The sequence below is a fragment of the Pseudophryne corroboree genome, chromosome 2, assembly GCF_028390025.1.
Source record: "Pseudophryne corroboree isolate aPseCor3 chromosome 2, aPseCor3.hap2, whole genome shotgun sequence".
Classification (NCBI taxonomy): domain Eukaryota; kingdom Metazoa; phylum Chordata; class Amphibia; order Anura; family Myobatrachidae; genus Pseudophryne; species Pseudophryne corroboree.
The window spans coordinates 1,039,343,764-1,039,487,942 of NC_086445.1; the positions used below are offsets into that span (position 1 = coordinate 1,039,343,764).

General features: G+C 48.2%; 2 protein-coding genes, 1 long non-coding RNA gene and 1 other non-coding gene across 4 annotated transcripts; 3 read left to right on the forward strand and 1 right to left on the reverse strand.

Moving 5' to 3' along the window:
* Positions 1–37,679: 37,679 nt before the first annotated feature.
* On the reverse strand, positions 37,680–45,176 carry LOC135050359 (uncharacterized). The gene is made up of 2 exons (XR_010241605.1): positions 44,987–45,176; positions 37,680–39,885 (listed from the first exon to the last, which is right to left on the reverse strand). It is a non-coding gene; the product is annotated as an uncharacterized LOC135050359 (long non-coding RNA).
* Positions 45,177–45,304: 128 nt separating this feature from the next.
* On the forward strand, positions 45,305–90,202 carry LOC135050358 (oocyte zinc finger protein XlCOF7.1-like). Its single transcript, XM_063956815.1, has 2 exons — positions 45,305–45,410; positions 87,412–90,202. Exon 2 carries the CDS (start codon positions 87,596–87,598, stop codon positions 89,207–89,209), a length of 1,614 nt encoding a protein of 537 aa, XP_063812885.1. The 5' UTR covers positions 45,305–45,410; positions 87,412–87,595; the 3' UTR covers positions 89,210–90,202.
* A 4,211-nt stretch (positions 90,203–94,413) lies between these two features.
* LOC135052844 (U2 spliceosomal RNA) lies at positions 94,414–94,604 on the forward strand. Its single transcript, XR_010242302.1, has one exon. It is a non-coding gene; the product is annotated as a U2 spliceosomal RNA (small nuclear RNA).
* Positions 94,605–109,909: 15,305 nt separating this feature from the next.
* On the forward strand, positions 109,910–135,185 carry LOC135050361 (oocyte zinc finger protein XlCOF7.1-like). The gene is made up of 2 exons (XM_063956816.1): positions 109,910–110,019; positions 132,314–135,185. Exon 2 carries the CDS (start codon positions 132,498–132,500, stop codon positions 134,208–134,210), a length of 1,713 nt encoding a protein of 570 aa, XP_063812886.1. The 5' UTR covers positions 109,910–110,019; positions 132,314–132,497; the 3' UTR covers positions 134,211–135,185.
* Positions 135,186–144,179: the final 8,994 nt, after the last annotated feature.

The following is a 144,179-nucleotide window of genomic DNA, read 5'->3' on the forward strand; positions in this document are numbered from 1 at the left end:
CCACAAAGCCTTTTGGGGAGACAGAGAGAGAGTATGCCAGCACACACCAGAGCGCTATATACACTGGGATATCACTAAAAGAGTGTTTTCCCCTATAGCTGCTTAATATATCTATATTACGCCTAAATTTAGTGCCCCCCCTCTCTTTTTTACCCTTTTGTATGCAGGACTGCAGGGGAGAGCCAGGGAGCGATCCTTCCAGCGGAGCTGTGAGGGAAAAATGGCGCCAGTGTGCTGAGGGAGATAGCCCCGCCCCTTTTTTGGCTGGCTTTTTCCCGCTTTTTCTGGAAATCTGGCAGGGGTTAATTTACACCTATATAGCCTTTTGGACTATATATGGTGTATATTTGCCAGCCAAGGTGTCTTATTGCTGCTCAGGGTGCCCCCCCCAGCGCCCTGCACCCATCAGTGACCGGAGTGTGAGGTGTGCATGAGGAGCAATGGCGCACAGCTGCAGTGCTGTGCGCTACCTTGTTGAAGACTGAAAGTCTTCTGCCGACGATTTTCTGGACCACTTCTTGCTTCTGGCTCTGTAAGGCGGACGGCGGCGCGACTCCGGGACCGGACGATCGAGGTCGGGCCCTGTGTTCGATCCCTCTGGAGCTAAGGGTGTCCAGTAGCCTAAGAAGCCCAAGCTAGCTGCAAGCAGGTAGGTTCGCTTCTTCTCCCCTTAGTCCCTCGTAGCAGTGAGTCTGTTGCCAGCAGATCTCACTGAAAATAAAAAAACTAATTCTAACTTTCTTTCTAGCAGGCTCAGGAGAGCCTCCTAGTGTGCATCCAGCTCAGCCGGGCACAAATATCTAACTGAGGTCTGGAGGAGGATCATAGTGGGAGGAGCCAGTGCACACCAGTTAGTCCTAAAGCTTTCTTTAGTTTGTGCCCAGTCTCCTGCGGAGCCTCTATTCCCCATGGTCCTTACGGAGTCCCAGCATCCACTTAGGACGTCACAGAAATGTAGGGACCCCGGACGGAGTCCACACCGACGGACAGATGTAGCTGTGGTGAGTTGATTCCTGACAGTACCCCCTCCTTTATGGGTGGGCACCGAACACCCACGTGGCTTGGAAGGGTGAGTTCTGTGGAAGACACGGACCAACCTTGGAGCATGGACATCTGAAGAATTCACCCAACTTCTCTCCTCAGGACCATAACCGGACCAGTCGATGAGGTATTGCAGACGACCGTACCGGCAACGAGAATCCAGAATCTTCTCTATTTCGAACTCTACGCTCTGCTGGGTTCGAATTCTGGGGCCAACTGGAAGAGCTCTTTGAAAGCGATTCAGGACTAACGGTCTGATGAGAGAGACATGAAAGGCATTAGGAATTCGTAACAAAGGAGGCAATTTGAGTTTGTAGGCCACAGGACTGATGACTCTTTTGATGGTGAAGGGACCAATGAAGCGTGGTGCAAACTTAATCGACGGCACTCTAAGGCGGAGGTTCCGAGTGGAAAGCCAAACCTTGTCACCAGGTTTCAGGCTAGGTACAGCACATCTTTTACGGTCAGCGAAGAACTTATATCGACTGGAAGTCTTTTTGAGAGAAGCATGGATCCTCCTCCAGATTGAGGAGAACTGGCCTAAAACAGCAGTGGCGGCAGGAACATCAATGCTAGGAAGGTCTTGAAAATCTGGAACATGGGGATGTTGTCCATATACAGCAAAGAACGGAGTTGTTTCTGTAGCAGTATGGTAGCGGAAGTTGTGAGCAAATTCAGCCCACGGGAGCAGATCCAACCAGTCGTCTTGAGAAGAGGAAACATAAATTCTTAAAAAGGTCTCCAACTCTTGATTTACCCTCTCCGTCTGCCCATTCGTCTGAGGGTGATAGGCTGATGAAAACTTGAGGTTGACTTGCATGGCAGAACAAAGGGCTCTCCAAAACCTTGCCACGAACTGAACTCCATGGTCGGATATAATTTCAGTGGCTAGTCCATGTAAACGGAAAATCTCCCGTAGGAAGATTTGAGCAAGTTTTGGTGCGGAAGGAAGACCCTGGAGTGTAACAAAATGGGCCATTTTGGTAAACCTGTCAACCACTACCTAGATGGTATTAAATCCTTGAGAAGAGGGAAGGTCAGAGATGAAATTCATGGATAAGTGTGACCAGGGACGACTGGGAACAGATAATGGCTGTAACTGACCTGCTGGAGACTGACGAGAAGTCTTGTGCTACGCACACTTAGGGCAGGATGCCACGAAGTCTTTGATATCGACTTTCATCTTCGGCCACCAGTATTTCTCGGAGAGGAACTTGAAGTTCTTTAGAACACCAGGATGCCCAATGAATTTGGACTGATGAGCCCAAGACAGCAACTTGGGACGTAATTCAGGAGAAACAAAAGTCTTACCAGGAGGCGGAGCAGGAGAAACTTGAGATGAGGCAAATACAACTGGATTCAGGATGGAATGCGTAAACTGGATCGGACGTCTCTTCTTCGGATTCCATAGATCGGGACAAAGCGTCTGCTTTGGTATTCTGAGAACCTGGGCGGAAATGAAGCTTAAAGTTAAAACGGGAGAAGAACATAGCCCACTGGGACTGGCGAGGATTAAGACACTGGGCTGCCTTTAAGTAGAGCAGGTTTTTATGATCCGTGTAGATGTTGAACGGAAACTTTGCCCCTTCCAGGAGATACCTCCATTCCTCAAGGGCCAGCTTGATCGCCAGTAGTTCTTGATCTCCAATGGAATAGTTAGCTTCTGCAGGAAGGAATTTGCGAGAGAAGAATGCACAAGGATGAACCTTCCCATCAGCTCCCATTTGGGAGAGAACAGCTCCAACTCCTACTGTGGAAGCATCTACCTCCAACTCGAATGGCTTGTTAACATCTGGCTGCGGACATGAAAGCCAGCTTGATTTTTTGAAACGCAGCCAAGGCATCTTCTGACCAGTTGGAATGATCTGCCCCCTTGCGAGTAAGGCTGGTAATAGGAGCAATGAGAGTAATAATTAGCGAATCCCAGGAACCGCTGAATGGACTTAAGAGTACTCGGAATGGACCAATTGGCAATAGCATCCAACTTTGTTGGGTCCATCTGGAGATCCGATCCACAAATTATATACCCCAGGAAGGGTATGGAAGGAACTTCGAAAGTACACTTGGACAACTTGCCGTAGAGACGTGTAGACGATGAGAAGAGAGATCTTGGGAGAAGATGAGGATATCATCCAGGTAAACTACGAGATACTTATACAGAACGTCACAGAAGATTTTGTTATCGAAGTGCTGGAACACTGCTGGGGCATTGCTCAACTCGAATAGCATTACCAAGTACTCGTAATGACCATCCCGAGTACTAATGGCTGTCTTCCATTCGTCACCACTACGGATTCTGATGAGATTGTAAGCACCGCGGAGATCTAACTTGGTGAAGATGCGGGCTCCCTTGACTCTTTCAAATAATTCAGTGATGAGAGATAATGGATAGCTGTTTTTGATGGTAATATCGTTGAGACCCCGGTAGTCAATGCATGGACGTAATCCTCCATCCTTCTTTTTAACAAAGAAAAAGCCCGCACCAGCGGGTGAAGATAAGGGGCGGATGAATCCTTTCTGTAAGTTCTCCCTGATATATTCGCTCATCGCCTCGGTTTCAGGAACAGATAACGGATAAGTACGCCCCCTAGGTGGTTTCTTGCCGGGAATGAGGTCAATGGGGCAATCCCACTCTCTATGGGGCAGCAGGACATCAGCGGCCTTTTCACTGAAGACGTCAGCGAAATCTTGATAAGCCACAGGAAGACTTGACAGGGTTTTGACTTCAGAAGACTTTATAGGACAAACTTGGGCTAAGCAGGACTGACGGCAATGTGAACCCCAGGAAGTGAGTTGTAGCGTAGACCAATCAATCTGCGGATTATGTAGTTGGAGCCAGGGCATACCCAACACGATCTCCTGGGTTGCCTGAGGAATGACCAGGAACTTTATTAATTCGGAATGCAGGAACCCGACTCCCAGTATCACTGGCCTGGTTTGGTGAGAGATATAACCCTTGGAAATTCGGCTACCATCCACTGCAGTGATGTATACAGGATATGAGAGTTCGCAGACTGGCAAACGAAACTTATCTACTGCAGCTTGAGTGATGAAGTTTCCAGCTGCTCCGCAGTCCACCAGCGCAGTTGCAGATTGGAGTCCAGCCGTAGTCTCTAAAGTCACAGGGAGAATAAGATCTTGGTTTGAAGGAGCTTGTCTAGAAGATCCCAACTTGACTCCTCCTTTACAAGTCAGGATCTGGCATTTCCCAAACGCACTGTACAAGAATTGATTTGGTGACCTGTAGCCGCACAATAAAGACACAGTCTCTCATGAAATCTTCTTGACCGCTCCTCAGGAGTTAAGCGGGACCTATTGATTTGCATAGGCTCATCAGAAGGTGGAAGCTGAAATTGTACTGAAGGTACCATTCTTGGTTTGCGAGGCTCACTACGAGCACGCTCACTGTTGCTTTCGCGAATGCGAGAGTCCAACTTGATACACAGAGAGATTAGTTCAGATAATTGCTCAGGGATATCACGGGTTGCCAGTTCATCCTTGATCCGATCCGAAAGTCCATGCCAGAAGGCTGCTACCAGGGCTTGATTATTCCACTGAATCTCTGCGACTAACGTCTGGAACTGGATGACATATTGGCCCATACTCCGGGTACCTTGACGAAGCTGAATAAGATCTGCAGAGGCTGATGTTGCACAACCCGGTTCGTCAAAGATGCGTCTGAAGGTTGACACAAACTCAGCGTAGTTGTTCATCAGAGGGTCAGCACGTTCCCACAGAGGAGACACCCAACTCAAGGCAGAACCAGACAGCAGTGAGATAATGTAGGCAACCTTGGATCTTGGTGTGGGGAAATTATGTGATAACAATTTCACATTGGTTAAGGAACCCGCGACATAGCTTCGGACTGCCATCATATTTTCTTGGCACGGACAGGTGCAAGCGTGACACTGGAGCTGATGCAGCAGACGTAGAAGAACTCACAGCACTTGCAGGTGCTGGGGTAACTGGAACTGGAGAAGCAAGTACACTCGGCAGGGATTGTTGTAGTGTATCAATCCGGGAGGACATCCCTTGCAGGAACTGGAACATCTGCTGCTGCGCAGCCTCTTGACCATCCAAGCGGGAGACCAGATTTTGTAAGGCCCCTGATCCCACACTCTGATTACCGTCCGAGTCCATCGGTCCTGAACTTACTGTCAGGTTCGGTTTTGCTTGTGTCCCCGGAGGGGGCGCTAGTGGGTCAGTGGAAGTAGGATGGAAAAAGTGAGGAGGCTGGATTGGGTTTCTGCGCATGTGCGCTATGATGTTTTATTACAGGAAAAGTCAAACAATAAAGCAGCAGGGATACTTGCAGAAAATAAACAATAAAGGATGCAATGGTAATGGTTCAGCGTGGAAGCTGAGAGTCTATGGAAAAGCAATATTACTGTACAGTTGATTATTGTACTGGTATGGAAACCAGAGTTGTTTAAAACGTGGAGCCAGCAGAGATAGTGTTATTGGTAGCAAACCTGGTAGCAGATGCATGAGACTTGGGGGGTCATTCCGAGTTGTTCGCTCGCAAGGCGATTTTAGCAGAGTTGCTCACGCTAAGCCGCCGCCTACTGGGAGTGAATCTTAGCATCTTAAAATTGCGAACGATGTATTCGCAATATTGCGATTACAAACTTCTTAGCAGTTTCAGAGTAGCTTCAGACTTACTCGGCATCTGCGATCAGTTCAGTGCTTGTCGTTCCTGGTTTGACGTCACAAACACACCCAGCGTTCGCCCAGACACTCCCCCGTTTCTCCAGCCACTCCTGCGTTTTTTACGGAAACGGTAGCGTTTTTTCCCACACGCCCATAAAACGGCCTGTTTCTGCCCAGTAACACCCACTTCCTCTCAATCACACTACGATCGCCTGAGCGATGAAAAAGCCGTGAGTAAAAATCCAAACTTCATAGCAAAATTACTTGGCGCAGTCGCAGTGCGGACATTGCGCATGCGCACTAAGCGGAAAATCGCTGCGATGCGATGAAATTTACAGAGCGAACGACTCGGAATGACCCCCTTGGTGTAAAGTTCACAGTGCAGATAGTAAAGCACAGGCAGCTTGCAGGCTGATTCACAGGTGAGGTGATGGAATGCACCTGGAGAGAGAGTCTCTACTGCTGAGGGCTGGAGCACACTGTAGTTGTAGAAAGTGTGGAGCCAGGTAACAAACACAGGTATTGCTGGTGCTTGTAGTTCCACGGAAATACAGGAAGGTAACCAGGAACATGGTGAACCAGGAAGGTAACCAGGAACACGGAGAACCAGGAAGGTAACCAGGAACACGGAGGAACAGGAGAGCAGATCCAGACACATGGGTCGCAGGAGTGACACAAAGTTCAGGACAACCACAGGCTCACCCTGCAGCTCCTGATATACCCCCTGGTGTGCAGGCATTGGCTGGAGGGGAACAAGGAGGTGCGGCCAAGCTCCAGTTTGGCTGCCGCACTCAGACTGAGGGAAACTGTCATGGCGGCGCCCATGCCGCGGGCCGGCGGGAACGCGGCGTACTCACACGCCCGCTGACAACAGGAGGGTACCCAGGCCCAGGATGACATCCGGCGACAGGGAGACGGGTGACAGCAAAACGTAGGGACCCCGGACGGAGTCCGCACCGACGGACAGATGTAGCTGTGGTGAGTCGATTCCTGACATAGGGACAGAACAGTGGTGACAGAAAGATGTGTGTTACCGGAGTCACTGCTGCTGGCTGCTGCTGTTCCACTCCAACCTGTTGGGATCTGCTGCTGGTGGAGACTTGGCATGGCTGACTCTCTCAGGTGGGAGTCCTGCTTCCTCTGCCCGTCTGCATCCCTCCTTCCCCCCACCACCCCCCCGCAAGTCACACACCGCGGACCTCGCAGGCTGCCGTGCACTGTGGTAAAGGGAGACTGGGAGTGACTGGTTAGCCTTCAGGAGACGCTGCGACTGGACGGAGGAGGGGGCTATAGCATGCACGCGGCGAGGACCTCGCGGCTGCCGGGCACTGTGGTAAGGGGAGACTGGAAGTGACTGTTTAGCCACCAGGAAACGCTGCGCCTGGAGGGAGTCGGAGCCTACAAGCAGCGCAGACTTCTGCAGCGCTGCCCGCCGGCTAAAGTGTGTGAAGTAGCTGGGTGCACCTCACTGCGGGCGGCAGCGCTACAGCTAGCGGTGGAGTTGCAGTGGCCGGAGATAACAGAGGCAGTACGGAACCTGCACAGCGGCAGGTGCCCCACAAAACTGCAGGTAAGAAGCGTGGAGTGTGCCAGAAAGTGACGCTCCTCCCTCCATGCCAGAGAGCCCCTGCTGAGTTTGCTGATGTGGGGGGGTCAATCACACAGTGAGCCGTTGCCCGTCTGTCTGTACGGCATACCCCCTCACACACCCTCATACCTCCCAACTGTCCTGCTGTCCCACCCGCGGGCCGCAGTGTGGTGGTGGTGGGGGGGTGCAGTCGGAAAGTTCCTGTACTCGTTGTTCTGCTTAGCAAAGCAGCGGTGAATAGATGCTGTGCGCATGCGCACAGCGTCTATTTAGTGGAGACAGAGGGAGAGGGGGCATCAGGGGGTACGGATTAAGGGGGGGAGTCCGGCAGGAGAGCTGGATTAAGGGGTGGGCCAGGGGGTACGTACCGCAGGCCCCACAGTTTTAGGGGGCCCCCCGGCTGGAGTAGCTCTGTCCCAGCTCTGAAGCTCCTCCGTCCTGCCAGCAACAACAGCAGCATTGTGCTACAGTCAGCACACGCTGCTGCGTGTTGGCAGGTCTGTGATGGTGCTGCTTTCTTCTGTCTGTGCTGGTATGTAGGTGGGAGCGACCACCCCCTCTGGATTTACCCCTAGCTGAGGGGTCAAAATGCCATTAAAAAATAAAGAACCCCCCAAATTTGCATAAGGGGGCGTGGCCACATGGGCGCGATTAGGTCACGCCCCCAAACCCACAGCAGGCACACCAATGAGATAGGACCCCCCTGTCTCAAGTGCCCTGGGCCCACCGGACTCATAATCCGCCCCTGGAGGCATGCCAGCAGCTCACAGAACGCTGGGCATGCCCCCTCACTGACGAAAACGGGGGCGTGGCTCACAATCGCAGGTCCACTGTGAAGCCACGCCCCCTTTTCGTTGGCCATGCCCCCTTTTCACAGTGAATGTGTCCCTCCTTTTGCCTGAAGAAAGCTGGGAGGTATGCACCCCTGTCTGCCTGAAGAAAGCTCCAGATCCAGATTCAGATCTCCAGATCGCCCTTAGACATTCCGCTGAAGTCCGTCATCTTGTGCGTTCTCCTGCAGTGCAGTTATTCCTCTCCTGAGTAACTCGGCTTCTCCAATCAGGTGATGAAAAGCTGCCTGAGAATATCCCACCACTATGCCACCAATTTCTGTGACAGGACGGTCCCGTACGAAAGCACTCTGCCGCTTTCGCGTCCCGTTGGCTGCGCACAGAATGGAAGGTCAAGTCACACGAGGCCTGACCACATAGGGGATTCCCGCTTACCGTCAGTAACCGCCTGTTACTGACTCCACCCACTGCGCTGTGGGCGGGTTTATGCTGCCACCACCAAACTCCTAACCTGCCGTGGCGTTTGGAACCACGGTTCTGCTCTGTATGTGCCGACGCGCTGCTTTACCACACCTGTGTGGTGTCGACGAATCCCCACTAGCCACTTGCTAGGCCTCTACCGGTAGCTGGCGGAAGGCGGAACTTGGGGACGTCAGGTGCTTCCCTGGACAGCCGGAGGACGAGGCTATGGTTGGCATAACCCTGTAGGTCACAAGATGAAGCAGTCTTCTTGAGGCAATGATGTTTATTTGCTCAAAATAATAACCTTTAAAAAGGCTCCTCCCTATTGCTAGGGGCAACAGCATACAATCAGATGTTTCAGCAGAATAAGATGGTATAATTCCAATACCTGGAGGCTCACAGGCATCCTCTTTTTATCTCAGTTCTACACACAGTACCACAGGGGGGTAAGCCCTCCCTGTCTTCTCCAACCAATCAGGTTATCGCAGGAAATATAAATAAATACAAGTTACATTTCAAAAGATAAGACTTAGATAAAGCACATTTCTGCTCCTCTTCATATATAACCAAACCAGTGTGCTTTCCCAAACACAATCTGATTATCATGTTCCTGTCTCTTTCACAAATGTAAATGTAACTTGCATTTCAATTGCATTCACCCTCTCACACATAGACAACGTTCTTATACTGTAAATTAAACATAATCTGCATCACACATAATGCAGCCTAAGAAATCTTACATTAAACTGTTGGTAAACGAAACCGACTAGTTTGCGTTCATAAAACACAATCTGATTTAGCAGCCCCTTGTGTCTCCATGCAAAACCAGTTTGAGTCATCACACCACAGGAGATGCTGAAGGCACAGTCTTCTTTCCAACCCTTCATTTGTACCTGAAAGAAAACATTTGCCGACCAAAAGGCCTGCTAATCGACACCCTGCTTTAGCTACGACAATTAACATATGACTGGCTATGTACAAGTTGCTGAACAACAATTGTCAAGGTCTTTTAGAAACAAAATACCTTGTAACTTTCCTCATAAGTGCCCTGTCCACCAGTTCATCATTCTCCAACTGCGCACTGCGCAGCGATAGAACATATGACACCTGATTAAACATATTTTAAATACCCGGTGCCTAGCACCCACACTACATTTAAAGATGGCGCTTGGCACCAGTGCACAGTTTAAAAGTGGCGCCAAGCGCCCATTGTCCTTGAATATGGCGCCGGTCACTGAGGGTTAACCCCTTCAGCGCCGCGCCGCCATTGTCCGCGTGGGCTGGGGGTCTCTCCGGCCACAGAGGGCAACAACCCAGCAGCAGGACCGCTACCTCCGCCTTTGTGCAAGGAGGAACAGGAGGAGCACTGCCAGAGCCCTGCAAAATGACCTCCAGCAAGCCACAAATGTGCATGTGTCTACTCAAATGATCAGAAACAGACTCCATGAGGGTGGCATGAGGGCCCGACGTCCGCAGGTGGGGTTGTGCTTACAGCCCAACACCGTGCAGGACGTTTGGCACCAAGATTGGCAAATTCGCCACTGGCGTCCTGTGCTCTTTACAGATGAAAGTAGGTTCTCACTGAGCACATGTGACAGACGTGACAGAGTCTGGAGATACCAAGGAGAACGTTCTGCTGTCTGCAACATCCTCCAGCATGACCGGTTTGGCAGTGGGTCAGTAATGGTGTGGGGTGGCATTTCTTTGGGGGGCCGCACAGCCCTCAATGTGCTTGCCAGAGGAAGCCTGACTGCCATTAGGTACCGAGATGAGATCCTAAGACCCCTTGTGAGACCATATGCTGGTGCGGTTGGCCCTGGGTTCCTCCTAATGCAAGACAATGCTAGACCTCATGTGGCTGGAGTGTGTCAGCAGTTCCTGCAAGATGAAGGCATTGATGCTATGGACTGGCCCGCCCGTTCCCCAGACCTGAATCCAGTTGAGTACATCTGGGACATCAGGTCTCGCTCCATCCACCAACAGACTGTCCAGGAGTTGGTGGATGCTTTATTCCAGGTCTGGGAGGCCATCCACCACCTCATCAGGAGCATGCCCAGGCTTTGTAGGGAGGTCATACAGGCATGTGGATGCCACACACACTACTGAGCCTCATTTTGACTTGTTTTAAGGACAATACATCAAAGTTGGATCAGCCTGTAGTGTGTTTGCCCACTTTAATTTTGAGTGTGACTCCAAATCCAGACCTCCATGGGTTAATAAATTTGATTTCCATTGATAATTTTTGTGTTATTTTGTTGTCAGCACATTCAACTATGTAAAGAACAAAGTATTTAATAAGAATATTTCATTCATTCAGATCTAGGATGTGTTATTTTAGTGTTCCCTTTATTTCTCGGACGTCCTAAGTGGATGCTGGGACTCCGTCAGGACCATGGGGAATAGCGGCTCCGCAGGAGACTGGGCACAACTAAAGAAAGCTTTAGGTCTACCTGGTGTGCACTGGCTCCTCCCACTATGACCCTCCTCCAGACCTCAGTTAGAATCTTGTGCCCGGCTGAGCTGGATGCACACTAGGGGCTCTCCTGAGCTCCTAGAAAGTATATTTTAGGTTTTTTATTTTACAGTGAGGTCTGCTGGCAAGACTCACTGCATCGAGGGACTAAGGGGAGAAGAAGCGAACCTACCTGACTGGAGGTAGCTTGGGCTTCTTAGGCTACTGGACACCATTAGCTCCAGAGGGATCGAACACAGGACCCGACCTCGATCGTTCGGTCCCGGAGCCGCGCCGCCGGCCCTCTTACAGAGCCAGAAGCAAGAAGTTTCCGGAGAATCGGCGGCAGAAGACTTCTGTCTTCAACAAGGTAGCGCACAGCACTGCAGCTGTGCGCCATTGCTCCTCATGCACACCTCACACTCCGGTCACTGATGGGTGCAGGGCGCTGGGGGGGGGGGACGCCCTGAGCAGCAATAAAAAAACATTGGCTGGCAAAATCATCACAATATATAGTCCCAGAGGCTATATATGTGATAAAATACCCCTGCCAGAATTCTTGAAAAAAGCGGGAGAAGTCCGCCGAAAAAGGGGCGGGGCCATCTCCCTCAGCACACTGGCACAATTTTTCCCTCACAGCTCCGCTGGAAGGATCGCTCCCTGGCTCTCCCCTGCAGTGTCAAGCTACATAAGGGTAAAAAAGAGAGGGGGGGGGGGGCACTCAATTTAGGCGCAGTATATATATATATATATATATATATATATTATAAGCAGCTATAAGGGGAAAAACACTTATTTATAGTGGGATCCCTGTGTTATATAGCGCTCTGGTGTGTGCTGGCATACTCTCTCTCTGTCTCCCCAAAGGGCTTTGTGGGTTCCTGTCCTCTGTCAGAGCATTCCCGGTGTGTGTGCGGTGTGTCGGTACGGCTGTGTCGACATGTTTGACGAGGAGGCTTATGTGGAGGCGGAGCAAAGGCCTGTAAATGTGATGTCACCCCCTGCGGGGCAGTCACCTGAGTGGATGGATTTGTGGAAGGAATTACGTGAAAGTGTTAACTCCTTACAAAGAAAATTTGACGACATGCCAAATGAGGGACAGCCGGCTTCTCAGCTCGTGCCTGCCCACACATCTCCAAGGCCATCAGGGGCTTTAAAACGCCCGCTACCTCAGATGGCTGACACAGATGTCGACACGGATACTGATACCAGTGTCGACGAGGAGGAGACTAATGTAATGTCCAATAGGGCCACTCGTTACATGATTGAGGCAATGAAAAATGTGTTGCACATTTCTGATCTTACCCCAGGTACCACTAAAAATAAGAATTTACTCACCGGTAATTCTATTTCTCGTAGTCCGTAGTGGATGCTGGGGACTCCGTAAGGACCATGGGGAATAGTCGGGCTCCGCAGGAGACTGGGCACTCTAAAGAAAGATTCAGGACTATCTGGTGTGCACTGGCTCCTCCCCCTATGACCCTCCTCCAGACCTCAGTTAAGATACTGTGCCCGGAAGAGCTGACACAATAAGGAAGGATTTTGAATCCCGGGTAAGACTCATACCAGCCATACCAATCACACCGTACAACTCGTGATAGGAACCCCGGTTAACAGTATGATAACAACGGAGCCTCTGAACAGATGGCTCGCAATAACAACCCGATTGGTTTAACAATAACTATTTACAAGCATTGCAGACAATCCGCACTTGGGATGGGCGCCCAGCATCCACTACGGACTACGAGAAATAGAATTACCGGTGAGTAAATTCTTATTTTCTCTGACGTCCTAGTGGATGCTGGGGATTCCGTAAGGACCATGGGGATTATACCAAAGCTCCCAAACGGGCGGGAGAGTGCGGATGACTCTGCAGCACCGAATGAGCAAACTCAAGGTCCTCCTCAGCCAGGGTATCACATTTGTAAAATTTAGCAAAAGTGTTAGACCCTGACCAAGTAGCCGCTCGGCAAAGTTGCAGTGCCGAGTCCCCTCGGGCAGCCGCCCAAGATGAGCCCACCTTCCTTGTGGAGTGGGCTTTTACTGATTTAGGCTGCGGTAGTCCTACCGCAGAATGTGCAAGCTGAATAGTGCTACAAATCCAGCGAGCAATAGTCTGCTTAGAAGCAGGAGCACCCAGCTTATTGGCTGCTTGCAGGATAAACAGTGAGTCAGTTTTCCTGACTCCAGCCGTCCTGGAAACGTAAATTTTCAGGGCCCTGACTACGTCCAGCAACTTGGAATCCTCCAAGTCCCTAGTAGCCGCAGGCACCACAATAGGTTGGTTCAAGTGAAAAGCTGATACCACCTTCGGGAGAAACTGAGGACGAGTCCTCAACTCTGCCCTATCCATATGGAAAATCAGATAAGGGCTTTTACACAACAAAGCCGCCAACTCTGATACACGCCTGGCCGAAGCCAGGGCCAACAACATGACCACCTTCCACGTGAGATATTTTAAATCCACGGTTTTAAGTGGCTCAAACCAGTGTGACTTCAGGAATCCCAAAACCACATTGAGATCCCAAGGTGCCACTGGAGGCACGTAAGGAGGCTGAATATGCAGAACTCCCTTGACAAATGTCTGAACTTCAGGCAGTGAAGCTAGTTCTTTCTGGAAGAAAATCGACAGCGCCGAAATCTGGACCTTAATGGACCCCAATTTGAGGCCTATCGTCACTCCTGCTTGCAGGAAATGCAGGAATCGACCCAGTTGAAATTCCTCCGTTGGGGCCTTCCTGGCCTCACACCAAGCCACATATTTTCGCCAAATGCGGTGATAGTGGATTGCAGTGACATCCTTCCTGGCCTTGATCAGGGTAGGGATGACTTCCTCCGGAATACCTCCTTTGGGGCCTTCCTGGCCTCACACCAAGCAACATATTTTCGCCATATGCAGTGAAAATATTTTGCGATCACATCTTTCCTAGCCTTAATCAGCGTAGGAATGACTTCCACCGGAATGCCTTTTTCCTTTAGGAACCGGTGTTCAACCGCCATGCCGTCAAACACAGCCGCGGTAAGTCTTGGAACAGGCAGGGCCCCTGCTGCAGCAGGTCTTGTCTGGTACACCCACGGTGTCACTAGAGCGTCCACAGCTATCGCCTGAGGGTCCCTTGACCTGGCGCAATATCTTTTTAGCTTTTTGTTGAGGCGGGACGCCATCATATCCACCTGTGGTCTTTCCCACCGGTTTACAATCAATTGGAAGACTTCTGGATGAAGTCCCCACTCTCCCGGGTGAAGGTCATGTCTGCTGAGGAAGTCTGCTTCCCAGTTGTCCACACCCGGAATGAACACTGCTGACAGTGCTAGCAGGTGATTTTCCGCCCATCGGAGAATCCTTGTGGCTTCTGCCATTGCCCTCCTGCTTCTTGTGCCGCCCTGTCTGTTTACATGGGCGACCGCCGTGATGTTGTCTGATTGGATCAGTATCGGTTTGTTTTGAAGCAGGGGTCTTGCTTGGCTTAGGGCATTGTAAATGGCTCTTAGCTCTAGGATATTTATGTGTAGTGAAATCTCCTGAGGAGACCACAGCCCTTGGAAATTTCTTCCCTGTGTGACTGCTCCCCAGCCCCGAAGGCTGGCATCCGTGGTCACCAGGACCCAGTCCTGTATTCCGAATCTGCGGCCCTCTAGAAGATGAGCCCTCTGCAGCCACCACAGTAGAGACACCCTGGTCTTTGCCAACAGGGTTATCCGCTGCTGCATCTGGAGATGCGACCCGGACCACTTGTCCAACAGGTCCCACTGGAAAATCCTTGCGTGGAACCTTCCGAATGGGATTGCTTCGTACGAAGCTACCATTTTTCCCAGGACTCGCGTGCATTGATGTACTGACACCTGTCCTGGTTTTAGGAGGTTTCTGACTAGAGATGACAACTCCTCGGCTTTTTCCACTGGAAGAAACACTTTTTTCTGGTCTGTGTCCAGAATCATTCCCAGGAACAGAAGACGTGTCGTCGGGACCAGCTGTGACTTTGGGATATTGAGAATCCAGCCGTGCTGTTGCAGCACTTCCCGAGAAAGTGCTACCCCCACCAACAACTGCTCCTTGGATCTCGCCTTTATCAGGAGATCATCCAAGTACGGGATAATTAAAACCCCCTTCTTCCGAAGGAGTATCATCATTTCGGCCATTACCTTGGTAAAGACCCTTGGTGCCGTGGATAACCCAAACGGCAGCGTCTGGAACTGATAGTGACAGTCCTGTACCACAAACCTGAGGTACTCCTGGTGAGGAGGGTAAATGGGGACATGCAGGTAAGCATCCTTGATGTCCAGGGAGACCATGTAATCCCCCTCGTCCAGGCTCGCAATAACCGCCCTGAGCGATTCCATCTTGAACTTGAATCTTTTGATATATGTGTTCAAGGATTTTAAATTTAAGATGGGTCTCACCGAACCGTCCGGTTTCGGCACCACAAACATTGTGGAATAGTAACCCTTTCCTTGTTGAAGGAGGGGTACCTTGATAATCACTTGCTGTGCATACAGCTTTTGGATAGCCACCAACACTGCCTCCCTGGCAGAGGGAGTTGCTGGTAAGGCAGATTTTAGGAAACGGTGGGGGGGAGACGTCTCGAATTCCAGCCTGTATCCCTGAGATACTACTTGAAGGATCCAGGGATCCACCTGTGAGAGAGCCCACTGTGCGCTGAAATTTCTGAGACGGGCCCCCACCGTACCCGGGTCCACCTGTGAAGCCCCAGCGTCATACTGTGGACTTACCGGACGCGGGGGAGGACTTCGGCTCTTGGGAACTAGCTGTATGCTGCAGCTTTTTCCCTCTACCTTTGCCTCTCGGCAGAAAGGAAGCGCCTCTAGCCCTCTTGTTTTTATGGGGTCGAAAGGACTGTACCTGATAATACCGTGCTTTCTTTTGCTGTGGGGTAGCCTGTGGCAAAAATGTCGATTTCCCAGCCGTAGCTGTGGAAACAAGGTCTGAAAGACCATCCCCAAACAGTTCCACCCCCTTATAAGGCAAAACTTCCATGTGCCTTTTTGAATCGGCATCGCCTGATCACTGCCGAGTCCATAACCCCCTCCTGGCGGCAATGGACATTGCGCTTATTTTTTATGCCAGCCGGCAAATATCCCTCTGTGCATCACGCATGTGTAAGACAGCGTCTTTTATATGCTCTATTGTCAGCAAAATATTGTCCCTATCCAGAGTATCAATATTATCTGACAGAGAATCTGACCACGCAGCTGCAGCACTGCACATCCATGCCGATGCAATAGCTGGTCGCAATATAATGCCCGTGTGCGTGTATATAGCTTCCTGATTTTTATCAGCAGGGTCCTTTAGGGCGGCCGTATCCGGAGACGGTAGTGCCACCTTTTTTGATAAACTTGTAAGCGCTTTATCTACCCTAGGAGGTGTTTCCCAACGTGACCTATCCTATGCCGGGAAAGGGTACGCTGCCAATAACCGTTTAGAAATTATCAATTTCTTAACGGGGGAAGTCCACGCTTCCTCACACACCTCATTTAATTCCTCAGATGCAGGAAAAACTCAGTTAGGATACTGTGCCCGGAAAAGCTGACACAATACGGAAGGATTTTGAATCCCGGGTAAGACTCATACCAGCCACACCAATCACACCGTATAACTCGTGATACTATACCCAGTTAACAGTATGAACTATAACTTAGCCTCTCAACAGATGGATCAACAATAACCCTTTAGTTACGCAATAACTATATACAAGTATTCAGTGGCGTAACTAGAAATTTATCTCCCCCAAGCCAAAAAATTCTTCAGCGCCCCCCCCCCCCCCATCCCCCATAATTGGGAGCAATAAAGGGGTAAATATGCGCGCGCCGAAGGCGTGCGCAGCAAAAAAAAGGGGTGTGGCTTCGGTGGAATGGGCGTGGTTTCGTTGGAATGGGCGTGGCATTGCAGGAAAAGACTACCTTATACCCCAGTTTTGCAACCTGCACGTCCAGACGTTGGCCACCACAGGAAAGAAAAATAATCCTGATTCATGCCCCTTACATTATTTGTAATTTTTCCTCCTTATAGTAATGCCCAGTATACATTATGCCACATACTGAAATGGCCCTTAGACATTATGCCACACACAATAATGCACATGACACATGTTAGGGTATGTTAACCTATTCAGGTCTGATTATAAACTCTCTGCAGTCATCAGTCAGAATGCTGTTCCCCTTAGCAACCGGTTGGAGATCAGTGAATGAAAAGGTGACATAGGATCATTGTGTAACCTAAGCAGTTCATAGTTGATCTGTCTTAGGGGCCATATAAGCTTTATTTTATAGTGAAAGAACAAAGGATTCATGTGTGCCAATACAATTAGCCAATCAGAATACACCATGTACGTCTGGAAAACTGAAACACGTCATTTGTCAAACAAGATTATAATTTGCAATTAAAATATATTTATTGCTTTGCGATTATCAGCTTTCCCGGAACATCCTTTCTGGAGGTCAGGACAGGTCAAAATCCTCCTCGATGTTCAGAACTTTTGGCGATATGCTTGACTGGCCTTGGATACATCTGGCGTTATAACAATGAAGAATTCATGCTTTGAATACAATGTTGCTTATAACATATCTGTGAAGCTTTTAAGGAAACACGAACCTATTTTTGTGAGCAGGAGTAAATATCTTAGTTAATGCGAAAAAGCTTGAATCAATATATATATATTTGCTATACTAAGAAAGCCTTTACACCATCATTTCCCCTCTTTTTGATTCTACTTTTTCTCCCTATGTTACAGAAGAATCTCTTGGGCATTCCTGATCGCGTCCATTTTTTTCACGTTTCCGGAATTTGCAGGAAAGATAACAATTCCAAGCAACCAGCCCTATTAATATTATGACCATTGCTAGTAGTGGGTGTAGGACAGTTTTCATTAATCCTGTAACCGATGGGGATTTTCCTGTGAAAATATCCCACCAGTGATGCTGTAGATTGTTTTTTTAGCTGTGTGGCCATGTGTTTTAATTCCCCAGCCTCTACTATTGTTTGCATCTGTGCATGCCTTGTAGAGTAATTAACTTTCCTTAGGTGCTCTTCCAATTTTTCTGTATTGTTGATTATGTTAATGATATCCTGTATGCTTACAGTTATGTTATGGGGGGGACAGAGTTAATGGCTTAAAAGCCTGATCTAGGTAGTCAGTTTGGTCCTTATAGAAAACAATGGTCTGATTTTTCCATATTAAATGAGTTACATTGAACAGGCATCCTGAAAAAGGGTTTGGTAGCTGATATAGCTGACTGATCTGTTTGTCATATGTAATCATACAAACTATTTGTGGTGCCACTTCTATGAAGATGTCATCTTTTGGATCATGCAACTCCCAATTACAAACACTAGTAGGGTTCTTAAGCTGACATGATTCTGGTATTTATGTAGTATGAGGACATGCCAGGCCATTATCAGTGCTAGTGCATAGGGATAGGTCATGAGTTTTGTTGTCTGGATCAATATACTGCCCTCTGAACTGAGGTGTCCATAAATCTGAGTTACCTGCTTTTGTGGTGAAGAGTACTGCTAAAATGAAGTATTTACACATGATCTTAGGCTTTGTTATGTTGTAGGTTTCTATTTGGCCCCAACACCACCTGTCTGTGCAATAAACCTCATGTCCATATAGCCTAACCCATAATTCAGATGCTATATTAAACATTTTTCTATAAACCTGTATGTTCCCAGTCATTAACTGGGTCTGGGCTAGATTTTTCTGTTGCTCCTGATACACAGTTCTTATGGAGCACTCTGTCCACTTGAACATACTAGAAACGTTTTTGGTCAGTTTTAACGTGTTCATAAAAGAACTGTTGACCAAGGTTAGAACAGAATGATCCCAATTGATGACCTTTAAAATCGGATTAAAGACAGTGGGCATCCATTTTGCCTGCATGTGAACCACTCCTTCCATATCACTGCCTGCGTCACTCATTTTGTTAGTCAGTGCTTCTATGTCTATAGAATTTAGTGCTCCCATGGTTGTTCCTGCCCCTCCCAACAGGATATCATACCATTCTCTTTTTATCCGGTTACACTTAGGGCCTTTGGGGAATGAAATATTAAATTGATGTAGTATCCTAAATTGCTTTATACCCACTTTCTGACAGGTTGCTGGTATTTTAATCAAAGTTTCATTTCTTATTTCTGGCTTATTCTGCAAAATATAAAATTTTGATCTATGTCCTGTAGTATTACCAGGAAAACTGGATGTGTTAGTACACACAATCACTGTGCTTGAGTAGTCCTGCGCGGACAATTCAGCATTAAAAGGTAGTTCCTTAGAGCCATTTATACATCTCGATATAGCTTGAACTACCCCCTTATTTCTTATTGGGTTAGTGAATGGCTCTTCACAGCATTTCATTTTCATTCTGGTACCACGGGACAGTGTAAATGTGGTGCGGTTACTGGGCAATAGAAAAAGATGTATTTCTGCACCAATTCTTTTTTTATACATTTTTCCCTCATTTATAATAATCTTAAGAGCTTTACATGCTCTCCACCTCCTTACAGCTTTTTCTGACATGTTTTTTGGTGTCTTGTAGTTGAGAACTCCACCTTTTTTATAAAAGTAAAAACAGACAGAGGGTTGTACAGTTAGATTATAGTAATTCCACCGCTGGTCATCAAAGTTCCACCAGCAGGAATCTGGTTCTCCCTTATTGACAGTTCCATCATTATGGCACTCCCTTTCAGTAAACCAGTCCCCTGGACTTATAGCCCAAACCATGGGGATTACCCCTAACAACAACCAAAGGATAAGCGACTTCATTCTTCTGGTTGGAGAGTCACTGTCAGCTTCTTTGAGTGCGAGGCGTGTATCCAAATGTCACGACCTTTCACCTTGATCGAAGTAGGCGTGGTTAGCAACACTTGATATGGACCATCATATCTTGGTTCAAAGGTCTTTCTCACATGTCTCTTTAAATAGACCCAATCTCCTGGATTTAGCTTATGCGTAGCTGATCCTTCTGGGTCTGGAATGGAAGAAAACACTCGGCAATGGAGGTTAGTCAATGTTTTACAGACCTCCTGTACATAACCTGTAAAAATCATCATGATTATGTTGTAATTGTTGTGGATAATAACAACCTGTTCTTAGAGCTGACCCAAACAATATTTCATATGGAGTCAGTTTACTAGGTTTCATGGGTGTGGTCCTAATATTAAACAAGACTATAGGTAGGCATTCTGGCCAAGTTCTTTTGGTTTCTGTCATTTTCTGTAGTTTTAGCTTAAGGTCAAAGTTCAGATGTCCCCCCTCCCACTCGCCTGGGGGCGGTAAGACACATGGAAGGCCTGCTGTACCCCCAAATCTTTCATTATATGCTGCATGACTTCTCCCGTGAAATGTGTACCTCTATCTGATTCTATAACCTCAGGTATCCCAAATTTACATACTACTTCTGCTATCAGTTTCTTTGCAGTGGTTTTTGCTGTGGCTTTGCTTACTGGCCAGGCTTCGGCCCAGTGACTAAACATGTCCGTTGCTACTAGTACATATTCATATGGACTGCTTCGTGGCCACTGTATATAGTCAATTTGTAGTCTTTCAAATGGGTAAGAGGCTTTGGGTATAGTTCCTAGAGGTGTCTTGGTTCTTTGTCCTGGATTGCTGATTCCACAGATCCAGCATCCTGCTACAAAGTTTGTTGCAGCTTTATTGAAGCCTGGAGCTATCCAATGCTCTTGTACTCTATTCACCATGGCTTCCTTTGAATGGTGTACTTGTCCATGAGCTACTTGTAACATAGGTGGAAATAGAGCTGCTGGTAGACAGTACTTCAATTCTCTTGACTTCCAAAGTCCATGTTCATCTTCTTCTGCCCCCAGTCGTGTCCATTTTTCTTTTTCTCCTTGTGATGCTTGTTGTTGAATTTTGATCAGCTCCTGTTCACTAGGCATTTGCTTCACATCTTGAGCTACTAAGACTTGCTCAAGTTCTTTTGATTGTAAGGCAATTCTCTTGGCTTCTGCATCTGCAAATGCATTTCCTTTAGCTTCCATGGTTTGGCTCTTAGTGTGTGCTTGTACCTTGATTATTCCAATTCTTTTAGGTAGTTCCAATGCTCTGAAGAGTTCCATAATCAAACTGGCATGTTTGATGGGTTTTCCGTTTGCACTTTTGAAGTCCCTACTTTTCCATATAAGTGTAATCTTGGGACACCCCCCAAGCATAGCGTGAATCCGTGTAGATGTTGGCTGTCATATTCTCAGCATGTATGCAGGCTTTGGTCATTGCTATGAGTTCTGCTTCTTGTGCTGACATGCTTGGTAGCAATGCTCCAGAGTCTATGACTTCAGTTTCAGTTGTTACTGCATATCCTGTCTTTGGGGATCCATTATCATAATATCTTGATCCATCGACGAACAGGTTCATGTCTGGATTGTCCAATGGTGTATCTTGGACATTAGGGAGAGGTAAAGTCTCTAATTCCATGAGGGCTAGGCAATCATGTGGAGATGATTGTGTTGTATTTTCTGCGTCTGTAGCAGCAATTTCCTCCTTATCATTACCATCTTCTCCTCTTCTCCCCTCTTTTGAATCGTTGATGGGAAGGAGTGTAGCTGGGTTTAGTACAGTGCATCTTGTGATGGTGACATGGGAGGCGCTTAATAGTGCTACTTCATATTTGGTAAGTCTGGCTGCAGAAAGATGTTTAGTTTTTGCTTGACTTAATATTTCTGTTACAGCGTGAGGTACTTGTATACACAGTGGATGATCAAGCACAATGTCTGACACCTTTTCCTTCAGTATTGCTGCTGCTGCAACTGCTCAGACACAGGATGGTGCTCCTCTGATTATTGGATCCAGCTGGGCTGAATAGTATGCCACTGGTCTTTGTTTTGTTCCATGTTTCTGAGTGAGCACCCCTAAAGAATGTCCTTTGTTTTCATGGCAGAATAGGTTAAAAGGCTTTTTGTAATCAGGCAATCCCAATGCTGGGGCTGTTACTATAGCTTGCTTTCGTTTTCTTACTGCTTCTTCAATGGTGTCCGTTTTCTGATGATGCCTCCTTCTTTGTTAATTCATATAGAGGTTGCATAAGTAATGAGGCTGAGGGTATCCATTCTCTGCAGTATCCAATAAGGCCCAGGAAAGCTCTGATTTCTTTTAATGTTCTTGGGGGTTTTGCTTGAGTTATTGCCTTTGTTCTTTCATCAGTAAGGTGCCTTGTTCCTTGAGATATGCAGTGTCCTAAGAAGACAACTTTTTTCTGTACTAGCTGAAGCTTGTCTTTTGATACTCTGCAATCTTCTTCTGCCAAAAAGATGAGTAGTGATACTGTTTCCTTTTTGCACTTCTCTTCTGTCTGTGCAGCAATAAGCAGATCATCGACATATTGCACTAACTGGGTGTCTGTAAAGTGCGGTCTCCATTTCTGCAGGATTAATGCCATTGCCTCTGAGAAATCCGATGGACTGGTTGCCCCCCCCTGGGGCAATCGTGTCCAACAGTATTGTTTACCTTCGTGAGTGAATGTTAGGAACTTCTGGCTTTCTTCTGTAATGGGCACAGAAAAAAAGGCGTTTGCGAGATCGATTGTCGAAAACCATGCAGCTTCGGTTGGAATCTGATTAAGCAAAGTGTGAGGATTGGGTACTATTGGAGTATTGACAATCAGTCTTTTATTGATTTCTCTTAGATCATGAACAAGCCTGAATTGAACTTCATTTGTACTTGTTCGTTTCTTCACGGGAAACAAAGGAAAATTAAAAGGGGATCTGCATTCTTTAATGACCCCCACCTTCTTGTATTGTTCCACTTGCTGGGTTATGGCCTTTGATTGTGCTTCCGTAAGAGGATATTGTCTGATTGACACTGGTTGCGTTCCTGGTTTCAGCTGTAGCTGTACTGGCTGAACCCGCATGTGTCCAACATCAGTCTTTCCTTTGGACCAGAGTTTTTCTGGTACTGTCTTCAACCAGTCAGGTATATCAGCCAGATCTTGTTTTGGTGCTGGGCTGGAATCCTGCCTTATATGATATATCTGTATGGCTGCTTCCATTTGTTGATGAACCTTCTCTGGTAATTTACTGCAAAATTTAATTCCTTTTGGTGTGTACTGTATGCAGGCTTGAATCAACTTCAGAACATCTGCCCCTAATAAGTTTACTGGGCAGGTACTAGAGGTGAGGAATTGGACCGGAATGGGAGTTTCAACATCTTCAATGGTTAATACCATCGGTTTACTTTCCTTTAACTTCACTGTAGTTCCTTCTAAACCTGTTGCTAGAAGTGTTTCAGTGGTCATTAATTCACTTGGTACCTCCTGTTGCTGTAAAATAGTTCGGCTTGCTCCAGAGTCTATAATGCATTGATATTGGTGACCTGTTGGCAGTACAAGGGTCACTTGATCATTTTCTTGTTCAGACAGTGTTTTGGCAGGGAGGTACCTCGGGAAGCCACTTCTTCATGCTGTAGGTTTTTCTTGCTGGTTTTCACACCATTCTTTGTATTTCTTGCAATTCTTTTTAAAATGTCCTTCTTGCTTGCAGAAATAACACTTTCTGTTATCTTGCTTGGTTCCTTCTTTTGAATTTCTTCCAGTGGCCCCTTGTGTTGGGCTTCTGATTTTCCACTTGCTCTGCTCCTGTTCAACGTGTACTGTTACCTTCGGTATTGCATTCTTTTCTTTGGCTTTTCTTATTTTTTCATTCTCCCGTTCCTCCATTCCTTCCAGCACCTGAACTATTGCGTCAAGTTCCATATAGGAGGTTTCTGGTCTGACCTGGAACAACTGAGTTCTGTAGGCTTCTGACAACCCATTTAGGAATTTAGATTTCAACAGTCTTTTATGTTGAGGGTTATCTGCTGTAAAACCTTCATCAGTGTGTCGTATAGTGACTTTATCATAGTAAGTTCTGATAGACTCAGTCTTCTCCTGTTTGAAGTCTGGGGCTGCTGGTGCTCTGAGCTTTTGTGCATGACACCATCTTTTAAGCCTTGTCATGTACATCTTTCCACTTTCGAACGTTGTTCTATTTTCCTCTGCCGGGGCGGCCTCTATGGCTGGGCAATCGTTTGCTGCAATTGCTGCTGCCATGGTGCTTACTGTTTGAGCCGTTCCTGGTCCTAGTATAGCCTCACACAGCTGGTGGTAATCGACCCATGCCGGTGTCCATATGGTTTGAATTCTTTCCATATAGGCATAAAATGCTGCTGGGTTTTTTCTAGGATCTGGGGACTTGGCAACTATACTTGCGAGCTCGTTGCCATACCATGGTTTGTGGTGTTGGCTCTGTATGATATATGGTCGATCCGCCCTGGTTGTATCATCTGGGTTGCGTATTCTCTGCACTTGTACTGGATACAGAGAAATAGGCAATGATGTCCGTCTTTCAGCGTTTCTGGTGGCATAAATATTTTGACACGGTGGCTCATGGGGTGAAACCCAGTTTCCACAATTTGGGCAGTGTTCATATCCTTCCGGAACACAAAACTGACATACCGGACACAATCTTTCTGAAAAATGTGTCATTTCATTTTGCACAGTTTGTATCTGGGCATGAAAAGCTGTAGGGGCTGTGTCTTGATCCCTTGTTTCTCCTTTCTGCCTGAATTGCACCCTGCTGCCTATAGTCCCTGATTGTGGACTATTATTTTCTGGACTCATAACTTGATTGCAGGTGTCTATCACTCGTTTAAACATAAGGGGAGCTTTCGGTAGAAAATTTCTTTGCTTTAACCTTGTTGGGGTTTCTTGTGATGAAGTATCGGGACGCTGGGTCACGCCTTGTACACATGGCTCAGGGAAATCATTTGGGTTTTCAACAACAGATCCTTTCAAGATAGGGCTGACTATTCGCCACTCTTTTCCTTGCTCGTCTCTTTTTAACTTCACTGTCAGTGAGCTTGTAGGTAATTGCATTCTGTTCATACTAGGGGTACCTGGGTGTGCATGCATGTCTGAGTATAGGGGTGGGGGATAGAGTGGAGGTGCTGTTGCTGATGTTACAGGCAGTGAGTTTAACGCTGGTTGTGGTGCTATTGAGTACTCTGGTATATAGGGAAAATCATGTTCCTCATCTCTCCTTCTTCTTTCTGCCTCTAATTCCTTTGCTACAGTGATCCAGATGGATATTTGATCTCTACAATTATGTTTAATTATCCAACTCTTGTTACAGGAGGCAAATTTTTCCCATTTCTCTAGGTCAAGTGTCCCCTCTGACGGGAAGCCTGCTCTTTTGAAAATTTTACTTATTCCTTTCAGAGCTTTATTACCCTCCCTGTTATTAACAATATCCACGGGTTTGTCGGGCCCTGACATCTTTACAGACCGCGCTCCCATGCCTGGGTGAACGTGCGCGGAACCCCTCCTGATGTGGTATTTTAGTAACTCCTTATGAGGGACTTAAAATCTCCTTTCAAAGCTTTTCTTCCCTCCTTGTTACTAACTCTATCCACGGGTTTGAACCCCTCCTGATGTGGTATTTTAGTAACTCCTTATGAGGGACTTAAAATCTCCTTGTGGGACGCTGACTCTGAAGAATCTCTTCTATCCTTGTACCTAAAGAGCTTCTTAAATCCGTCTGTGGACAAATGACTGGGGTTGTAGTGTTGCCCCTTCCTCCCTGCTTTTGTGGAAAATCTATTAGTACTGCTCCCCAAGTGAGACCTGCATAATAGATTATTTCTTCTGGATCACTGAGATGCGTCCCTACTATTATTGTTAAGTTGCTCCAAGGGTCTATCCCCCTGCCTATATAGACTCCTGCTTGTATCAGTATCCCTGTTGTTCTCGGTAAACTTCCCACTATTCTTGGAATATGTTCCCCTTGTGTTTGGAAAATGATGTGCCCTGTGCACCTTGGGCAATCATACCTGAGTCTCCTTGCTATCGGGTTTACCATTTAGTTTAATGCTTGTTTCTTTTCAGAAAGTAACAGCTAACACCGGGGACTGCTTGGATGTGAGAAATACCTATCAGTGTGTGTAGGAGAATCTAGTTGCTGGCTCTGGTTTCAGTGTTTCGCAGACAGCCAACTCCCCCCACCTTTCCAAAAGCATATCAACAGAGTACATGCAACAGTGCAAGGATCCCAAAGCAAAGCAAAGGGTAACAATAAGTATTATATCTGACAGATTCTTGACCATCTTTTATATCTGGTTTTTCTGTCTTCTGGATGCCCTCTCACTGCTACGTCTGTTATCTGTGTGTGCGGCAGCTGTTTGAGGCTGTATGGGCAAATGGGTCTTAAACCTGGGATTATGTGGTTCCTGGGCCAATAGGTTATGATGTTAGACCAATCATTTTCAATGTAATGTTCTAACAATTCTCTTTTCAAATGACAACCTATTGTACAATAAAATTCATCATCATTTTCCACATAACCAAATGAGACTGCAGTGCTTGTAATTGCCAGCAATCTTGGTGCTACGGACCCTTTGTATTTTCTTAACACAACAACACAGGTACAAGATTTGCATACACCTCTTTGGTTATTTAACAATTCAAACTGGTTATCAGCATTAGAACATATCTTGGCCATGCGCTACCTTTATAAAAACGGCTCTATTTTTTTTAATAAACATGTATTAGTACTTGCACAATTTAAAAGTTTTCTGCATACTTGATTAATTCCCCCTGTGCACTTGTGACAAATTTTCTGAAATTATTTACCCACAATTCAACAATATAACATACATGTATGGTACCTTAAAAAAAATTTCTTCTGACAGACGCTGGGCTCTTTAAGATATTCTCTGACCTTCCCGACTGGACTCTCCCCTAGATTTACACAAGAAGCGCTGATTCAAGTGAGCAGGTAGAAATCTACACAATAAATCTCACTTACCGGTTTTTTTGTTATCAGTGGTTCCTGAAAGATCAGAGGATTTATTGCCAGTGGAGGAGATGCTGGAAGATCCCGGACGAGCCCCCAAAATGTTAGGGTATGTTAACCTATTCAGGTCTGATTATAAACTCTCTGCAGTCATCAGTCAGAATGCTGTTCCCCTTAGCAACCGGTTGGAGATCAGTGAATGAAAAGGTGACATAGGATCATTGTGTAACCTAAGCAGTTCATAGTTGATCTGTCTTAGGGGCCATATAAGCTTTATTTTATAGTGAAAGAACAAAGGATTCATGTGTGCCAATACAATTAGCCAATCAGAATACACCATGTATGTCTGGAAAACTGAAACACGTCATTTGTCAAACAAGATTATAATTTGCAATTAAAATATATTTATTGCTTTGCGATTATCAGCTTTCCCGGAACATCCTTTCTGGAGGTCAGGACAGGTCAAAATCCTCCTCGATGTTCAGAACTTTTGGCGATATGCTTGACTGGCCTTGGATACATCTGGCGTTATAACAATGAAGAATTCATGCTTTGAATACAATGTTGCTTATAACATATCTGTGAAGCTTTTAAGGAAACACGAACCTATTTTTGTGAGCAGGAGTAAATATCTTAGTTAATGCGAAAAAGCTTGAATCAATATATATATATTTGCTATACTAAGAAAGCCTTTACACCATCACACAGTATGCACACACCATAATGCCCCCGACACATTATGCCACACACCGTAATGCCTGTGACACATGACAGGAATCGCAATGCCCGTTATACATTATGCTACACACTGCACTGCCCCTGATACATTATAGCACATACAATGTCTGTGACACATTATGACACACACTGCAATGTCCGTGATATATTATACCACACACTGCAATGCCCGATACATTATAGCACATACAATGCCTGTGACACATTATGCCACACACTGCAATGACCTTGAGACATTATACCACAATGCCCGTGATATAGTATACCATACACCGTAATGCCTGTGACACATATCGCAATGCCCGTTATACCCTATGCCACACACCGCAATGCCCGTTATATATTATGCCACACTGCAATGACCCTGAGACATTATACCACATACCACAATGCCCGTGATATAGTATACCACACACCGTAATGCCTGACACATTATGACACACATCGCAATGTCCGTGATACATTATGCCACACACTGCAATGACCCTGAGACATTATACCACATATCACAATGCCCGCGATATAGTATACCATACACCGTAATGCCTGTGACACATTATGACACACACCGCAATGTCCGTGATACATTATGCCACACACCATAATGCCCATTACACATTAAGTCCTACAGTAAGGCTTCTAATTACTTTTCAATTACCTGCTCGTTGTCAGGGGTTTCATGCACTGGGTGTCATGCTCGTTGCCAGGGGTTTCATGCTCTTGGTTCCATGCACGGTGCCAGGGGTTTTCATGCTCAGGGTGTCATGCTCGTTGCCAGGGGTTTCATGCACTGGGTGTCATGCTCGTTGCCAGGGGTTTCATGCACTGGGTGTCATGCTCGTTGCCAGGAGGTAGTCCTTGTTGCTAGGGCTGTGCTCCCAGTGCCACATATGTCCCCAGTGCCAGATATTCCCCCACGGTGCCAGGTACTCACATGCCCCCAGTGCCAAATATAGCCCCCCCCCATGTGCCAGGTACACATATACCTCCCCAGTGCCACATATGCCCCCAGTGCCAGATATTCCCCCACAGTGCCACATATGCCCCCAGTGCCAGATATCCCCCCCCCCCAGTGCTATATATGCCCCTAGTGCCACATATGCCCCAGTGCCAGATATTCCCCCCCAGTGCCACATATGCCCCCAGTGCCAGATATTTTCCCCCCCAGTGCCATATATGCCCCCAGTGCCAGATATTCCCCCCCAGTGCCACATATGCCCCAGTGCCAGATATTCCCCCCCCCGTGCCACATATGTCCCCAGTGCCAGATATTCCCCCCAGTGCCATAAATGTCCCCAGTGCCAGATATTCTCCCCCCCCCTGCCAAATATGCCCCCAGTGCCAGATATTCCCCCCAGTGCCATAAATGTCCCCAGTGCCAGATATTCCCCCCAGTGCCATAAATGTCCCCAGTGCCAGATATCCCCCACCCTCCCTGCCAAATATGCCCCCAGTGCCAGATATTCCCCCCAGTGCCATAAATGTCCCCAGTGCCAGATATTCTCTCCCCCCCCTCCCTGCCAAATATGCCCCCAGTGCCAGATATTCCCCCCAGTGCCATAGATGTCCCCAGTGCCATATATCCCCCCAGTGCCAGATATGCCCCATCAGTGCGTCGTCGTCCCCCTTCCTCCGCCGCCGCTCCCCCGCTGTTAGGAGGGACACGGAGGGCACAGTGCGCGCCTCTCCTGTGTCCCTCCTGGGTCTCCGGCGGCCTCGGGTCACTGTAATAAAGAAGTGCTCACGAACGGCACTTCCTTTATGAGACCCGCGGCCGCCGGAGACACACAGGAGAGGCGCGCACTGTGCCCTCCGTGTCCCTCCTAACAGCAGGGGAGGAAACGAGACCGCAGATTGACATGCGGACGCTCGTCCGCATGTCAGTCTGCACTAAATCAGTGGCGCCCCCGCAGCCCCTCGCCCCCAAGCCACCGCGAGGGCTGCGGGGGCAGTAGTTACGCCACTGCAAGTATTGCAGACAATCCGCACTTGGGATGGGCGCCCAGCATCCACTACGGACTACGAGAAATAGATTTACCGGTGAGTAAAATCTTATTTTCTCTGACGTCCTAGTGGATGCTGGGAACTCCGTAAGGACTATGGGGATTATACCAAAGCTCCCAAACGTGCGGGAGAGTACGGATGACTCTGCAGCACCGAATGAGCAAACTCAAGGTCCTCCTCAGCCAAGGTATCAAACTTGTAAAAGTGTTTGAACCCGACCAAGTAACAGCTCGGCCAAGTTGTAAAGCCGAGACCCCTCGGGCAGCCGCCCAAGAAGAGCCCACTTTCCTCGTGGAATGGGCTTTTACAGATTTAGGGTGAGGCATTCCAGCCGCAGAATGTGCAAGTTGAATCGTGCTACAGATCCAGCGAGCAAATAGTCTGCTTAGAAGCAGGAGCACCCAGCTTGTTGGGTGCACACAGGATAAATAGCGAGTCAGTTTTCCTGACTCCAGCCGTCCTGGAAGCATCTATTTTCAGGGCCCTGACTACGTCCAGTAACTTGGAGTCCCCCCAAGTCCCAAGTAGCCGCATGCACCACAATAGGTTGGTTCACATGAAAAGCTGATACCACCTTAGGAAGGAATTGGGAACGAGTCCTCAATTCCGCCCTATCCATATGAAAAATCAGATAAGGACTTTTGCATGACAAAGCCGCCAATTCTGATACACGCCTGGCCGACGCCAAGGCCAACAGCATGACCACTTTCCACGTGAGGCATTATAGCACTTACGGATTTAAGTGGCTCAACCGATGCGACTTCAGGAAATCCAACACCACGTTGAGATCCCACGGTGCCACTGGAGGCACAAACAGGGCTGAATACAGGGCTGAATATGCAGCACTCCCTTAACAAAAGTCTGAACTTCAGGCAGCGAAGCCAGTTCTTTTTGGAAGAAAATGTACAGAGCCGAAATCTGGACCTAAATGGAACCCAATTTTAGGCCCATAGTCACTCCTGACTGTAGGAAGTGCAGAAATCGACCCAGTTGAAATTCCTCCTTTGGGGCCTTCCTGGCCTCACACCAAGCAACATATTTTCGCCATATGCGGTGAAAATATTTCGCGATCACATCTTTCCTAGCCTTAATCAGCGTAGGAATGACTTCCACCGGAATGCCTTTTTCCTTTAGGAACCGGTGTTCAACCGCCATGCCGTCAAACACAGCCGCGGTAAGTCTTGGAACAGGCAGGGCCCCTGCTGCAGCAGGTCCTGTCTGAGCGGCAGAGGCCATGGGTCCTCTGAGAGCATTTTTTGAAGTTCTGGGTACCAAGCTCTTCTTGGCCAATCCGGAACCACGAGTATAGTTCTTACTCCTCTCCTTCTTATTATCCTCAATACCTTGGGTATGAGAGGCAGAGGAGGGAACACATAGACCGACTGGTACACCCACGGTGTTACCAGAGCGTCCACAGCTATCACCTGAGGGTCCCTTGACCTGGCGCAATATCGTTTTAGCTTTTTGTTGAGGCGGGACACCATCATGTCCACCTGTGGCCTTTGCCAATGGTGTACAATCATTTGGAAGACTTCTGGATGAAGTCCCCACTCTCCCGGGTGGAGGTCGTGCCTGCTGAGACTCTGCTTCCCAGTTGTCCACTCCGGGAATAAACACTGCTGACAGTACTAACACATGATTTTCCGCCCATCGGAAAATCCTTGTGGCTTCTGCCATCGCCATCCTGCTTCTTGTGCCGCTCTGTAGGTTTACATGGGCGACCGCCGTGATGTTGTCTGACTGGATCAGTACCGACTGGTGTTGAAACAGCGGTCTAGCCTGACTTAGAGCATTGTAAACGGCCCTTAGTTCCAGAATATTTATGTGTAGGGAAGTCTCCTGACTCGACCATAGTCCTTGGAAGTTTCTTCCCTGTGTGACTGCCCCCCAGCCTCGAAGGCTGGCATCCGTGGTCACCAGGACCCAGTCCTGTATGCCGAATCTGCGGCCCTCTAGAAGATGAGCACTCTGCAGCCACCACAACAGCGACACCCTGGCCCTTGGAGACAGAGTTATCAGCCGATGCATCTGAAGATGCGACCCGGACCACTTGTCCAACAGATCCCACGGGAAGATCCTTGCATGGAACCTGCCCGATGGAATTTCTTCGTAAGAAGTTAGCATCCTTCCCAGGACTCGCGTGCATTGATGCACTGACACCTGTATTTGTTTTAGGAGGTCTCTGACTAGAGATGACAACTCCTTGGCCTTCTCCTCTGGGAGAAACAATTTTTTCTGTTCTGAGTCCAGAACCATACCCAGGAACAGTAGACGCGTCGTAGGAACCAGCTGCGACTTTGGAATATTCCGAATCCAGCCGTGCTGTTGTCGCACTTCACGAGATAGTGCTACTCCGACCAACAACTGCTCCCTGGACCTCGCCTTTATAAGGAGATCGTCCAAGTACGGGATAATTATAACTCCCTTTTTTCGAAGGAGTATCATCATTTCGGCCATTACCTTGGTAAATACCCTCGGTGGAATAGGTAATGACAGTCCTGTACCACAATTTTGAGGTACTCCTGGTGAGGAGGGTAAATGGGGACATGCAGGTAAGCATCCTTGATGTCCAGTGATACCATGAAATCCCCTTCGTCCAGGTTTGCAATAACCGCCCTGAGCGATTCCATTTTGAACTTGAGTAGAAAAAATTACCAAGTTGCGCTAGACAATCAAATGAAAAAGCATTTATTTTAATGCATAAAATGTATTATGATAACAACAATTCTCCCGGGAGTACAATACACACTTTAAAATTACATCTCTATAACTGTAAACCTACTACTAATTAGGAAACACAAGTACAAATTAGTACTATTCCAGAGCTTATGACCCCAGGGAAATCACTTTAAATAGAATATTAGCAACAGAAATGATTAATATCTGTTAAAAGAAAAAATATAAAGTCTGTGTTAACATACATGAACTCACTTGGTCCACATGAATACCAAACAGTCCTGATCATTGATAACTGTGAGCTTAATCCAATGATCCTGTAGTAGACCGTACTCTTATAGCAATAAATAGAAACTCACGTAGTTAATGCTGTGAGCAAATGCATAATATGGTAAACCACTAGCCGCTGTGACAAGGGGGAGAGCCCGGAGCGATGTTTGCTGCGGTCAGCCGCTGACCCCTACACAGGGAGTGGAGAGCCGTACGTGAAGTGACCGCCGGACTGGATGAAATGCGGCTGTGTATAGCTGACACGCGGCTATACACGGTATGTTAACACAGACTTTATATTTTTTCTTTTAACAGATATCAATAATTTCGCGGCTAATATTCTATTTAAAGTGATATCCCTGGGGTCATAAGCTCTGCAATAGTACTAATTTGTACTTCTGTTTCCTAATTAGTAGTAGGTTTACAGTTATAGAGATGTCATTTTAAAGTGTGTATTGTACTCCCGGGAGAATTGTTGTTATCATAATACATTTTATGCATTAAAATAAATGCTTTTTTATTTGATTGTCTAGCGCAACTTGGTAATTTTTTCTACTTAAGTGTGCTTTTGGGGATTGGCATTCCCTTCCCAAGCTGCTGCTGATAATCATCTATACACCACCACTCACTGAGCGCTCAGCTAATTTTCCCCTCCATTTTGAACTTGAACCTTCGTATATAAGTGTTCAAGGATTTTAAGTTTTAGAACGGGTCTCACCGAACCGTCTGGTTTCGGTACCACAAACATTGTGGAATAGTAACCCTGGCCTTGTTGAAGGAGGGGTACCTTGATTATCACCTGCTGGAAGTACAGCTTGTGAATTGCCGCCAGTACTAACTCCCCTCAAGGGCATCAGGCAAGGCTGATTTGAGGTAACGGCGAGGGGGAGTCGCCTCGAACTCCAGCTTGTATCCCTGTGATACTACTTGCAGAACCCAGGAATCCACCTGTGAGCGAGCCCACTGGTCGCTGAAGTTCCCGAGACGCGCCCCCACCGCACCTGGCTCCACCCGTGGAGCCCCAGCATCATGCGGTGGACTCAGAGGAAGCGGGGGAAGATTTTTGATCCTGGAAACTGGCTGTCTGGTGCAGCTTTTTTCCCTCTTCCCTTGTCTCTGTGCAGAAAGGAAGCGCCTTTGACCAGCTTGCTTTCCTGAAGCTGAAAGGACTGTACCTGATAATACGGTGCTTTCTTAGGCTGTGAGGAAACCTGAGGTAAAAAAATTTCTTTCCCAGCTGTTGCTGTGGATACGAGGTCCCAGAGACCATCCCCAAACAATTCCTCACCCTTATAAGGCAGAATCTTCATGTGCCTTCAGCATCGCCTGTCCACTGCCGGGTCCCTAATACCCTCCTGGCAGAATGGACATTGCATTAATTCTGGATGCCAGCCGGCCAATATCCCTCTGTGCATCCCTCATATATAAGACGACGTCTTTAATATGCTCTATGGTTAGCAAAATAGTATTCCCGTCCTGACCGGGCAATAGACCACGCTGCAGCAGCACTATCCATGCTGAGGCAATTGCAGGTCTCAGTATAGTACCTGAGTGTGTATATACAGACTTCAGGATAGCCTCCTGCTTTTTATCAGCAGGTTCCTTCAAAGTGGCCGTATCCTAAGACGGCAGTGCCACCTTTTTTGACAAACGTGTGAGCGCCTTATCCACCCTAGGGGATGTCTCCCAACGTGACCTATCCTCTGGCGGGAAAGGGTACGCCATTAGTAACTTTTTAGAAATTACCAGTTTCTTATCGGGGGAACCCACGCTTCTTCACACACTTCATTCACTCATCTGATGGGGGAACAAAACACTGGCTTTTTCTCCCCAAACATAAATCCCTTTTTTAGTGGTACTTGGGTTAATGTCAGAAATGTGTAACACATTATTCATTGCCGAGACCATGCTACGGATGTTCCTAGTGGATTGTGTATATGTCTCAACCTCGTCGACACTGGAGTCAGACTCCGTGTCGACATCTGTGTTTGCCATCTGAGGTAGCGGGCGTTTTTGAGCCCCTGATGACCTTTGAGACGCCTGGGCAGGCGCGGGCTGAGAAGCCGGCTGTCCCACAGCTGTTACGTCATCCAGCCTTTTCTGTAAGGAGTTGACACTGTCGGTTAATACCTTCCACCTATCCATCCACTCTGGTGTCGGCCCCACAGGGGGCGACATCACATTTATCGGCATCTGCTCCGCCTCCACATAACCTTCCTCCTCAAACATGTCGACACAGCCGTACCGACACACCACACACACACAGGGAATGCTCTGACTGAGGACAGGACCCCACAAAGTCCTTTGGGGAGACAGAGAGAGAGTATGCCCGCACACACCAGAGCGCTATATAATGCAGGGATTAACACTATAACTGAGTGATTTTCCCAATAGCTGCTTGTATACACAATATTGCGCCTAAATTTAGTGCCCCCCCTCTCTTTTTAACCCTTTGAGCCTGAAAACTACAGGGGAGAGCCTGGGGAGCTGTCTTCCAGCTGCACTGTGAAGAGAAAATGGCGCCAGTGTGCTGAGGGAGATAGCTCCACCCCTTTTTTGTCTGACTTTCTCCCGCTTTTTCTGGAATTCTGGCAGGGGTTAATTTACACCTATATAGCCTCTAGGACTATATATGGTGTAGTTTTGCCAGCCACTGTGTTAATATTGCTGCTCAGAGCGCCCCCCCCCCCAGCGCCCTGCACCCATCAGTGACCGGAGTGTGAGGTGTGCATGAGGAGCAATGGCGCACAGCTGCAGTGCTGTGCGCTACCTTGTTGAAGACCGAAGTCTTCTGCCGCCGATTTTCTGGACCACCTTCTTGCTTCTGGCTCTGTAAGGGGGACGGCGGCGCAGCTCCGGGACCGGACGACGAGGTCGGGTCCTGTGTCCGATCCCTCTGGAGCTAATGGTGTCCAGTAGCCTAAGAAGCCCAAGCTAGCTGCAAGCAGGTAGGTTCGCTTCTTCTCCCCTTAGTCCCACGTTGCAGTGAGTCTGTTGCCAGCAGATCTCACTGAAAATAAAAAACCTAAACTATACTTTCTTCTAGGAGCTCAGGAGAGCCCCTAGTGTGCAGCCAGCTCAGCCGGGCACAAAAATCTAACTGGGGTCTGGAGGAGGGTCATGGGGGGAGGAGCCAGTGCACACCAGGTAGTCCTAAAGCTTTCTTTAGTTGTGCCCAGTCTTCTGCGGAGCCGCTATTCCCCATGGTCCTTACGGAGTTCCCAGCATCCACTAGGACGTCAGAGAAACATAGAATTTGACGGCAAATAAGAACTACTTGACCCATCTAGTCTGCCCCTTTTTTTTTAACCATATTTTTATCGTAAACCTTATTTGATCCTTATTTCTTTGTAAGGAGATCCTCATGTCTATTCCATGCATGTTTAAATTGCTCTTCTGTCTTAGCCTCTACCACCTCTGATGGGTGGCTATTCCACTTGTCCACTACCCTTGCTGTGAAGTAATATTTCCTCAAATTTCCCCTGAACCCCCCCCCCCCCCCCCCCCCCTCCCTTTGGTCTCAGTGCATGTCCTCGTGTCCTATTGCTTCTCTTCATTTGGAGACTGCTTCCCTCCTGGACTTTGTTAAAATCCTTGATATTTTTACAGATGTGTCCTCCTACATGCTTGCTGCAGTCACGCTAAACAGCCCTTGAAGTCACACCATGCCGCAACGGGATTCGGTCTTTTTTTGCCTTTTTCAGCAAAAGTGCGTCTTAGACGCAAAGTAATGTGATAGGACGCACAAGCAGTTTCTGCTGATTAAAATGATATGCCGCATGCCTATATTATGTGTGTGAGACTGTGGCTGTATCTGCATGCAAAATGCTCTGCTGGAAAACAATGTAACGTTTTATTTCGGATGCAGATAGGGCCGCTAGTACACACAGAATATAGGCATGATGCATATTATTTTTATCAGAAATGTTTATAGACCCTGCACTTGTACCCTACTGTACTTGTGTGTACATATATTATATTATAATATATATATATATATTGTTTTTTTTTTTTTATCTCCAACGGCGGCACTCGGGACGAATTTCATAAAAAAATCACTGACGCATGATGTATTTACCGACGTTTCAGTGCTGCTGCACTTTTCTCAAAATGTGTCACACTATACAAATAATACAATAAAAACTTACCCCTTAAATAGACTCAGTGAACGGACGTCTCTGGTGCCGCTTCCCGCCTCACCGTCAGAAACTCCGGTGACGCAGGAAAGTGACGTCAGACAGCCCGGCAACCCTGTTGCAGAGCAACCACAAACAAATCAACTTCAAATCACATAACCCAGCACATAAAGCACATGTAATACATCTTAATGACACTTAATGCAACTATATAACTATAATGAAATTTTAACTAAAGGTCCATACACACTTAACGATAAAATGAGCGACGTCGCTCATTTCCCCCCTCCTTGAGCGACGTTGCTCATTTTATCGTCAAGTGTGTATGCCGCCAGCGACGACCAATGCGCGGCCCCATGTGTCGGCAACGATCGTCGCTGTCGGTAGGGCATGTATGAAGGATGTGGACTGTCCACGACCTTCATGCAGGGCTGGCGGAGGTGTGACGTCACTGAGCGAGCGATATGTGACGTCAATAAGTTTTTATTGTATTATTTATTTGTATAGTGTGACACATCTTGATAAATGTGCAGCAGCACTGAAACGTTGATAAACTACATCATGCGTCAGTGATTCTTTTATGAAATTCGTCCCGAGTGCCGCCATTGGAAATATTTGTATGCAGTGCAGCCTATTCGGAGTGCAGCGGGCAAGGTATTTGTGTAACCTTCTGATGAAACCGACTTGCCCTACGTTGGAGAAACGCGTTAAGGATAAGGGACGTTAACCGCATCATCGTGAGCCCCGACTACTGCACTTTACAGCCGCAGCGCTGATCCAGCACCTTTATTACCACCTCCAGTTACCAGCTCCAGCCGTGGTGTGGGTTCCCCCCCGTCTCCCTTGCTGGGACGTTGTCCGCATCTGACCGCCGCGCCTGTGTTTACCGCATTGCCCAGGAGTTCTGGAAGCGGACCACCACTCTTTTCATCTACAGCGGTGAGATACCACACTGTTGGATTGCGGCTGGGGGGTTGTAGCTGAAGGGAATTAACCCTTTTTGTGCCTCCTCGATGTAATCATCTCTGGTACCAGTCAGAGCAAAACTTAACGTAATATGAAACACACGAGTCAATGGTTAAGAATTACTCTGCTTTATTATAAGGTTAACAAAGGTATATAAAGACAACGTACATGGGTGTAACTAACATGTGTTACACTCTTATTGGCTCGTTAGTAGTTACTGGGCAGAATACAAAAACCTCTGGGAAGATTGGTAACAGAAGTAGAAATAGAGATAACAGGTTTAGTCTGGAATGTAACACTCCCTAAAGAGGAGACACAGACAAGCCTTGTATTGTATGAAGAGATAAAGGTACCCTGTACAAAGTGGTACGTATCTATTCAAGCCCATAACAGTTCATATAACATATTTAACCCTTCAATCCCCTCTTAGAATCATATATTTATATAACATGATTCTTTTCATAGAGCTTTTTATTTCTATATTCAGTTAGGTATTGCTTATAGGCTGCAGGGGAGTTAGGAGGGATTGTAAGGACGGCTTCATACATAAGCGAGTTTTCAATACCTTTTGTGGCGAGTTTTCTGCAGCAGGGTATAATGCAAAAGAAAACAACACACAAAATTACTATCACAATCAATATATAGATTCCTAGTTGAACAAGACCCTGTTTCCAATTTTCAAACCAACCAAAGTATTGGCTCCATGGGTTATCAATACCTGAATTCTTTTTTTTAGCTCTATGGATAAATCATCTAGTTTTTTTATGGCTAAGGTAACTTTACCATTAGGGCCAGTATTGTCAGGTATATAGGTACAACACCCTTCTACCTTACTAATGTAAACACAAGTACCACCTTTTTTGCTAGTATCATATCAAGGGCCATTTGGTTTTGGAATGTCATCTGGGAAGTGGCTTCCAGTTGCTCAGAAAGACCCTTAAGAGCATCTTTTGTGTCTTTTACAAATCTTTGCTGATTATAGTAGATATAATTGATCCATGCAACATTTTTATTGACAGTTATTATAGGGATTAAGGATTCAAATCCTGCAGATACTTCATTTCTAGCTTTGAATTCGTCTGGCACCCCTCTTGTGACCCCAATTGTGTCAATATAAACATGTGGATCGAAGCTACCTACTGGAGTTTCCCTTTTTCTTCTATGTGTGGGAGCAGTGTTTGAGGTAGGGGAACCTTCATTAGTTTCTGTGTCATTGTATAAACTAAAGAAACAGCTTTCTTGGTCTAAGGGGATATTTAGAGGGACTGTTCCCAGATGGGGTCTGGATTTACCACATACATAACAATTAGTCATATTATGTTTCTTGGCATTATATCTCATCCATTCTACCCAAAGATTAATATCTGAAAACCCAGTTTCAATGGCCATAGTGTCTTCAAAAGTGGGGTTGTCTATAGCAATCATTTCCTGGAAGGTAGTTATATGAGGTCTCAAGAGGTTGGGGCGTGGTTTAGGGGACTTGAGCTGGGCATACTTTTCATTGTTAAACATATCCTGTAACAAGAATTGTGTAAGGGATGGATTTATAAAAAAGGATTCACCCAGGACATAGGTGCCTGCATCAGTAGACTGGGGATGTCTTATGCTTAATATGAATTTACTATCACATCTGTTTTGTCTATAAAGGGTAAGACGGGTAAGCAGGGACTCACCATATTTGTCTTTACTTGAGAGAGCCTCCTTGGGCTGGTATCCATAACTATGACCAGAATTCCATCCCACTGATCCCCAATACGCACATTTATCACCCCAATATTTACTAGTAACACAAATATAAGCTTCATTGGGGGTATTACGTGTTCCATACTGGTCACATCCCCATTCATAATGTTTTCTGAGGCATGGGCCAAAATTGCAAAAAGTCTATTTTATAAGTAGCAACCTCAGTGTTGGAGGAGTTGTACCAGAATGTGCAAATGCCAGAGTTTTGTGTAATGTCTACTTCAGCTGTAGCTTGGCAAGTGAGGACCATTAGGATTGTCAACATAGTCCCCTGGCCATAGGTAGGCATCTTGTTCTTTTTCTGCATCGTCTGCTTCTCCATGTTGGAGGTCAGGGCTGTCTGCCCCGGTTAGTACCTCGCTGGAATCTCCTTGACTTGCTTCGCGATTTGGGCTGGGTATCTTCTTTACTCGGGATGCGTGTATCCACGTGGGCCCGTCTTCAGTAAGGACAGCCGTCCTGGTCACTGCCACGACTTCCGTCTCTGGACCATAGGTGAAATCTCCTGGACCTTTATTCCTCGGGAGCACTTTCACAACGACTTTGTCTCCGACTTGAAAAGGATGTGTCGGTTCCTGTGGGTTAGAAGGATTTTTACAAACAACCTTGTGTTCAATTTCATCTAGTTTCGTTATAAGGGACCTAACATATTCTTCCTTTATCAATTCTAAATCTCCTTCCTGGACTATTAATGGTTTCTTAGCCCAAGGTGTGGGAAAGGACTACCCATAAGTATTTCAAAGGGTGAATAACCTAGGGTCTTTTGTGGGGTCATTCTGATTTCTGCTAAGATAATGGGAAGGACCTGTTTCCATTTGTGGAAGGTACCTCCTGTGGCCTTCCTAAGTTTGTCCTACCCCATGGTAGTGAGCAATGAACAAAGGGGCACTTGTTTGGGGTATACAAGGTTTCCCCTCTTTGCAGATTAATCCTAATTTGGGATTTTTCTGCAATACAGGATATATCCAGTCATCCAAATCCTTGTTGGAGGCTGTGGCCTGTAGTTCCGTGATAAGATATTGATCATTAATGGCAGGGGGGGGTCATGACAGTCATATGGGACTGGGCAATGGGTTGTAGAGCTGCTTCTTTAGCAGTTCTGTCAGCAAGGGCATTTCCTTCTGATATGTCGTCCTTGCCACCAGTATGGGCCCTGCAGTGCAAAATTGCAATGTCAGAGGGCAGTGTGATGGCATGGAGGAGGTTTGTGATAAGTTGTGCATGGGAAATGCCTTTTCCATCGGCTCCTACAAAGCCTCTTCTTGCCCAAATAACTCCATGGTCGTGGACAACGCCATGGGCATATTTGGAGTCTGTGTAAATTGTAACGGGTTTGTTTTGGTACATTTGGCAGGCTCTGGTAAGGGCTATAAGCTCTGCAGCCTGTGCCGATTGGTAAGGTATGGGCTTTGCTTCAAGAATGTCACTGGGCAGGCGCACAACGGCATAACCTGCTTGGTATGTGGAGTCATTTGGTCTGCTACAGGAGCCATCAACAAAGACATTGTCTGAACCGGGTATTGGCACAGGGGACATGTCTAATCTCGGGGAGGTCTCTGATTCTATTGATGCTGAGCAGTCATGGTCGTCAGGTATGTCATCTTGGGGACCCTTTTGTCCTAGGAGTGCATTAAGAATGGGTGCTGGGCCTGATGACGTGTTTGCATATTTGATGATGAGGGATGGGCTGCTTTGCAATAGGACTTCATACCCACTAAGGCGTTGGGCCGACATATGCTGTGTATGCAAGCCGTTAAGTATTGCTACTGCATCATGTGTTGTGTGTAGAATTGTTGTGTGACCTAAGGTGAGTGTAGTTGCCATCTCAGCCACCATTGCACAAGCTGCCAGTGCTCTGAGGCAGGCAGGCAGGCATACCTTGGACCGACACAGGAATACCACAGGGCGCAGTTTGCCTCCATGTGAGTTAGTACCCCCGCCATGGTTTTACAGTTGTCCCTTGCATATAAATGAAACGGCAGTACAGTTTGGGAGGCTCAATGCCGGACTTTTTACCAACATACATTTTAGACTTTCATATGCAGTTAACATTTCTTGTGACCATTGAATCTGTTTAGGTTTGTTATTGAGAGTGGCTTGTCTCAAGATATTGTCATAGTAGGAACAATCAGATATCCACTGTCTGCAATAATTAATCATGCCCAGAAAGGATAACATTTCCTTCTGAGGAGTTGGGGTGACCAGGCCCAATACAGACTGAATGCGTTGTGGACTGATTTTCCTTTCTCCCTCTGTGAGTACAAAACCCAGATAATCAACATGCTTTTTTACACCATTGCATTTTTGCTTTTAGACACCTTGTGTCCACATTCACAGAGCCAGTTTAACAGTTTGACTACAGAGAAGCAGATCATCTGCATACTGTAGCAGGACAGAACCATAGGGGGGGTGCCAGGGAACCAATGTGGCTTGGAGTACAATGCTATACACAACAGGTGAATAAACATACCTGTGGTAATCTGCACCATGTTAACTGCTTGCCCTCAAAAGAAAAAGCAAAAAGTAACTGTGTTTGGGGGTCCACTGGTATGCTGAAAAATGCATTTTTTAAATTAATCACTGAAAAAAATGCAGCATCTACAGGGATGGCTGAGAGGAGTGAGTTTACATCAGGTACAATTGGTGCAATGGGAACAATTAGCTGATTAATTGCTCTAAGATCTTGCACAAACCTTATAGTCCCATCTACTTTTGCTACAGGGTTAACTGGTGTGCAGTATGGGGATACTACATGTCTAAGAATGCCTTGCTCTAAAAATTGCTGTACCATAGGTCTAAGACCTTCTATTTTTTCTTTTAGACAATGGATATTGTTTATGGTAAAGGGGTGTACATCAGGTTTCAGTGTGGCCTTGTAGGGGGTACAAGATATTAGGCCAGTGTCATAGGGCCCCTCTGACCATACCTGGGGGTTTACAGTCTCTAACTCAGGTGGTGTGTCAAGGTTTACCCACACAGGTAAATGAGGTGATACAACATCCATGCCGCTACTTGAGGCAGAGGGACTAATTGTGATTTCAAGACGGCTGAGAAGATCTCTTCCCAGTAGGTTTATTGGGCATTCAGGTATTACAGTAAAGTTGTGTCTTCCCATATAAACGCCCTTCAAAGTTTCTATACTGATGGCGTCGGTAATATAGGCTTTTGTGGGTATCCCATTAATTCCCATTGAAGGAGCGGACTTTTTTTTTAAGGATTCATGGTACTGGTCCCTACACAGGACACTGGTGGTGGCTCCACTGTCCTTCCAGTAACCAGTGAGCTGCATGAAAGTCGGGACACTCTCCTCCGGGCCCCGTCAGCGGGGCTGTCCCTGTCAGTCAATTTGGAACCTTGGGGCGTCTCTGGGAGTATTGTTAGTGTGGGCAGGTTCAGGCAGCAGTGGTTGTTTAAGTTTGCTAAGGGGGTAAGGACAGTCCCTAGCCCAATGTCCATCCTTGCCGCAATTAAAGCAGGATGTATGTCGTCTGCTCGGAGGTGCAGGGGGCCCCCTATTCTGTGGGATGTCCCGCTGGGGGTGAGGGTTCCTGTACTGACAGATTTCCTCATTTCAAAACAACCTGCTGCTTTCTTTTCATATAAATGTTTTTCAAAATCTTTAAAATTATCAGAGGTCGAACTGGAAACACTCTGTTTTACAGTTAATTACACTGTTGGCAACAAGTTGTTTATAAATGTAGAAATGAGTAAGTCGTCGGTATTAACTAGGGTGAGACCTGCCTCCTCTGACCAACACTTTTAAATCACTTCCAGAATTCAATCACATTCTCACTAGGTTTCTGTTTGCAAATTACTGCTGCTGGGAGAGACGAGCAGCACATTCCTTGCAGGTCTCCCCCGGGAGGGGAGGGGAGGGGGGTATTCAATCTCTTTACTCTGGTCTGATCTCATATTATCAACAAGTAACTAACGTATTTTAAAGTGAAGCAACAACAATCCTATCATAAAAACATAGACTGTTCCGAACACACTGTCATATAATGCGTGTACACTTATCACCCACGCAATATATTTCTAAAAGAATTCACAAATAACAGGGAAGGGAAACAATAGTCTATGTATGCATTCAGCTGATCTGATCATAAATCATTGGTAACATGTGGGATTACACATTCCTACATAAACTACCAGAGACAGAACAGAGAAGATTATTATTATCCTTTATTTATATGGCGCCACAAGGGTTCCGCAGCGCCCAATTACAGAGTACATAAGCAAATAATCAACTAGGAAAACAGCAACTTACAGTTGGCTACAATATAGGACAAGTACAGGGTAAATAAACATAGCTACATCAGCAGATGACACTGGAATAAGTATCAGGTGGCAGAAGGCTGCTGGATTTGGTGCAGCTGAAGATTATTAAAGTAAGAAAAGGGTAAGCACATGAGGGAGGAGGGTGAGTACAAAAGATAAGGAATAACAGCACAACTTGTGATACCAAATGTACGTACACTTACTACCCGTACAATTAATATCTCTGCAATCGTGGACAATGTTATTTGTTACAAATCAACTTTCAAATGTACTTAAAATCACTGTAAACAACAATGTCCTCTGAGACTCAGCGCCCGTGCACTTACCAACCGTTCACGGAGTGTCCTTAATAGAAAAAAATTACAATATAAGTACTTATAAGACAAACATACAAACATTTAGGTGATCAAATCGAGGAGGCGTTGTTATTTGGATTTCTGGTCCATCTATTGGTATCCCTGATACCTGTGCCTTTAAAGATTTCGTGGACCCCTGGTCCTGGTATCCCTGATACCTGTATGTGGCGCCCGGCGCCTTTAAGAAAACAAGTTTCTTTTCTGCCAAGTCCCGGACTTGGATTGTATTTTTGGTCACGTGTTCCCGGAACACGGAATGAGTTCAGATCTAGTAGTAATCGCAATCCCTGAACGGAAAAGACAGACAATAAAATTCTCTATCTTACCGGGCAGGGGACGATCACCTAGATTCCGGACCTAGCCCCCAGCTGAACTCGCTGTGGGAGGATTCGGTTGTATTCATACTGCATTTCTACAAATGTTACTTATCTTTCAAGAGGATCAAGTGGACCTGCCATGGTTCTATTGCTTTGCTCATTAGCTATCACGTGCTTGGTGGGACATTGAACATAGCCTCTCTCAGTTACATTGAGAACGTTCTCCTTCCCGCAATCACTTGGGAATATAAGTATTTATCATTGTTAGTTCAATGGTTCCCTTTTGTGCGGTTTCATACATTCATATTTTAAATGATCAGTATATTACATTCTAAGTGTTTTATCCAATAATAAATTGGTATATATTATCTAAGCGCTCTCTTTTGTTTAATCTAGTTTAGACATAAAGGTATTTGTGGAGACTATCTGAGGGCCGGATTCTTGCTTGATATATTTATATATATATATATATATATATATATATATATATATATATATATATATAGATAGCAATGTTTATGTGCCCTGTATTGGCTTCACCTGTAAGTCACTAGCTTCCTGTTTTATGCACTCTGTAATGGGGTGCAGCGGATCCCTTGTGGCGCCATATTATTATAATAACGTGTCTCCCCACACAGGGTTCTCCTTGTTTCGTGCTGTTTACAAATTCCAACCCCAGACTGACTAATGGGAGGAGATGCTGCACAATGGCGGCCTCCACTCACCCACATAGCACTGTGACAGGGGTGTATAGGCGCATTACACAGGCTGGTGCTACACTGGGCCCGGACACGGGGATCTGGCTCCGGGTCAGTGACGGACAATAAGCTGCTGCTGGGCAGAGGGGAGGGGGAGGGGGAGGGGGGGGGCAGGCGGTGTGTGAGGAAGACGCTGTGTGTGAGCGGCCGCCGCCATTACTGCCGTACATGTGTCACCTGACTTGGTGACGTCAGGAGAAATCCCGAGGCCGCGGCGGGAACCCAACGCTGTGCGCCTCAGTGATAAGAGACAAAACATCCACGTGACCCCGACTGGTCTCCGCCCCCTCCTCCGTGTAGTCGCGCAGTCTCCGCCTCCGCCGCGTGTGGTGCTCTTACTGACTGGCGTGGCTGGCGGCGCTGTGTGACACAGGAGGTGGCGGGGAGTGAGGTGAGCGCTGGGGGACTGTATAGTGTGTGCGGGGCCCCGGGTGTTTAGCAGGGCAGGCTAAGGGGGTGTTCAGTGTGCGTGGCCTCAGGTGCTGAGCGGGACAGGCAGGGGAGAGTACAGTGTTCCGGGGCCTGGTGTTCAGCGGGGGTGCAGTGGCGTCCTGACTTTGGATGCGCCTCCACTGGTGTGTGCGCGCCGTTTGGACACAGGACAGTTGCGCGGGTTTGGGGGGGGGCGGGGGGCATGTGTATCTGCACTGGTGGCATATCTGGCACTGGGGGGTGTATAGCTGCACTGGTGGCATATCTGGCACTGGGGGGTGTATAGCTGCACTGGGGTCATATCTGGCACTGGGGGTGTATAGCTGCACTGGGGTCATATCTGGCACTGGGGGTGTATAGCTGCACTGGGGGCATATCTGGCACTGGGGGTATATCTGGTACTGGGGGTGTATAGCTGCACTGGGGTCATATCTGGCACTGGGGGTGTATAGCTGCACTGGGGGCATATCTGGTACTGGGGGTGTATAGCTGCACTGGGGGCATATCTGGCACTGGGGGTGTATAGCTGCACTGGGGGCATATCTGGTACTGGGGGTGTATAGCTGCACTGGGGGCATATCTGGTACTGGGGGTGTATAGCTGCACTGGGGGCATATCTGGTACTGGGGGTGTATAGCTGCACTGGGGGTATATCTGGTACTGGGGGTGTATAGCTGCACTGGGGGCATATCTGGCATTGTGGGGGGGGGGGGTGGTTATGTGTATCTGCACTGGGGGGTGTATAGCTGCACTGGGGGGTGTATAGCTGCACTGGGGGCATATCTGGCACTGGGGGGTGTATAGCTGCACTGGGGCATATCTGGCACTAGGGGGGGTGTATAGCTGCACTAGGGTCATATCTGACACTGGGGGGTGTATAGCTGCACTGGGGGTGTATATGGCACTGTGGGGGGTGTTTGTGTAGCTGCACTGGGGTCATATCTGGCACTGGGGGTGTATAGCTGCACTGGGGGCATATCTGGTACTGGGGGTGTATAGCTGCACTGGGGGCATATCTGGTACTGGGGGTGTATAGCTGCACTGGGGGCATATCTGGTACTGGGGGTGTATAGCTGCACTGGGGGCATATCTGGTACTGGGGGTGTATAGCTGCACTGGGGGCATATCTGGTACTGGGGGTGTATAGCTGCACTGGGGGCATATCTGGTACTGGGGGTGTATAGCTGCACTGGGGTCATATCTGGCACTGGGGGGTGTATAGCTGCACTGGGGGCATATCTGGCACTGGGGGGTGTATAGCTGCACTGGGGGCATATCTGGCATTGTGGGGGGGGGTTGGTTATGTTTATCTGCACTGGGGGGGGGGGTGTATAGCTGCACTGGGGCATATCTGGCCCTGGGGGGGGGTGTATAGCTGCACTAGGGTCATATCTGACACTGGGGGGTGTATAGCTGCACTGGGGGTGTATATCTGGCACTGTGGGGGGTGTTTGTGTAGCTGCACTGGGGTCATATCTGGCACTGGGGGGTGTGTAGCTGCACTGGGGTCATATCTGGCACTGGGGGGTGTATAGCTGCGCTGGGGTCATATCTGGCACTGGGGGGTGTATAGCTGCACTGGGGTCATATCTGGCACTGGGGGGTGTATAGCTGCACTGGGGCATATCTGGCACTGGGGGTGTATAGCTGCACTGTGGGCATATCTGGCACTGTGGGGGGGGGTTATGTGTATCTGCACTGGGGGCATATCTGGCACTGTGTGTGTGGGGGGGGGGTTATGTGTATCTGCACTGGGGGCATATCTGGCACTGTGGGGGGGGGGGTGTATATCTGGCACTGGGGGTGTATATCTGCATTGGGGGCATATCTGGCACTGTGGGGGGGTTATGTGTATCTGCATTGGGGGCATATCTGGCACTGGGGGGGGTTGTGTATCTGCACTGGGGGCATATCTGGCACTGGGGATATGTGTATCTGGCACTGGGGGCGTATATCTGGCACTGTGGGGGGGGTGGTTATGTGTATCTGCACTGGGGGCATATCTGGCACTGTGGGGGCATGTGTATAGCTGCACTGGGGGCATATCTGGCACTGGGGGCGTATAGCTGCACTGGGGGGCATATCTGGCACTGTGGGGGGGGCGGCGGTGGTTATGGATATCAGGCACTGTGGGGATGTGTATAGCGGCACTGGGGGCATATCTGGCACTGGGGGTGTATAGTTGCACTAGGGGTGTGGCCGGAGAGGCTCCAGGCCACGTGTAAAATGGGCGCAGCGGCACTGAAGGGGTTAACTCCTAGTGCCCGGCGCCATTAACCGGACAATGGGCGCTTTGCGCCATATTCAAAATCTATAGGGCGCTAGGCGCCAGGTGTTTAGTAATGTTTAAAAAAAAAATGTAATTTTAAATGTGTGCCGTGGTCCCGGATCTCTCCGGAGACCACGGCAGTGAGGGCAGCCCCCGGCGCGCTGAGCAGAGTGTGCGCGCCGGGGGAGAGGGGGACTGCTGCAGCCGGGAGATCAGCTCCCGCTGCTGCCATCGGGTGTGCGCCGCCGGCAGCGGTGAGCACAGCCCCCCGGCGTACTGAGCTGTGTGTGCGCCAGGGAGGAGAAGGGTGAGCCGCTGCAAGTGGGAGCTCAGCTCCCGCTGCAGCACGCTCCGTGGTTGCCTCTGCTGGGGGGGGCTCTGCCCATAAGAGGTGGCAGCCGGGACGAACGTCTCGGGCCGCTGGGTGGAAAGGGGGGGTGCGTCGCAGCCCGGCTCCCTGCCGGACGCTGCGGCGAGGGCACCAGATCTCAGCGCCGCTTACAGGGGACCGGGCTAGCCGGCCCCCTGCGCGGCGAGGCCACCAGAGTGCGCCGCTCATGGGGTTCCGGGTTAGCCGGCTCCCTAGCGGCGGGGGGATAATTAGGTTGGTAAGTGCTGGGGTCCGGCACCATGCTGCAACAGAGACAGAGCCACAGCGGCCGGGACAAGTGTCCCGGGCCGCCGGGCTTCGGATCAGGGGGGTGTGCCGCTCCGTGCAGCGAGGCCACAAAGTGAGTGCCCCACTGGGGGGACAGGGAAAGCCAGCTCCCTGGACCCCAGTGGCAGGCAGACAGGCTGGAGGATGGGGGAAGCCAGCCAGCCCCATACCTCCAGCACAGACAGGCTGCAGGACTAGGGGACAGTATGTAGAAAAACAAAGACATTGGGGTAAATTTACTAAGATGGGAGTTCTATTCAAGATGGGATGTTGCCTATAGCAACCAATCAGATTCCAGGTATTATCTTCTAGAAGGTGCTAGATAAATGAGACGTAGAATTTGAATGGTTGCTATGGGCAACATCCCATCTTAAATAGATCTCCTGTCTTAGTAAATTTACCCCATTGTTTTAAATGTAATAACATGCAGTGCCTGGGTATGTAGAGCCTGTGCAGGGCACATGCTCAGTGTATATTTAAAAGGAATGTACAGTGTATTTTAAATGTGATGTATTTAAAGGTAAATGTACTTACTTGGTTGTGAGGGGGGAATCCGTGGCTGTGCAGGCTGATGGATTCTCCCAGACCTTTTCCCCAAAAACTGAATACTTTCCCATCCAGCCTCACACTTGAAGGGGCATTGGGAGAGAGAGAAGGAGCTCAGCTTTGAAACAAGCTGAGTGGTTTCCTGGAGCTCCTTGGAGATCACCCGTAGTAGCCTGGAAACCTGGACCGGGGAGCTAGGCTGCCCAGCTCTGGAGCCCAAATCCAGGCTGCAGGCAGTGGGCTAGGTCCCGGGCAAGTTTCTGGAAGTCAGTTTTAGGACGGAAAACTTCCCCCAGCCTAGACTGAACGGCATCGGGGGCGTATCCTTATCCTCCAGGATGGGACAGTCATAGGAGAGTGACCACTCCCCACTGTCCATAGAGAACAATGTTAGCTGTGCATGTGACCAAGGCATGCACAGCTCATGGGTAAACATTGATTGGTTGTACACCACAGGGCGGGCTTACCCCCTGTGGTAATGTGTATTGGAGTGGGATAAAAGGAGGGCAGTTGGCCCATGGAAATGGTATTGTACCATCTTTATTCTGCTGAAACATCTTGTTGTATGCTGTTGCTCCTAGCAATAGGGAGGAGCCTTTTTAAAGGTTATATTTGAGCAAATAAACATCATTGCCTGAAGAAGATTGCTTCATCTTGTGACCTACAAGGTTATGCCAACCATAGCCCCGTCCTCCGGCTGTCCAGGGAAGCACCTAACGTCTCCAAGTTCCGCCAGCTACCGGCAGAGGCCTAGCAAGTGGCTAGTGGTGATTCGTCAACACCACACAGGTGTGGTAAGGCAGTGCGTCGGCATATACAGAGCAGAACCGTGGTTCCAAACGCCATGGCAGGTTAGGAGTTTAGGGGTGGCAGCATAAACCCGCCCACAACGCAGTGGGTGGAGTCAGTAACAGGCGGTTACTGACGGTAAGCGGGAATCTCCTATGTGGTCAGGCCTCGTGTGACCTGACCTTCCATTCTGTGCGCAGCCGACGGGGCGCGAAAGCGGCGAGTGCTTTCGTACGGGACCGTCCTGTCACAGGGGGTATATCTGGCACTGGGGGTGTATATCTGGCACTGGGGGTGTATATCTGGCACTGGGGGTGTATATCTGGCACTGCGGGGTGTATAGCTGTAGTGGGGACATATCTGGCACTGGCGGTGTATAGCTGCACTGGGGGCATATCTGGCACTGGGGGTGTATAGCTCCACTGGGGGGGGCATATCTGGCACTGGGGGTGTATAGCGGCACTGGGGGTGTATAGCTGCACTGGGGGCATATCTGGCACTGTGGGGGTGTATAGCGGCACTGGGGGCATATCTGGCACTGGGGGTGTATAGCTGCACTGGGGGCATATCTGGCACTGGGGGGGGGGCGGTTATGTGTATCTGCACTGGGGGCATGTGTATCTGGCACTGGGGGGCATATCTGGCACTGGGGGGGTGTATAGCTGCACTGGGGGCATATCTGGCACTGTGGGGGGGGGGCGGGGTGGTAATGTGTATCTGGCACTGGGGGTGTATAGCTGCACTGGTTGCATATCTGGCACTGAGGGTGTATAGCTGCACTGGGGGGCATATCTGGCACTGGGGGTGTATAGCTGCACTGGAGGTGTATAGCTGCACTGGCGGCATATCTGGCACTGTGGGGGGAGGTATGTGTATCTGCACTGTGGAGATATGTATATCTGGCACTGGGGGTGTATATCTGGCACTGTGGGGGTGTATATCTGGCACTGTGGGGGTGTATAGCGGCACTGGGGGCATATCTGGCACTGTGGGGGTGTATAGCGGCACTGGGGGCATATCTGGCACTGTGGGGGTGTATAGCGGCACTGGGGGCATATCTGGCACTGGGGGTGTATAGCTGCACTGGGGGCATATCTGGCACTTGGGGGGCGGTTATGTGTATCTGCACTGGGGGCATGTGTATCTGCACTGGGGTCATATCTGGCACTGGGGGGGGGGGTTGTGTATCTGCACTGGGGGCATATCTAGCACTGGGGGGTGTATAGCTGCACTGGGGGGGGTGCGGTTATGTGTAGCTGCACTGGGGGCATGTGTATCTGCACTGGGGTCATCTGGCACTGGGGGGGGGTTGTGTGTCTGCACTGGGGGTGGCATATCTGGCACTGGGGGTGGCATATCTGGCACTGGGGGGGGGCATATCTGGCACTGGGGGTGTATAGCTGCACTGGGGGCATATCTGGCACTGTGGGGTGGTAATGTGTATCTGGCACTGGGGGCGTATAGCTGCACTGGGGGCATTTCTGGCACTGAGGGTGTATAGCTGCACTGGGGGGCATATGTGGCACTGGGGATGTATATCTGCACTTGGGGCATATCTGGCACTGTTGGGGGGGGGGGGATATGTGTCTCTGCACTGGGGGATATGTGTATCTGGCACTGGGGACATATATGCCACTGGGGGTGTATAGCTGTACTGGGGGCATATCTGGCACTGGGGGTGTATAGCTGCACTGGGGGCATATCTGGCACTGGGGGTGTATAGCTGCACTGGGGGGATATCTGGCACTGGGGGTGTATAGCTGCACTGGGGGCATATCTGGCACTGTGGGGGTGTATAGCTCCACTGGGGGCATATCTGGCACTGTGGGGGTGTATAGCTGCACTGTGGGCATATCTGGCATTGTGGGGGTGTATAGCTGCACTGGGGGCATATCTGGCACTGGGCGGTTTTGTGTATCTGCACTGGGATCATATCTGGCACTGTGGGGGGGGGGGGTTGTGTATCTGCACTGGGGGCATATCTGGCACTGTGGGGGGGGGGTTATGTGTATCTGCACTGGGGGCATATCTGGCACTGTGGGGGGGGGTTATGTGTATCTGCACTGGGGGCATATCTGGCACTGTGGGGGGGGGGGGGTTATGTGTATCTGCATTGGGGGCATATCTGGCACTGGGGGCATATCTGGCACTGGGGATGTATAGCTGGACTGGGGGCATATCTGGCACGGTGTGCATAGCTGCACTGGGGGTGTATAGCTGCACTGGGAGCATATCTGGCACTGGGGGTGTATATCTGGCACTGGGGGTGTATATCTGGCACTGGGGGTGTATATCTGGCACTGGGGGTGTATATCTGGCACTGGGGGCATATCTGGCACTGGGGGTGTATAGCTGCATTGGGGGCATATCTGGCACTGGGAGTGTATAGCTGCACTGGGGGCATATCTGGCACTGTGGGATGTATAGCTGCACTGGGGGCATATCTGGCACTGTGGGGTGTATAGCTGCACTGGTGGCATATCTGGCACTGTGGAAGGCAGTTATGTTTATCTGCACTGGGGGCATGTGTATCTGCACTGGGGTCATATCTGGCACTGTGTGGGGGGGGGTTATGTGTATCTGCACTGGGGGCATATCTGGCACTGGGGGGGGTTATGTGTATCTGCACTGGGGGCATATCTGGCACTGTGGAGGAAGGGGTTTTATGTCCCATCCATTGTCCAGCACATATGTGTGCCATGGGTATGCAGATAGCACCATCCTGTCCAGATTTGGGTGAGGATTATAGTCACCTTTTTGCCTTTTGAGATATTTTTGGAACAATGTGCTTGGATGTTGAAAGGGTATCCGGGGAGGTCTGAAGGCGGAGGGCTCAACTTTCCATGTGTTTGTTGGGAAGATGGTAGGGTTGGTCGGTCTGATAACCCTTTCAAATGTCAAAATCCTTGGTTTTTGCATGCAAATGCGCATCAACATAGGATTTAGGTACAGTAAATGTGAACGTTCTTCCTGGGTCTCAGACCCTGCTCATTACCAAGGATGGACTGAGACCCGGAAATTTGACGTGTCTCGTGTCTGAAAAAGGGATGAGTGAAATCCAAGATGGATAAAACATCAATTTCTCTTATGTCCTAGAGTATGCTAGGGTCCACATTAGTACCATGGGCTATAGATGGGTCCACTAGGAGCCACTGGCGCCTTTTAAGAGTTTAATAGTGTGGGCTGGCTCCTCCCTCTATGCGCCTTTTACCAGACTCCGTTTAGAAAATGTTCCCAGTGGAGCCGGTCACAGCTAGGGGAGCTCCGTAGGAGTTTTTCTAGTGATATTATTTTTCTGAGTTAGGCACAGGGAGGCTGCTGGCAACAGTCTCCCTGCTTCGTGGGACTTAGGGGGTGGGGGGGAGTAGTGTCCAACCCTGAGAGGTTAATGGCCACTATCTCCGCTGACAGGACACTAAGCTCCTGAGGGTGATGACCGTTAGCCGCCCGAGGCGACCGCTCACTCCCACAGCATGCCGCCACCCCATAACAGCCAGAAGATTCCGGTGGTGTCACCAGTGACCTGACAAGCGGAGAGCCGGTGTGAATGGCGGCAACAGGGTAGGAGAGCAGTACTAACTGCGCTCCGGAGAGCTCAGCGGTACACAGTGCAGTGTCATGAGGGGTGCCCTGAGCCAGCGCAAATACCCTACACTGGTAACTCAGAACTATCAGGGACCTCGGTAACGCTGCTAGCCCATACCTCAGGCTAGTATAAAGATTTGAAAGTGCAGTAAGACGCGCCATGTTCAGGGGGCAGAGCGGACTGAGCGGCTTCCTGCGCCGTTTTCTCCCTGCAGATACACCTACAGCGAAGTTGACAGGGAGGGAGTGCTGTCCCTCCACACGACTCCAGCTATCCTGTGCGGTATCAGTGGGTTGTAGAAGTGGGGTGGGTGGGTGAGGCGGAGGCTTTAAATTACTGTGTAGCCTTTTAAGGGTACACAGTCAGCGCCAGGTATTTGGTTTATAACTACCTAGTGAAGCGCAGTGTGTGTGCTGGCTCCAAGCTCTGTGTTTCTCTGAAGGTACTTGGGGGAGAAAACTGTGCCCGACACTTTACTGTGTGGGTGTATGTTCTCTCACATAGCTATGTCCAGGGACTCTGTCTTATGCTGCAGAGGAAGTTTAATCTCCAGCGGAATCCATTCCATGTACCCAGGAATGTAATGTCTTGTCTCAGGCTTGTATATCTGAGCCAGAATGGCTGACTTCCATTAAGGGAATGCTCTCTCAGATTTCTACTAGAGTAACTCATACTGAGACTGAAACTCGGGTTTTGAAGTATTCTATGGCAGTTTGGTCAGGTTCTGTTCCTATTCCTTCTAAAGCCCCTAGTATATGCCCAAAGAAACGTGCACTTGCCCAGATTATGCAAGACGACACGGATACCGACTCTGACACGGCAGACGGTGATAGGGATGTGCTGAGGAAGGCGGCATCCCTTGCAAAGAGGGTGCAGCTCATGATTGAGGCCATTAGGGATGTGTTATAAACATTACTGAAACACCCCCTGAGCAGGTTGAGGAGGCTTACTTCGCAGACAATAATAAAGCCTTGCTAACCTTCCTTGCGTCTAAAGAATTAAACGCTCTATGTGAAAAATCCTGGGAAAATCTGGAGAAAAAATTCCAGATCCCAAAAAGGGTTCTGCTTGCTTTTCCCTTCCCTGAGGAGGATAGGAAAAAAATGGGAAAACCCACCCATAGTTGACGCAGTTAGATTTTTGTGCCCGGCCGAGACGGGTGCAATCTAGGGGGCTCTCCTGAGCTTTTTAGGAAAAGTTAGTTTTAGGTTTTTTATTTTCAGTGAGACCTGCTGGCAACCGGCTCACTGCATCGAGGGACTAAGGGGAGAAGAAGCGAACCTGCCTGCTTGCAGCCAGCTTGGGCTTCTTGGCTACTGGACACCATTAGCTCCAGAGGGACCGAACACCGGCCCAGCCTCGGAGTCCGGTCCCAGAGCCGCGCCGCCGGTCCCCTTACAGAGCCAGAAGCAAGAAGAGTCCGGAAAATCGGCGGCAGAAGACATCCGTCTTCACCAAGGTAGCGCACAGCACTGCAGCTGTGCGCCATTGCTCATGCACACCACACACTCCAGTCACTGAGGGTGCAGGGCGCTGGGGGGGCGCGGCGCCCTGAGCAGCAATATAAACACCTTGGCTGGCAAAAATACATCACATATAACCCCCAGGGCTATATGGATGTATATTAACCCCTGCCAGAATATAGAAAAAAGCGGGAGAAAAGTCCGCCGAGAAGGGGACGGAGCTATTCTCCTCAGCACACTGGCGCCATTTTCCCTCACAGCTCCGCTGGAAGGACGTCTCCCTGACTCTCCCCTGCAGTCCTGCACTACAGAAAAGGATAAAACAAGAGAGGGGGGCACTAATTAGGCGCAGTATAAATAAAAACAGCAGCTATAAGGGGAAAAACACTTTATATAGTGTTATCCCTGTATATATATAGCACTTTGGTGTGTGCTGGCATACTCTCCCTCTGTCTCCCCAAAGGGCTAGGTGGGTCCTGTCCTCTATCAGAGCATTCCCTGTGTGTGTGCTGTGTGTCGGTACGGCTGTGTCGACATGTATGAAGAGGAAAATGATGTGGAGGCGGAGCAATTGCCTGTAGTGGAGATGTCACCCCCTAGGGGGTCGACACCTGAGTGGATGGGCTTATGGAAGGAATTACTTGAAAGTGTCAGTTCTTTGCATAAGAAGTTTGATGACATGGGACAGCCGGCTACTCAGCTTGTGCCTGTCCAGGTGTCTCAAAAGCCATCAGGGGCTCTAAAACGCCCGCTATCACAGATGGCAGATACAGACGCCGACACGGATACTGACTCCAGTGTCGACGACGAAGAGACGAATGTGACTTCCAGTAGGGCCACACGTTACATTTCTGATAGTACAAGTACCGTTAAAAAGGGTATTATATTTGGTGATAAAAAACTACCTGTAGTTTCTCTATCGTCCTAAGTGGATGCTGGGGTTCCTGAAAGGACCATGGGGAATAGCGGCTCCGCAGGAGACAGGGCACAAAAAAGTAAAGCTTTACTAGGTCAGGTGGTGTGCACTGGCTCCTCCCCCTATGACCCTCCTCCAGACTCCAGTTAGATTTTGTGCCCGAACGAGAAGGGTGCAATCTAGGTGGCTCTCCTAAAGAGCTGCTTAGAGAAAGTTTAGTTTAGGTTTTTTTCTTTACAGTGAGTCCTGCTGGCAACAGGATCACTGCAACGTGGGACTTAGGGGGAAAGTAGTAAACTCACCTGCATGCAGAGTGGATTTGCTGCTTGGCTACTGGACACCATTAGCTCCAGAGGGATCGAACACAGGCCCAGCCGTGGAGTCCGGTCCCGGAGCCGCGCCGCCGACCCCCTTGCAGATGCTGAAGCGTGAAGAGGTCCGGAAACCGGCGGCTGAAGACTCCTCAGTCTTCATAAGGTAGCGCACAGCACTGCAGCTGTGCGCCATTTTCCTCTCAGCACACTTCACTGGGCAGTCACTGAGGGTGCAGAGCGCTGGGGGGGGGCGCTCTGAGAGGCAAATATAAACCTTATACAAGGCTAAAAATACCTCACATATAGCCCATAGGGGCTATATGGAGATATTTAACCCCTGCCTGACTGGAAAAATAGCGGGAGAAGAACCCGCCGAAAAAGGGGCGGGGCCTATCTCCTCAGCACACGGCGCCATTTTCTGTCACAGCTCCGCTGGTCAGAACGGCTCCCAGGTCTCTCCCCTGCACTGCACTACAGAAACAGGGTAAAACAGAGAGGGGGGGCACATTAATGGCTATATATATATATATTAAAGCAGCTATAAGGGAGCACTTAATATAAGGATATCCCTTGTATATATAGCGCTTTGTGGTGTGTGCTGGCAGACTCTCCCTCTGTCTCCCCAAAAGGGCTAGTGGGTCCTGTCTTCATTAGAGCATTCCCTGTGAGTTTGCGGTGTGTGTCGGTACGTGGTGTCGACATGTATGAGGACGATATTGGTGTGGAGGCGGAGCAATTGCCAAATATGCAGATGTCACCCCCCAGGGGGTCGACACCAGAATGGATGCCTTTATTTGTGGAATTACGTGATGGTTTATCTTCCCTTAAACAGTCAGTTGAGGACATGAGGCGGCCGGACAATCAATTAATGCCTGTCCAGGCGCCTCAAACACCGTCAGGGGCTGTAAAACGCCCTTTGCCTCAGTCGGTCGACACAGACCCAGACACGGGCACTGATTCCAGTGACGACGGTAGAAATTCAAACGTATTTTCCAGTAGGGCCACACGTTATATGATTTTGGCAATGAAGGAGACGTTACATTTAGCTGATACTACAGATACCGTAAAACAGGGTATTATGTATGGTGTGAAAAAACTACAAACAGTTTTTCCTGAATCAGAAGAATTAAATGACGTGTGTGATGAAGCGTGGGTTGCTCCTGATAAAAAGTTGATAATTTCAAAAAAGTTATTGGCATTATACCCTTTCCCGCCAGAGGTTAGGGCGCGCTGGGAAACACCCCCTAAGGTGGACAAGGCGCTCACACGCTTATCCAAACAAGTGGCGTTACCCTCTCCTGAGACGGCCGCACTTAAGGATCCATCAGATAGAAAGATGGAAGTTATTCAAAAGAATATATACACACATGCAGGTGTTATACTACGACCAGCTATAGCAACTGCCTGGATGTGCAGTGCTGGAGTAGTTTGGTCAGAATCCCTGATTGAAAATATTGATACCCTAGATAGGGACAATGTTTTACTGTCGTTAGAACAAATAAAGGATGCATTTATCTATATGCGTGATGCACAGAGGGATATTTGCACACTGGCATCTCGGGTGAGTGCTATGTCCATTTCAGCCAGAAGAGCCTTATGGACACGACAGTGGACAGGCGATGCGGATTCAAAACGTCACATGGAGGTTTTGCCGTATAAAGGGGAGGAGTTATTTGGAGTTGGTCTATCAGACTTGGTGGCCACGGCTACTGCCGGGAAATCCACTTTTTTACCTCAAGTCACTCCCCAACAGAGAAAGGCACCGACCTTTCAACCACAGCCTTTTCGCTCCTACAAAAATAAGAGAGCAAAGGGCTTGTCGTACCTGCCACGAGGCAGAGGAAGAGGGAAGAGACACCAACAGGCAGCTCCTTCCCAGGAACAGAAGCCCTCCCCGGCTCCTGCAAAAACCTCAGCATGACGCTGGGGCCTCTCAAGCGGACTCGGGGACAGTGGGGGGCCGTCTCAAAAATTACAGCGCGCAGTGGGCTCACTCGCAGGTAGACCCCTGGATCCTGCAGATAATATCTCAGGGGTACAGGTTGGAATTAGAGACGGATCCTCCTCATCGTTTCCTGAAGTCTGCCTTACCAACCGTCTCTTCCGAAAGGGAGAGGGTGTTGGAAGCCATTCACAAGCTGTACGCTCAGCAGGTGATAGTCAAAGTACCCCTATTACAACAAGGAAAGGGGTATTATTCCACTCTATTTGTGGTACCGAAGCCGGATGGCTCGGTAAGGCCTATTCTAAATCTGAAGTCCTTGAACCTCTACATAAAAAAGTTCAAGTTCAAGATGGAGTCACTCAGAGCAGTGATAGCGAACCTGGAAGAAGGGGACTTTATGGTATCCTTGGACATCAAGGATGCGTATCTACACGTTCCGATTTACCCCGCACACCAGGGGTACCTCAGGTTCATTGTTCAAAACTGTCACTATCAGTTTCAGACGCTGCCGTTCGGATTGTCCACGGCGCCTCGGGTCTTTACCAAGGTAATGGCCGAGATGATGATTCTTCTTCGAAGAAAAGGCGTATTAGTTATCCCATACTTGGACGATCTCCTAATAAGGGCAAGGTCCAGAGAACAGCTGGAGACAGCTTTAGCACTATCTCAAGAGGTGCTAAGACAACACGGGTGGATTCTGAATATTCCAAAATCCCATTTAATCCCGACAACTCGTCTGCTGTTCCTAGGAATGATTCTGGACACGGTTCAGAAAAAGGTTTTCCTTCCAGAGGAAAAAGCCAAGGAGTTATCCGATCTGGTCAGGAACCTCCTAAAACCAGGAAAAGTGTCAGTACATCAATGCACAAGAGTCCTGGGAAAAATGGTGGCTTCTTACGAAGCAATTCCATTCGGCAGATTCCATGCAAGAATATTCCAAAGGGATCTGTTGGACAAATGGTCAGGGTCGCATCTGCAGATGCACCTGCGAATAACCCTGTCACCAAAGACAAGGGTGTCACTTCTGTGGTGGTTGCAGAAGGCTCACCTATTAGAAGGCCGCAGATTCGGCATTCAGGATTGGATCCTGGTGACCACGGACGCCAGCCTGAGAGGCTGGGGAGCAGTCACACAAGGAAGAAACTTCCAGGGAGTATGGACGAGTCTGGAAAAGTCTCTTCACATAAACATTCTGGAACTAAGAGCAATCTACAATGCTCTAAGCCAGGCGGAACTTCTCCTGCAAGGAAAGCCGGTGTTGATTCAGTCGGACAACATCACGGCGGTCGCCCATGTAAACAGGCAGGGCGGCACAAGAAGCAGGAGTGCAATGGCAGAAGCTGCCAAGATTCTTCGCTGGGCGGAGAATCACGTGATAGCACTGTCAGCAGTGTTCATCCCGGGCGTGGACAACTGGGAAGCAGACTTCCTCAGCAGACACGATCTTCATCCGGGAGAGTGGGGTCTACATCCAGAAGTCTTCAACATGTTAATAGACCGTTGGGAAAGACCAATTGTAGACATGATGGCGTCTCGCCTCAACAAGAAACTGGACAAATATTGCGCCAGGTCAAGAGATCCACAGGCAATAGCTGTGGACGCACTGGTAACTCCTTGGGTGTACCAGTCAGTGTATGTGTTTCCTCCTCTGCCGCTCATACCAAAGGTATTGAAGATCATACGGCAAAGAAGAGTAAGAACAATACTAGTGGTTCCGGATTGGCCGAGAAGGACTTGGTATCCGGAACTTCAAGAGATGCTCACGGACGAACCGTGGCCTCTACCTCTGAGAAGGGACCTGCTACAGCAGGGTCCCTGTCTTTTTCAAGACTTACCGCGGCTGCGTTTGACGGCATGGCGGTTGAACGCCAGATCCTAAAAGGGAAAGGCATTCCAGAAGAAGTCATTCCTACCTTGATTAAGGCACGGAAGGAAGTCACCGTGAAACATTATCACCGCATTTGGCGAAAATATGTAGCGTGGTGCGAGGATCGGAGGGTTCCGACGGAGGAATTCCAACTGGGTCGTTTCCTACATTTCCTGCAATCAGGATTATCTATGGGTCTCAAATTGGGATCCATTAAGGTTCAAATTTCGGCCCTGTCAATATTCTTCCAAAAAGAATTGGCCTCTGTCCCTGAGGTCCAGACTTTTGTCAAGGGAGTACTGCATATACAGCCTCCTGTGGTGCCTCCGGTGGCACCGTGGGATCTAAATGTAGTTTTAGATTTCCTCAAATCCCATTGGTTTGAACCATTGAAAAAGGTGGATTTGAAATATCTCACATTGAAAGTGACTATGTTACTAGCCCTGGCCTCTGCCAGGAGAGTATCTGAATTGGCGGCTTTATCTTATAAAAGTCCTTATCTAATCTTCCATTCGGATAGGGCAGAACTGCGGACTCGTCCGCATTTTCTCCCTAAAGTGGTATCAGCATTTCATCTGAACCAACCTATTGTGGTGCCTGCGGCCACTAGCGACTTGGAGGACTCCAAGTTGTTGGACGTTGTCAGAGCCTTAAAAATATACATTGCAAGGACGGCTGGAGTCAGAAAATCTGACTCGCTGTTTATATTGTATGCACCCAACAAGTTGGGCGCACCTGCTTCTAAGCAGTCGATTGCTCGTTGGATTTGTAACACAATTCAACTTGCACATTCTGTGGCAGGCCTGCCACAGCCTAAAACTGTAAAAGCCCACTACACAAGGAAGGTGGGCTCATCTTGGGCGGCTGCCCGAGGGGTCTCGGCATTACAACTCTGCCGAGCAGCTACGTGGTCGGGGGAGAACACGTTTGTAAAATTTTACAAATTTGATACCCTGGCAAAGGAGGACCTGGAGTTCTCTCATTCGGTGCTGCAGAGTCATCCGCACTCTCCCGCCCGTTTGGGAGCTTTGGTATAATCCCCATGGTCCTTTCAGGAACCCCAGCATCCACTTAGGACGATAGAGAAAATAAGAATTTACTTAACGATAATTCTATTTCTCGGAGTCCGTAGTGGATGCTGGGCGCCCATCCCAAGTGCGGATTATCTGCAATACTTGTACATAGTTATTGTTAACTAATTCGGGTTATTGTTAAGGAGCCATCTTTAAGAGGCCCTTTCTGTTGTCATACTGTTAACTGGGTTTAGATCACAAGTTGTACGGTGTGATTGGTGTGGCTGGTATGAGTCTTACCCGGGATTCAAAATGCCTCCCTTATTGTGTATGCTCGTCCGGGCACAGTACCTAACTGGAGTCTGGAGGAGGGTCATAGGGGGAGGAGCCAGTGCACACCACCTGACCTAGTAAAGCTTTACTTTTTTGTGCCCTGTCTCCTGCGGAGCCGCTATTCCCCATGGTCCTTTCAGGAACCCCAGCATCCACTACGGACTCCGAGAAATAGAATTATCGGTAAGTAAATTCTTATTTTTTCCTGCATCTGAGGAATTAAATGAAGTGTGTGATGAAGCGTGGGTTTCTCCCGATAAAATAATTCCAAAAAGGTTATTGGCAACATACCCTTTCCCGCCAGAGGATAGGGCACTAAGGTGGATAAAGCGCTCACACGCTTGTCTAAACAGGTGGCGCTACCGTCTCCGGATACGGCCGCCCTTAAGGATCCTGCTGACAGAAAGCAGGAGAATATCCTAAAATGTATATACACTCACACTGGTGTTATACTGCGACCAGCAATCGCCTCAGCCTGGATGTGCAGTGCTGGGGTGGCTTGGTCTGATTCCCTGACTAAAAATATTTGATACCCTGGATAGGGACAATATATTACTGACTATAGAGCATTTAAAAGATGCATTTTTATACATGCGTGATGCACAGAGGGATATTTGCCGACTGGCATCAAGAGTAAGTGCGCTGTCCATATCCGCCAGAAGAGGGTTATGGACGCGGCATATGGAAGTATTGCCTTATAAAGGGGAGGAGTTATTTGGGGTAGGTCTATCAGACCTAGTGTCCATGGCAACTGCTGGGAAATCCACATTTTTACCCCAGGTAGCCTCTCAACATAAGAAGACGCCGTATTATAAGGCGCAGTCCTTTCGGCCCCATAAGGGCAAAAGGCTCCTCTTTTCTGACCCGTGGCAGAGGGAGAGGTAAAAGGCTGCAGCAAACAGCCAGTTCCCAGGAACAGAAGTCCTCCCCCGCTTCCGCCAAGTCCTCAGCATGACGCTGGGGCTCTACAAGCGGACTCCGGTATGGTGGGGGCCCGTCTCAAGAATTTCAGTGCACAGTGGGCTCTCTCACAAGTGGACCCCTGGATCCTTCAGGTAGTATCTCAGGGGTACAAATTGGAATTCGAGACGTCTCCCCCTCACCGTTTCCTAAAGTCTGCCTTACCGAGGACTCCCTCCGACAGGGAGGCGGTATTAGAAGCCATTCACAAGCTGTATTCCCAGCAGGTGATAATCAAGGTACCCCTCCTGCAACAGGGAAAGGGGTATTATTCCACGCTGTTTGTGGTACCGAAGCCGGACGGCTCGGTGAGACCCATTTTAAATCTAAAATCATTGAACACTTACATACAGAGGTTCAAATTCAAGATGGAGTCACTCAGAGCGGTGATCGCGAATCTGGAAGAAGGGGATTATATGGTGTCTCTGGACATCAGGGATGCTTACCTCCATGTCCCAATCTACCCTTCTCACCAAGGGTACCTCAGGTTTGTGGTACAGAACTGCCACTATCAGTTTCAAACGCTGCCGTTTGGATTGTCCACGGCACCCCGGGTCTTCACCAAAGTAATGGCCGAAATGATGATACTCCTTCGAAGGAAAGGAGTTTTAATTATCCCTTACTTGGACGATCTCCTGATAAGGGCAAGAACCAAGGAACAGTTGGTAGTCGGGGTAGCACTATCTCAAGTAGTGTTGCGGCAGCACGGATGGATTCTCAATATTCCAAAATCGCAGCTGATCCCGACGACACGTCTTCTATTCCTAGGGATGATCCTGGACACAGTCCAGAAAAAGGTGTTTCTCCCAGAGGAGAAAGCCAGGGAGTTATCCGAGCTAGTCAGAAACCTCCTAAAACCAGGCCAAGTATCAGTGCATCAATGCACAAAGGTCCTGGGAAAAATGTTGGCTTCCTACGAAGCAATTCCATTCGGCAGATTCCACGCAAGAACTTTCCATTGGGACCTGCTGGACAAATGGTCCGGATCGCATCTTCAGATGCATCAGCGGATAACCCTGTCACCAAGGACAAGGGTGTCTCTCCTGTGGTGGTTGCAGAGTGCTCATCTTCTAGAGGGCCGCAGATTCGGCATTCAGGACTGGGTCCTGGTGACCACAGATGCCAGCCTGCGAGGCTGGGGAGCAGTCACACAGTGAAGAAATTTCCAGGGCTTGTGGTCAGGCCTGGAGACATCATTTCACATAAATATCCTGGAGCTAAGGGCCATTTACAATGCCCTAAGCCAAGCAAGACCTCTGCTTCAAGGTCAGCCGATGCTGATCCAGTCGAACAACATCACGGCAGTCGCCCACGTAAACAGACATGGCGGCACAAGAAGCAGGAGGGCGATGGCAGAAGCTGCAAGGATTCTCCGATGGGCGGAAAATCATGTGATAGCACTGTCAGCAGTGTTCATTCCGGGAGTGGACAACTGGGAAGCAGACTTCCTCAGCAGACACGACCTCCACCCGGGAGAGTGGGGACTTCATCCAGAAGTCTTCAAGCTGATTTTAAACCATTGGGAACGACCACAGGTGGACATGATGGCGTCCCGCCTCAACAAAAAGCTAAAAAGATATTGCGCCAGGTCAAGGGACGCTCGGGCGATAGCTGTGGACGCTCTAGTGACACTGTGGGTGTACCAGTCGGTTTATGTGTTCCCTCCTCTTCCTCTCATACCCAAGGTACTGAGGATAATAAGAAAAAGAGGAGTAAGGACTATACTCATCGTTCCGGACTGGCCAAGAAGAACTTGGTACCCGGAACTTCAAGAAATGATCTCAGAGGACCCATGGTCTCTGCCGCTCCGACAGGACCTGCTGCAGCAGGGGCCCTGTCTGTTCCAAGACTTACCGCGGCTGCGTTTGACGGCATGGCGGTTGAACGCCGGATCCTAAGGGAACAGGGCATTCCGGATGAAGTAATTCCTACGCTGATAAAAGCTAGGAAGGACGTGACAGCAAAACATTATCACCGCATATGGCGAAAATATGTTGCTTGGTGTGAGGCCAAAAAGGCCCCAACAGAGGAATTTCAGCTGGGTTAAAGTCCAGATCTCGGCCTTGTCTATTTTTCTTTCAAAAAGAACTGGCTTCACTGCCTGAAGTTCAGACGTTTGTTAAGGGAGTGTTGCATATACAGCCCCCTTTTGTGCCTCCAGTGGCACCTTGGGATCTCAACGTTGTGTTGGATTTCCTAAAATCACATTGATTTGAGCCACTTAAGACCGTGGAGTTAAAATATCTCACGTGGAAGGTGGTCATGCTGTTGGCCTTTGCTTCGGCCAGGCGTGTGTCAGAATTGGTGGCTTTGTCGTGTAAAAGCCCATATCTGATTTTCCATATGGACAAGGCAGAATTGAGGACTCGTCCCCAATTTCTACCTAAGGTGGTATCTGCGTTTCATTTGAACCAACCTATTGTGGTGCCTGCGGCTACTCGAGACTTGGAGGATTCCAAGTTGCTGGACGTAGTCCCGGCCCTGAAAATATATATTTCCAGGACGGCTGGAGTCAGAAAAACTGACTCGCTATTTATCCTGCATGCACCCAACAAGCTGGGTGCTCCTGCTTCAAAGCAGACTATTGCTTGCTGGATCTGTAGCACGATTCAGCTTGCTCATTCTGCGGCTGGGCTGCCGCATCCTAAATCAGTAAAAGCCCATTCCACGAGGAAGGTGGGCTCTTCTTGGGCGCCTGCCCGAGGGGTCTCGGCTTTGCAACTTTGCTGAGCTGCTTCTTGGTCGGGTTCAAACACTTTTGCAAAATTCTACAAGTTTGATACCCTGGCTGAGGAGGACCTTCAGTGTGCTCATTCGGTGCTGCAGAGTCATCCGCACTCTCCCGCCCATTTGGGAGCTTTGGTATAATCCCCATGGTCCTTACGGAGTACCCAGCATCCACTGGAACGTTAGAGAAAATAAGATTTTACTCACCGGTAATTCTATTTCTCGTAGTCCGTAGTGGATGCTGGGAGCCCGTCCCAAGTGCGTACTCTCTGCAATACATGTATATAGTTATACCTTACCTAAAGGGTTATTGTTTTGAGCCATCTGTTAATGAGGCTCATTCTAGTTTTCATACTGTTAACTGGGTATAGTTATCACAAGTTGTACGGTGTGGCTGGTATGAGTCTTTCCCTGGATTCCAAATAATTTTCTAGTAATGTCAGCTCTTCCGGGCACAGTTTCCCTAACTGAGGTCTGGAGGCGGGGCATAGAGGGAGGAGCCAGTGCACACCAGATATAGTACCTAATCTTTCTTTTAAGAGTGCCCAGTCTCCTGCGGAGCCCGTCTATACTCCATGGTCCTTACGGAGTACCCAGCATCCACTACGGACTACGAGAAATAGAATTACCGGTGAGTAAATTCTTATTTCTCTGACGTCCTAGTGGATGCTGGGGACTCCGTCAGGACCATGGGGAATAGCGGCTCCGCAGGAGACAGGGCACAAAAAGTAAGCTTTTAGGATCACATGGTGTGTACTGGCTCCTCCCCCTATGACCCTCCTCCAAGCCTCAGTTAGGTTTTTGTGCCCGTCCGAGCAGGGTGCAATCTAGGTGGCTCTCATAAAGAGCTGCTTAGAAAAAGTTTTTAGGTTTTTTATTTTCAGTGAGTCCTGCTGGCAACAGGCTCACTGCTACGAGGGACTTAGGGGAGAGAAGTGAACTCACCTGCGTGCAGGATGGATTTGCTTCTTAGGCTACTGAACACCATTAGCTCCAGAGGGATCGAACACCGGCCCAGCCATGGAGTCCGGTCCCGGAGCCGTGCCGCCGACCCCCCTTGCAGATGCCGAAGTTGAAGAGGTCCAGAGGTCCAGAAACAGGCGGCAGAAGACTTTCAGTCTTCATAAGGTAGCGCACAGCACTGCAGCTGTGCGCCATTGTTGTCGGCACACTTCACACCAGCGGTCAGTGAGGGTGCAGGGCGCTGGGGGGGGCGCCCTGGGCAGCAATGTATAATACCTTTTTCTATGGCTAAAATACATCACATATAGCCCTTGAGGCTATATGGATGTATTTAACCCCTGCCAGATATCGCAAACTCCGGGAGAAGAGCCCGCCGTTTTAGGGGGCGGGGCCTATTCTCCTCAGCACACAGCGCCATTTTCCTGCTCAGCTCCGCTGTGAGGAAGGCTCCCAGGACTCTCCCCTGCACTGCACTACAGAAACAGGGTAAAACAGAGAAGGGGGGCATATTTTGGCGATATTTTTATATATATTAAGCGCATATAACAGAAACAACACCTTTTAGGGTTGTTTATATACATTTTTATAGCGCTTTGGTGTGTGCTGGCAACCTCTCCCTCTGTCTCCCCAAAGGGCTAGTGGGGTCCTGTCTTCGATAAGAGCATTCCCTGTGTGTCTGCTGTGTGTCGGTACGTGTGTGTCGACATGTATGAGGACGATGTTGGTGTGGAGGCGGAGCAATTGCCGGTAATGGTGATGTCACCCCCTAGGGAGTCGACACCGGAATGGATGGCTTTATTTATGGAATTACGTGATAATGTTAGCACGCTGCAAAAGTCAGTTGACGACATGAGACGGCCGGAAAACCAGTTAGTACCTGTCCAGGCGTCTCAGGCACCGTCAGGGGCTGTAAAACGTCCCTTACCTCAGTCAGTCGACACAGGTACCGACACAGACGAATCTAGTGTCGACGGTGAAGAAACAAACGTATTTTCCAATAGGGCCACACGTTATGATCACGGCAATGAAGGAGGCTTTGCATATCTCTGATACTGCAGGTACCTCAAAGGGGGGTATTATGTGGGGTGTGAAAAAACTACCTGTAGCTTTTCCAGAATCAGAGGAATTGAATGACGTGTGTGATGAAGCGTGGGTTAACCCTGATAGAAAACTGCTAATTTCAAAGAAGTTATTGGCATTATACCCTTTCCCACCAGAGGTTAGGGCGCGCTGGGAAACACCCCCTAGGGTGGATAAGGCGCTCACACGCTTATCAAAACAAGTGGCGTTACCGTCTCCAGATACGGCCGCCCTCAAGGATCCAGCTGATAGGAGGCTGGAAACTACCCTGAAGAGTATATACACACATACTGGTGTTATACTGCGACCAGCCATCGCCTCAGCCTGGATGTGCAGTGCTGGGGTGGTGTGGTCGGATTCCCTGACTGAAAATATTGATACCCTGGATAGGGACAGTATTTTATTGGCTATAGAGCAATTAAAGGATGCGTTTCTTTATATGCGAGATGCTCAGAGGGATATTTGCACTCTGGCATCGAGAGTAAGTGCGATGTCCATATCTGCCAGAAGAAGTTTATGGACGCGACAGTGGTCAGGTGATGCGGATTCCAAACGGCATATGGAAGTATTGCCGTATAAAGGAGAGGAATTATTTGGGGTCGGTCTATCGGATCTGGTGGCCACGGCAACAGCCGGAAAATCCACTTTTTCTCTAACGTCCTAAGTGGATGCTGGGACTCCGTAAGGACCATGGGGAATAGCGGCTCCGCAGGAGACAGGGCACAAAATAAAAGCTTGAATATCAGGTGGTGTGCACTGGCTCCTCCCCCTATGACCCTCCTCCAAGCCAGTTAGATTTTTGTGCCCGGCCGAGAAGGGTGCAAACTAGGTGGCTCTCCTGAGCTGCTTAGAATAAAAGTTTAGTTAGGTTTTTTTTTTATTTTCAGTGAGTCCTGCTGGCAACAGGCTCACTGCATCGTGGGACTAAGGGGAGAAGAAGCGAACTCACCTGCGTGCAGAGTGGATTGGGCTTCTTAGGCTACTGGACGTTAGCTCCAGAGGGACGATCACAGGTTCAGCCTGGATGGGTCACCGGAGCCGCGCCGCCGTCCCCCTTACAGAGCCAGAAGAGACGAAGAGGTCCGGTGAAAGCGGCGGCAGAAGACATCCTGTCTTCAAGACTAAGGTAGCGCACAGCACCGCAGCTGTGCGCCATTGCTCTCAGCACACTTCACACTCCGGTCACTGAGGGTGCAGGGCGCTGGGGGGGGGAGCGCCCTGAGACGCAATATAACAGAAAAATACCTTAGCTGGCTAAAGGAATACATCACATATAGCCCCAGGGCTATATGGATGTATTTTTTCCCCTGCCATTTTACACAGAAAAGCGGGAGATGAGGACGTCGTGAAGGGGCGGGGCCTATCTCCTCAGCACACTGGCGCCATTTTTCCCTCACAGCTCCGCTGGAAGGACGGCTCCCTGACTCTCCCCTGCAGTCCTGCTTGCTGATTCAGGGTAAAAAAGAGAAGGGGGGGCATTTTGGCAGCAGATAATAAAAACAGCAGCTAGAAGGGATTAACACTTATATAAGGTTATCCCTGGATATATATAGCGCTGGGTGTGTGCTGGCAGACTCTCCCTCTGTCTCTCCAAAGGGCTAAGTGGGGTCCTGTCCTCTATCAGAGCATTCCCGGTGTGTGTGCTGTGTGTCGGTACGCGTGTGTCGACATGTATGAGGAGGAAAATGAGGTGGAGGCGGAGCAGTTGCCTGTGTTAGTGATGTCACCCCCTAGGGAGTCGACACCTGACTGGATGATTGTGTTTAAGCAATTAAGTGATAATGTCAGCAATTTGCAAAAAACTGTTGACGACATGAGAAAGCCGGCAAATCAATTAGTGCCTGTTCAGGCGTCTCAGACACCCTCAGGGGCCCTAAAACGGCCGCTACCTCAGTGGGTCGACACGGATCCAGATACAGATACTGAGTCTAGTGTCGACGGTGACGAGACAAACGTAATGTCCAGTAGGGCCACACGTTACATGATCACGGCAATGAAAGAGGCATTGAATCTTTCTGACACTACAAGTACCACAAAGGCGGGTATTATGTGGGGTGTGAAAAAACTGCCAATAGTTTTTCCAGAGTCAGATGAAATAAATGAGGTGTGTGATAAAGCGTGGGTTTCCCCCGATAAAAAACAGCTAATTTCTAATAAATTATTAGCACTATACCCTTTCCCGCCAGAGGTTAGGGCGCGGTGGGAAACACCCCCTAGGGTAGATAAGGCGCTCACACGTTTATCTAAACAAGTAGCGTTACCGTCTCCTGATACGGCCGCCCTCAAAGAACCAGCTGATAGGAGGCTAGAAAATATCCTGAAAAGTATATACACACATACTGGTGTTATACTGCGACCAGCAATCGCATCAGCCTGGATGTGCAGTGCTGGAGTCGCATGGGCGGATTCCCTGACTGAGAATATTGATACCCTGGATAGGGACAATATTTTGTTAACTATAGAACATTTAAAGGACGCATTGCTATATATGCGTGATGCGCAGAGGGATATTTGTACCCTGGCATCAAGAGTAAGCGCAATGTCCATCTCTGCCAGAAGAGCATTATGGACCCGACAGTGGTCAGGGGACGCAGATTCCAAACGGCACATGGAAGTATTGCCGTATAAGGGGGAGGAGTTATTTGGGGCTGGTTTAACAGACCTGGTGGCCACGGCAACGGCTGGAAAATCCACCTTTTTACCCCAGGTTACTTCACATCAGCAGAAAAAGACACAGTCTTTTCAAACTCAGTCCTTTCGTTCCCATAAGTATAAGCGAGCAAAAGGCTACTCCTTTCTGCCCAAGGGCAGAGGAAGAGGAAAAAGGCAGCATCACGCAGCCGCTTCCCAGGAGCAGAAGCCCTCCCCTGCTTCTGCCAAGTCTTCAGCATGACGCTGGGGATTTACAAGCAGACTTAGACACGGTGGGAGCCCGTCTCAAGAATTTCAACGCGCAGTGGGCTCACTCGCAAGTGGATCCCTGGATTCTACAGGTAGTATCACAGGGGTACAAACTGGAATTCGAGGCTTTTCCTCCTCATCGTTTCCTCAAGTCTGCTTTACCAAAGTCTCCCTCCGACAGGGAGGCAGTTCTGGAAGCCATTCACAAGCTGTACTCCCAGCAGGTGATAATCAAGGTACCCCTCTTACAACAAGGGAAGGGGTATTATTCCACACTATTTGTGGTACCGAAGCCGGACGGCTCGGTGAGACCAATCTTAAATCTTTGAACACTTACATAAAAAGGTTCAAATTCAAGATGGAGTCACTCAGAGCGGTGATAGCGAACCTGGAAGAGGGGGACTATATGGTGTCGCTGGACATCAAAGATGCTTATCTCCACGTCCCAATATACCCTTCTCACCAAGGGTACCTCAGGTTTGTAGTACAAAACTGTCATTATCAGTTTCAGACGCTGCCGTTTGGATTGTCCACGGCGCCTCGGGTCTTTACCAAGGTAATGGCCGAAATGATGATTCTTCTACGAAGAAAAGGCATCTTAATTATCCCTTACTTGGACGATCTCCTGATAAGGGCAAGAACCAAGGAACAGTTAGAAGTCGGAGTGGCACTAACTCAGGTAGTGCTAAGTCAGCACGGATGGATTCTAAATATCCCAAAATCGCAGCTGATTCCAACGACACGTCTACTGTTCTTAGGAATGATTCTGGACACAGTCCAGAAGAAGGTGTTTCTCCCGGAGGAGAAGGCCAGGGAGTTGTCCGAGCTAGTCAGGAACCTCCTAAAACCAGGACAGGTCTCAGTGCATCAGTGCACGAGGGTCTTGGGAAAAATGGTGGCTTCTTACGAAGCGATTCCATTCGGAAGATTCCATGCAAGGACGTTTCAGTGGGATCTACTGGGAAAATGGTCCGGATCGCATCTTCAGATGCATCAACGGATAACCCTGTCGCCAAGGACAAGGGTGTCTCTCCTGTGGTGGCTTCAGAGTGCTCATCTACTAGAGGGCCGCAGATTTGGCATTCAGGATTGGATCCTGGTAACCACGGATGCCAGCCTGAGAGGCTGGGGTGCAGTCACACAGGGAAGGAATTTCCAGGGCTTGTGGTCAAGCATGGAAACATCTCTTCATATAAACATTCTGGAACTAAGGGCCATTTACAATGCCTTAATTCAAGCAAAACCTCTGCTTCAGGGTCAGGCGGTGTTGATCCAATCGGACAACATCACGTCAGTCGCCCACGTAAACAGACAGGGCGGCACGAGAAGCAGAAGGGCAATGGCAGAGACTGCAAGGATTCTTCGCTGGGCGGAGAATCATGTGATAGCACTGTCGGCAGTGTTCATTCCGGGAGTGGACAACTGGGAAGCAGACTTCCTCAGCAGACACGACCTTCACCCGGGAGAGTGGGGACTTCACCCAGAAGTCTTCCACCAAATTGTAAACCGTTGGGAAAAACCAAAGGTGGATATGATGGCGTCACGTCTAAACAAAAAACTGGACAGATATTGCGCCAGGTCAAGGGACCCTCAGGCAATAGCAGTGGACGCTCTGGTAACGCCGTGGGTGTACCAGTCAGTGTATGTGTTCCCTCCTCTGCCCCTCATACCAAAAGTATTGAGAATAATAAGAAGGAGAGGAGTAAGAACTATACTCGTGGTTCCGGATTGGCCAAGAAGGTCTTGGTACCCGGAACTTCAAGAGATGCTCACGGACGAACCGTGGCCTCTACCTCTAAGAAAGGACCTGCTACTGCAGGGGCCTTGTCTGTTCCAAGACTTACCGCGGCTGCGTTTGACGGCATGGCGGTTGAACGCCGGATCCTAAAGGACAAGGGCATTCCAGAAGAAGTCATCCCTACTCTGGTAAAAGCCAGAAAGGAAGTAACCGCAAAACATTATCACCGCATTTGGCGTAAATATGTTGCGTGGTGTGAGGCCAAGAAGGCCCCTACAGAGGAATTTCAACTGGGTCGTTTCTTGCATTTCCTGCAAACAGGACTGTCTATGGGCCTAAAATTAGGGTCCATTAAGGTTCAAATTTCGGCCTTGTCGATATTCTTCCAGAAAGAATTGGCTTCAATACCTGAAGTTCAGACTTTTGTGAAAGGGGTGCTGCACATACAGCCTGCTTTTGTGCCTCCAGTGGCACCTTGGGATCTCAATGTTGTGTTGAGATTTCTAAAATAGCACTGGTTTGAACCATTGGCTACGGTAGATTTGAAATATCTCACGTGGAAGGTGTCGATGCTGTTGGCCTTGGCTTCAGCCAGGCGTGTGTCAGAATTGGCGGCTTTATCATGTAAAAGCCCTTACCTAATTTTTCATTCTGACAGGGCGGAATTGAGGACTCGTCCTCAATTCCTACCTAAGGTGGTTTCTGCATTTCACATGAACCAACCTATTGTGGTACCTGCGGCTACTAGGGACTTAGAGGACTCTAAGTTGCTGGACGTTGTCAGGGCCTTGAAAATATATGTTTCCAGGACGGCTGGAGTCAGGAAATCTGACTCGCTGTTTATCCTGTATGCACCCAACAAGCTGGGTGCTCCTGCTTCAAAGCAGACGATTGCTCGTTGGATTTGTAGTACAATTCAGCTTGCACATTCTGTGGCAGGATTGCCACAGCCAAAATCAGTAAAAGCCCATTCCACAAGGAAAGTGGGCTCCTCTTGGGCGGCTGCCCGAGGGGTCTCGGCTTTACAACTTTGCCGAGCAGCTACTTGGTCAGGGGCAAACACGTTTGCTAAATTCTACAAATTTGATACCCTGGCTGAGGAGGACCTGGAGTTCTCTCACTCGGTGCTGCAGAGTCATCCGCGCTCTCCCGCCCGTTTGGGAGCTTTGGTATAATCCCCATGGTCCTTACGGAGTCCCAGCATCCACTTAGGACGTTAGAGAAAATACGATTTTACTTACCGATAAATCTATTTCTAGTAGTCCGTAGTGGATGCTGGGCGCCCATCCCTAGTGCGGATTGTCTGCAATACTTGTATATAGTTATTGTTACAAAAAAATTCGGGTTATTATTGTTGAGCCATCTTTTCAGAGGCTCCTTTGCATTTATCATACTGTTAACTGGGTTCAGATCACGAGTTGTACGGTGTGATTGGTGTGGCTGGTATGAGTCTTACCCGGGATTCAATATCCTTCCTTATTATGTACGCTCGTCCGGGCACAGTATCCTAACTGGCTTGGAGGAGGGTCATAGGGGGAGGAGCCAGTGCACACCACCTGATATTCAAGCTTTTATTTTGTGCCCTGTCTCCTGCGGAGCCGCTATTCCCCATGGTCCTTACGGAGTCCCAGCATCCACTACGGACTACGAGAAATAGATTTATCGGTAAGTAAAATCTTATTTTTACCTCAGGTCACCTCCCAACAGAAAAAGACACTGTCTTTTCAGCCGCAGTCCTTTCGTTCCTATAAGAACAAGCTGGCAAAAGGACAGTCATATTTGCCCAGAGGCAAAGGAAGGGGTAAGAGGTTGCAGCAAGCAACTACTTCCCAAGAACAGAAGCCCTCCCCGGTTTCTGCAAAGCCCTCAGCATGACGCTGGGGCTGTGCAAGCGGACTCAGGGGCGGTGGGGGGTCGACTAAAGATTTTCAGCACACAGTGGGCTCGCTCACAGGTGGACCCTTGGATCCTGCAGGTAGTATCTCAGGGTTACAAGTTGGAATTCGAAAAGTCTCCCCCTCGCCGGTTCCTAAAGTCTGCTTTACCAACGTCTCCCTCAGAAAGGGCGACGGTATTGGAAGCCATTCACAAGCTGTATTCTCAGCAGGTGATAGTCAAGGTACCCCTCCTACAACAGGGAAAGGGGTATTATTCCACACTATTTGTGGTACCGAAGCCGGACGGTTCGGTAAGACCTATTCTAAATCTGAAATCCTTGAACCTGTACATACAGAAATTCAAGTTCAAGATGGAGTCACTCAGAGCAGTGATAGCGAATCTGGAAGAAGGGGACTTCATGGTGTCCCTGGACATAAAAGATGCTTATCTGCATGTCCCAATTTACCCTTCACACCAAGGGTATCTCAGGTTCGTGATACAAAACTGTCATTATCAGTTTCAAACGCTGCCGTTTGGTTTGTCCACGGCACCTCGGGTCTTTACCAAGGTAATGGCCGAAATGATGGTTCTTCTACGAAGAAAAGGCGTATTAATTATCCCTTACTTGGACGATCTCCTGATAAGGGCAAGGTCCAGAGAACAGCTGGAAGTCGGAGTAGCACTAACCCAAGTAGTGCTTCAACAACACGGGTGGATTCTGAATCTTCCAAAATCTCAATTGACCCCGACGACACGTCTGCTGTTCCTGGGAATGATTCTGGACACTGTTCAGAAAAAGGTGTTTCTCCCGGAGGAGAAAGCAAGGGAGTTATCCGAACTTGTCAGGAACCTCCTAAAACCAGGAAATGTGTCAGTACATCAATGCACAAGAGTCCTGGGAAAGATGGTGGCTTCTTACGAAGCAATTCCATTCGGCAGATTCCACGCACGAATATTTCAGTGGGATCTGCTGGACAAATGGTCCGGATCGCATCTGCACATGCATCAGCGGATAACCCTGTCACCAAGAACAAGGGTGTCTCTTCTGTGGTGGTTGCAGAGTGCCCATCTGTTAGAGGGCCGCAGATTCGGCATACAGGACTGGGTCCTGGTGACTACGGATGCCAGCCTACGAGGCTGGGGAGCAGTCACACAGGGAAGAAACTTCCAGGGCGTGTGGTCAAACCTGGAGACGTCTCTTCACATAAATATACTGGAGCTAAGAGCGATTTACAATGCTCTAAGCCTGGCAAAACCGCTGCTTCAGGGTCAGCCGGTGTTGATCCAGTCGGACAACATCACGGCAGTTGCCCACGTAAACAGACAGGGCGGCACGAGAAGCAGAAGAGCAATGACAGAAGCTGCAAGGATTCTTCGCTGGGCGGAAAATCATGTCATAGCACTGTCAGCAGTGTTCATTCCGGGAGTGGACAACTGGGAAGCAGACTTCCTCAGCAGACACGACCTCCACCCGGGAGAGTGGGGACTTCATCCAGAAGTCTTCCACATGATTGTGAACCGTTGGGAAAAACCAAAGGTGGACATGATGGCGTCCCGCCTCAACAAAAAACTGGACAGATATTGCGCCAGGTCAAGAGACCCTCAGGCAATAGCTGTGGACGCTCTGGTAACACCGTGGGTGTACCAGTCCGTGTATGTGTTTCCTCCTCTGCCTCTCATACCAAAGGTACTGAGAATTATACGGCTACGGGGAGTAAGAACAATACTCGTGGCTCCGGATTGGCCAAGAAGGACTTGGTACCCGGAACTTCAAGAGATGCTCACGGAAGAGCCGTGGCCTCTACCTTTAAGAAGGGATCTGCTTCAGCAGGGACCTTGTATGTTCCAAGACTTACCGCGACTGCGTTTGACGGCATGGCGGTTGAACGCCGGATTCTAAAAGAAAAGGGCATTCCAGAGGAAGTTATTCCTACCTTGATTAAAGCCAGGAAGGAAGTGACCGCACAACATTATCACCGCATTTGGAGAAAATATGTTGCGTGGTGTGAGGCCAAGAAGGCCCCAACGGAGGAATTTCAATTGGGTCGATTCCTACATATCCTGCAGGCAGGATTGTCTATGGGCCTCAAATTGGGGTCTATTAAGGTTCAAATTTCGGCCTTATCGATTTTCTTCCAGAAAGAATTGGCTTCAGTGCCTGAAGTACAAACTTTTGTCAAAGGTGTACTACATATACAGCCCCCGATTGTGCCTCCAGTGGCACCGTGGGATCTCAACGTAGTTTTGGATTTTCTCAAATCCCATTGGTTTGAGCCACTCAAATCGGTAGATTTGAAGTATCTTACATGGAAAGTAACCATGCTAACTGGCCCTGGCTTCAGCCAGGAGAGTATCAGAGTTGGCGGCTTTATCGTACAAAAGCCCATATCTGATTTTCCATTCGGACAGGGCAGAACTGCGGACACGTCCTCATTTTCTCCCTAAGGTGGTTTCGGCTTTTCACTTGAACCAGCCTATTGTGGTGCCTGCGGCTACTAGCGACTTGGAGGACTCCAAGTTGCTGGACGTTGTCAGAGCATTGAAAATATATATTTCAAGGACGGCTGGAGTCAGAAAGTCCGACTCGCTGTTTATACTATATGCACCCAGCAAGATGGGTGCTCCTGCGTCTAAGCAGACGATTGCTCGTTGGATCTGTAGCACAATCCAACTTGCACATTCTGTGGCAGGCCTGCCACAGCCTAAATCTGTAAATGCCCACTCCACAAGGAAGGTGGGCTCATCTTGGGCGGCTGCCCGAGGGGTCTCTGCATTACAACTTTGCCGAGCAGCTACGTGGTCAGGGGAGAACACGTTTGTAAAATTTTACAAATTTGATACTCTGGCTAAGGAGGACCTGGAGTTCTCTCATTCGGTGCTGCAGAGTCATCCGCACTCTCCCGCCCGTTTGGGAGCTTTGGTATAATCCCCATGGTCCTGACGGAGTCCCCAGCAATCCACTAGGACGTCAGAGAAAATAAGATTTTACTCACCGGTAAATCTATTTCTCGTAGTCCGTAGTGGATGCTGGGCGCCCATCCCAAGTGCGGATTGTCTGCAATACTTGTATATAGTTATTGTTACATAAATCGGGTTATTATTGTTGTGAGCCATCTTTTCAGAGGCTCCTTCGTTGTTATCATACTGTTAACTGGGTTCAAATCACAAGTTGTACGGTGTGATTGGTGTGGCTGGTATGAGTCTTACCCGGGATTCAAGATCCTTCCTTATTGTGTACGCTCGTCCGGGCACAGTACCTAACTGAGGCTTGGAGGAGGGTCATAGGGGGAGGAGCCAGTGCACACCATGTGATCCTAAAAGCTTACTTTTTGTGCCCTGTCTCCTGCGGAGCCGCTATTCCCCATGGACCTGACGGAGTCCCCAGCATCCACTACGGACTACGAGAAATAGATTTACCGGTGAGTAAAATCTTATTTTTTAATATGTTCACAAAGATAAAAGATAAGATCAGGCCAATGTCTGGATAATCATAAGCCGTATTCTGGAGCACTCGGATATGGTCCAGCTGCAGACACGGACCACGATAGAACAGCGGTGGAGGTCCCTGATGTTCCCTGGCTTCTCTAGTCCCCGTCCGTTCTGGTCTGACGAAGAGAGAGAGCCCCTGAAACACATTCCTGCTCTTGCTGCAATCACCGCCCCAGACCAGACCGGATGGGGACTCATTGATATGGGTTGATATGGCGTTAGCCGCTGACACTTCTCTTGTCGTGAGAGTGTGGTGTATGTGGCTACTAACCGTTGTCTCTTTTCCTGCTACTGCATTGGGCTGGTTAACTAAAACTGAGCTCCTGTGCTGGGAGGCGGGGTGATATAGGAGGCGGTGCTGTGCATTCTGGGAACAGTCAAAGCTTTGAGTCTGTTGGTGCCTCGGATCAAGATCCTACTCTACACCCCATTGTCTAGACTTGTGGAGCCCAGTGTACCTCGCAACAAGAGTTTTAACAAAGGTAAGTTCTTACCATAAAACTCGTTTTCATGCTCTGTCCTTTCAACTGGATCTCCTGGACCAATGGTCGGGATCTCGCCTACACATGCACCAGAAGATACGTCTGTCGCCGAAACCAAGGATTTCACTCCCCTGGTGGCTGCAACTGCCTCACTTTCTGGAGGGCCGAAGATTCGAGGTTCAGGACTGGATCCTTCTAACCACGGATGCATGTCTCTCAGGTTGGGGAGCAGTCACTCTAGGGAAAACCTTCCAAGGAGGGTGATCAAGTCAGGAATCCCTTCCAATAAACATCCTTGAGCTAAGAGCCGTGTACAACGTCCTACTTCAAGCAGCACACCTTCTACAGGATCGGGCTGCTCAGGTGCAGTCTGACAGCGTGACCACAGTGTCCTGCATAAACTGGCAAGGCGGAACGAAGAGCAGGGCTGCAATGTCAGTGGTGACAAGAATCCTCTGGGCAGAAAGATATGTGGTGGCGATGTCTGCAGTCTTCATTCTGGGAGTGGATAACTGGGAAGCAGACTTCCTCAGCAGACACGATCTCCATCCAGGAAAATGGGGCCTTCACCCGGAGGTGTTCGAGGAGTTAACCGATTGGTGGGGGGTTCCTCACATAGACATGATGGCCTCTCGCCTCAACAAGAAGCTGCGGAGGTACTGTTCCAGGTCGAGAGACCCACAAGCAGTGGCGGTGGATGCACTAGTAACACCGTGGGTATTCCAGTCAGTGTGTGTGTGTTCTCTCTACTTCCTTTCATTCCAAGAGTTCTACAGCTTGTAAGAAGAAAAAAGGTTCTGGCAATCCTCATTGCTCCAGACTGGCCAAGGAGGGCTTGGTACGCGGATCTGCTGGATCTACTGCTGGAAGATCCAAGGCCTCTGCCTCTTCGGGAGGATCTTCTAATACAGGTGCCGTTCGCTTATCAGGACTACCACGGCTGCGTTTGATGGCATGGCGGTTTAGCGCCAGATCTTAGCTCGGAAGGGTAATCAGAGAGCTGTTATTCCTACCCTGATACATGCTATGAAGGGGGTAACGTCTAAACATTACCATCGCATTTGGAAAAAATTTGTCTTGGTATGAATTTAAGAGGTTTCCTACGGTGGAGTTTCAACTTGGACGGTTTCTCCTATTCCTGCAAGCAAGAGTGGATATGGGCCTGAGATTGGGATCCCTCAAGGTCCAGATTTCGGCTTTATCCATTTTCTTCCAGAAACAATTGGCTGTCCTCCCTGAGGTTCAGACCTTTTTGCAAGGGGTTCTGCACATCTAGCCTCCCTTTGTGGCGCCGACAGCCTGGGATTTGGACGTGGTGTTGCATTTCCAGCAATCAGATTGGTTTGAGCCTCTACAGGAGGTTGAGGTCAAGTTTCTTACGTGGAAGGCTGTCACTTTGTTGGCCTTAGCTTCTGTGCGACATTTGTCGGAATTGGGGGCTTGGTTCTGTAAAAGTCCCTATTTCGCCTTCCATGAAGATAGGGCAGAACTCGGGACACGTCAACAATTCCTTCCTAAGGTTGTTGTGTCGGCTTTTCATATCAACCAACCTATTGTGGTGCCAGTGGCTACTGACTCCTCAATTGCTTCAAAGGTCTTGGATGTTGTGAGGGCTTTGACTATCTATGTGAAGAGGACTGCTCGTCACAGAATATCGGACTCTGTTTGTCCTGTATGATCCCAAGAAAACTGGGTGTCCTGCTTCTAAGCAGACGATTTCTTGCTGGATCAGGTTCACCATCCAGCACGCATATTCTATGGCAGGATTGCTGTGTCCAAAATCTGTTGAGGCCCACTCTACTCGTAAAGTGGGTTCTTCCTGGGCTGCTGTCCGGGGTGTCTCGCTTTGCCGAGTGGCTACTTGGTCTGGGTCGAACACGTTGGCCAAGTTTTAAAAGTTCGATACTTTGGCCTCTTATGACCTCAAGTTTGGTCAAGCAGTTCTGCAGGAGCCTGCGCGCGCTCTCGCCCGTTCTGGGTGCTTTGGTACATCCCCATGGTACTAATATGGCCCCCAGCATCCTCTAGGACGTAGGAGAAAATAGGATTTTATATACCTACCAGTAAATCCTTTTTTCGTATCCGTAGAAGATGCTGGGCATGTGCCCAGCGCTGCGTTTACCTGCATTGGTTTTATAGTTCAGTACTGCCTGGTTCCTAGGTAATTTCTGCGTTATTTACTGTTTCAGCTGTTGAGTTTTCAGGCCATTTGGCTGGATTTGCCTTGTTTGTGTGAGCTGGTATGAATCTCGCCACTATCTGTGTAATTCCTTCTCTAGAAGTATGTTATCTCGGGCACAGTTTCTAGAATGAGTCTGTTAGGAGTGGCATAGAGGGATGAGCCAGCCCACACTGTTAAACTCTTAAAGTGCCAATGGCTCCTGGTGGACCCGTCTATATCCCATGGTACTAATATGGATCCCAGCATCCTCTACGGACTACGAGAAAAGGATTTACCGGTAGGTAATTTAAAATCCTATTTCTCTAACGTCCTAGTGGATGCTGGGGACTCCGTCAGGACCATGGGGGATTAGCGGGCTCCGCAGGAGACAGGGCACATCTAAAAAAGCTTTTAGGTCACATGGTGTGTACTGGCTCCTCCCCCTATGACCCTCCTCCAAGCCTCAGTTAGGTTTTTGTGCCCGTCCGAGAGGGTGCAATCTAGGTGGCTCTCTTAAAGAGCTGTTTAGAAAAGTTTTTTTTTAGGTTTCTAATCAGTGATTCCTGCTGGCGACAGGATCACTGCAACGAGGGACTTAGGGGAGAGACTTGCAACTCACCTGCGTGCAGGAGGATTGAAGTCTTAGGCTACTGGACACTGAGCTCCAGAGGGAGTCGGAACACAGGTCAGCCTGGGGTTCGTCCCGGAGCCGCGCCGCCGATCCCCCTTACAGACGCTGAAGAACGGCAGAACGGAGGTCCGGAAACAGGCGGCAGAAGACTTCTCAGTCTTCATGAAGGTAGCGCACAGCACTGCAGCTGTGCGCCATTGTTGCTACACGGCTCACTGATCTCGGTCACGGAGGGTGCAGGGCGCTGCTGGGGGCGCCCCGGGCAGCAATATAGATTACCTTAGAGGCAAATAAATACATCACATATAGCCATTAAGGCTATATGTATGTATTTAACCCAGGCCAGTTTTCCTAATAACCGGGAGAAAAACCCGCCGAGAAAGGGGCGGAGCTTATTCTCCTCAGCACTCAGCGCCATTTTCCTGACCAGCTCCGCTGGTGAGGAAGGCTCCCACTCTCCCCTGCACTACAGAAACAGGGTTAAAGAGAAGGGGGGCATAAATTGGCGATATAATTATATATTAAGAGCGCATATATATAGAAACAACACCTTCTAGGGTTGTTATATACATTATGGCGTTTTTGGTGTGTGCTGGCAAACTCTCCCTCTGTCTCCCCAAAGGGCTAGTGGGTCCTGTCCTCTATCAGAGCATTCCCTGTGTGTGTGCAGTAGGTCGGTACGTGTGTGTCGACATGTATGAGGAAAATGTTGGTGAGGAGACGGAGAAAATTGCCTGTAATGGTGATGTCACTCTCTAGGGAGTCGACACCGGAATGGATGGCTTATTTAGGGAATTACGTGATAATGTCAACACGCTGCAAGCCGGTTGACGACATGAGACAGCCGGCGGACAAATTAGTATCGGTCCAGGCGTCTCAGACACCGTCAGGGGCTTGTAAAAACGCCCATTTACCTCAGTCGGTCGACAGACACTGACGCGGACACTGACCCCAGTGTCGACGGTGAAGAAACAAACGTATTTTTCCTTTAGGGCCACAAGTTACATGTTAAGGGCAATGAAGGAGGTGTTACATATTTCTGATACCACAAGTACCACAAATAAGGGTATTTTGTAGGGTGGGAATAAACTACTTGTAGTTTTGCCTGAATCAGATAAATTAAATGAAGTGTGTGATGATACGTGGGGTTCCTCCGATAGAAAGTTATGGGCGGTATACCCTTTTCCCGCCAGAAGTAACACCTTAGGGTGGATAAGGCGCTCACACGCTTATAAAAAACATGGCGTTACCGTTTCCAGATACGGCCGCCCTCAAGGAGCCAGCTGATAGGAAGCTGGAAAATATCATAACAGTATATACACACATACTGGTGTTATACTACGACCAGCAATCGCCTCAGCCTGGATGTGCAGCGCTGAGGGGGCTTGGTCGGATTTCCTGACTGAAAATTTTGATACCCTTGACAGGGACAGGATTTTATTGTCTATAGAGCATTTTAAGGATGCATTTCTATATATGCGTGATGCGCAGAGGCATAATTGCATTCTGGCATCAAGAGTAAATGTGATGTACATATCTGCCAGACGAAGACACGACAGTGGTCAGGTGAGGCAGATTCCAGACGGCATATGGAAGTATTGCCATATAAAGGGGCGGTCCATTGGACCTGGTGGCCATGGCAACAGCTGAAAAATCCACCTTTTGTTACCCCGAGTCACATATTGGCAGAAAAGGACACAGTCTTTCAGTCTCAGTCCTTTCGTCCTCATACGGGCAGGCGGGCAAAGGCCAGTCATATCTGCCCAGGGGTAGAGGAAAGGGAAGAAGACTGCAGCAAGCAGCTCATTCCCAGGAACAGAAGCTCCTCACGGCTTCTGCCAAGTCCGCAGCATAACGCTGGGGCCGTACAAGCAGACTCAGGTGCGGTAGGGGGTCATCTCAAGAGTTTCAGCAACACTCGCAAGGGAACTCCGGGATCCTACATGTAATATCCCAGGTGTACATTGGAAATTCGAGACGTCTCCCCCTCACACAATTCACAGGCTGTATTCCCAGCAGGTGATAATCAAAGTACCCTTCTTACAACAAGGAAGGGGGTAGTATTCCACACTATATTGTGGTACTGAAGCCAACCGGCTCGGTGAGATCTGAAATATTTGAACACTTACATACAAGCGTTCAAATCAAGATGGAGTCACTCGGAGCAGTGATAGCGAACCAGGAAGTAGGGGACGATATGGTGTCACTGGATATCAGGGACGCTTACCTACAGGTCCAAATTTGCCCTTCTCACCAAGGGTACTTCAGGTTCCTGGTACAGAACTGTCACTATCAGTTCAGACGCGGCCGTTTGGATTGTCCACGGCGCCCCGGGTCTTTACCAAGGTAATGACCGGAATGAGGATTTTTCTTAAAAGAAACATGGACGCTTTCCTGATAAGGGCAAGGTCCAGAGAACAGTTGGAGGTCGGAGTAGCACTATCTTAAGTAGTTCTACGACAGCACGAGGGGATTCTAAATATTCCAAAATCGCAGCTTTTTCCGACGACACGTCTACTGTTCCTAGGGATGATTCTGGACACAGTCCAGAAAAACGTGTTTCTCCCAGTGGAGAAAGCCAGGGAGTTATCCGAGCTAATCGGGATCCTCCTAAAACCAGGAAAAGTGTCAGTGCATCATTGCACAAGAGTCCTGGTAAAAATGGTGGCTTATTACGAAGCAATTCCATTCGGCAGATTTCCCGCAAGAACTCTTCAGTGGGATCTGCTGGACAAATGGTCCGGATCGCATCCTCAGATGCATCAGCGGATAACCCTATATCCAAGGACAAGGGTGTCTCTCCTGTGGTGATTACAGAGTGCTCATCTTCTAGAGGGCCGCAAATTCGGCATTCAGGATTGGATGCCGGTGACCACGGAGGCCAGCCTGAGAGGCTGGGGAACAGTCACACAGGGAAAAAATTTCCAGGGAAGTGTGATTAAGTCTGGAGAATTCTCTCCGCATAAATAAGCTTAGAGCAAATTTATAATGTTCTAAACTTAGCTAGACCTCTGCTTCAAGGTCAGCCGGTATTGATCCAGTGGGATAACATCACGGCAGTCGCCCACGTAAACAGAAAGGGCGGCACAAGAAGCAGGAGGGCAGTGACAAAACTGCAAGGATTTTTCGCTAGGCGGAAAATCATGTGATAGCACTGTCAGCAGTGTTCTTTCCGGGAGTGGACGACTGGGAAGCAGACTTCCTCAGCAGGCATGACCTCCACCCGGGAGAGTGGAAACTTCATAGGGAAGTTTTTCAACATGATTGTGGACCGTTGGCAAAGACCAAAGGTGGACATGATGGCGTCCCGCCCGAACAAAAAACGGGACAGGTATTCCGCCAGGTCATGAGACCTTCAGGCGATAGCTGTGGATGTTCTGGTAACACCGTGGGTGTACCAGTCAGTGTATGTGTTCCCTCCTCTGTTTCTCATAACCAAGGTATTGAGAATTATAAGACATAGAGGAGTATGAACTATACTAGTGGCTCCGGATTGGCCAAGACGGACTTGGTACCCGGAACTTCAAGAAATGCTCACAGAGGACTAAGGGCCTGGGGAGCTAAGAAGGGACTTGCTTCAGCAAGTACCATGTCTATTCCAAGACTTACCGCGGCTGCGTTTGACGGCATGGCGGTTGAATGCCGGATCCTGAAGGGAAAAGGCATTCCATAAGAGGTCATACCTACCCTGGTCAAAGCCAGGAAGGAGGTGACCGCACAACGTCATCACCGCATGTGGTAAAAATATGTTGCGTGGGTGAGGCCAGGAAGGCTCCACGACGGAAATTCAACTAGGTCGATTTCTACACTTCCTGAAAACAGGAGTGTTTTGGGCCTCAAATTGGGGTTCATTAACATTTAAATTTCGGCCCTGTAGATTTTCTTCCAGAAAGAATTGACTTCAGTTCCTGAAGTCCAGATTGTAAAGGGTGTATTGCATATACAGCTTTTTTGTGCCTCTAGGGGCACCGTGAGGTTTCAACATAGTGTTGGGATTTCTTAAAATCATATTGGTTTGAACAGCTCAAATCTGTGGATTTGAAATATCTCACATGGAAAGTGACCATGCTGTTGACCAATATCTCACATGGGAAGTGACCATGTGTTAGCCCTGGCCTCGGCCAGGCGATTGTCAGAATGGGCGGCTTTGTCTTACAAAAGCCCATATTAAAATTTTCCATTTGAACAGGGCAGAACTGGGACTCGTCTCCAGTTTCTTCCTAAAGGGGTGTCAGCGTTTTCACCTGAAACAACCTGTTGTGGTGCCTGCGGCTACTAGGGACTTGGAGGACTCCAAGTTACTAGACGTTGTCAGGGCCCTAAAAATATATATATATATATATATATATATATATATATATATATATAGTTAGGACGGCTGGAGTCAGAAAGTCTGACTTGCTGTTTATATTGTATGCACCCAACAAGCTGGGTGCTCCTGCTTCTAAGCAGTCTATTGCACGCTGGATTTGTAGTACAATTCAGCTTGCACATTCTGTGGCAGGCCTGCCACAGCCGAAATATGTAGATGCCCATTCCACAAGGAAGGTGGGCTCATCCTGGGCGGCTGCCCGAGGAGTCTCGGCATTACAACTTTGCCGAGCAGCTACGTGGTCAGGGGAGAACACGTTTGTAAAATTTTACAAATTTGATACTCTGGCTAAGGAGGACCTGGAGTTCTCTCATTCGGTGCTGCAGAGTCATCCGCACTCTCCCGCCCGTTTGGGAGCTTTGGTATAATCCCCATGGTCCTGACGGAGTCCCCAGCATCCACTAGGACGTTAGAGAAAATAAGAATTTACTTACCGATAATTCTATTTCTCGTAGTCCGTAGTGGATGCTGGGCGCCCATCCCAAGTGCGGATTGTCTGCAATGCTTGTACATAGTTATTGTTACAAAAATCGGGTTATTACTATTGTTGTGAGCCATCTTTTCAGAGGCTACTTCGTTTTGTTATCATACTGTTAACTGGGTTCAGATCACAAGTTGTACGGTGTGATTGGTGTGGCTGGTATGAGTCTTACCCGGGATTCAAGATCCTTCCTTATTGTGTACGCTCGTCCGGGCACAGTACCTAACTGAGGCTTGGAGGAGGGTCATAGGGGGAGGAGCCAGTACACACCATGTGACCTAAAAGCTTTTTTAGATGTGCCCTGTCTCCTGCGGAGCCCGCTAATCCCCCATGGTCCTGACGGAGTCCCCAGCATCCACTACGGACTACGAGAAATAGAATTATCGGTAAGTAAATTCTTATTTTTTTAAGTGTTTGTAGGTAAAAATGCATTGGTGCAGCTGTGCATAAAAAAACTAATTACAGAAATACAGATGCAAGTATTTGTTGGTTAAATGGCTGGTTTTTGAAGGTAGTTCCGTGCAATTTAATCTTGTGCAACAATCAGGAGGTGAGGTGTATATATAGAGTAAGTGACTCACATTTTGTTATTATTTCTTCAGTTTTCTATGTTTTGTTGGATTGGTGTGTTTCGGTTTTCTTCTGTTTCTCTTCATTTGAACGCTGATGGAACGCTGCTGTTATGTGTCAGTTTTATCACTTTGAGAATAAATGCACGGCCAACTGGCTTTGCACAGCCTACAGGATAGAACTTAAGTAAAAAATATTTCGCGTGAAACCAATAATTGGAATCTCCAACCACACCCCACCCCCTAGAATGGCAGGCAGTAAATTACCTTACAAAAGCAAACTGGCATACCACATAGGGGTATATTCAATAAGAGTCTGGTCCATTCCGACATGCAGTTGTTGGTTTCGACAACCCCTATTCAAAAGAGTGGATTTGGCTGCTCCCGGTGGCTTGTCCTGTGCTGCTGTCAGCGGCGTCGGGGGAAGAGAGCTGCCAGCGGTACCGGCCACCAGGAGGAGGTGAAATATGCGGTGCCGGGAGCAGGTGATGTCTGTGGCGCGGGGGCAGGGGGAGAGCAGCGGCTGTAGCAGCGGAGGCTCGCGGCAGTGTCCACCCGGCCCTAGCAAGCGGGACGTCGCTTGCTGAAGCTGGGTGGCCGCTGCCGCTGTGTCCCTGCTCTCCCGTCTTCTGCTCTCAACTCACTCATCTCAATCTGACTTTTTTTAAAGTCGGATTGAGATTGTCGGAAACAGGGCTAAAACCTGTCTGGTTTGGCCTCGCTTCCGACAATGCACGCCGATCAACGTGCATTCCAACAGCATTTCAACAAATCGGGTTTCCCGACTTGTCGGAATAAATGGGGCCGTAATGAATAGGTCAGAACCCCTTGCGACCAAAAACTGTCGGAAACTGACACCTTTCCGACAGGTTTTGAGTATAACCCCCAGATAACAACTGGGTTCGTATAATTCAAAACTAAAGAAAGTACATCAGAATGCTATACTATGCAATAATGTTTCAATTTGCATTACCTGGCAATCTCAGCCTGGCCTATAGAAATATAATGCAGCAGAAAATGTTGCTGGTTGTAGTTACCTAGCAATCTCAGCCTGGCCTAAAGAAGTATAATGCCGCAGAATATGTCGGTTGTAGTTACCTAGCAGTCTTAGCCTGGCCTTACCTAGCAGTATCAGCCTGGCCTATAGAAGTATAATGCAGCAGAATATGTTGGTGGTTGTAATTACCTAGTAATCTCAGCCTGGCCTATAGAAGTATAATGCAGCAGAAAATGTTGCTGGTTGTAGTTACCTTGCAATCTCAGCCTGGCCTATAGAAGTATAATGCAGCAGAAAATGTTGCTGGTTGTAGTTACCTTGCAATCTCAGCCTGGCCTATAGAAGTATAATGCAGCAGAATATGTTGGTGGTTGTAGTTACCTGTAGATGACCAGAAGAGAAGAGACGTCAATTCTCAATCGATATCAGCTGAAGATAAATTAACGCTGATGGAATGCTGCTATTGGTCAATTTTATCACACTTTGAGAATAAATGTGCAGCCAACCGGCTTTGCACAGCCTACATACAGGATAATGTATGATCTGCACAATCTGTGGTCCGAGGATAAGGGTTATACAATTTTCAAAGAACATTAATAACCATTGTGTATTATATTAAATATTGGTATCTGCTGCAGGAAGGTAGAGGTCTCTGTGTTGTATATCTGACTGGAAAAGGGATATAACAAATTGACAACATAAATATAAAAATAATGATCAGGGACTTGTGCTATTTGTTATTGTATTGAAATATACATCATGTTCCTTATACAATATAACATTTGTACCATTAATGTAGTAACCTTTATGCTTTTACATAACTTTCTTTCAGGACAATTGAGCAGATTCCCCCACTAAGAATTTAAGAAAACATCGTGGAAAGGGACATTGTTCTCTGGTCAAGACAGCTAAAGATTTAATTTCTTCTTACACCTCTGGGGGAGTCACAGAAGCTATTCTCGTTATCTGGATAGAAAAAACATTAAACAGTTAATTTGTTTCTAATCTAATACAGGATGAGTCTGACCAGGGCAAAAACACATCTGTGCTCAGAGTGTGACAAAAGCTTCAGATGTAAATCAGAACTTCTCTTACATCAGAGGACTCACACAGGAGAGAAACCATTTAAATGTTCTGAATGCAGCAAGTGTTTTTCCCGTGAGTCGGTGCTTGTTACACATCAGAAGAGTCACACAGGAGAGAAATCATTTAAATGTTCTGAATGCAGCAAGTGTTTTTTCAATAAGTCAGCGCTTGTTATACATCAGAGGCGTCACACAGGAGAGAAACCATTTAAATGTTCTGAATGCAGCAAGTGTTTTCCCCTTAAGTCAGTGCTTGTTATGCATCGGAGGAGTCACACAGGAGAGAAACCATTTAAATGTTCTGAATGCAGCAAGTGTTTTTCCTATAAGTCAGCGCTGGTCGGTCATCAGAGGATTCACACAGGAGAAAAACCGTTTAAATGTTCTGAATGTAGTAAGAGTTTTACCTTAAAGCAACACCTTATTATACATCAGAGGATTCACACAGGAGAGAAACCATTTAAATGTTCTGAATGCAGCAAGTGTTTTTCCTTTAAGTCAGCGCTGGTCATTCATCAGAGCAGTCACACAGGAGAGAAACCATTTAAATGTCCTGAATGCAGCAAGTGTTTTTCCGGTACGTCACAGCTTGCCAGTCATCGGAGGAGTCACACAGGAGAGAAACCATATAAATGTTCTGAGTGCAGCAAGTGTTTTTTCGGTAAGTCACATCTTGTCCTTCATCAGAGGAGTCACACAGGAGAGAAACCATTTAAATGTTCTGAATGCAGCAAGTGTTTTTCCGGTAAGTCACATCTGGTCAGTCATCAGAGGAGTCACACAGGAGAGAAACCATATAAATGTTCTGAATGCAGCAAGTGTTTTTCCTGTAAGTCACATCTTGTCAGCCATCAGAGGAGTCACACAGGAGAGAAACCATTTAAATGTTCTGAATGCAGCAAGTGTTTTCCCTGTAAGTCAGCGCTGGTCAGTCATCAGAGCAGTCACACAGGAGAGAAATCATTTAAATGCTCTGAATGCAGCAAGTTTTTTTCCGGTAAGTCAGCGCTGGTCAGTCATCAGAGGAGTCACACAGGAGAGAAACCATTTAAATGTTCTGAATGCAGCAAGTGTTTTTCACAGAAGCCAGCGCTTGTTATACATCAGATGATTCACACAGGAGAGAAACCATATAAATGTTCTGAATGCAGCAAGTGTTTTTCCTGTCAGCCACATCTTATCAGTCATCAGAAGAGACACACAGGAGAGAAACCATTTAAATGTTCTGAATGCAGCAAGTGTTTTCCCCGTAAGTCAGCGCTTGTTGTACATCAGAGGAATCACACAGGAGAGAAACCATTGAAATGTTCTGAATGCAGCAAGTGTTTTTCCCAGAAGTCACATCTTATCAGTCATCAGAGGATTCACACAGGAGAGAAACCATTTAAATGTTCTGAATGCAGCAAGTGTTTTTGCGATAAGTCAGCGCTGGTCAGTCATCAGTGGCGTCACACAGGAGAGAAACTATTTAAATGTTCTGAATGCAGCAAGTGTTTTTCCCATAAGTCTGGGCTTGTTATACATCAGAGGAGTCATACAGGATAGAAGCCATTTCAGTGATCTTTAATGCAGCAAGTGGTTTACTGAGAAGGAAACACTTGTTAATCACATGCGAAGTCATTCATGGCCTGAATGCAGCATGCATTTCTTCAGTAAGTTAACTTGTATCAATAGAATATGCATTACACAGTAGGGAGCCAATTTTTATTTTCTGAATGTCAAGTGTTTTCTGTACAGTAGATTTAGTCTTGATAAAGGCAGGAGACGTCTGACAAGTGGGCTTAGAGGTATTTTCCTCTTGGGACAGTCCCCCTGTTAGCATACAACCCAACTTCTTGTAAAGTGAAATTGAGATACTGCCACGCTGAAGTTGCGTGCTCCCAAAAAGGAAAGCAGTGAGTAAGAGGGGGGCCTCCCAACTTCCCTTCCACCATGGGCCACGTGACCTGCAGGTGGGACAGTATCCAAAATGGATATTTGGGAGGTACGTTTATGAACTAGAGCTGCAGTATAATAGATAATGGTGCTGCCATTACTGAGCTTTGTAATATGCAGCTGTTCTGCTCAATCAGTTGCTGGGACTAGTAGAGGAAGGAGCTGTCGATCATCTAGAGTTCCAGCAGCTTCTCCCAGTACTGAGATTCCTTCTATGACTTGCAGAGCTATGCGTACTGGATATTTCTACACAGTAACTAATCATCACAGCATTTGTTAGCTTTGCTAACACTAGATAGCGGACATCTGGTTTCTATGGGTTACAACAAAACATTGCTTTTCACACCTGCTATTAAATAAGTACCAAGAAGAGCACATTGTGTAGCAGGCTATTAATAAAGACCCTTCATAATAAATTATTTTAAACTAGTGTCACAGTAAAAATATACACAATTTTAATTATGACAGTACATAGTAATCGAACTTAGACCTGTCCTGCATGTATACTGAAGAATCATGTTCAAATGTTATGTGTGAATATTTATGTAACAAGCAGCTGTCCCTGTAAACACTTGTTGAATAAAAACTGATCTGGGTAAATGATTGATTTTGGTTGTAGCACTAAATCTTTTTTTATTTATTTTTATTTTAAATAACTACATTTTTTACAGTTTAGTAGATTGAACCAGGAGAGATGGTTAGGGTTATATGTAACTATTAGGTTTTCATGAAATTTGGCAAACAACAATAAAAGTACAAGGGTTTGCACAGTCAGAAAGAAAGAAATACTCTCCTAGGGCTCTCCTATGGTTAAATGTCAAAGTATCCTAAAATATAACTCTTGGTGATATACACTAAAACCACATTGAAGTATGAAAATCTGTACTTATAGTAAAGTTGTAATGGTTGTGCCTGTACATAATTTTTGCAGAGGAAACACAATTTTAACTCCCCCAGTAAAATCAATTCCTTGATGTCCAGCTGGGGGATGCCATTACCTGTGGGTTATGCCTTAGGTGGGTTTGAAGGAGGCAGTCACTACCTAGTTCAGTGATGGCTAACCTTGACACTCCAGCTGTTGTTGAACTGCACATCCCAGCATGCCTGCATCAGTTTTAGCATAGCCAAATAAAACTAGCAGGGCTTTCTGGGATATGTAGTTCAACAGCAGCTGGAGTGTCGAGGTTCGCCATCACTGACCTAGTTCAAACTGACTTCCACCCCCTATATAACACCTCCCCATAACCTGCATCCTCCGTCTAATGTTTAACCAAGCCTGGAGCAAAGCTCAAAAGAACCCAACTAATAGAAATTAATCTGAACTCAAACAAGGGAGGGATCTAGGCATCTCCCAGATGGACTTCAAGGAATTGATTTTACTGGTGCGTAAAAATCCTCACCAGGAGGGGGGCATCAGAAATGACTGCTCTCAAGATTTTCTGTTTTACACTTGCCTCACTAGTGCCGAATGCTTGGAAACTAAAACGTAAATATATGTACGGAAGACCAGGTGGCTGTCTGCACAACTGTTCTACTAAGGCTCCATGTTGTACTGCCCAGGAAGCTCCGACCGCATGAGTCGAGTGGGCCAAGGATTGAGGCCTTAACTATCACATTGGAGGACACACAAGCCTGCCTAATGGCAGCTGTATCCCATCTTGCAATGGATCCTTTAGAGGCTGCCCAAACCTCTTTTTGGAGCATCAGTTAGGACTAACGGAATAGGTACATCGGAAAGATGCACTACGTTCCACATAAATACGTAAGGCACGAACCATGTCCAACAATCTCAACGGTGAGTTCATTGGCTGAAGCCTGCCGAAAAACTGGAAGGGCTATGTCCTGCTTAATGTGGAACGCTGAAACCACCTTTGGAAGATAGGTGTCGAAGTCAAAAATATTACATAAAAAGAATATACAAACTACACACATGAGTCGCTATACTTGCAAATACGCGCAGCGAGCACAGCAATATATGGTAACACGCATTTACACGGACATGCCACAGAGATAGATTTTACACTTATTTCTCTAACGTCCTAAGTGGATGCTGGTACTCCGTAAGTACCATGGGGAATAGCGGCTCTGCAGGAGACTGGGCACAACTATACAGAAAGCTTTAGGTCTAACTGGTGTGCACTGGCTCCTCCCACTATGACCCTCCTCCAGACTTCAGTTAGAATATTGTGCCCGGCTGAGCTGGATGCACACTAGGGGCTCTCCTGAGCTCCTAGAAGAAAGTATATTTAGGTTTTTTATTTTACAGTGAGATCTGCTGGCAACAGACTCACTGCAGCGAGGGACTAAGGGGAGAAGAAGCGAACCTACCTAACAGGTGGTAGGTTGGGCTTCTTAGGCTACTGGACACCGTTAGCTCCAGAGGGATCGACCGCAGGACCCGACCTTGATGTTCGTTCCCGGAGCCGCGCCGCCGTCCCCCATACAGAGCCAGAAGCATGAAGAGGTCCGGAAAATCGGCGGCAGAAGACTTCAGTCTTCACCAAGGTAGCGCACAGCACTGCAGCTGTGCGCCATTGCTCCTCATGTACACCTCAGACTTCGGTCACTGATGGGTGCAGTGCGCTTGGGGGGGTCGACACCTGAGTGGATGGTGCTGTGGAAGGAATTCCGCGACAGTGACGACTCCTTGCATAAATGGTTTGACGACATACCTAACGTGGGACAGCTGGCTTCTCAGCCTGTGCCTGCCCAGGCGTCTCAAAAGCCATCAGGGGCTCTAAAACGCCCGCTACCTCTGATGGCAGACACAGATGTCGACACGGATACTGACTCCAGTGTCGACGACGATGAAACTAATGTAACTTCCAGTAGGGCCACACGTTACATGATTGAGGCAATGAAAAATGTGTTGCACATTTCTGATGTTACCCCCGGTACCACAAAAAAGGGTATTATGTTTGGAGAGAAAAAACTACCAGTAGTTTTCTCTTTCATCCATCTGGGGGACGCTGCGCACTTACTAATGGGTTAGAGTGTGTGGGATTGGGAGTTTGGCACAGAACCTATAAAAAAAACTAACTCCTCCCCCCTCTAACCCCTCCCATCTCCTTCCTGCTCAGCAGATTACCTCAGTTTTAGTTTTGTGCCTGAGGAGTACAGGCACAGATTCCTTCAGTGTAGATTTTAGTTAGGTTTCTGTTGTTTATTTTGAATTTACTTATGTGTGCTTAGTCCCTGTTTACAGGAGACACGTATAGTAGGAGTGGGGTTAGTTAGTTATGTGTCTCCCACTCCCCAGAACCTCTAAGAAGCCACCATACTCTTAGTCACTGGGGCTTACTTAATGCAGGATGGATTTCCTTGGAGGCACTGTACTGGTAAGACAGCCACAACCTGCCTGGGCAGCGTTGGGCTGTTATTGCATATATGGTATTTATAATAATTGTATTTATTATTGTGCAGCGCTGGTGTATGCGGACCCCCCTCCCTACTCAGAGCGGACGGAGCGGTTCAGTCCCGCTTCCGCCGCTCATTTCATGGAAGCCGCGTCTTGTCAGAAAGCAGCGGTAGTCATTTCAATGATTTTACGGAGCTCAGTTGCGGGGGTGGGGAGGCTGTACTGCGGCGGGACGCAGGAGGATGTTGTGTTCGCGCCCCGTTCTCCCGCCCAACAGCGTCTTACCGCCGCCGTCCTCACTCTGTGGGGGCAGGACTCAGCTATATGCGCCATCTTCTATCTCTGCAAGAGACCATCCGTCAGGTCAGCGGGGGATACTGCGCTGCACATAACACAGCGTCTCACCCTGTTAGTACAGGCGGAGAGCAGCAAAAACAACAAGTATAACACAGCCCTTTCATATGCTCTGGAGCTCGTTTATTCTAAGGGATTCTTTAGTGCTCTTTAGTGATCCTTTAGTACATATATTTCGGTAATCTCACTGTAATAGAGTTATTTTTACCTCACCCTGTTTATTACACAGGTGGGGATTTTTTCTTAACTAGTGTTGTGCTATTCTAAATTGACAACAGTTGTTTACATCATGTTATAAAACGAGCGTTATAGCTCAGTCTGTAGAGCTGGACCACAGCACAGAGTTATGAGACATTATTGTGTGCTATGATTGTGGCATTGTATATTCCATGGTTGTAAACAGCAAATCTCCTAAAGGAACGACAAGTTCAGTAGTTTACTACACAGGAGCTCCAATAGCTTTGTGGGCTAATGCTGTGTATTAGTAAGATAGACTAAACACAGGTTTGATTCCCATATACATTAAATTGCACAATGTGGCTCCAGACTTCCTAAAGGTAGCACGGACACAGGTACCCCATGCTCCAGGACACCAGTTGCAGAGCAGCCGGGAGGTTCCAGGGATCAGTTTATGCCTCTGTGGGCCAGACACATCTCAATCCAGAATAATACAGATGGAGTAGTGGTTAGCATTGCTGCCTCACAGCAGTAAAGCCATGAGCTTGTTTACATAGAAGTATATGAATATACCAAGCAGGTTTAAATTGCTCTACAGTCTTGACCTCTGCCGCCTCTCATGGGAGGCTGTTCCACTTGTTCACTACCCCTTCTGTGAGGAAATATTTTCCTTAAATTTCCCCTGAACCTGCCTCCCTCCAGTTCAGTGTATGCCCCTAACTGTGTGAAGTTATATATATATATATATATATATATATATATATATATATATATATATATATATATTCCCTGCACTTGCAGGGATGGGGGTTCCAGGACCGGTCCACAAATACCGGTATTCTTTGAGTATATTTTTCCTTACACTATGTCAATGTAATGGGTCTGGAACTCTGTTTACTACTTAGCCGCTAGTCTTGGTAAAAAGATCACTACTTGACCTTTTGGCTAGGATCAAGTGTAGTATCTGTTCTTATCAGTTTAATATCTGATACGTTCCCTATGTGGGGGCCATGTATTAAATATATGTTTAGAACAGGAAAATGGATTAAGAGATTGCTCCGTCCACTCCACGCATTGACTCGGTATTGCAGTACCTCCGGGACCGGTGCACCTTTCAAAACAAGGACAGACTATTTCTATTTCTTGTACACTATGTACTTATGATTTGCCAAATGGCTGGACAAAGCTCCTTAATCAGTTCATACTGTGCAGCGAGTCTGGTCTTTGACAGACAATATAGCTCCTTTACTTCAGAGGCGTTTTTGAGGCTTCATCTACAGAAAATGGTGAGATAAATCCTGTCAGTGAGGATCCTTCAGGATAGAAATAAGAAATAATCTACTGAATTTCTTGGTTTCCACCTCTTCCTTCACGTGAGAGAATGTTGATGGAAGTCTGACTACACACCTGATGAAATAGTTTATTTCTTTTTCATCCACTAGGGGTCACTGGAGTACTCTTGGGATATGGACGGTGCGTAGCAAAGGAAGGCACATTTAAATATTTAAATGAGCAACCCTCCACTTCCCTCCTCCATACTCCCTGGATCCTCAGTGTTTTTATGTGCCTCAAGGAAGCACATGAGCTCAAAGCTCACGTTTGATTTTCATTTTTGATTGATTTTACAGACAATACCTTCCCCACTTACTAAAAAGTGTGGGTCCGGAATTGTACTGCCTCCAGCCGCTGCTGACACGTGGGCGCTTGCAGGAGAAGCACGGCCGTGTCAGCCAGGCAGCATGCGGTCCTTTCCCCACTTACAGAGAAGTGAGGGTCCAGGATTGAGCGGCCATCTCCTCCAGCTGGGTGGAGGAGATTTCAGAGGAGTTTTAATTTTTTTCTAACAAGCGCTTTCAGCGCTGCTGCCACAAGAAGGAGACTGCAGGGGGAGATCGTGCGGTTAGCTTCCACAGCTTCCGCAAGGTTAGTGCATTCCCCCAGTACTGCACGCTCCCAGACACACAGCAGGTGCTGGGAGCGTGGTCTTCCGCCGCTGGCCGCCCGCTCCGTGCTCCCCGCTGGCCGCCGTTACACAGACGCCCGTGCCTCACTGACCACCGGGCGCTCTGGCCGCATGTTGTTCTCGGCGGGAGCACACTGATCACAGTGCACTCCCGCTGCCCGCTATTCAGCCCAGCCGCGGACAGACAAGCTGCCGCCGCTGGCCTCCTACATCCGTCCCCCGCTGCTCTCCGGCTCCCCGGCTCCCCTCTGCTAGCTATTGCGGTGTGAGAGGGGACAGCACTACGGCTGCACAGGGGGAGATCGCCGGACACAGGGGGTGATAATTATATTCGATGCATATGTTATAAAAATAATATGCATATTAGGGCCCTCATTCCGAGTTGATCGGTCGCAAGGCGAATTTAGCAGAGTTACACACGCTAAGCCTACGCCTACTGGCAGTGTATCTTAGCTTCTTAAAATTGCGACCGATGTATTCGCAATATTGCGATTACAAACTACTTTGCAGTTTCTGAGTAACTTCAACCTTACTCTGCCTGTGCGATCAGTTCAGTGCTTGTCGTTCCTGGTTTGACGTCACAAACACACCCAGCGTTCGCTCAGACACTCCCCCGTTTCTCCAGCCACTCCTGCGTTTTTTTCCGGAAACGGTAGCGTTTTCAGCCACACGCCCATAAAACGCCGTGTTTCCGCCCAGTAACACCCATTTCCTGTCAATCACACTACGATCGCTGGAGCGAAGAAAAAGCCGTGAGTAAAAATCCTTTCTTCATAGCAAAATTACTTGGCGCAGTCGCAGTGCGAACATTGCGCATGCGTACTAAGCGGATTTTCACTGCGATGCGATGAAAAAGAACGAGCGAACGACTCGGAATGAGGGCCTAGGTTAGAACTAATATATGCATCAATACGGATATTGTAGTATAGGAAGTATACTACATACTGTATGTATATAGGCGGTCATATGTAATGTATGCCTGATCTGGGGTAACTAATACTAAAGTAAATTGGAAATTGATTTTTATTTATTTTTTCTTATGCTTAAGATATGGTGAAAGCACATGGCACTAAGCACATGGCTGGACACCATTTTAACTCCATTTCCTGGTTCTTTGTCCAGGAATTTTTTTCTGCTGTTCTACAACACTTCCCCACTAGAGGAGCAGGGGTGGTGTTAGGAATTTTCTGTCACAAGAAAGTGTGCAGCAATACTTGTCTAGTTTATGTGCACGTTACTTATTTAAGGTTCCACGTGCACAGTGGGAATACCATTACGCATCCGGATATATATCCTAATCCTATTTGAGCGGCTATATCTAACTGTTTATAACGTAGTCACATGCTCATCTGGAGGGTTATGTATTCTCTGTGAGAGCGCTGCGGAATAGGTGTGCGCTACATAAATAACTGATAATATATAATAAGTAAACAGTACAGAGGGCGCATGCTAACATCGGCTGTGTGGTACAAAAAGATTCAATGCCAGACGCAAGGTTCTGATTTTTAATGCCACTAATGAACCTAGTTCAGATGCAAGCGTTCCTATAGGATAGAACGTAGCGAGCGCCTGTGCGGGGGGGTGTGTGTGTGTTCATAGTTCTAATTCTATTATTAAGCCATTCAATATACCAGAGTCTATGACAGCATTTCTTGGTGTCAAAACTGTCCACGTCCCGCCTGCACCTACACTTAATAACTAGTCAGTGTGGACATTCCACCTATGCTAAAGACAATGTTTATGCTGTAGTTGGGGTTTCGGTTACCGACATTATAGTCGCAGACGTAGTTAATAGCCAGTTCTGGCCTCAAAACAGTTTTGACAACTTGTTACTCACATTGGTATATCGCCTGAGAATTTACGCATGTCTGCTATAGCTGTCAGCCATGTTAGTTCTCGTAGTCCATCATCACTCTTTGTGGTTGACAGACGCTTTGCGTGGCCTTACACGAATATGTGTTATTTACTCCTAAATTAGAACGTTTCAGTTCTCACGCTCCGGTGTGAGAGTCTATTTACAGCCATTGCCACACCAGTTCTTACAAATAAAACTGCACCAGGGTTCAAATCTTTTAAACCTCAGTCTTTTCCAGTTGTTCTACAACACACGACACGTGGTCGAGAACGGATGTCTCATTCGACATTATTACTGAAATCCACAGATCTGCGGTTACAGATCGGCGGTTACATAAGTAGTGTTCAATCACACATACAGTTCCAGTGTCTACCACCTTTGCTGTGGTTTGTCAAGGCTAGATCCAAAACTAGCCGGCCTGTGTCAGAAGACAAAAAGGCAGTTCTGTAGACCGCAATTCAGTGTCTCCTAGATTCAAGCTTAGTACAATTTTGTTTGTAGTACCGCATCCGCCCGACTGTTATATACCAAAAGTGGCTCAATCAGTGGAATTCATGCGGTCAGTGATTGCAGGTTTACAACCATTGAAATCATATTCTCCTTAGAAGTCAAGAATGCGTTTTTGCGTGTTCAAAATTTTGCCACTACATCTGGCATACTTAGACGTTGGCAGTCCATCATTCAAACTCTCCTGTTTGGTTTCTCATCAGCTCGGGGTGTCACAGGGGTGATGTCTGGGATAAGTTATTCTCAGATCCCGGCTGGTGATAATGGTTCTGTGCTTAGATAACCTTCTCATCACAGCTCTCGTTCAACAAATACTACTAACGTACAATGGCCTAGTTCAACGGTGAAATTGTCAGATTCAGGATATCACTTCTGAATTCGTTTCAATCATTTCAATTCCTAGGAATGATTCTCGATCCGGTAGATCAAATAAATTACCTACCAAAACAAAGTACAGAGTATTCGTCATCTATTACAATTCGGGCTCAAGCCACGCACAGTCTCGGTACATTTGTACATTCGCCTTTTAGGCACAAGGGTGACGGCTTTCGAAGCTATTCAGTTCGGAAGATTTCACTCATGTACTTTTCAACTGGAGGTGCTCGCACAGTGGTTGGGCTCGCGTCTGCAGATTCACCACAGGGTGAGGTTGTCGCCACGGGCCAGAGTATCTCTAATCTGGTGGCTCAAAGTACACAATCTAACCGCAGGAAAACAATTCAGCGCCGGTAATTGGATAGGTCTAATGACGGACTCTAGACTCAGAGGTTGGGGAGCTGTAGTTCAAAATTATCAGCTCCAAAGTCTCTGGGCGGATCACGAAAGATTGCTGTCTATAAATGTCCTGAAACTACGGGCAATTTACAATGCGCTCCGACAAGCAGTGCACATACTTCGGTCTCAGTCTGTCCAGCTGCATTCAGACAACGCGACGACTGTCGCATACAACAAACAAGGAGAAACGAGAAGCCGCATAGCAATGCGGAAAGTAGCTCGAATCCTCATTGGGAGCCGAGCATCACCAAGTGATATTGTCGGCAGTGTTCATTCCGGCAGTGGTCAACTGGGAGACGGATTATCTCAGCCGTCGGGATTTTCATCCAGGAGATTGGCCATTAAATCCAAGGGTGTTGTCACAGGTTGTTCCAGAGGTGGGGTTACCCTCAAGTGGACCTGATGACATCTCGCCACAATCACCAAACGCACAGTATGTGTTCAGAACACAAGATCCAACGGCAGTGGCGGCGGAGGCTCACAATCGCATGGCTGTACAGCCTCGTGTATCGATTTCCGCCGTTTCCGCTCCTCCCCTTTGTTGCTAAAACGGATCACAAGAAGTCGGCCACAGTCATACTAGTAGCGCCTCGGTCTCTGAGAGCTTGGTTCTCAGATCTCTGCGGACTTCTCGCAGGTCCAGCGTACATCCTTCTCGCTACCGGTAGAGACAATGGTAAAAAAACAGACTTTCCTCCCGTAGCCTCAGCAATACATGCGTCCAATTCAGGACCAAACAACTTAACCATACCAGGGCCAGCAGCTACTACGTGCAGGTATGTCAGCGGGGCGGCCAGCTTCCGCTGCCGTCCCCAGGTGTTTGTCCGCTCCCCAAGTTAGCGCGGTGGCGTTTAACGGGGCGGCTATTGAGACCGCACTCTTAAGAAAATTTATACCAACCATGTTACGAGCTAGGAAGCCGGTTAGGGCAGCTTATTATTACAGAATATGGCGTGTCTATATAGGTTGGTGGGAAGCTCGGAAGTTTCCGACATCATCTTTTAAGTTATTCCGTCTTTTGTTGTTTCTACAGACGAGGTTACATGGAGGACTGCATTTATCTTCACTAAAGGTGCAGGTATCTGCTTTGTCAATTTAATTTCACAAACGTTTGGCTCTATTGCCGTCTGTACACCGTTTTCTGCAGGGTATCCTCAGAGTACAGCCTCCATTTATTCCACCTACAGCGCCATGAGGCTTGAAGCTGGGTTTAGATTTCTTACAGTCTTCATATTTTGAACCCTTGCAACAAGTGCATATTAAGTATTTCACTTGGAAAACTATTTTTCTTCTAGCCCTAACTTCGGCAAGTCGTGTTTCAACTTTGGGTGCCTTGTCATGCAAGCCACCGTATTTAATGTTTCATGAATGACAGAGCGGATCTTCGGACCAATCCCGCCTTCTTGCCAAAAATAGTGACATCTGTTCACATCAATTAACCAATCGTAGTTCAATCAACCAATAATAGGTCCTTTGTTAACAGGAATTTCTGAAACTTTGGTTGTGGTACGCGCATTACGCGTTTATGTATCGACCGTCTACATTTCGTAAGACGAATACGTTGATGCGGCCAAGCTGGGTTGGCCAGCTTCTAAACAGATCTTATTCATATAGATCTTATTCATATAGATTAAGCTGACCATACGTCAAGCTTACCTTCATGTTAGGTTACAGCTGTTTCCATTAGTAACAGCTCATTCCACACGTTCTGTGGGAACTTCATGGGCAGCTGGTCGTGGGCCTTCTACGATGCAGTTTTGCCATGCGGCTACATGGCCAGCAGTGCACACGTTGGTGCGCTTTTACAAGTTTGATACGTTGCGGCATCAGCTTCTAGCTTTGCCCGCCTAGTGTTACAGGTGCCAAACAGCTCTCCCGCCCACGGGGGAAGCTTTGGTACGTCCCAAGAGTACTCCAGTGACCCCTAGTGGATGAAAAAGAAAATAGGATTTTGGTACTTACCAGGTAAATCCTTTTCTTTGAATCCATAGGGGGCACTGGACGCCCACCCAGAGCAGTTTTTCCTGGTTTTGTGGTAAGTTCAGGGGATCTTATGGTAACACATTCTCACCGACTGGTTTAAACTTTCAAGTTCTATCGGTTACAGTGTCAACTGTTTAGTTGTCAGTAACGTTATGTGTCAACTTTATTGTTGTCCGTTATTTTATAATGTAAGTAATTCTCCATTGTTCAATTCTCTGTCGCTCCTATTCGGCTCAGTAAAAAACACTGAGGATCCAGGGAGTATGGAGGAGGGAAGTGGAGGGTTGCTCATTTAAATATTTAAATGTGCCTTCCTTTGCTACGCACCGTCCATATCCCAAGAGTACTCCAGTGCCCCCTATGGATTCAAAGAAAAGGATTTACCTGGTAAGTACCAAAATCCTATTATTTCCAGGGAAATGTGTCTGTCTCTAATACATACTGTTTTCGGTTCAATTTCGGTGTTCTCAGTATTAGAGACCGTATTTCTTTATCCTTTCGCTGATGAAGACACTGATCTAATGAAGGTTCCACTAATAATTAGTGGACGCATCCATCATGGGAGAGCCTAAGGCAACTGTCTTTACTAAAGTACAGTATGTGACCTTAACAGTCACCACAGATTGACAACGGTGAGGCCGTTATTATATTAGTATTCATTCTGACAGGAATATTCCTACGCCCTCTCCGGGCTTATGCATGAATCTTTAAACCGGTTGCATTATGCAAGTTATCCATTCTTGGGGCAGCTGATCCTTTTCAAATTATCCATTGACTGTTTTGGCCTCCAAGCTCTATTCCCTATCTATTTATTATTGCATCTTTTCCCTGGCTATGACACCCTTCTATTCATTTTGGTTGCGAATCGTAAAATTCTGCTTCCAAATGAAAGCGTACTTTGCAGGCGGGAGCAAATAACTCTATCAGTAAGGTGTATGCCTGCGGTATAACAGGTCATGGGTTCTCATCCTGAGGATAATAGCTGAGAAATGGGTATTTTAACCTATGTCAGAAAAATGGGTATTCTTTTGGGAGGCATTTGTATGCCTAGAACACGGACTTCCAATGTGCAGGGGCCACGGAGTCGGACAGTCTGGTTCCCAGTGGGGAGGACACCAGCTTTCTCAGAGTCCACTGATCCGTTGGATGTACTGAATTTGTATCACGAACATATACTCTGAATCTTGGAGAACACGTACCAAGCAAGAATCTTTAGTGCCCATCTTAGACGGGCTCTAATCATTGCAGTCTGTTCGCTATCTAACAGGAGTATTCAGTCCAATCCTTTTTCCGTCATCTGGGCATCGCTACCATTTTGGGTCAGTTGTTAAAAAAAAAAAAAAAGCAGCTGTCTCATCCATTTTTTTTTCTACAACGGACCTTAGTTCTGGATTTCTTCCTTCGCAGAAGATGTTATTCATGGGTATTCTTTTCGATACCTGGTATCTCGAATGTTGGCGGAGTGCAGGATTTACTGACCATAATAGACTCAGGGGTCAGACATACACTTCCTCTGCAGGACAGTGGTGATTTTATAGGTGGCTCCATTCCCCCGGTCTCCTGCCTGGTTTCTTCAATCTCAGATTAAATGTTATTAATCTCAGTCAGGATTGAGTTTACGTAAACAGTTTAGTTTCTCTATTAAAATACCAAGATATTTTCATTGATCGATCTTTTCGTTGGGCTACACAATCCAGATCTAACTTATAGGACTTCATTCTGTCTCGACATGGAGGGTCATAACCACAGTCAAAAGTTTCAGACATTACGTTTTTTTGGTTTCAACTCTGGCGTTTTCTATGAAACTGATGTCCGAAGTGGAAATATCACTTCCAATCTACGGGCGATCTACAACGCCTTGACTCCAGCTCAATGTCTTCTACAGGGTCTTTCCACTGTGACCTATATCAATTGTTCTGTGACACTTGTAGCTGGAGAGACATCGGAACAGTATCTAACATATGCAGAGGGCGGAATTTTGGATCCCGGCAGTGTCTGTCATCTCCAGTTCCAGAATGGGCAACTGGGAAGCAGATTTCCTGAATCTTCAGGCTGTTCTTCCTTAAAGTATGTGAAATCAACAGGGATTTCTGGCTTTGGTGTGTCTATAACTAGCCAACATAGACCTCAGGGCTTCATTGGTACTTTGATCGTTTCGGGAATCCTCTTGTGGCAATCGTAGACGCCATGTCAGCTCCTTGTCACTTTCATCTAGCATATTTATTCTGCCTCTGGCAACATCTAGTGAGTACCTCAACGCATTTGACCAGTGGCTCATTCGGTTTTCCTAATCCGCTTCGGATTTGCCTGTTGACTCTGTTCTGCAATGTTATAGCCCAGAGTGACCAGGGCTCCTTACAGGGTACCTTTTCGGCCAGCTCTCCACTCCCAACCTTTACGTCAACACCGGGATTTTGTCTAATCTGCCGCTGACGGCGTGATTGTGGAAAACAATGTCATCAAGCCCTACTACGTTTCTGGCTCTCTAACCAATCACAGTGCCAGAACACTTGTCATCGTTTGTGTGTATTTAACGGTCACTCAGCTGGAGTTCTTAGTCCTTTCCGCCTCTTATCTTTTCTACAACACAGTTGTCAGAACTACTTTGTCTTCTTATCTTAGCAGACTGGGTTCTGCTCTAGAATTTACTTTCCAGAATGGCTCCTGTTTCTCCTTTCCGGCCTCTGGACTCTGGTTGAGTTGCGGTTTCTTTTCTCTTACAGTGTTTCTGTTTATGCAGTTAGGGTGGTTTTACTTACAAACCACAAGTTGTATCGGTTTTTCCTCTCCTTCAGCACATTGGGCTTCTTGTGTCGTCCCAGGCTTGTCCGGGGCGGGTTGGTAATTGGCCTTATTGGTTGTTGTTCAAACCTTAACTCTTACCTTGTTGGGTTTGTTTGCTGCACCCAAGCGTGGCTGGCTGGCCAATAAGAACAGGGTGATGTGCTGGGTTAATTCTGCTATTCAGCAGGCTTAAATTTCTTAGGCGTTGCCTGTTCCTGATTCCTTAGGGGCTCATTCGACTCGACCTGTTGGAGCCTCTTGGGCTGTTCACAGTGGTGTATTCGTCGAGCAGCTGCGTAGAGCGACGACCTAGTCGTCCGTACATACCTTCACGAAATTCTTCCGTTTTTCATACTTTTGGTTTGGAGACTGCCTCTGTTAGGCATCAAAGTTTGCAGACTGCTATGTTGTCTGTGTCTCTCTCCTCTAATTAGCTTGCTTTGGGAAATCCCATTAGTAAGTGCGCAGCGTCCCCCAGATGGATGAAAGAGAAATAGGGATTTTTGTTTACTTACCGTAAAATCTCTTTCTCTGATTCCATCTGGGGGACGCTGCGATCCCTCCCGTATATATATTCTGTTCTGCCTCTTACGGCTTTGCTAAACGTTAACTGAGGTAATCTGCTGAGCAGGAAGGAGATGGGAGGGGTTAGAGGGGGGAGGAGTTAGTTTTTTTTATAAGTTCTGTGCCAAACTCCCAATCCCACACACTCTAACCCATTAGTAAGTGCGCAGCGTCCCCCAGATGGAATCAGAGAAAGAGATTTTACGGTAAGTAAACAAAAATCCCTATTTTCCTCCATCTGAGGAGTTAAATGAAGTGTGTGAAGAAGCGTGGGCTTCCCCTGATAAAAAACTGGTAATTTCTAAGAGGTTACTAATGGCGTTCCCTTTCCCGCCAGAGGATAGGTCACGCTGGGAAACTTCCCCTAGGGTGGATAAAGCGCTCACACGCTTGTCAAAGAAGGTGGCACTACCCTCTCCGGATACGGCCGCCCTGAAGGAATCTGCTGATAGGAAACAGGAGGCTGTCCTGAAATGTATATACAGGTATACACACACAGGTGTCATACTGAGACCGGCTATTGCTTCAGCCTGGATGTGCAGTGCTGCTGCTGCGTGGTCAGATTCCCTATCAGAAAATATAGATACCCTAGATAGGGACACTATATTGCTAACCGTAGAGCATATAAAAGACGCAGTCTTATACATGAGAGATGCACAGAGGGATATTTGCCGGCTGGCATCCAAAATTAGTGCAATGTCCATTTCTGCCAGGAGAGGGTTATGGACTCGGCAGTGGACAGTGGATGCAAATTCCAAAAGACACATGGAAGTTCTGTCTTATAAGGGTGAGGAGTTGTTCGGGGATGGTCTCTCGGACCTCGTTTCCACAGCGACAGCTGGGAAGTCTACATTTTTACCCCATGTTCCCTCACAACTAAAGAAAGCACCGTATTATCAGGTACAGTCCTTTCGGCCCAATAAGGGCAAGCGGGTTAAAGGCGCGTCCTTTCTGCCCAGAGGCAGAGGTAAAGGCAAGAAGCTGCAGCATGCAGCCAGTTCCCAGGAGCAAAAGTCCTCCCCCGCTTCCTCTAAGTCCACAGCATGATGCTGGGGCTCCACAGGCGGAGCCAGGTACGGTGGGGGCCAGTCTCAAATATTTCAGCAATCAGTGGGCTCGCTCACAGGTGGATCCCTGGATTTTTCAAATAATATCTCAGGGGTACATGCTGGAATTCGAGACGTCTCCTCCCCGCCGTTTCCTCAAATCTGCCTTGCCAACCGCTCCCTCAGACAGGGAGGCAGTGTTACAGGCAATTCACAAGCTGTATTCACATCAGGTGATAGTAAAAGTACCCCTGCTTCAACAAGGATGGGGCTACTATTCCACAATGTTTGTGGTACCGAAACCGGACGGTTCGGTGAGACTCATTTTAAATTTGAAATCCTTGAACACATGTATCAAAAAATTCAAGTTCAAGATGGAATCGCTCAGGGCGGCTATTGCAAGCCTGGACGAGGGGGATTACATGGCATCGCTGGACATCAAGGATGCTTACCTACATGTCCCCATTTACCATCCTCACCAGGAGTACCTCAGATTTGTGGTACAGGATTGTCATTACCAATTCCAGACGTTGCCGTTCGGTCTGTCCACGGCTCCGAGGGTCTTTACCAAGGTAATGGCCGAAATGATGATACTCCTGCAAAAGAAAGGAGTTTTAATTATCCCATACTTGGACGATCTCCTGATAAAGGCGAGGTCCAGAGAGCAGTTGTTGGTCGGGGTAGCACTATCTCGGGAAGTGCTACAACAGCACGGTTGGATTCTAAACATTCCAAAGTCACAGCTGGTCCCTACGACACGTCTACTGTTCCTAGGGATGGTTCTGGACACAGAACAGAAAAAAGTGTTTCTCCCGGAGAAGAAGGCCAAGGAGCTGTCATCTCTAGTCAGAGGCCTCCTAAAACCAAAACAGGTGTCGGTGCATCACTGCACGCGGATCCTGGGAAAAATGGTAGCTTCTTACGAAGCGATTCCATTCGGCAGGTTCCATGAAAGAACCTTTCAGTGGGACCTGTTGGACAAGTGGTCTGGATCGCATCTTCAGATGCATCGTCTGATAACCCTGTCTCCAAGGACAAGGGTGTCCCTGCTGTGGTGGCTGCAGAGTGCTCATCTTCAAGAGGGCCACAGATTCGGCATACAGGACTGGGTCCTGGTGACCACGGATGCCAGCCTTCGAGGCTGGGGGGCAGTCACACAAGGAAGAAACTTCCTAGGACTATGGTGAAGTCAGGAGACTTCCCTGCACATAAATATTCTGGAACTGAGGGCCATTTACAATGCCCTAAGTCAGGCAAAACCACTGCTTCAAAACCAGCCGGTACTGATCCAGTCAGACAACATCACGGCGGTCGCCCATGTAAACCGACAGGGCGGCACGAGAAGCAGGACGGCGATGGCAGAAGCCACAAAGATTCTCCGATGGACGGAGAATCACGTCTTAGCACTGTCAGCAGTGTTTATTCCGGGAGTGGACAACTGGGAAGCAGACTTCCTCAGCAGACACGAAGTCTTCCAACTGATTGTAAGCCGTTGGGAAAGGCCACAGGTGGACATGATGGCGTCCCGCCTAACAAAAAACTAGAGAGATATTGCGCCAGGTCAAGAGACCCTCAGGCGATAGCTGTGGACGCTCTAGTGACACCGTGGGTTTACCAGTCGGTTTATGTGTTCCCTCCTCTGCCTCTCATACCATACTGAGAATAATAAGAAGACGAGGAGTAAGAACGATACTCGTGGTTCCGGATTGGCCAAGAAGAGCTCGGTATCCAGAACTTCAAGAAATGATATCAGAGGACCCATGGCCTCTGCCGCTCAGACAGGATCTGCTACAGCAGGGGCCCTGTCTGTTCCAAGACTTACCGCAGCTGCGTTTGACCGGATGGCGGTTGAACACTGGATCCTAAAGGAAAAAGGCATTCCGGAAGAAGTCATTCCCACGCTGATTAAAGCCAGGAAAGAAGTAACCGCAAACCATTATCACCGTATTTGGCGAAAATATGTTGTGTGGTGTGAGGCCAGGAAGGCCCCAACAGAGGAATTTCAGCTGGGTCGATTTCTGCACTTCCTACAGTCAGGAATGACTATGGGCCTGAAATTGGGTTCCATTAAGGTCCAGATTTCGGCTCTGTCGATTTTCTTCCAGAAAGAACTGGCTTCACTGCCTGAAGTTCAGACATTTGTAAATGGAGTGCCGCATATTCAGCCCCCTTTTGTGGCCCCAGTGGCACCTTGGGATCTCAACGTGGTGTTGAGTTTCCTAAAATCACATTGGTTTGAGCCACTTAAAACCGTGGATCTGAAATATCTCACGTGAAAAGTGGTCATGTTATTGGCCTTGGCTTCGGCCAGGCGTGTGTCAGAATTGGCGGCTTTGTCATGTAAAAGCCCTTATCTGATTTTCCATATGGATAGGGCAGAATTGAGGACTCGTACTCAGTTTCTCCCTAAGGTGGTATCAGCTTTTCACTTGAACCGACCTATTGTAGTGCCTGCGGCTACTAGGGACTTGGAGGATTCCAAGTTACTGGACGTAGTCAGGGCCTTGAAAATGTATGTTTCCAGGACGGCTGGAGTCAGGAAAACTGACTCGCTTTTTATCCTGTATGCACCCAACAAACTGGGTGCCCCTGCTTCTAAGCAGACTATTGCTCTCTGGATTTGTAGCACAATTCAGCTGGCGCATTCTGCGGCTGGACTGCCGCACCCTAAATCTGTAAAAGCTCATTCCGCGAGGAAAGTGGGCTCTTCTTGGGCGGCTGCCCGAGGGGTCTCAGCTTTACAACTTTGCTGAGCTGTTATTTGGTCGGGTTCAAACAATTTTGAAAAAGTCTGCAAGTTTGATACCCTGGCTGAGGAGGACCTTGAGTTTGCTCATTCGGAGCTGCAGAGTCATCCGCACTCTCCCGCCCGTTTGGGAGCTTTGGTATAATCCCCATGGTCCTTACGGCGTTCCCAGCATCCACTAGGACGTCAGAGAAAATAAGATTTTACTCACCGGTAAATCTATTTCTCGTAGTCCGTAGTGGATGCTGGGCGCCCATCCCAAGTGCGGATTGTCTGCAATACTTGTATATAGTTATTGCCTAACTAAAGGGTTATTGTTATGAGCCATCTGTTAGTGAGGCTCAGTTATATTTCATACTGTTAACTGGGTATAATATCACGAGTTATACGGTGTGATTGGTGTGGCTGGTATGAGTCTTACCCGGGATTCAAAATCCTTCCTTATTGTGTCAGCTCTTCCAGGCACAGTATCCTAACTGAGGTCTGGAGGAGGGTCATAGTGGGAGGAGCCAGTGCACACCAGGTAGTCCTAAAGCTTTCTTTAGTTGTGCCCAGTCTCCTGCAGAGCCGCTATTCCCCATGGTCCTTACGGAGTTCCCAGCATCCACTACGGACTACGAGAAATAGATTTACCGGTGAGTAAAATCTTATTTTTCTCAGGGCTGCTTGGAGCAGCCCCTCTGTTAAGTGCCTGGTTACTGCAGCACCAACTGACAAACTGAGCTCCTGTGACGCAGGAAAGTGACGTCAGACAGCCCGACAACCCTGTTGCAAAGCAACCACAAACAAATCAACTTCAAATCACATAACCCAGCACATAAAGCACATGTAATACATCTTAATGACACTTAATGCAACTATATAACTATAATGAAATTTTAACTAAAGGTCCATACACACTTAACGATAAAATGAGCGACGTCGCTCATTTTCCCACTCCTTGAGCGACGTCGCTCATTTTATCGTCAAGTGTGTATGCCGCCAGCGACGTCCGATGCGAGGCCCCACGTGTCGGCAACGATCGTCGCTGTCGGTAGGGCATGTATGAAGGATGTGGACTGTCCACGACCTTCATGCAGGGCTGGCGGAGGTGTGACATAACTGAGCGATATGTGACGTCAGTAAGTTTTTATTGTATTATTTATTTGTATAGTGTGACACATCTTGATAAATGTGCAGCAGCACTGAAACGTTGATAAACTACATCATGCGTCAGTGATTCTTTTATGAAATTCGTCCCGAGTGCCGCCATTGGAAATATTTGTATGCAGTGCAGCCTATTCGGAGTTCAGCGGGCAAGGTATTTGTGGAGACTATCTGAGTGCCGAATTCTTACTTGATATATATAAATATATATAGCAATGTTTATGTACCCTGTATTGGCTTCACCTGTAAGGGTGCATACACACGGTGAGATTTGGACTTATCAGATTCTCACCGTGCGACGAGGGGCCGGGTCGGCACTTAGCCAGTATCGTAAGCACATAATGAGTGTGCTTGCGATGCTGGATATGTGCGATTTTGGCTAAGTGTCAATCCTGACTATCTCTTCTATAGAGATAGTCAAGATTGACTTGCCTGCACAGCCTATTTTTTCGTCCGATGCCGACCGCGCATCGGATCGGGATCGCAAGGTGACGGTCACCTTGCGATCTGCACTATCTTTTCTTCCGATTCTGACTATATAGTCAGAATCGGAAGAAAATATTGACCCGTGTGTACACACCTTAAGTCACTATTTTCCTGTATTATGCACTCTGTAATGGGGTGCAGCGGATCCCTTGTGGCGCCATATTATTATAATAACGTGTCTCCCCACACAGGGTTCTCCTTGTTTCGTGCGGTTTACAAATTCCAACCCCAGACTGACTAATGGGAGGAGATGCTGCACAATGGCGGCCTCCACTCACCCACATAGCACTGTGACAGGGGTGTATAGGCGCATTACACAGGCTGGTGCTATACTGGGCCCGGACACGGGGATCTGGCTCCGGGTCAGTGACGGACAATAAGCTGCTGCTGGGCAAGGGGGGGGCAGGCGGTGTGTGAGGGAGACGCTGTGTGTGAGCGGCCGCCGCCATTACTGCCGTACATGTGTCACCTGACCTGGTGACGTCAGGAGAGACCCCGAGGCCGCGGCGGGAATCCAATGCTGTGCGCCTCAGTGATAAGAGACAAAGCATCCACGTGACCCCGACTGGTCTCCGCCCCCTCCTCCGTGTAGTCGCGCAGTCTCCGCCTCCGCCGCGTGTGGTGCTCTTACTGACTGGCGTGGCGGCGCTGTGACACAGGAGGTGGCGGGGAGTGAGGTGAGCGCTGGGGACTGTATAGTGTGTGCGGGACCTCGGGTGTTCAGCGGGGCAGGCGGGGTTGCAGTGGCATCACAAGTTTATGTGTATCTGCACTGGGGGCATATCTGGCACTGTGGGGATATGTGTATCTGGCACTGGGGGTGTATAGCTGCACTGGGGGCATATCTGGCACTGTGGGGGGGGGCGGCGGTTATATGTATCTGCACTGGGGGCATGTGTATCTGGCACTGTGTGTATGGGGGGGTAATGTGTATCTGCACTGGGGGTGTATAGCTGCACTGGAGGAATATCTGGCACTGGGGGTGTATAGCTGCACTGGAGGAATATCTGGCACTGGGGGTGGATAGCTGCACTGGAGGAATATCTGGCACTGGGGGTGGATAGCTGCACTGGAGGAATATCTGGCACTGGGGGTGGATAGCTGCACTGGAGGAATATCTGGCACTGCGGGTGGATAGCTGCACTGGGGGCATATCTGGCACTGGGGGGTGTATAGCTGCACTGGGGGCATATCTGGCACTGGGGGTGTATAGCTGCACTGGAGGAATATCTGGCACTGGGGGTGGATAGCTGCACTGGGGGCATATCTGGCACTGTGGGGATATGTGTATCTGCACTGGGGGTGTATCTGCACTGGGGGCATATCTGGCACTGGGGGGTGTATAGCTGCACTGGGGGCATATCTGGCACTGGGGGGTGTATAGCTGCACTGGGGGGTGTATAGCTGCACTGGGGGCATATCTGGCACTGGGGGGTGTATAGCTGCACTGGGGGCATATCTGGCACTGGGGGGTGTATAGCTGCACTGGGGGCATATCTGGCACTGGGGGGGTGTATAGCTGCACTGGGGCATATCTGGCACTGGGGGGGAATAGCTGCACTGGGTGCATATCTGGTGGTGGGGGGGGGGGGGCGGTTATGTGTATCTGTACTGGGGGCATATCTGGCACTGTGGGGGGGGGTGGTAATGTGTATCTGCACCGGGGGCATATGTGGCACTGTGGAGATATGTGTATCTGGCACTGGGGGTGTATAGCTGCACTGGGGTCATATCTGGCGCTGGGGGTGTTGCGCAATGTGCCTTACTTACCAGGGGGGGCATATTTAGTCATGGGGACGTGTGTATCTGGCACTGTGGGGGCATGTGTAGCAGCACTGGGGGCATATCTGGCACTGTGGGGGCATGTGTATGCGCTGGGGGCATATCTGTCACTGTGGAAGGGCGGGGTGGTAATGTGTATCTGCACTGGGGGGCATATCTGGCACTGGGGGTGTATAGCTGCACTGGGGGCATATCTGGCACTGGGGGGGCGGTTATATGTATCTGCACTGGGGGCATATCTGGCACTGTGTGTATGGGGGGGTTATGTGTATCTGCACTGGGGGCATATCTGGCACTGTGTGTATTGGGGGGTTATGTGTATCTGCACTGGCGGTGTATATCTGGCCCTGTGGGGGGGGGGGGGTGTATATCTGGCCCTGTGGGGGGGGGGGTGTATATCTGGCCCTGTGGGGGGGGGGGGGGTGTATATCTGGCCCTGTGGGGGGGGGGTGTATATCTGGCCCAGTGGGGGGGGGGGTGTATATCTGGCCCTGTGGGGGGGGGGGGTGTATATCTGGCCCTGTGGGGGGGGGGGGGTTGTATATCTGGCCCTGTGGGGGGGGGGGGGGGTGTATATCTGGCCCTGTGGGGGGGGGGGGGGGTGTATATCTGGCCCTGTGGGGGGGGGGGGTGTATATCTGGCCCTGTGGGGGGGGGGGGGTGTATATCTGGCCCTGTGGGGGGGGGGGGTGTATATCTGGCCCTGTGGGGGGGGGGGGGTGTATATCTGGCCCTGTGGGGGGGGGGGGGTGTATATCTGGCCCTGTGGGGGGGGGTGTATATCTGGCCCTGGGGGTGGGGGGTGTATATCTGGCCCTGGGGGGGGGGGGGGGTGTATATCTGGCCCTGGGGGGGGGGGGGGGGGGTATCTGCACTGGGGGCATATCTGGCACTGTGGGGATGTGTGTATCTGGCACTGGGGGTGTATAGCTGCACTGGGGGGGTGGTGGCTATGTGTATCTGCACTGGGGGCATATCTGGCACTGTGGGGATGTGTATCTGGCAACGGGGGGCATTGCGCGATGTGCCCTACTTACCGGATGGGGGGGGGGGGGCATATTTTGTCATGGGGACGTGTGTATCTGGCACTGTGGGGGCATATATGGCACTGGGGGCATGTGTATCTGCACTGGGGGCATATCTGGCACTGTGGGGGCATGTGTATCTGCACTGGGGGCATATCTGGCACTGGGGATGTATAGCTGCACTGGGGGCATATCTGGTACTGGGGATGTATATCTGGCACTGGGGGCATATCTGGCACTGGGGGTGTATAGCGGCACTGGGGGCATATATGGCACTGGGGATGTATAGCTGCACTGGGAGCATATCTGGCACTGGGGATGTATAGCTGCACTGGGGGCATATATGGCACTGGGGATGTATAGCTGCACTGGGAGCATATCTGGCACTGGGGATGTATAGCTGCACTGGGAGCATATCTTGCACTGGGGATGTATAGCTGCACTGGGAGCATATCTTGCACTGGGGATGTATAGCTGCACTTGGGGCATATCTGGCACTGTGGGTGGGGGGGGGGGCGGTTATGTATATCTGCACTGGGGGCATATCTGGCACTGTGGGGATGTGTGTATAGCTGCACTGGGGGCATATCTGGCACTGGGGGGTGTATAGCTGCACTGGGGGTGTGGCCGGAGAGGCTCCAGGCCACGTGTAAAATGGCCGCGGCGGCACTGAAGGGGTTAACCCCTAGTGCCCGGCGCAATTAACCGGACAATGGGCGCTTTGTGCAATATTCAAAATGTATAGGGCGCCAGGTGTTTAGTAATGTTTTAAAAAAAAATGTAATTTTAAATGTGTGCCGTGGTCCCGGACCTCTCCGGAGACCACTGAAGTGAGGGCAGCCCCCAGCGCGCTGAGCAGAGTGTGCGCGCCGGGGGAGAGGGGGACTGCTGCAGCCGGGAGATCAGCTCCCGCTGCAGCCATCGGGTGTGCGCCGCCGGAGTCCGGGAGCTCCGCTCCCGGCAGCGGTAAGTACAGCCCCCGGCGTACTGAGCTGTGTGTGCGCTGCGGGGGGAGGGAGAGGGTGAGCCGCTGCAAGTGGGAGCTCAGCTCCCGCTGCAGCGCGCTCCGTGGTTGCCTCTGCTGGCGGGGCCTCAGCCCATCAGAGGTGGTCAGCTGCGGCAGCCGGGAAGAACGTCTCTGGCTGCTGGGCGGAAAGGGTGGGGGGGGGGGTGCGTCGCAGCCCGGCTCCCTGCCGGATGCTGCGGCGAGGGCACCAGATCTTAGCGCCGCTTACAGGGGAACGGGCTAGCCGGCCCCCTGCGCGGCGAGGCCACCAGAGTGCGCCGCTCATGGGGTACCGGGCTAGCCGGCTCCCTAGCGGCGGGGGGATGATTAGGTTGGTAAGTGCTGGGGTCCGGCACCATGCTGCAACAGAGACAGAGCCACAGCGGCCGGGACAAGTGTCCTGGGCCGCCGGGCTTCGGATCAGGGGGGTGTGCCGCTCCGTGCGGTGAGGCCACAAAGTGAGTGCCCCACTGGGGGGACAGGGAAAGCCAGCTCCCTGGACCCCAGTGGCAGGCAGACAGGCTGGAGGATGGGGGAAGCCAGCCCCATACCTCCAGCACAGACAGAGTCCTAGCAGCCAGGCTGCAGGACTAGGGGACAGTATGTAGAAAAACAAAGACATTGGGGTAAATTTACTAACATTCGTAATTTTCGGGAAAAGGTCAAAGTTCAATCACGAATGACATCGAAAGTGTAAAACTGCAACTTTTTGAATTGATTACGACTAATTTACTAAGCTGTCGTATTCGGGTTTTTCTTTTGTTCCGATGTCTGTCATTCGTTTTTTTTTGTTTTCTCTAACGTCCTAGTGGATGCTGGGGACTCCGTCAGGACCATGGGGAATAGCGGCTCCGCAGGAGACAGGGCACAAAAGCAAGCTTTTAGGATCACATGGTGTGTACTGGCTCCTCCCCCTATGACCCTCCTCCAAGCCTCAGTTAGGTTTTTGTGCCCGTCCGAGCAGGGTGCAATCTAGGTGGCTCTCCTAAAGAGCTGCTTAGAAAAAGTTTTTAGGTTTATTATTTTCAGTGAGTCCTGCTGGCAACAGGCTCACTGCATCGAGGGACTTAGGGGAGAGATTTTAAACTCACCTGCGTGCAGGATGGATTGGAGTCTTAGGCTACTGGACATAGCTTCAGAGGGAGTCGGAACACAGGTCATCCTGGGGTTCGTCCCGGAGCCGCGCCGCCGATCCCCCTTACAGATGCTGAAGATCGAGGGTCCGGAAACAGGCGGCAGAAGGCTCTTCAGCCTTCATGAAGGTAGCGCACATCACTGCAGCTGTGCGCCATTGTTGCTACACACTTCACACTGAACGGTCACGGAGGGTGCAGGGCGCTGCTGGGGGTGCCCTGGGCAGCAATATTTAATACCTTTGATGGCAAAGAATACATCACATATAGCCATTGAGGCTATATGTATGTATTTAACCCAGGCCAGATATCTCAAAACCCGGGAGAAAAGCCTGCCGAAAAGGGGGCGGGGCTTATTCTCCTCAGCACACAGCGCCATTTTCCTGCTCAGCTCCGCTGTGAGGAAGGCTCCCAGGACTCTCCCCTGCACTGCACTACAGAAACAGGGTAACAAAGAGAAGGGGGGCATATTTTGGCGATATTTATATATTTAAAGACATTTTATAGCGCTTTTGGTGTGTGCTGGCAAACTCTCCCTCTGTCTCCCCAAAGGGCTAGTGGGGTCCTGTCTTCGATAAGAGCATTCCCTGTGTGTCTGCTGTGTCGGTACGTGTGTGTCGACATGTATGAGGACGATGTTGGTGTGGAGGCGGAGCAATTGCCGGTAATGGTGATGTCACCCCCTAGGGAGTCGACACCGGAATGGATGGCTTTAATTATGGAATTACGTGATAATGTTAGTACATTACAAAAGTCAGTTGACGAAATGAGACGGCCGGAAAACCAGTTAGTACCTGCTCAGGCGTCTCAGACACCGTCAGGGGCTGTAAAACGTCCCTTACCTCAGTCAGTCGACACAGGTACCGACACAGATGAATCTAGTGTCGACGGTGAAGAAACAAACGTATTTTCCAATAGGGCCACACGTTATATGATCACGGCAATGAAGGAGGCTTTGCAGATCTCTGATACTGCAGGTACCTCAAAAAGGGGTATTATGTGGGGGGTGAAAAAAAACTACCTGTAGCTTTTCCAGAATCAGAGGAATTGAATGACGTGTGTGATGAAGCGTGGGTTAACCCAGATAGAAAACTGCTAATTTCTAAGAAGTTATTGGCATTATACCCTTTCCCACCAGAGGTTAGGGCGCGCTGGGAAACACCCCCTAGGGTGGATAAAGCGCTCACACGTTTATCAAAACAAGTGGCGTTGCCGTCTCCAGATACGGCCGCCCTCAAGGATCCAGCAGATAGGAGGCTGGAAACTACCCTGAAGAGTATATACACGCATACTGGTGTTATACTCCGACCAGCAATAGCCTCAGCCTGGATGTGCAGTGCTGGGGTAGTGTGGTTGGATTCCCTGACTGAAAATATTGATACCCTGGATAGGGACAGTATTTTATTGACTCTAGAGCAATTAAAGGATGCGTTTCTTTATATGCGAGATGCTCAGAGGGATGTTTGCACTCTGGCATCGAGAGTAAGTGCGATATCCATATCTGCCAGAAGAAGTTTATGGACGCGACAGTGGTCAGGTGATGCGGATTCCAAAAGGCATATGGAAGTATTGCCATATAAAGGAGAGGAATTATTTGGGGTTGGTCTATCGGATCTGGTGGCCACGGCAACTGCCGGCAAATCCACTTTTTTACCTCAGACCCCCTCCCAACATAAAAAGACACCGTCTTTTCAGCCGCAGTCCTTTCGCTCCTATAAAAACAAGCGGGCAAAAGGACAGTCTTATCTGCCACGAGGCAGAGGAAAGGGTAAGAGAGGGCAGCAAGCAGCCCCTGCCCAGGACCAGAAGCCCGCCCCGGGTTCTACAAAGCCATCAGCATGACGCTGGGGCTTTACAAGCGGACTCAGGAGCGGTGGGGGGTCGACTAAAGATTTTCAGCAATCAGTAAGCTCGCTCACAGGTAGATAGTATCTCAGGGTTACATGTTGGAATTCGAAAGATCTCCCCCTCGCCGTTTCCTAAAGTCTGCTTTACCAACATCTCCCTCAGAAAGGGCGACGGTATTGGAAGCCATTCACAAGCTGTATTCTCAGCAGGTGATAGTCAAGGTACCCCTCCTACAACAGGGAAAGGGGTATTATTCCACACTATTTGTGGTACCGAAGCCGGACGGTTCGGTAAGACCTATTCTAAATCTGAAATCCTTGAACCTGTACATACAGAAATTCAAGTTCAAGATGGAGTCACTCAGAGCAGTGATAGCGAATCTGGAAGAAGGGGACTTCATGGTGTCCCTGGACATAAAAGATGCTTATCTGCATGTCCCAATTTACCCCTCACACCAAGGGTATCTCAGGTTCGTGATACAAGACTGTCATTATCAGTTTCAAACGCTGCCGTTTGGTTTGTCCACGGCACCTCGGGTCTTTACCAAGGTAATGACCGAAATGATGGTTCTTCTACGAACAAAAGGCGTATTAATTATCCCTTACTTGGACGATCTCCTGATAAGGGCAAAGTCCAGAGAACAGCTGGAAGTCTGTGTAGCACTAACCCAAGTAGTGCTTCAACAACACGGGTGGATTCTGAATCTTCCAAAATCTCAATTGACCCCGACAACACGTCTGCTGTTCCTGGGAATGATTCTGGACACGGTTCAGAAAAAGGTGTTTCTCCCGGAGGAGAAAGCAAGGGAGTTATCCGAACTTGTCAGGAACCTCCTAAAACCAGGAAATGTGTCAGTACATCAATGCACAAGAGTCCTGGGAAAGATGGTGGCTTCTTACGAAGCAATTCCATTCGGCAGATTCCATGCACGAATATTTCAGTGGGATCTGCTGGACAAATGGTCCGGATCGCATCTGCACATGCATCAGCGGATAACACTGTCACCAAGGACAAGGTTGTCTCCTGTGGTGGTTGCAGAGTGCCCATCTGTTAGAGGGCCGCAGGTTCGGCATACAGGACTGGGTCCTGGTGACTACGGATGCCAGCCTACGGGGCTGGGGAGCAGTCACACAGGGAAGAAACTTCCAGGGTGTATGGTCAAACCTGGAGACGTCTCTTCACATAAATATACTGGAGCTAAGAGTGATCTACAATGCTCTAAGCTTGGCGAAACCGCTGCTTCAGGGTCAGCCGGTGTTGATCCAGTCGGACAACATCACGGCAGTCGCCCACGTAAACAGACAAGGCGGCACGAGAAGCAGAAGAGCAATGACAGAAGCTGCAAGGATTCTTCGCTGGGCGGAAAATCATGTGATAGCACTGTCAACAGTATTCATTCCGGGAGTGGACAACTGGGAAGCAGACTTCCTCAGCACGACCTCCACCCGGGAGAGTGGGGACTTCACCCAGAAGTCGTCCACATGATTAAAAAACTCGACAGGTATTGCGCCAGGTCAAGAGACCCTCAGGCAATAGTTGTAGACGCTCTGGTAACACCGTGGGTGTACCAGTCAGTGTATGTGTTCCCTCCTCTGCCTCTCATACCCAAGGTACTGAGATTGATAAGATGGAGAGGAGAAAGCACTATATTCGTGGCTCCGGATTGGCCAAGATGGACTTGGTAACCGGAACTTCAAGAGATGCTCACGGAGGATCCGTGGCCTCTACCTCTAAGAAGGGACCTGCTCCAGCAAGGACCCTGTCTGTTCCAAGACTTACCGCGGCTGCGTTTGACGGCATGGTGGTTGAACACCAGATCCTGAAGGAAAAAAGGCATTCCGGATGAAGTCATCCCTATCCTGATCAAAAGCCAGGAAGGATGTAACCGCAAAAACATTATCACCGCAATTGGCGAAAATATGTTGCGTAGTGCGAGGCCAGTAAGGCCCGACGGAGGAAATTCAACTGGGTAGATTCCTACATTTCCTGCAAACAGGAGTGTCTATGGGCCTGAAATTGGGGTCCATTAAGGTTCAGATTTCGGCCCTGTCAATTTTCTTCCAAAAAAGAACTAGCTTCAGTCCCTGAAGTTTAGACGTTTGTAAAAGGGGTACTGCATATACAGCCTCCTTTTGTGCCTCCAGTGGCACTTTGGGATCTCAATGTAGTTTGGGTTCCAAAAGTCACATGGGTTTGAACCACTTAAATCTGTGGAGTTAAAATATCTCACATGGAAAGTGGTCATGCTGTTGGCCCTGGCCTGGGCCAGGCGCGTGTCAGAATTGGCGGCTTTATCCTGTAAAAGCCCTTATCTGATTTTCCATTCGGACAGGGCGGAATTGAGGACTCGTCCTCAGTTTCTCCCTAAGGTGGTTCCAGCGTTTTCACCTGAACCAACCTATTGTGGTGCCTGCGGCTACTAGGGACTTGTTGCTGGATGTTGTCAGGGCCCTGAAAATATGTTTCCAGGACGGCTGGAGTCAGGAAATCTGACTCGCTGTTTATCCTGTATGCACCCAACAAGCTGGGTGCTCCTGCTTCTAAGCAGACTATTGCTCGTTGGATTTGTAGTACAATTCAGCTTGCACATTCTGTGGCAGGCCTGCCACAGCTAAAATCTGTAAAAGCCCGTTACACAAGGAAAGTGGGCTCATCTTGGGCGGCTGCCCGAGGGGTCTCGGCTTTACAACTTTGCCGAGCAGCTACTTGGTCAGGGGCAAACACGTTTGCTAAAATTCTACAAATTTGATACCCTGGCTGAGGAGGACCTGGAGTTCTCTCATTCGGTGCTGCAGAGTCATCCGCACTCTCCCGCCCGTTTGGGAGCTTTGGTATAATCCCCATGGTCCTGACGGAGTCCCCAGCATCCACTTAGGACGTTAGAGAAAATAAGAATTTACTTACCGATAATTCTATTTCTCGTAGTCCGTAGTGGATGCTGGGCGCCCATCCCAAGTGCGGATTGTCTGCAATACTTGTACATAGTTATTGTTACAAAAATCGGGTTTTTATTGTTGGGAGCCATCTTTTCAGAGGCTCCTCTGTTATCATACTGTTAACTGGGTTCAGATCACAAGTTATACGGTGTGATTGGTGTGGCTGGTATGAGTCTTACCCGGGATTCAAAATCCTTCCTTATTGTGTACGCTCGTCCGGGCACAGTATCCTAACTGAGGCTTGGAGGAGGGTCATAGGGGGAGGAGCCAGTGCACACCAGTCAGTCCTAAAGCTTTCTTTAGATGTGCCCAGTCTCCTGCGGAGCCGCTATTCCCCATGGTCCTTACGGAGTCCCCAGCATCCACTACGGACTATGAGAAATAGAATTATCGGTAAGTAAATTCTTATTATTGCGCCAGGTCAAGGGACCCTCAGGCGATAGCTGTGGACGCTCTAGTGACACCGTGGGTGTACCAGTCGGTTTATGTGTTCCCTCCTCTTCCTCTCATACCCAAGGTACTGAGGATAATAAGTAAAAGAGGAGTAAGGACTATACTCATCGTTTCGGACTGGCCAAGAAGAACTTGATACCCGTAACTTCAAGAAATGATCTCAGAGGACCCATGGCCTCTGCCACTCCGACAGGACCTGCTGCAGCAGGGGCCCTGTCTGTTCCAAGACTTACCGCGGCTGCGTTTGACGGCATGGCGGTTGAATACCGGATCCTAAGGGAAAAGGGCATTCCGGATGAACTCATTCCTACGGTGATTAAAGCTAGGAAGGACGTGACAGCAAAACATTATCACCGCATATGGCGAAAATATGTTGCTTGGTGTGAGGCCAGAAAGGCCCCAACACTGGAATTTCAGCTAGGTCGATTTCTGCACTTCCTACAGTCAGGAGTGACTATGGGCCTAAAATTGGGATCCATAAAAGTCCAGATCTCGGCCTTGTCTATTTTTCTTTCAAAAAGAACTGGCTTCACTACCTGAAGTTCAGACGTTTGTTAAGGGTGTGTTGCATATTCAGCCCCCGTTTGTGCCTCCAGTGGCACCTTGGGATCTCAACGTTGTGTTGGATTTCCTAAAATCACATTGGTTTGAGCCATTTAAGACCGTGGAGTTAAAATATCTCACGTGGAAGGTGGTCATGCTGTTGGCCTTGGCTTCGGCCAGGCGGGTGTCAGAATTGGTGGCTTTGTCGTGTAAAAGCCCATATCTGATTTTCCATATGGACAGGGCAGAATTGAGGACTCGTCCCCAATTTCTTCCTAAGGTGGTATCAGCGTTTCATTTGAACCAACCTATTGTGGTGCCTGCGGCTACTCGAGACTTGGAGGATTCCAAGTTGCTGGACGTAGTCCGGGCCCTGAAAATATATATTTCCAGGACGGCTGGAGTCAGAAAAACTGACTCGCTATTTATCCTGCATGCACCCAACAAGCTGGGTGCTCCTGCTTCAAAGCAGACTATTGCTCGCTGGATCTGTAGCACGATTCAGCTTGCTCATTCTGCGGCTGGACTGCCGCATCCTAAATCAGTAAAAGCCCATTCCACGAGGAAGGTGGGCTCTTCTTGGGCGCCTGCCCGAGGGGTCTCGGCTTAGCAACTTTGCCGAGCTGCTACTTGGTCGGGTTCAAACACTTTTTTGCAAAATTCTACAAGTTTGATACCCTGGCTGAGGAGGACCTTGAGTTTGCTCAATCGGTGCTGCAGAGTCATCTGCACTCTCCCGCCCGTTTGGAAGCTTTGGTATAATCCCCATGGTCCTTACGGAGTACCCAGCATCCACTAGGACGTCGGAGAAAACAAGAATTTACTCACCGGTAATTCTATTTCTTGTAGTCCGTAGTGGATGCTGGGAGCCCGTCCCAAGTGCGGACTCTCTGCAAAAATGTATATAGTTATTGCTTAACTAAAGGGTTATTGTTTTGAGCCATCTGTTAATGAGGCTCATTCTTGTTTTCATACTGTTAACTGGGTATGGTTATCACAAGTTGTACGGTGTGATTGGTGTGGCTGGTATGAGTTTTACCCGGGATTCCAAATCCTTTCCTAGTAATGTCAGCTCTTCCGGGCACAGTATCCTAACTGAGGTCTGGAGGCGGGGCATAGAGGGAGGAGCCAGTGCACACCAGATATAGTACCTAATCTTTCTTTTAAGAGTGCCCAGTCTCCTGCGGAGCCCGTCTATACTCCATGGTCCTTACGGAGTACCCAGCATCCACTACGGACTACGAGAAATAGAATTACCGGTGAGTAAATTCTTATTTTTAATATGTTCACAAAGATAAAAGATAAGATCAGGCCAATGTCTGGATAATCATAAGCCGTATTCTGGAGCACTCGGATATGGTCCAGCTGCAGACACGGACCACGATAGAACAGCGGTGGAGGTCCCTGATGTTCCCTGGCTTCTCTAGTCCCCGTCCGTTCTGGTCTGACGAAGAGAGAGAGCCCCTGAAACACATTACTGCTCTTGCTGCGATCACCGCCGCAGACCAGACCGGATGGGGACTCATTGATATGGGTTGATATGGCGTTAGCCGCTGACACTTCTCTTGTCGTGAGAGTGTGGTGTATGTGGCTACTAACCGTTGTCTCTTTTCCTGCTACTGCATTGGGCTGGTTAACTAAAACTGAGCTCCTGTGCTGGGAGGCGGGGTGATATAGGAGGCGGTGCTGTGCATTCTGGGAACAGTCAAAGCTTTGAGTCTGTTGGTGCCTCGGATCAAGATCCTACTCTACACCCCATTGTCTAGACTTGTGGAGCCCAGTGTACATCGCAGAAAGAGTTTTAACAAAGGTAAGTTCTTACCATAAAACTCATTTTCATGCTCGGTCCTTTCAACTGGATCTCCTGGACCACTGGTCGGGATCTCACCTACACATGCACCAGAAGATACGTCTGTCGCCGAAACCAAGGATTTCTCTGACGTCCTAGTGGATGCTGGGAACTCCGTAAGGACCATGGGGAATAGACGGGCTCCGCAGGAGACTGGGCACTCTAAGGAAAGATTTAGGACTATCTGGTGTGCACTGGCTCCTCCCCCTATGACCCTCCTCCAAGCCTCAGTTAGATTTCTGTGCCCGGCCGAGCTGGATGCACACTAGGGGCTCTCCTGAGCTCCTAGGTAGAAAGTATATGTTAGGTTTTTTATTTTCAGTGAGACCTGCTGGCAACAGGCTCACTGCATCGAGGGACTAAGGGGAGAAGAAGCGAACCTACCTAAGTGGTGGTAGCTTGGGCTTCTTAGGCTACTGGACACCATTAGCTCCAGAGGGATCGAACACAGGACCCGACCTCGTCGTCCGTTCCCGGAGCCGCGCCGCCGTCCCCCTTACAGAGCCAGAAGCAAGAAGGTCCGGAAAATCGGCGGCTGATGACTTCTGTCTTCTCCAAGGTAGCGCACAGCACTGCAGCTGTGCGCCATTGCTCCTCATGCACACCACACACTGCGGTCACTGATGGGTGCAGGGCGCTGGGGGGGGGGGGGGCGCCCTGAGCAGCAATACTGACACCTTGGCTGGCAAACTGGCACCATGTATAGCCCCAGAGGCTATATAGGTGCTTTTTAACCCCTGCCAGAATCCATTAAAAATGCGGGAGAAAAGTCAGCGAAAAAGGGGCGGGGCTATCTCCCTCAGCACACTGGCGCCATTTTTCCCTCACAGCTCCGCTGGAGGGAAGCTCCCTGGCTCTCCCCTGCAGTCAGTACACTACAGAAAGGGTTAAAAAGAGAGGGGGGGCACAATTTAGGCGCAGTATACAATATATATAGGCAGCTATAAGGGAAAACACTCTTTATAGGTGATATCCCTGTGATATATAGCGCCCTGGTGTGTGCTGGCATACTCTCCCTCTGTCTCCCCAAAGGGCTTTGTGGGGTCCTGTCCTCTGTCAGAGCATTCCCTGTGTGTGTGCTGTGTGTCGGTACGGCTGTGTCGACATGTATGAGGAGGATAATGATGTGGAGGCGGAGCGAATGCCTGTAAATGTGATGTCACCCCCTGCGGGGTCGACACCGGTGTGGTTGGACTTATGGAAGGATTACGTGAAAGTGTCAACTCCTTACACAAAAGGTCGACGACACAGAACAGCCGGCTACTCGGCTTGTGCCTGTTCCAGCGTCTCAAATGTCATGGGGGGCTTTAAAAACGCCCGCTACCTCAGATGGCAGACACAGATGTCGACACGGATACCGACTCCAGTGTCGACGACGATGAGACTAGTGTACCCTCTAAATAGGTCCACCCGTTACATGATTGAGGCAATGAAAAATGTATTACACATTTATGATAATACCCCAGGTACCACATAAAAGGGTATTATGTTTGGTGAGAGAAAACTACCAGTAGTTTTTCCTGCATCTGAGAAATTAAATGAGGTGTGTGAGGAAGCGTGGTCTTCCCCCGGTAAGAAATTGATCATTTCTAAACAGTTATTGGCAGCGTACCCTTTCCCGCCAGAGGATAGGTCACGTTGAGAAACTCCCCATAGGGTAGATACAGCGCTTACACGCTTATCAGAAAAGGTGGCACTACAGTCTCCGGATACGGCCGCCCTGAAGGAACCTGCTGATAGAAAGCAGGAGGTTACCCTAAAAGATATAGTCACACACTCGGGCATTATATTGCGACCAGCCATTGCTTCGGCATGGATGTACAGTGCTCCCGCTGCGTGGTCAGATTCCCTGTCGGAAAATAACTATGGATAGGGACAATATTTTGCTGACAATAGAGCATATAAAAGACGTGGTCTTATACATGCGTGATGCACAGAGGGATATTTGCCTGCTGGCATCAAAAATAAGCGCTAGGTCCATTGCCGCCAGAGGGGGGTTATGGACTCGGCAATGGTCAGGCGATGCCGACTCGAATCGGCACATGGAAGTTTGCCCTATAAGGCTACCCCACAACAAAAGAAAGCACCGTATCATCAAGTACAGTCCTTTCGGCCCCAGAAAAGCAAGGGGGCTAGAGGCTCATCCTTTCTGCCGAGAGGCAAAGGTAGAGGAAGAAGCTGCAGCACACAGCTAGTTCCCTAGAGCAGAAGTCCTCCCTGCGTCCGGTAAGTCCACAGCATGACGCTGGGGCTGCTCAGGCGGACCCGGGTACGGTGGGGGCCCGTCTCAGAAATTTCAGCGCCCAGTGGGCTCTCTCACATGGATCCCTGGGTCCTTCAAGTAGTATCTCAGGGGTACAGGCTGGACTTCGAGACGTTCTTCCCCCCCGCTGTTTCCTAAAATCTGCCTTACCGGCACCTCCCTCTGCCAGGGAGGCGGTGTTGGTGGCTATTCAACACTACAATCACAACAAGTGATTGTCAAGATGCCCCTCCTTCAGCAAGGAAGGGGTTACTATTCCACAATGGTTGTGGTACCGAAACAGAACGGTTCGGTGAGACCCATCTTAAAATTAAAATACTTGAACTTTTATATCAGGAGATTCAAGTTCAAGGTGGAATCGCTTAGGGCGGTTATTACGAGCCTGGATGAGGGGGATTACAGGGTCTCCCTGGACATCAAGGATGCGTACCTGCATGTCCCCATTTACCCTCCTCACCAGGAGTACCTCAGATGTGTGGTACAGGACTGTCACTATCCGTTCCAGACGCTGCCGTTGGAGTTGTCCACGGCACCGAAGGTCTTTACCAAGGTAATGGCCGAAATGATGATACTCCTTCGCAAGAAGGAAGTTTTTATTATCCCGTACTTGGACGATCTCCTGATAAAGGCGAGGTCCAAAGAACAGTTGGTAGTGGGGGTAGCACTCTCTCGGGAAGTGCTACAACAGCACGGCTGGATTCTCAATATTCCAAAGTCACAGCTGGTCCCGACGACACGTCTTCTGTTCCTGGGAATGATTCTGGACACAGACCAGAAAAGAGTGTTTCTTCCAGTGGAAAAAGCCGAGGAGTTGTCATCTCTAGTCAAAGACATCCTAAAACCAGGACAGGTGTCGGTACATCAATGCACACGAGTCCTGGGGAAAATGGTAGCTTCGTACGAAGCATAATTCCATTCGGAAGGTTCCACACAAGGACGTTCCTGTGGGACAAATGGTCCGGGTCCCATCTACAGATACAACAGCGGATAACCCTGTCAGCAAGAAACAGGGTGTCGCTGCTGTGGTGGCTGCAGAGGGCTCAGCTACTAGAGGGCCGCAGATTCGGAATACAGGACTGGGTCCTGGTGACCACGGATGCCAACCTTCGGGGCTGGGGTGCAGTCACACAGGGAAGAAATTTCCAAGGAGATTTCGCTTCACATAAATATTCTGGAGCTAAGGGCCATTTACAATGCCCTAAGCCAAGCAAGGCCCCTGCTTCAGAACCAGCCGGTACTGATCCAATCAGACAACATCACGGCGGTCGCCCATGTAAACAGACAGGGCGGCACAAGAAGCAGGATGGCGATGGCAGAAGCCACAAGGATTCTCCGATGGGCGACCTACACCCGGGAGAATGGGGACTTCATCCAGAAGTTTTCCAAATGCGGGTAAACCGTTGGGAATGACCACGGGTGGACATGATGGCGTCCCGCCTCAACAAAAAGTTGAAAAGATATTGCGCCAGGTCATGGGACCCTCAGGCGATCGCTGTGGACGCTCTAGTGACACCGGGGGTGTACCAGTCGGTTTATGTGTTTCCTCCTCTGCCTCTCATTCCCAAGGTACTGAGAATCATATGAAAGCGAGGAGTGGAAACTATACTCGTGGTTCCGGATTGGCCACGAAGAGCTTGGTACCTGGAACTTTAAGAGATGCTTGCAGAGGACCCTTGGCCTCTGCCGCTCAGACAAGACCTGCTGCAGCAGGGATCCTGTCTGTTCCAAGACTTACCGTGGCTACGTTTGACGGCATGGCTGTTGAACACCGGATCCTAATGGGCATTCCGGAGGAAGTCATCCCTACCCTGATCAAAGCCAGGAAGGATGTCACCGCAAAACGTTATCACCGCATTTGGCGAAAATATGTTGCATGGTGTGAGGCCAAGAAGGCCCCAGCGGAGGAATTTCAGCTGGGTCGATTCCTACAATTCCTGCAAGCAGGAGTGACGTTGGGCCTCAAATTGGGGTCCATCAAGGTCCAGATTTCGGCTCTGTCGATTTTCTTCCAGAAAGAACGGGCTTCACTGCCTGTTGTTCAAACTTTTGTCAAAGGAGTTCTGCATATTCAGCCTCCTTTTGTGCCCCAGTGGCACCTTGGGATCTAAATGTGGTTTTGGAATTCCTGAAATCACATTGGTTCGAGCCACTTAAGACTGTGAATTTAAAATATCTCACGTGGAAAGTGGTTCTGTTGTTGGCCCTGGCTTCGGCCAGGTGGGTATCAGAATTGGCGGCTTTGTCTTGTAAAAGTCCTTATCTGATTTTCCATATGGATAGGGCAGAGTTGAGGACTCGTCCTCAGTTTCTCCCGAAGGTGGTCTCAGCTTTTCACTTGAACCATCCTATTGTGGGCCTGCGGCTGGAGTTACTGGACGTAGTCAGGGCCCTGAAAATTTATGTTTCCAGGACGGCTGGAGTCAGAAAGACTGACTCGCTGTTTAGCCTGTATGCACCCAACAAGCTGGGTGCTCCTGCTTCTGAGCAGTCTATTGCGCGCTGGATTTGTAGCACTATTCAGCTGGCGCATTTCTGCGGTGGGATTACCGCAGCCTACATCAATAAAAGCCCATTCCACAAGGAAGGTGGGCTCATCTTGGGCGGCTGCCCGAGGGGTCTCGGCTTTACAACTTGGCCGAGCAGCTACTTGGTCAGGGGCAAACACGTTTGCAAAATTCTACAAAATTGATACCCTGGCTGAGGAGAACCTGGTGTTCTCTCATTCGGTGCTGCAGAGTCATCCGCACTCTCCCGCCCGTTTGAGGGCTTTGGTATAATCCCCACGGTCCTTACGGAGTCCCCAGCATCCACTAGGACGTCAGAGAAAATAAGAATTTACTCACCGGTAATTCTATTTCTCGTAGTCCGTAGTGGATGCTGGGCGCCCATCCCAAGTGCGGATTGTCTGCAATACTTGTACATAGTTATTGTTACAAAAATCGGTTTGTTATTGCGAGCCATCTATTCAGAGGCTCCATTGTTATCATACTGTTAACCGGGGTTCCTATCACGTGTTATATGGTGTGATTGGTGTGGCTGGTATGAGTCTTACCCGGGATTCAAAATCCTTCCTTATTGTGTCAGCTCTTCCGGGCACAGTTCCTAACTGAGGCTTGGAGGAGGGTCATAGGGGGAGGAGCCAGTGCACACCAGATAGTCCTATATCTTTCTTTAGAGTGCCCAGTCTCCTGCGGAGCCCGTCTATTCCCCATGGTCCTTACGGAGTCCCCAGCATCCACTACGGACTATGAGAAATAGAATTACCGGTGAGTAAATTCTTATTTTCACTCCCCTGGTGGCTGCAACTGCCTCACTTTCTGGAGGGCCGAAGATTCGAGGTTAGGACTGGATCCTTCTAACCACGGATGCATGTCTCTCAGGTTGGGGAGCAGTCACTCTAGGGAAAACCTTCCAAGGAGGGTGATCAAGTCAGGAATCCCTTCCAATAAACATCCTTGAGCTAAGAGCCGTGTACAACGTCCTACTTCAAGCAGCACACCTTCTACAGGATCGGGCTGCTCAGGTGCAGTCGGACAACGTGACCACAGTGTCCTGCATAAACAGGCAAGGCGGAACGAAGAGCAGGGCTGCAATGTCAGTGGTGACAAGAATCCTTCTCTGGGCAGAAAGATATGTGGTGGCGATGTCTGCAATCTTCATTCTGGGAGTGGACAACTGGGAAGCAGACTTCCTCAGCAGACATGATCTCCATCTAGACATGATGGCCTCCCGCCTCAACAAGAAGCTGCGGAGGTACTGTTCCAGGTCGAGAGACCCACAAGCAGTGGCGATGGATGCACTAGTAACACTGTGGGTGTTCCAGTCAGTGTATGTGTTCCCTCTACTTCCTTTCATTCCAAGAGTTCTACAGCTTGTAAGAAGAAAAAAGGTTCTGGCAATCCTCATTGCTCCAGACTGGCCAAGGAGGGCTTGGTACGTGGATCTGCTGGATCTACTGCTGGAAGATCCAAGGCCTCTGCCTCTTCGGGAGGATCTTCTAATACAGGTGCCGTTCGCTTATCAGGACTTGCCACGGCTGCGTTTTATGGCATGGCGGTTTAGCGCCAGATCTTAGCTCGGAAGGGTAACCAGAGAGCTGTTATTCCTACCCTGATACATGCTAGGAAGGGGGTAACGTCTAAACATTACCATCGCATTTGGAAAAAATGTGTCTTGGTATGAATTTAAGAGGTTTCCTGCGGTGGAGTTTCTCCTATTCCTGCAAGCAAGAGTGGATATGGGCCTGAGATTGGGATCCCTCAAGGTCCAGATTTCGGCTTTATCCATTTTCTTCCAGAAACAATTGGCTGTCCTCCCTGAGGTTTAGATCTTTTTGCAAGGGGTTCTGCACATCCAGCCTCCCTTTGTGGCGCCGACAGCCTGGGATTTGGACGTGGTGTTGCATTTCCAGCAATCGGATTGGTTTGAGCCTCTACAGGAGGTTGAGGTCAAGTTTCTCACGTGGAAGGCTGTCACTTTGTTGGCCTTAGCTTCTGCGCGACGTGTCAGAATTGGGGGCTTGGTTCTGTAAAAGTCCCTATTTCGTCTTCCATGAAGATAGGGCGGAACTCGGGACACGTCAACAATTCCTTCCTAAGGTTGTGTCGGCTTTTCATATCAATAAACCTATTGTGGTGCCAGTGGCTACTGACTCGTCAATTGCTTCAAAGGTCTTGGATGTTGTGAGGGCTTTGACTATCTATGTGAAGAGGACTGCTCGTCACAGAATATCGGACTCTGTTTGTCCTGTATGATCCCAAGAAAATTGGGTGTCCTGCTTCTAAGCAGACGATTTCTTGCTGGATCAGGTTCACCATCCAGCACGCATATTCTATGGCAGGATTGCTGTGTCCAAAATCTGTTAAGGCCCACTCTACTCGTAAAGTGGGTTCTTCCTGGGCGGCTGCCCGGGGTGTCTCGCTTTGCCGAGCGGCTACTTGGTCTGGGTCGAACACGTTTGCCAAGTTTTACAAGTTCGATACTTTGGCCTCTGATGACCTCAAGTTTGGTCAAGCAGTTCTGCAGGAGCCTGCGCGTGCTCTCGCCCGTTCTGGGTGCTTTGGTACATCCCCATGGTACTAATATGGCCCCCAGCATCCTCTAGGACGTAGGAGAAAATAGGATTTTATATACCTACCAGTAAATCATTTTTTCGTATCCGTAGAAGATGCTGGGCATGTGCCCAGCGCTGCGTTTACCTGCATTGGTTTTATAGTTCAGTACTGCCTGTTCCTAGGTAAGTTCTGCGTTATTTACTGTTTCAGCTGTTGCTGAGTTTTCAGGCCAGTTGGCCGGATTTGCCTTGTTTGTGTGAGCTGGTATGAATCTCGCCACTATCTGTGTAATTCCTTCTCTAGAAGTATGTTATCTCGGGCACAGTTTCTAGAATGAGTCTGTTAGGAGTGGCATAGAGGGATGAGCCAGCCCACACTGTTAAACTCTTAAAGTGCCAATGGCTCCTGGTGGACCCGGTCTATATCCCATGGTACTAATATGGATCCCAGCATCCTCTACGGACTACAAGAAAAGGATTTACCGGTAGGTAATTTAAAATCCTATTTTTTAAGTGTTTGTTGGTAAAAATGCATTGGTGCAGCTGTGCATAAAAAAACTACAGAAATTCAGATGCAAGTATTTGTTGGTTAAATGGCTGGTTTTTGAAGGTAGTTCCGTGCAATTTAATCTTGTGCAACAATCAGGCGGTGAGGTATATATAGAGTAAGTGACTCACATTTGTTATTATTTCTTCAGTTTTCTATGTTTTGTTGGATTGGTATGTTTCGGTTTTCCTTCTGTTTCTCTTCATTTGAACGCTGATGGAACGCTGCTGTTATGTGTCAGTTTTATCACTTTGATAAAAATGCACACTTCGAGAATAAATGCACGGCCAACCGGCTTTGCACAGCCTACAGGATAGAACTTAAGTAGAAAAATATTTCGCGTGGAAACCAATAATTGAAATCTCCAACCACACCCCACCCCCTAGAATGGCAGGCAGTAAATTACCTTACAAAAGCAAACAGGCATACCACATAGGGGTATATTCAATAAGAGTCTGGTCCATTCCGACATGCAGTTGTTGGTTCCGACAACCCCTATTCAAAAGAGTGGATTTGGCCGCTCCCGGTGGCTTGTCCTGTGCTGCTGTTGGCGGCGTCAGGGGAAGAGAGCTGCCAGCGGTGCCGGCCACCAGGAGGAGGTGAAGTATGCGGTGCCGGGAGCAGGTGATGTCTGTGGCGCAAGGGCGGGGGCTGAGTGGACGGGGGAGGAGATGATGGGGGGGAGCAGCGGCTGCAGCAGCGGAGGCTCGCGGCAGTGTCCACCCGGCCCTAGCAAGCGGGACGTCGCTTGCTGAAGCTGGGTGGCCGCTGCCGCTGTGTCCCTGCTCTCCCGTCTTCTGCTCTCAACTCACTCCTCTCAATCTGACTTTTTTAAAGTCGGATTGAGATTGTCGGAAACAGGGCTAAAACCTGTCTGGTTTGGCCTCTCTTCCGACGATGCACGCCAATCAACGTGCATTCCAACAGCATTCCAAGAAATCGGGTTTCCCGACTTGTTGGAATAAATGGGGCCGTAATGAATAGGTCAGAACCCCTTCCGACCGAAAACTGTCGGAAACTGCCACCTTTCCGACAGGTTTTGAGTATACCCCCCAGATAACAACTGGGTCCATATAATTCAAAACTAAAAAAAAGTACATCAGAATGCTATACTATGCAATAATGTTTCAATTTGCATTACCTGTCAATCTCAGCCTGGCCTATAGAAGTATAATGCAGCAGAATATGTTGGTTGTAGTTACCTAGCAATCTCAGCCTGGCCTCTAGAAGTATAATGCCGCAGAATATGTCGGTTGTAGTTACCTAGCAGTATCAGCCTGGCCTATAGAAGTATAATGCAGCAGAATATGTTGGTGGTTGTAATTACCTAGTAATATCAGCCTGGCCTATAGAAGTATAATGCAGCAGAAAATGTTGGTGGTTGTAGTTACCTTGCAATCTCAGCCTGGCCTTACCTAGCAGTATCAGCCTGGCCTATAGAAGTATAATGCAGCAGAAAATGTTGGTGGTTGTAGTTACCTTGCAATCTCAGCCTGGCCTATAGAAGTATAATGCAGCAGAATATGTTGGTGGTTGTAGTTACCTGTAGATGACAAGAAGAGAAGAGATGTCAATTCTCAATCGATATTAGCTGAAGATAAATTAACGCTGATGGAGTGCTGCTATTTGTCAATTTTATCACACTTTGAGAATAAATGTGCAGCCAACCGGCTTTGCACAGCCTACATACAGGATAATGTATGATCTGCACAATCTGTGGTCCGAGGATGAGGGTTATACAATTTTCAAAGAACATTAATAACCATTGTGTATTATATTAAATATTGGTATCTGCTGCTGGAAGGTAGAGGTCTCTGTTGTATATCTGACTGGAAAAGGGGATATAACAAATTGACAACATAAGTATAAAAATAATGGCCCTCATTCCGAGTTGATCGCTCGTTATTTTTCATCGCATCGCAGTGAAATTTCGCTTAGTGCGCATGCGCAATATTCGCACTGCGACTGCGCCAAGTAACTTTGCTATGAAGATAGGATTTTTACTCACGGCTTTTTCATCGCTCCGGCGATCGTAGTGTGATTGACAGGAAATGGGTGTTACTGGGCGGAAACAGGCAGTTTTATGGGCGTGTGGGAAAAAACGCTACCGTTTCCGGAAAAAACGCTACCGTTTCCGGAAAAAACGCAGGAGTGGCCGGAGAAAGGGGGGAGTGTCTGGGCGAATGCTGGGTGTGTTTATGACGTCAAACCAGGAACGACAAGCACTGAACTGATCGCAGATGCCGAGTAAGTCTGAAGCTACTCTGAAACTGCTAAGTAGTTTGTAATCGCAATATTGCGATTACATCGTTCGCAATTTTAAGATGCTAAGATTCACTCCCAGTAGGCGGCGGCTTAGCGTGTGCAACTCTGCTAAATTCGCCTTGCGAGCGATCAACTCGGAATGAGGGCCAATGATCAGTGACTTGTGCTATTTGTTATTGTATTGAAATATACATCATGTTCCTTATACAATATAACATTTGTACCATTAATGTAGTAACCTTTATGCTTTTACATAACTTTCTTTCAGGACAATTGAGCAGATTCCCCCACTAAGAATTTAAGAAAACATCGTGGAAAGGGACATTGTTCTCTGGTCAAGACAGCTAAAGATGTAATTTCTTCTTACACCTCTGGGGGAGTCACAGAAGCTATTCTCGTTATCTGGATAGAAAAAACATTAAACAGTTAATTTGTTTCTAATCTAATACAGGATGAGTCTGACCAGGGCAAAAACACATCTGTGCTCAGAGTGTGACAAAAGCTTTAGATGTAAATCAGAACTTCTCTTACATCAGAGGACTCACACAGGAGAGAAACCATTTAAATGTTCTGAATGCAGCAAGTGTTTTTCCCGTGAGTCGGTGCTTGTTACACATCAGAAGAGTCACACAGGAGAGAAACCATTTAAATGTTCTGAATGCAGCAAGTGTTTTTCCAATAAGTCAGCGCTTGTTATACATCAGAGGTGTCACACAGGAGAGAAACCATTTAAATGTTCTGAATGCAGCAAGTGTTTTCCCCTTAAGTCAGTGCTTGTTATGCATCAGAGGAGTCACACAGGAGAGAAACCATTTAAATGTTCTGAATGCAGCAAGTGTTTTTCCTATAAGTCAGCGCTGGTCGGTCATCAGAGGATTCACACAGGAGAAAAACCGTTTAAATGTTCTGAATGTAGTAAGAGTTTTTCCTTAAAGCAACACATTATTATACATCAGAGGAGTCACACAGGAGAGAAACTATTTAAATGCTCTGAATGCAGCAAGTGGTTTTCCTGTAAGTCAGCGCTGGTCATTCATCAGAGCAGTCATACAGGAGAGAAACCATTTAAATGTTCTGAATGCAGCAAGTGTTTTTCCGGTAAGTCACAGCTTGCCAGTCATCAGAGGAGTCACACAGGAGAGAAACCATATAAATGTTCTGAATGCAGCAAGTGTTTTTCCATTAAGTCACATCTTGTCATTCATCAGAGGAGTCACACAGGAGAGAAACCATTTAAATGTTCTGAATGCAGCAAGTGTTTTTCCGGTAAGTCACATCTTACCAGTCATCAGAGGAGTCACACAGGAGAGAAACCATATAAATGTTCTGAATGCAGCAAGTGTTTTTCCTGTAAGTCGCATCTTGTCAGTCATCAGAGGAGTCACACAGGAGAGAAACCATTTAAATGTTCTGAATGCAGCAAGTGTTTTCCCTATAAGTCAGCGCTGGTCAGTCATCAGAGAAGTCACACAGGAGAGAAACCATTTAAATGTTCTGAATGCAGCAAGTGTTTTTCCGGTAAGTCAGCGCTGGTCAGTCATCAGAGCAGTCACACAGGAGAGAAACCATTTAAATGTTCTGAATGCAGCAAGTGTTTTTCACAGAAGCCAGCGCTTGTTATACATCAGATGATTCACACAGGAGAGAAACCATTGAAATGTTCTGAATGCAGCAAGTGTTTTTCCTGTACGCCACATCTTATCAGTCATCAGAGGAGACACACAGGAGAGAAACCATTTAAATGTTCTGAATGCAGCAAGTGTTTTCCCCGCAAGTCAGCGCTTGTTGTACATCAGAGGAATCACACAGGAGAGAAACCATTGAAATGTTCTGAATGCAGCAAGTGTTTTTCCCAGAAGTCACATCTTATCAGTCATCAGAGGATTCACACAGGAGAGAAACCATTTAAATGTTCTGAATGCAGCAAGTGTTTTTCCGATAAGTCAGCGCTTGTTGTACATCAGAGGATTCACACAGGAGAGAAACCATTTAAATGTTCTGAATGCAGCAAGTGTTTTTCCGATAAGTCAAAGCTGGTCAGTCATCAGTGGCGTCACACAGGAGAGAAACTATTTAAATGTTCTGAATGCAGCAAGTGTTTTTCCCATAAGCCAGGGCTTGTTATACATCAGAGGAGTCATACAGGAGAGAAGCCATTTCAGTGATCTTAATGCAGCAAGTGGTTTACTGAGAAGGAAACACTTGTTAATCTCATGCGGAGTCATTCATGGCCTGAATGCAGCATGCATTTCTTCAGTAAGTTAACTTGTATCAATAGAATATGCATTATACAGTAGGGAGCCAATTTTTATTTTCTGAATGTCAAGTGTTTTCTGTACAGTAGATTAGTCTTGATAAAGGCAGGAGACGTCTGACAAGTGGGCTTAGAGGTATTTTCCTCTTGGGACAGTCAGGGGGAGCATACATCCCAACTTCTTGTAAAGTGAAATTGAGATACTGCCACGCTGAAGGTGCACGCTCCCAAAAAGGAAAGCAGTGAGTAAGAGGGGGGCCTCCCAACTTCCCTCCCACCATGGGCCACGTGACCTGCAGGTGGGACAGTATCCAAAATGGATATTTGGGAGGTACGTTTATGAACTAGAGCTGCAGTATAATAGATAATGGTGCTGCCATTACTGAGCTTTGTAATATGCAGCTGTTCTGCTCAATCAGTTGCTGGGACTAGTAGAGGAAGGAGCTGTCGATCATCTAGAGTTCCAGCAGCTTCTCCCAGTACTGAGATTCCTTCTATGACTTGCAGAGCTATGCGTACTGGATATTTCTACACAGTAACTAATCATCACAGCATTTGTTAGCTTTGCTAACACTAGATAGCTGACATCTGGTTTCTGTGGGTTACAACAAAACATTGCTTTTCACACCTGCTATTAAATAAGTACCAAGAAGAGCACATTGTGTAGCAGGCTATTAATAAAGACCATTCATAATAAATTCTTTTAAACTAGTGTCACAGTAAAAATATACACAATTTTAATTATGACAGTACATAGTAATCGAACTTAGACCTGTCCTGCATGCATACTGAAGAATCATGTTCAAATGTTATGTGTAATTATTTATGTAACAAGCAGCTGTCCCTGTAAACACTTGTTGAATAAAAACTGATCTGGGTAAAAGTCTGTTTTTGGTTGTAGAACTAAATCTTTTTTTATTTATTTTAAATAACTACATTTTTTACAGTTTAGTAGATTGAACCAGGAGAGATGGTTAGGGTTATATGTAACTGTTAGGTTTTCATGAAATTTGGCAAACAACAATAAAAGTACAAGGGTTTGCACAGTCAGAAAGAAAGAAATACTCTTCCTAGGGCTCTCTTATGGTTAAATGTAAAAAGTATCCTAAAATATAACTCTTGGTGATATACACTAAAACCACATTGAAGTATAAAAATCTGTACTTATAGTAAAGTTGTAATGGTTTTGCCTGTACATAATTTTTGCAGAGGAAACACAATTTTAACTCCCCCAGTAAAATCAATTCTTTGAAGTCCAGCTGGGGGATGCCATTACCTGTGGGTTATGCCTTAGGTGGGTTTGAAGGAGGCAGTCACTACCTAGTTCAGTGATGGCTAACCTTGACACTCCAGCTGTTGTTGAACTGCACATCCCAGCATGCCTGCATCAGTTTTAGCATTGCCAAATAAAACTAGCAGGGCTTTCTGGGATATGTAGTTCAACAGCAGCTGGAGTGTCGAGGTTCGCCATCACTGACCTAGTTCAAACTGACTTCCACCCCCTGTATAACACCTCCCCATAACCTGCATCCTCCGTCTAATGTTTAACCAAGCCTGGAGAAAAGCTCAAAAGAACTGAGAACCCAACTAATAGAAATTAATCTGAACTCAAACAAGGGAGGGATCTTGGCATCTCCCAGATGGACTTCAAGGAATTGATTTTACTGGTGCGTAAAAATCCTCACCAGGAGGGGGGCATCAGAAATGACTGCTCTCAAGATTTTCTGTTTTACACTTGCCTCACTACTGCCGAATGCTTGGAAACTAAAACGTAAATATATGTACGGAAGACCAGGTGGCTGTCTGCACAACTGTTCTACTGAGGCTCCATGTTGTACTGCCCAGGAAGCTCCGACCGCATGAGTCGAGTGGGCCAAGGATTGAGGCCTTAACTATCACATTGGAGGACACACAAGCCTGCCTAATGGCAGCTGTATCCCATCTTGCAATGGATCCTTTAGAGGCTGCCCAAACCTCTTTTTGGAGCATCAGTTAAGACTAACGGAATAGGTACATCGGAAAGATGCAGTACGTTCCACATAAATGCGTAAGGCACGAACCATGTCCAACAATCTTAACGGTGAGTCTTCATTGGCTGAAGCCTGCCGAAAAACTGGAAGGGCTATGTCCTGCTTAATGTGGAACGCTGAAACCACCTTTGGAAGATAGGTGTCGAAGTCAAAAATATTACATAAAAAGAATATACAAACTACACACATGTGAGTCGCTATACTTGCAAATACGCGCAGCGAGCACAGCAATATATGGTAACACGCATTTACACGGACATGCCACAGAGATAGATTTGACACTTATTTCATGCCGTACATAATTATAATAATATCAAGCGCCAGACATCATGATGATTTAAAATTATATAATGAAGTAATGTCATGTATGTGTATTGTTTGAACGAAGCAAGATAGACCTGTCATATATTTACTATTAAAGCAACCAGATTAATGTGTAGATTCATTTGATACTTGTTATTAAGTTGTAGGACATCGCAACAAATAATTATGATTAAATGTATAAAAGCTAAAATCACTTTTATTAGAACAATAGATATTCCAAACAGGTAGTGGACAGGAAGCTCAGACCAGCCCTTTGGATGTCTTCAAGGCTGAACCTTATTAGCATATACAAAGAGACTAGTGACTCATCATGAATGAGTAAGTTCCCTCCCCCAAAGGAGACAGGGCACATCTAAAAAGCTTTTTAGGTCACATGGTGTGTACTGGCTCCTCCCCCCATGACCCTCCTCCAAGCCTCAGCTAGGTACTGTGCCCGGACGAGCGTACACAATAAGGAAGGATCTTGAATCCCGGGTAAGACTCATACCAGCCACACCAATCACACCGTACAACTTGTGATCTGAACCCAGTTAACAGTATGATAACAAAACGAAGTAGCCTCCGAAAAGATGGCTCACAACAATAGTAATAACCCGATTTTTTGTAACAATAACTATGTACAAGCATTGCAGACAATCCGCACTTGGGATGGGCGCCCAGCATCCACTACGGACTACGAGAAATAGAATTATCGGTAAGTAAATTCTTATTTTCTCTAACGTCCTAGTGGATGCTGGGGACTCCGTCAGGACCACGGGGAATAGCGGGCTCCGCAGGAGACAGGGCACATCTAAAAAGCTTTTTAGGTCACATGGTGTGTACTGGCTCCTCCCCCCATGACCCTCCTCCAAGCCTCAGTTAGGTTTTTGTGCCCGTCCGAGAAGGGTGCAAACTGGATGGCTCTCTTAAGGAGCTGTTTAGTAAAGTTTTTTTTTTAGGTTTCTAATCAGTGATTCCTGCTGGCGACAGGATCACTGCAACGAGGGACTTAGGGGAGAGACTTGCAACTCACCTGCGTGCAGGAGGATTGAAGTTTTAGGCTACTGGACACTGAGCTCCAGAGGGAGTCGGAACACAGGTCAGCCTGGGGTTCGTCCCGGAGCCGCGCCGCCGATCCCCCTTACAGACGCTGAAGAAAGACGGCGGAACGGAGGTCCGGAAACAGGCGGCAGAAGACTTCACAGTCTTCAGAGAGGTAGCGCACAGCACTGCAGCTGTGCGCCATTGTTGCTACACGGCTCACTGACACGGTCACGGAGGGTGCAGGGCGCTGCTGGGGGCGCCCTGGGCAGCAATATAAATACCTATTTGGCAAATAAATACATCACATATAGCCATTAAGGCTATATGTATGTATTTAACCCAGGCCAGTTTTCCTAATAACCGGGAGAAAAGCCCGCCGTGAAAGGGGCGGAGCTTATTCTCCTCAGCACTCAGCGCCATTTTCCTGACCAGCTCCGCTGGTGAGGAAGGCTCCCACTCTCCCCTGCACTACAGAAACAGGGTTAAAGAGAAGGGGGGCATAAATTGGCGATATAATTATATATTAAGAGCCCATATATAGAAACAACACCTTCTAGGGTTGTTATATACATTATGGCGCTTTTGGTGTGTGCTGGCAAACTCTCCCTCTGTCTCCCCAAAGGGCTAGTGGGTCCTGTCCTCTATCAGAGCATTCCCTGTATGTGTGTGCTGTAGGTCGGTACGTGTGTGTCGACATGTATGAGGAAAATGTTGGTGAGGAGACGGAGAAAATTGCCTGTAATGGTGATGTCACTCTCTAGGGAGTCGACACCAGAATGGATGGCTTACTTATGGAATTACGTGATAATGTCAACACGCTGCAAGCCGGTTGACGACATAAGACAGCCGGCGGACAAATTAGTATCGGTCCAGGCGTCTCAGACACCGTCAGGGGCTTGTAAAAACGCCCATTTACCTCAGTCGGTCGACAGACACGGACACTGACCCCAGTGTCGACGGTGAAGAAACAAACGTATTTTTCCTTTAGGGCCGCAAGTTACATGTTAAGGGCAATGAAGGAGGTGTTATGTATTTCTGATACCACAAGTACCACAAATAAGGGTATTTTGTAGGGTGGGAATAAACTACTTGTAGTTTTGCCTGAATCAGATAAATTAAATGAAGTGTGTGATGATACGTGGGGTTCCTCCGACAGAAAGTTATGGGCGGTATACCCTTTTTCCCGCCAGTAGTAAGGGCGAGTTGGAAAACACACCTTAGGGTGGACAAGGCGCTCACACGCTTATAAAAAACATGGCGTTACCGTTTCCAGATACGGCCGCCCTCAAGGAGCCAGCTGATAGGAAGCTGGAAAATATCATAACAGTATATACACACATACTGGTGTTATACTACGACCAGCAATCGCCTCAGCCTGGATGTGCAGCGCTGAGGGGGCTTGGTCGGATTTCCTGACTGAAAATTTTGATACCCTTGACAGGGACAGGATTTTATTGTCTATAGAGCATTTTAAGGATGCATTTCTATATATGTGTGATGCGCAGAGGCATATTTGCATTCTGGCATCAAGAGTAAATGTGATGTACATATCTGCCAGACGAAGACACGACAGTGGTCAGGTGAGGCAGATTCCAGACGGCATTTGGAAGTATTGCCGTATAAAGGGGCGGTCCATTGGACCTGGTGGCCATGGCAACAGCTGAAAAATCCACCTTTTGTTACCCCGAGTCACATATTGGCAGAAAAGGACACAGTCTTTTCAGTCTCAGTCCTTTCGTCCCCATACGGGCAGGCGGGCGAAGGCCAGTCATATCTGCCCAGGGGGAGAGGAAAGGGAAGAAGACTGCAGCAAGCAGCTCATTCCCAGGAACAGAAGCTCCTCACGGCTTCTGCCAAGTCCGCAGCATAACGCTGGGGCCGTACAAGCGGACTCAGGTGCGGTAGGGGGTCATCTCAAGAGTTTCAGCAACACTCGCAAGGGAACTCCGGGATCCTACATGTAATATCCCAGGTGTACATTGGAAATTCGAGACGTCTCCCCCTCACACAATTCACAGGCTGTATTCCCAGCAGGTGATAATCAAAGTACCCTTCTTACAACAAGGAAGGGGGTAGTATTCCACACTATATTGTGGTACTAAAGCCAACCGGCTCGGTGAGATCTGAAATATTTGAACACTTACATACAAGCGTTCAAATCAAGATGGAGTCACTCGGAGCAGTGATAGCGAACCAGGAAGAAGGGGACGATATGATGTCACTGGATATCAGGGACGTTTACCTACAGGTCCAAATTTGCCCTTCTCACCAAGGGTACTTCAGGTTCCTGGTACAGAACTGTCACTATCAGTTCAGACGCTGCCGTTTGGATTGTCCACGGCGCCCCGGGTCTTTACCAAGGTAATGGCCGGAATGAGGATTTTTCATAAAAGAAACATGGACGCTTTCCTGATAAGGGCAAGGTCCAGAGAACAGTTGGAGGTCGGAGTAGCACTATCTTAAGTAGTTCTACGACAGCACGAGTGGATTCTAAATATTCCAAAATCGCAGCTTTTTCCGACGACACGTCTACTGTTCCTAGGGAAGATTCTGGACACAGTCCAGAAAAACGTGTTTCTCCCAGTGGAGAAAACCAGGGAGTTATCCGAGCTAATCGGGATCCTCCTAAAACCAGGAAAAGTGTCAGTGCATCATTGCACAAGAGTCCTGGTAAAAATGGTGGCTTATTACGAAGCAATTCCATTCGGCAGATTTCCCGCAAGAACTCTTCAGTGGGATCTGCTGGACAAATGGTCCGGATCGCATCCTCAGATGCATCAGCGGATAACCCTATATCCAAGGAAAAGGGTGTCTCTCCTGTGGTGATTACAGAGTGCTCATCTTCTAGAGGGCCGCAGATTCGGCATTCAGGATTGGATGCCGGTGACCACGGAGGCCAGCCTGAGAGGCTGGGGAACAGTCACACAGGGAAAAAATTTCCAGGGAAGTGTGATTAAGTCTGGAGAATTCTCTCCGCATAAATAAGCTTAGAGCAAATTTATAATGCTCTAAACTTAGCTAGACCTCTGCTTCAAGGTCAGCCGGTATTGATCCAGTGGGATAACATCACGGCAGTCGCCCACGTAAACAGAAGGGCGGCACAAGAAGCAGGAGGGCAGTGAAAACTGCAAGGATTTTTCGCTAGGCGGAAAATCATGTGATAGCACTGTCAGCAGTGTTCTTTCCGGGAGTGGACGACTGGGAAGCAGACTTCCTCAGCAGGCATGACCTCCACCCGGGAGAGTGGAAACTTCATAGGGAAGTTTTTCAACATGATTGTGGACCGTTGGCAAAGACCAAAGGTGGACATGATGGCGTCCCGCCCGAACAAAAAACGGGACAGGTATTCCGCCAGGTCATGAGACCTTCAGGCGATAGCTGTGGATGTTCTGGTAACACCGTGGGTGTACCAGTCTGTGTATGTGTTCCCTCCTCTGTTTCTCATAACCAGGGTATTGAGAATTATAAGACATAGAGGAGTATGAACTATACTAGTGGCTCCGGATTGGCCAAGAGGGACTTGGTACCCGGAACTTCAAGAAATGCTCACAGAGGACTAAGGGCCTGGGGAGCTGAGAGGGACTTGATTCAGCAAGTACCATGTCTATTCCAAGACTTACAGCGGCTGCGTTTGACGGCATGGCGGTTGAATGCCGGTTCCTGAAGGGAAAAGGCATTCCATAAGAGGTCATACCTACCCTGGTCAAAGCCAGGAAGGAGGTGACCGCACAACGTCATCACCACATGTGGTGAAAATATGTTGCGTGGGTGAGGCCAGGAAGGCTCCACGACGGAAATTCAACTAGGTCGATTCTACACTTCCTGAAAACAGGAGTGTTTTGGACCTCAAACTGGGGTTCATTAACATTTAAATTTCGGCCCTGTAGATTTTCTTCCAGAAAGAATTGACTTCAGTTCCTGAAGTCCAGATTGTAAAGGATGTATTGCATATACAGTTTTTTTGTGCCCCTAGGGGCACCGTGAGATCTCAACATAGTGTTGGGATTTCTTAAAATCATATTGGTTTGAACCGCTCAAATCTGTGGATTTGAAATATCTCACATGGAAAGTGACCATGCTGTTGACAAATATCTCACATGGGAAGTGACCATGTTGTTAGCCCTGGCCTCGGCCAGGCGGTTGTCAGAATGGGCGGCTTTGTCTTACAAAAGCCCATATTAAAATTTTCCATTTGAACAGGACAGAACTGGGACTCGTCTCCAGTTTCTTCATAAAGGGGGTGTCAGCGTTTTCACCTGAAACAACCTCTTGTGGTGCCTGGGGCTACTAGGGACTTGGAGGACTCCAAGTTACTAGACGTGGTCAGGGCCCTAAAAAAAAAAATATATATATATATATATATATATATATAGTTAGGACGGCTGGAGTCAGAAAGTCTGACTTGCTGTTTATACTGTATACACCCAACAAGCTGGGTGCTCATGCTTCTAAGCAGTCTATTGCACGCTGGATTTGTAGTACAATTCAGCTTGCACATTCTGTGGCAGGCCTGCCACAGACGAAATATGTAGATGCCCATTCCACAAGGAAGGTGGGCTCATCCTGGGCGGCTGCCCGAGGAGTCTCGGCATTACAACTTTGCCGAGCAGCTACGTGGTCAGGGGAGAACACGTTTGTAAAATTTTACAAATTTTGATACTCTGGCTAAGGAGGACCTGGAGTTCTCTCATTCGGTGCTGCAGAGTCATCCGCACTCTCCCGCCCGTTTGGGAGCTTTGGTATAATCCCCATGGTCCTGACGGAGTCCCCAGCATCCACTAGGACGTTAGAGAAAATAAGAATTTACTTACCGATAATTCTATTTCTCGTAGTCCGTAGTGGATGCTGGGCGCCCATCCCAAGTGCGGATTGTCTGCAATGCTTGTACATAGTTATTGTTACAAAAATCGGGTTATTACTATTGTTGTGAGCCATCTTTTCGGAGGCTACTTCGTTTTGTTATCATACTGTTAACTGGGTTCAGATCACAAGTTGTACGGTGTGATTGGTGTGGCTGGTATGAGTCTTACCCGGGATTCAAGATCCTTCCTTATTGTGTACGCTCGTCCGGGCACAGTACCTAACTGAGGCTTGGAGGAGGGTCATGGGGGGAGGAGCCAGAACACACCATGTGACCTAAAAAGCTTTTTAGATGTGCCCTGTCTCCTGCGGAGCCCGCTATTCCCCATGGTCCTGACGGAGTCCCCAGCATCCACTACGGACTACGAGAAATAGAATTATCGGTAAGTAAATTCTTATTTTAAAATTATATAATGAAGTAATGTCATGTATGTGTATTGTTTGAACGAAGCAAGATAGACCTGTCATATATTTACTATTAAAGCAACCAGATTAATGTGTTGATTCATTTGATACTTGTTATTAAGTTGTAGGACATCGCAACAAATAATTATGATTAAATGTATAAAAGCTAAAATCACTTTTATTAGAACAATAGATATTCCAAACAGGTAGTGGACAGGAAGCTCAGACCAGCCCTTTGGATGTCTTCAAGGCTGAACCTTATTAGCATATACAAAGAGACTAGTGACTCATCATGAATGAGTAAGTTCCCTCCCCCAAAAACTAGATAACACATTGCTGATCACACAGGAGGTCAGTTGCTATTTGGTCTCAAAGTAAGATGGAGTGCAAGCATGATTTTACAGAGAGAGAGAGAGACATAAGCATTGAGGGAATGGTATTGTATTGCTGGCCTGTAACTATCTATTAACTGCTTACTGCATGAGTTGTAACTATAGGTTTACTGTACATTGTAATATATTGAACCCATATCCTTTTCATAACAAAAATATACATCAATGAGCTTTGGAACTCAGATAATGGGGTTTATTTACTAAGATTCGTAATTTCCGAAAAAAGGTCAAAGTTCAATCACGAATGACATCGACAGTGTAAAACTGCAACTTTTTGAATTGATTACGACTAATTTACTAAGCTGTCGTATTCGTGTTTTTCTTTGCATCCGATGTCGATGTCATTCGTGTTTTTTTTACCTAATTTTACGGCAGTGATTAGCAAAACACTGCCGTTTTTTTTAACAATCAATCTCGGCCGGATTTGTGTGATCCGTGCTGAGGTTCTTTTTTTTTTTTTTAATAATTAAACAATGTAAATGTAAAAAAAAAAATGCGTGGGGTCCCCCCTCCTAAGCATAACCAGCCTCGGGCTCTTTGAGCCGATCCTGGTTGCAGAAATATGGGAAAAAAAATGACAGGGGTTCCCCCATATTTAAGCAACCAGCATCGGGCTCTGCGCCTGGTCCTGGTCCCAAAAATACGGGGGACAAAAAGAGTAGGGGTCCCCCGTATTTTTAAAACCAGCACCGGGCTCCACTAGCTGGACAGATAATGCCACAGCCGGGGGTCACTTTTATACAGCGCCCTGCGGCCGTGGCATCAAAAATCCAACTAGTCACCCCTGGCCGGGGTACCCTGGGGGAGTGGGGACCCCTTCAATCAAGGGGTCCCCCCCCCCCAGCC

What these genes read in the sequence shown, in the direction of transcription:
- LOC135050358 (XM_063956815.1), top strand. Translation starts at nt 87,596, where the DNA reads ATGAGTCTGACCAGGGCAAAAACACATCTGTGCTCAGAGTGTGACAAA.
- LOC135050361 (XM_063956816.1), top strand. Translation starts at nt 132,498, where the DNA reads ATGAGTCTGACCAGGGCAAAAACACATCTGTGCTCAGAGTGTGACAAA.